Source organism: Bos indicus x Bos taurus, chromosome 11, assembly GCF_003369695.1.
Source record: "Bos indicus x Bos taurus breed Angus x Brahman F1 hybrid chromosome 11, Bos_hybrid_MaternalHap_v2.0, whole genome shotgun sequence".
NCBI classification, from domain to species: Eukaryota; Metazoa; Chordata; class Mammalia; order Artiodactyla; family Bovidae; genus Bos; species Bos indicus x Bos taurus.
The window spans coordinates 2,661,443-2,799,819 of NC_040086.1; the positions used below are offsets into that span (position 1 = coordinate 2,661,443).

General features: G+C 52.2%; 6 protein-coding genes across 16 annotated transcripts in view; 2 read left to right on the forward strand and 4 right to left on the reverse strand.

Moving 5' to 3' along the window:
• Nucleotides 1–16,156: 16,156 nt before the first annotated feature.
• On the forward strand, nt 16,157–54,389 carry CNNM4 (cyclin and CBS domain divalent metal cation transport mediator 4). 2 transcript variants are annotated; one of them, XM_027554607.1, is made up of 8 exons: nt 16,157–17,573; nt 44,238–44,381; nt 44,617–44,751; nt 45,731–45,900; nt 46,127–46,220; nt 47,737–47,799; nt 51,134–51,315; nt 51,835–54,389. In XM_027554607.1, the coding sequence occupies exons 1-8, from the start codon at nt 16,172–16,174 to the stop codon at nt 52,030–52,032; spliced, it is 2,388 nt and encodes a 795-aa protein (XP_027410408.1). In that variant the 5' UTR covers nt 16,157–16,171; the 3' UTR covers nt 52,033–54,389. The 2 variants fall into 2 exon arrangements, with proteins under 2 accessions (XP_027410408.1, XP_027410409.1); XM_027554608.1 differs by lacking the exon at nt 47,737–47,799.
• Nucleotides 54,390–57,483: 3,094 nt separating this feature from the next.
• Nucleotides 57,484–90,979, forward strand: CNNM3 (cyclin and CBS domain divalent metal cation transport mediator 3). Of its 2 annotated transcripts, XM_027554610.1 has the most exons (9): nt 57,484–58,879; nt 83,271–83,414; nt 84,387–84,536; nt 84,791–84,960; nt 85,154–85,250; nt 85,587–85,720; nt 86,079–86,217; nt 88,077–88,175; nt 88,689–90,979. In XM_027554610.1, the coding sequence occupies exons 1-8, from the start codon at nt 57,517–57,519 to the stop codon at nt 88,124–88,126; spliced, it is 2,247 nt and encodes a 748-aa protein (XP_027410411.1). In that variant the 5' UTR covers nt 57,484–57,516; the 3' UTR covers nt 88,127–88,175; nt 88,689–90,979. The 2 variants fall into 2 exon arrangements, with proteins under 2 accessions (XP_027410411.1, XP_027410410.1); XM_027554609.1 differs by lacking the exon at nt 88,077–88,175 and having other exon boundaries at nt 57,486–58,879.
• Nucleotides 90,980–93,869: 2,890 nt separating this feature from the next.
• On the reverse strand, nt 93,870–101,712 carry ANKRD23 (ankyrin repeat domain 23). 3 transcript variants are annotated; one of them, XR_003513262.1, is made up of 9 exons: nt 99,680–99,777; nt 98,158–98,304; nt 97,852–97,980; nt 96,490–96,708; nt 96,236–96,334; nt 96,051–96,149; nt 95,855–95,953; nt 95,605–95,703; nt 93,870–95,526 (listed from the first exon to the last, which is right to left on the reverse strand). XR_003513262.1 is itself a non-coding variant. In XM_027554612.1 (9 exons), exons 1-9 carry the CDS (start codon nt 101,185–101,187, stop codon nt 95,431–95,433), a joined length of 990 nt encoding a protein of 329 aa, XP_027410413.1. In that variant the 5' UTR covers nt 101,188–101,712; the 3' UTR covers nt 93,870–95,430. The 3 variants fall into 3 exon arrangements, 2 of the variants coding, with proteins under 2 accessions (XP_027410413.1, XP_027410412.1); XM_027554612.1 differs by lacking the exon at nt 99,680–99,777 and adding an exon at nt 101,092–101,712 and having other exon boundaries at nt 96,490–96,615; XM_027554611.1 differs by having other exon boundaries at nt 96,490–96,615.
• A 266-nt stretch (nt 101,713–101,978) lies between these two features.
• On the reverse strand, nt 101,979–109,248 carry ANKRD39 (ankyrin repeat domain 39). Of its 2 annotated transcripts, none has more exons than XR_003513263.1 (4): nt 109,084–109,234; nt 107,973–108,076; nt 104,577–107,205; nt 101,979–103,117 (listed from the first exon to the last, which is right to left on the reverse strand). XR_003513263.1 is itself a non-coding variant. In XM_027554614.1 (4 exons), the coding sequence occupies exons 1-4, from the start codon at nt 109,181–109,183 to the stop codon at nt 102,974–102,976; spliced, it is 552 nt and encodes a 183-aa protein (XP_027410415.1). In that variant the 5' UTR covers nt 109,184–109,248; the 3' UTR covers nt 101,979–102,973. The 2 variants fall into 2 exon arrangements, 1 of the variants encoding a protein (XP_027410415.1); XM_027554614.1 differs by having other exon boundaries at nt 107,002–107,205; nt 109,084–109,248.
• Nucleotides 109,249–110,599: 1,351 nt separating this feature from the next.
• On the reverse strand, nt 110,600–121,122 carry SEMA4C (semaphorin 4C). 6 transcript variants are annotated; one of them, XM_027554615.1, is made up of 16 exons: nt 119,933–120,056; nt 119,234–119,610; nt 117,830–117,975; nt 116,250–116,398; nt 115,863–115,925; nt 115,629–115,727; nt 115,458–115,554; nt 115,224–115,340; nt 114,990–115,141; nt 114,729–114,904; nt 114,298–114,442; nt 113,978–114,200; nt 113,736–113,848; nt 112,610–112,767; nt 112,450–112,520; nt 110,600–112,322 (listed from the first exon to the last, which is right to left on the reverse strand). In XM_027554615.1, the coding sequence occupies exons 3-16, from the start codon at nt 117,936–117,938 to the stop codon at nt 111,493–111,495; spliced, it is 2,502 nt and encodes an 833-aa protein (XP_027410416.1). In that variant the 5' UTR covers nt 117,939–117,975; nt 119,234–119,610; nt 119,933–120,056; the 3' UTR covers nt 110,600–111,492. The 6 variants fall into 6 exon arrangements, with proteins under 6 accessions (XP_027410416.1, XP_027410419.1, XP_027410420.1 ...); XM_027554618.1 differs by lacking the exons at nt 119,234–119,610; nt 119,933–120,056 and adding an exon at nt 120,799–121,122; XM_027554619.1 differs by lacking the exons at nt 119,234–119,610; nt 119,933–120,056 and adding an exon at nt 120,799–121,122 and having other exon boundaries at nt 117,830–117,978.
• Nucleotides 121,123–124,976: 3,854 nt separating this feature from the next.
• FAM178B (family with sequence similarity 178 member B) overlaps nt 124,977–138,377 on the reverse strand; it is a 22,608-nt gene continuing 9,207 nt past the window's right edge. Inside the window, exons 3-5 of the mRNA XM_027554621.1 lie at nt 127,668–127,745; nt 127,208–127,360; nt 124,977–125,353 (exon numbers count right to left, since the gene is read on the reverse strand). Coding sequence (XP_027410422.1) covers nt 125,321–125,353; nt 127,208–127,360; nt 127,668–127,745 — 264 coding nt within the window. The 3' untranslated portion in view covers nt 124,977–125,320. The remainder of the gene's footprint in view (nt 125,354–127,207; nt 127,361–127,667; nt 127,746–138,377) is intronic.

Sequence of the window (138,377 nt, forward strand, 5' to 3'; positions counted from 1 at the left end):
ACATGTGTCCATTACGAAGTGTGTCATCTTGAATTACGGAGCTCAATTAGCAGAGTATGTGTTTGTTGCCCCAGCAAGTCTGGGTGCTCTCGGACCACAGGGAACACATCTTACTCATTTCCTATTCCAGGCCCCACCCACTTCCTGACTCTTTAACCCATCACCCAGCACACAGTAGGGATCCTAATTGTTTTTAATAGAACAATGTCCATTGTATTTCTCTGTCAGCTGGAATTTTTTTATGGTGGTAAAATAGACATAAAATAAGATTTTCCATTTTAACCATCGTTAAGTATATGGTTCAGAGGCATTAAGTACATTCACATTGTTGAGCAGCCTGTCAGCTGGATTTTTTGTGGATTATGTCAGGAGATCTCTCATTATAAAATTCATTACAATGAATAAAAAGGGAATAAAAGAAGGGTGTGAAAGACAAAATGCATAAATCATACTGTTGCAAAAAGCAGAATGCTCACTAGTGAGGAATGTATCACAGGAAAAGAGGGAGACCTGGGGTTTTATAGGGGCAGGTAAACAAGGAGCCGGCACGATGAGGGCTGGAGAGAATCTTATCTGAGTCAGCGAGGAAGTGTGGAAGTGAGTCTTATCTTGGAATATTCTATAACAGAATATTCTGTAACTAACCTCCTTTAAGGTTAGTCATTTTCAGAACTCAAAATGGGGTGTGGAGGGGACACAAAAACAGGGAAGGCATTTCTTGACTGTAGCTGCTTTCCAGAATTACAGGGTTCAGACGGAGTTCAACATGTCCAGGTGTGGAGGGGAGGTGGAGGGAAAGAGAAAAAGCCATGTCCCCCTCCAGCATGGCCCTACACACACGCACGCAACTTCTGAAAGCTGGGTCAGGTCTTGACCTACCGCCACCTTTTGTGCTAAGTCACTTCAGTCACATCCAATTCTTTGTGACCCTATGGACTGCAGCCTGCCAGGCTCCTCTGTTCATGGGATTTCCCAGGCAAGAATACCCAGGCAAGAATACTGGAGAAGTTTGTCACTTCCTTCTCCAGGGGATCTTCCCAACTCAGGGATCAAACCCACGTCTCTTGTGTCTCCTGCATTGGCAGGCAGATTCTTTACCACCCTTTCAGCTGTCTAATATTCCTCTTTACTCCACGGAATCATGAGCTGGGGTTGCACATCTCCAGGGAGGGGGCATTGATGTACAAAGTGAACTGTGCATTCTGGAGTTCTGGATAATTCCTAGCTTCCTGTCTTCAAAATCAGACAGGTACCTCCACTCAGGAGCACCTGAAAGCCTGATGCTCCCCTACTCCATGAAAGAGGCTCCAGGTGGAAGCTTGGCCCCATCCTTTCTTCTCTCTCCCATCCTTCAGTTCTTTTTTTTCTTTAAATTAAAGCATAGTTGATTCACAATATTGTGTTAGTACGACCCTTCAGTTCTAAACCTTGATATTCCATTTAAATCTCACCCAAGTCTAGGACACAGAGCAAGGTTTAACATCAGGCCTTCTATTCTTCCAGGATCAAGACCATCCCTTGACCCTCAGAAATCCAGGTTGGGCTCATCTTTAGCCCTGTAGTTACATCTGACCTGGCTCCACCCCCCACATTCCCAGCAGACTCTGGAGGACAGAAAGGGACAGAAGCTTGAACATTAACCAGTGGCAACGCATAAATTCTGACTTCCCAACAAGTCACAATTTTAAATAGTCTGGAGTGCTTTTGCCACGTACAGTTGCCTGAGACTCACTCCCGGACACCTGATTCATAAGTCTGGGGTAGGGCCCAGGGATATGGTTTCAAAAATCACTCCCCAGAGAATCTGCCCCGAGCCAATTTCCAGACCCACATCCCTCTCCAGTCTCTCATTTTAACATCACAAGGACTTGATGTGGTGGGCAAGGCAGCCACTGCTCCACTTTCAGATGAGGACATTTATTCTCAGTTAACAGAGTAAATTTCAAGCAGCTTACTGCACCTGAATTTAGAGATAAGAATCAGTTATTGTTCAGTCGCTCAGTTCTGTCTGACTATTTGCAACCCCGGACTGCAGCACGCCAGGCTTCCCTGTCCTTCACCATCTCCCAGAGCTTGCTCAGACTCATGTCCATTGAGTTGGTGATACCATCCAACCATCTCATCCTCTGTTGTCCCCTTCTCCCTTCCTTCAATCTTTCCCACCATCAGGGTCTTTTCCAACGAGTTGGCTCTTCTCATCAGGTGGCCAAAGTATTGGAGCTTCAGCTTTAGCATCAGTCCTGCCAATGAATATTCAGGACTGATTTCCTTTAGGATTGACTGGTTTGATCTCCTTGCAATCCAAGGGACTCTCAAGAGTCTTCTCCAACCCAACAGTTCAAAAGCATCAATTCTTTCTTTATGGTCCAACTCTCACATCCATACAAAACTACTGGAAAAACCATAGCTTTGACTATACTGGCCTTTATTGGCAAAATAATGTCTCTGTTTTTTAATATGCTGTCTAGGTTGGTCATAGCTTTTCTTCCAAGGAGCAAGTGTCTTTTAATTTCATGGCTACAGTCACCATCTGCAGTAATTTTGGAGCCCCCCCAAATAAAGTCTCTCACTATTTCCATTGTTTCCCCATCTATTTGCCATAAAGTGATGGGACCAGATGCCATGATATTAGTTTTCTGAATGTTGAGTTTTAAGCCAGTTTTTTCACTCTCTTCTTTCACTTTCATCAAGAGACTCTTTCATTCTTCTTTGCTTCCTGCCAAGAAAGCAAAGGGTGGTGTCATCTGCATATCTGAGGTTATTGATATTTCTCCCAGCAATCTTGATTCCAGCTTGTGCTTCATCCAGCCTGGCATTTCGAATGATGTACTCTGCATATGAGTTCAATAAGCAGGGTGATAATATATAGCCTTAATGTACTCCTTTCCCAATTTAGAACCAGTCTGTTGTTCCATAGGGTCTTCCCTGTAGCTCAAATGGTAAAGAATCTGCCTGCAGTTCGGGAGACTCTGGTTGAATCCCTGGGTCAGGAAGATCCTCTGGAGAAAGGAATGGCAGTCCACTCCAGTATTCTTGCCTGGAGAACCCCATGGACAGAGGAGCCTGGCGGGCTATGGTCCGTGGAATCGCAAAGAGTCAGACACGACCGAGCAAGTAACACCATTACTACTATGACTACGTTGTTCCATGTCCAGTTCTAACTGTTGCTTCTTGACTTGCATACAGGTTTCTCAGGAGGCAGATAAGGTGGTTTGGTATTCCCATCTTTTTAAGAATTTTCCACAGTTTGTTGTGATCCACACAGTCAAAAGCTTTAGTGTAGTCAATGAAGCAGAAGTAGATGTTTTCTGGAATTCTGTTGCTTTTTCGATGATCCAGTGGATGCTGGCAATTTGATCTCCGGTTCCTTTTCTAAATCCAGTTTGACCATATGGAAGTTCTTGGTTCATGTACTGTTGAAGCTTAGCTTGGAGAATTACTTTAAAATACCCTGAGGGAATATGGTGTGTGTTCGGGCTAGGGTAGGATAGATTGGAAAAAAAAAAAAAAGGCAGCAGGATATTGATAAATATTGAAACTGAGTTATGAATATATGGGGATTCCCTCTATTGATATTTCTAGCTTTACAGATGTTTGACAGTTGCCATAATAAAAAGCTTTATAAAATCTCCTTTGGAGATGATCAGGAAACGTGCTGGGTACACATTTGTGTGTGTGTATGTGTGGTGTTTTCTAAATTTCTGCAGAAAATGAAGACTGTGATTAGCTATAATCTGTAAAGATCATTGTGACCCATCCAAAACAATGTTGTCATAACTAAAAAGAAAAGAGTCTATAATCTAGAAAAAAGAAGACTCAAGGGATGAAAATATGTCAGGGTGTATCAATTCTGTCCAAGGGAGAGGCTATTTCCAAATGTCCTGTGTTAGATATTCAAATCAAGTCTATTTTACTAATATATTCATGAGGATTTCCCACTGAACACTCTAACCCTTTTAGCAGTTTAAAAAAATTTTTTATTTGAAGCACAATTGTTTTACAGACTCTTAGCAGTTTAATTTCTCAGTATATTAAGAAATTGAGCTTCCCAGCTGATACAGTGAGAAAGAATCTACCTGCCAATGCAGGAGACACAAGAGAAGTGGGTTTGAGTCCTTGGGTCAGGAAGATCCCCTGGAGGAGGAAATGGCAACCTGCTCCGGTATTCTTACCTGGAAAATTCCACGGACAGAAGAAGCTGGTGGACTACAGTCTATGGGGTCACAAAGAGTTGGACATGATTGAACATAGACACACATATTAAGAAATTAGTATTAGTATATTATTACATTGTAAATATTAGTATATTAGTTAAGAAATTTATATTTGGGAGCTTCTCTGGTGGCTCAGTGGTAAAGAATCTGCCTGTTAATGCAGAATAAGAGTTTGATCCCTCATCCAGGAAGATCCCATATGCCTAGGAGCAGCTAAGCCCATGCCCCACAATGACTGAGCCTGTGCTCTAGAGCCCGGGAACTGCAACTAACTATGGAAGCCCACATGCCTAGAGCCTGTGCTTCCCAGTGAGAGTAGCCAGCACAATGAGAAGCCTGTGCACAAAATCAAAGAGAAGCCCCAACTTGGCACAACTAAAGACAGTCCACAAGCAGCAGTGAAGATCCAGCACAGCCAAGAATACAGTAATTTAAAAAAAGAAATTCGTATTTGGGTTGACCACTTAGTTATATGTGTAATTAGTGTGGCCTACCCTCCCCAATCTATTAACTCATCAGTGAATTAATAAAAGTCAGTGTCCTAAGGACCAGAACTCAGATCTGCAATGACTCAATGAAGTGGTAGAACACCTACAGATTAGGGATGGCCTCTCGGCATCCCGAGGCCTGTTTGTCACCGAGTTGGGACATAAGTGTCATCAAGAATTGCAGGCTGGGGGTGGGGGAGGGAGGAGAACCCTGGCATATTTGAGTTGGAATGAAAACCTCTGCCCTTTTGAAACCCAGCTGCACTGTATGACCTTGGGCAAATTATATAATCTCGCTGAGCCTCAAATTCATTATCTGTAAATTGGGTGTGATGGAAGTTACCACGCTGGATTGCTGACTGCATTAAACTAAAGAATGCATAAAAGATGCACAAGCACCTTGCTGACTCTAAAGAGTGCCTTAAGAACAGAAATTACTATTGTTTCGAAGGCTTTGTTATGGCTTGTCCGCAGTGTTCTGGACTGTGTTCTGGTCCCTTTGGAAGAAAGTACCTCTGTCAGAGTTGCTTTCTAAATGAAGTGGAAACCACTGGCTTATGTGAGGATATTGCTCAGGGATCTGGGGTGAAGAGTGGAAGTTGTGTAATGTGCAAATTTTATCACTGGGGTTTCTAATTACAATAATCTATAGTTTTATAGGACTTCTCTGGTACCGCAGATGGTGAAGAATCTGCCTATAATGCAGAAGACCAGCGTTCAATCCCTGGGTTGGGGAGATCCCCTGGAGAAGGGAATGGCAACCCACTCCTGTTTTCCTTTCTGAAGAATCCCATGGAGAGGAGCCTGGTGGGCTACATACAGTCCATGGGGCCACAAAGAGTTGGACACAACTGAGCAACTAAAACACGTAGCTTTGAAGGTCAAACAGCCAAGTAAAGTCTTTGTTGGGTATAATTTTCCTCATTCTCCTTCCTGTGGAAGATGGATGGATGGAGGAGCCCTGACCTCTCCAGGAGGTGGATGAGTGGGGAAGTGCTTAGGTACAGCTGAGCTACAGCTACGAGAGAAGCCATGGGAGGAGGTGGATGAGGTTGGACATTCTCATTCTGTACAGAGAATTCAGAGCCCATCACAACAATGGCAGGCTCTTCAGGGTGACTGGGAGCCATGGGGTCTAGGGAAGCTGTCCTTTGCCTTTGGAAATAAACCTGGTTCGAAGTTCTAAGTCAGTCTGATGATGGCCATTTCCAAAGTCATATAGAGGTTTGTTGGCTCTGGGAGGAAGCCAAGAAGTCAAGGTTAGACTAAACAGTAATGGACAAAACCTGAAGATTAATGTACAAGAAGCCCAGTTATAAAAATATGGCTCTATTTCTTTAAATTGTATTCCACGTAGACTTTCTTTACACAACCATACACATGCATGTCTGGGCTTCCCAGCTTGTACTAGTGGTAAAGAACTCACCTGCCAATGCAGGAGATATAAGAGATGCAGCTTCAGTCCCTGGGTGGGGAAGATCCCCTGGAGGAGGACACGGCAACCCACTCCAGTCTTCTTGCCTGGAGAATCCCATGGACAGAGGAGCCTGGCGGGCGACAGCCATAGGGTCGCAAAGAGTCAGACACGACTAAGCATCTTTGCACACATGTATGTCTGTTTTATAATGAAGATTTCTGTTTTCTGTCATGAAGACTTATGCCCTTTGGTTTCAACACTTCTCAGTGAAAATGACAGCTTGGAAAGCATCAGCAGTAGACATGTTTCAGTTTCGGGACATGGCTCTGTTGACCTTGCCTAGCTGTAGGACCTTGGGCAAGTTATTTTTCCTCTTTGGGACCTGATTTTTCTATCTGTAAAAGGAGAATAATAATAATAACCCTATTCATGAAACTGCTATAAATATTTAAATGAGGAAAGGAGTTCAAAGGGCAGTGCCTGGCACTTAGTACTCACTAGATGGGAGCTTTTTTTTGTTAATAGCCTGTCCCTTCACATTTGAATTGCAATAGCAGTTTCCTCCTAGGCTTCACTGGTGGCTTAGCAGTAAAGAATCCGCCTGCCAATTCAGGAGACCTGGGTTTCAATCCCTGGTTGGGGAAGATCCCCTGGAGGAGGGCATGGCAACCCACTCCAGTATTCTTGCCTGGAGAATTCCATGGATAGAGGAGCCTGGAGGCTACAATCCATGGGACCCCACAGAGTTGGACACGACTGAGTGGCTAACACTTTCATTTTTCTGCTATATATAAAAACCTAGGCCAGACTCCTAGTTGGCCCTTCCTGGTGTCCTGCCCACCCTAGGTCAACTGTTTGGCCTAGGGTACTTTCGTTCAGGCCTGGTCAGTTGCCCACCTCCACTAGAAACCATGAAAATGCTGGTGGGGCAGGTTCCCAGAGGAAAAGTATAAAAGTGTTAGTTGCTCAGTTGTGTCTGACTCTTTGTGACCCCATGGACTATAGCCTGCCAGGGTCCTCTGTCCATGGAATTCTCCAGGCAAGAACACTGGAGTGGGTAGTCATTCCCTTCTCCAGGGGATCTTCCTGACCCAGGGATCAGGAAGCCTGGCCTTCTACATTGCGGACATATTCTTTACCCTCTGAGCTACCAGGAAAGCCCTGGAGAAAAAGGGAGGTGCCATTTCCAGGAGAAGGGGAAGGAAGCTGAGCAGACCAGAACAGAGGCCACTACTACCTCTAATCTTGCTGGTCTGGCCTTTACCTTCCTCCCTTGGTTACCCAGGAAGAATCCAAGATCAAAGGCTTTAAATTAGAATAGAACCTAAGTATCTGATCTGGTTCCCTCAGGTTAAAGATAAAGACCCTGAGGCCTGCTAGATGAGCCGGTTGCCGAAGGCCCACGGGTGTTTGGTGACTTGGAAGTTGTTTGAGCTCTTGGGAATAAATATCTGAACGGCCCTCTCCTTTCTGGGTCAGGCTGGGAGCCAATAAGATTCGGGAATCAGGAACTTGGCTCACTGATCTGCTGGGCTGATTTATTGCCACGTGTGGATTATGGCACGCACTGTGGGTGTGAGGGCCATTTACAAAGAGAGTCTTCTAACTCTCACCCTCCTCATAGGCACTCCCGAAGGGAATTCCAGTGGCTGCTCAGGAGCAGTGCCTGAGACTAGTGTTTTTCAAGTTGTGAATCTGTCAAGACATCAATTTAGTTGGATCAAGATCAGATTTTTTTTTTTTTTTAAGAAATAGAGTAGAGGAGAAATGATATCAAGGGGGCAAATATGAAACAGTTTTCTCAGTTACAATTTTATACATAAAGCTACTGGCTAAATGCTTTCCTCTCATTTCCCATCCTTTTCCCCCAACGGTGTTTTTCCCATCCTCTTTTTAAGGAAAATCCAATTCATTCTACAAACACATATGGAATGCTGAATATTCTGGATACAGAGATGACTATGACATAGTTTTTGCCCTTGAAGTGTTCTCAGCCCAGTGGGAATTGATCTCCAGTCCAGAGTAGGCGAGAGATGAAAATGAAGAGGGCAGAGAGTGGCGGAATACTTTGCAGAAAGACAGCCCCTGGGCAGTGGAAAGGGGGTGAGGGGGACTTTCATGTTTTACTTTATACTCCCTGTGCTATTTGAATTTATTTCAATGAACATATATAACTCAGTCATTTTATAAGCCTAGTAAAAATATAAAAAATACACAAATGGAGAAATGAATGAAGGGTACAGTAATATGAAAGTCCTAGCCTGGGTAAAGGGAAAGAAACCAAGGTTTACAGAGCAGTCCTTAAAAAAAATTTTTTTTTCATTTATTTATTTGGCTGTATGGGATCTTCACGCAGGATCTTTAGTTACGGAGTGTGGGACCTAGTTCCTTGATCAGGGATCAAACTCAAGGCCCCCTGAATTTGGAGCTCAGTCTCAGCCACTGGACCACAAGGGAAGTTTCCAGAGCAAAACTTTCAAACTTGGACCTATTTGGTCCTTTTAATATATCAAGAAAAGTTTCTTGTTCATTTTTTTTTAAATTTTCCTCTTTTAGCTATATGAATTCTTATTCTGGATAGACATCATGGTCAACATTTTGATCATTATTATCATCAGTTTAAGCAGGTCTTCAGTCTACAAAAGAGTTATTGGAAATCAGTAAAATGTTATTATGATCTTCATCTTTAAAGTGGAGAAACCAATGCCGTAAGAGGCCAAGCACTTTGCACCAGTTTACCAGCTGGTGAGGTTCAAAGCCCATGACATTCCCTCCAAGAAAGAGTCAGAGACTAGGGACAATGACTCTGAAAACCGCTCTTAAGTCTGTAAATACTCAGGGTTTGTTATCTTGCTCTTCCTAGTTTTTCTCTAGTGATGAGCCATTGCTGCTGCTAAGTCACTTCAGTCGTGTCCGACTCTGTGCGACCCCATAGACAGCAGCCCACCAGGCTCCGCCGTTCCTGGGATCCTCCAGGCAAGAACGCTGGAGTGGGTTGCCATTTCCTTCTCCAATGCATGAAAGTGAAAAGTGAAAGTGAAGTCACTCAGTCATGTCCGACCCTCAGCGACCCCATGGACTGCAGCCCTCCAGGCTCCCCCGTCCATGGGATTCTCCAGGCAAGAGTACTGGAGTAGGGTGCCATTGCCTTCTCCATTACTTTGTTAAAATAGTAAAGGGTCTTGGGACTGGTAGTCCAGTGGTTAAGACTTCCCCTTCCAGTGCGGGGGTGGGTGGGGGGGTGGGTTCAACCCCTGGTCTGGGGGCTGAGATCCCACATGGCTCTCTGCCAAAAAAGCATAAAACAGAAGAAATAGTGTAATAAATCGAATAAAGACTTTAAAAAAATGATCCACATCAACAAAAGGGGGGCAGTCTTAGTGTTTTGGGAGGCAGAAGGGAAAGCTTGCTAGGGTTGCCAGTCCTGTGGACAGAAGGTGTCCCAGTACTTCTGAGGGGGAGGGAAGCAGGGGAGAGGGATGGGGGCAGAGGCCTGGGCCTGAGGGCCACCCACACACAGCGCTGCCTGAGGTTCTCAAGGGGACCCTGGGTTAGCAGGGGCTCCCCAAGCCTGAGCTTGCACGGTGTTAGGTCTATCTGATCAGGATCCCAATTGAAAGCCTTCTCTCCCTCCCATCAGCCTGAGCCCTTTGGGTGACGCTCCCTGCACTTACACTCCACCAGCCTCCCTGCTTCCTTTCCCACGGAGGCCCACAGGGGCCCCATGTGGTCTTGTTCAGGCCTCAGTGATCTTCCGCTCATCCTCAACTGATTTTCTCCCTCTGCAGGAAAGGGAAGGGAAAGGACAAGAAGACTGGCTGGAGTTGGATGGGGAGACATAGGGGAGCTAAGGACATCTGCACGTCCTCTGAAAATCCTGGCTACCTCTTTCCCATTGTCGTCATGGTTACTGATCAGGTATTGCGCTCTCACCATGGGCCAGACTTCCTCTCACTAGGCACTCAAGGATGTCCCAGAGTCCTAGGTCATGCAAGCAATCTGTGGACAAGCAAACCCTCGAATTGGGCCTCCAGAGCTCTGCCTGAATCCCCATAGTGGGGCATCCTACCTCCCGTGGGCCTGTCCCAAAGGAGAACAACCTGTCCTATGGCAATAGGAAGCTTACCCAACGCATACAAACGCTCCTCCCTCTTGCCACTCTGGCATTTGACTGCCTGTCAGGCACATCCTTTTATGGGCCTGGATCCGCTGACCTGATGTTTTCATCCACTTCTCTGGCTCCATGAAGAGTCTTTCTCACACATGGGGTCCCCATGTCCCCACTCCCTGGGATGACCTGAGTTGGGATGCGAGTCAAGGCAGCATCCAGGGACTTCCGGGGCAGTCCAGTGGTTAGGATTCTGTGCTTCCAGTGCCGGGGAGCATGGGTTCAATCCCTGGTCAGGGAACTAAGATTCCACATGCCCCTAGTCGTGCCTCCCCCCAGAAAAGAGCAGCATCCAGCTAACTCCATGCTTGCTTCATCCCTCAGAGGAGGGACAACTGCCCCTTCCCTTCTGAAACAATTAAATAGCACAGATCTATCTTGCAATGCTCAGAGTTACTGTAGACTTGGAGACAGTGGTGAACAGGCCATGGCATGTATTTTTTTAAATGTTAATTTATTTATTTTTGGCCATATTGGGTCTTAGCTGCAACATGCAGGATCTTTGTTGTAGTGTGCAGGCTTCTCTATAGTTGTGGTGTGAGAGCTTAGTTGCTCTGTGGCATGTTGGATCTTAGTTCCCCAACCAGGAATCAAACCTGCGTCCCTTGCATTAGAAGGCAGATCCTTAACCACTGGACCACTAGGGAAGTCCTCACAGCATGTATTGAGGATGGCCTGTGTCTCACTCTGCTTCTATCCAGGCTCTCATACCCCAGGCCCACAGCACCCCTGAGGACTCTGTCCAGGGTGGGGGCTGCGGCAGGCCTCAGGCTCTGAGTTCCACCAGCAGACGGGCAGCTGTTCTGCCCGCAGCTCCCCATTGTGTAGACCCAGAGGTTGAAAAGGGCTAAGAAACCAGCCTGGGAGGATCCCAGCCTAGGGAGTAGGGGCAGGAGACCCCAGGTCACGGATTCAAGACCTCATTCATCAAGGATCCTCAGTGTCAGCACAATGCTAGGTATAGAAAGGGCAATAAACCTTTAAGGTTGTCTCCCTGCACAGGACCAGAAAGGAGTGGACTCAACCGCGGGAGCTGTAGGCATGCTAGTGCTCCTGTTTCATTTAGTTTATGTTTTTCAATTTCTCCATCTCTTCTTTTTTTTGATGTTCTTTTTCAAACCTTTATCAAGTGTAGTAGAGAAACTTTCGTATGCTGCTGCTAAGTCGCTTCAGTCGTGTCCGACTCTGTGCGACCCTGTAGACGGCAGCCCACCAGGCTCCCTCGTCCCTGGGATTCTCCAGGCAAGAACACTGGAGTGGGTTGCCATTTCCTTCTCCAAAACTTATGTATACCTATAATATAAATAGTAAGGGCTTCCCAGGTGGCACTAGTGGTAAAGAACCTGCCTGCCAGTGCTGGAGACATAAGAGACTTTGGTTCAACCCCTAGGTCAGGAAGATCCGCTGGAGGAGGGCATGGCAACCCATTCTTGTATTCAAGTATTCTTGCCTGGAGAATTCCATGGACAGATAAGCCTTGCAGGCTACAGTCCATGGGGTTGCAAAGAGTCAGACACAACTGAAGCACCTGGCATGCAAGTACATATAAATACTATGTATAATATATATATATATTAGAAAACTTATGAACTTTTGCCTAAAATATTAATGGCGTTTTCATTCTACTTATTTGACTTAGTATGAATAGAATGCTAGATTTCTAATTTAAAAAACAGATATGCAACAAGAACAAAAGTTTACTATATAGCACAGGGAACTATAGGCAATATCTTGTGATAACCTAATGGAAAATAGTCTGAAAATAATATATGTGTATATATATATCCAAGTCACCTTGTTGTGTACCTGAAACATTGTAAGTTAACTGTACTTCAATAAAATATATATATATTAAGAAAAATATATATATTAAAAAAAAATCACACACACAGGAGCTGTAGACATGCTGCCATAGGGCCGGGAAAGAACTCTTCAGGCCCATGTCAAGAATAGAGTGCTTAGGGGGACTTCCCTGGCAGTCCAGCGGCTAAGACGCCCCGATCCCAATGCAGGAAGCCCAGGTTTGATTCCTGGTCTGGGAACTAGATTCTGCATGCCACTATTAAGATTAATTAATTAAGATCCCGAATGCCACAACTAAGACCCGGCTCAGTCAAATAAATAATAATAATAATAAATTAATAAAGAATGGAGTGCTTTGGGAGGCTTGCGGGGGTCAGGTATCAGGACCCCTCAGAGAAGGATCCTCTCTAAACTCCTTTCTTGCAAATGGAGGAAACTCAGGTGAGTAAAGTCTTCTGCCCCAGGTAGAGGAACAGGTCTGCCCCCCAAAGGAGGAGGATTCTCATTTGCAGGTCCCTCTGCCATTCTCACAGCCGGTTCACAGGAGCCAGACATGGCCCAGGCCTCCTGCTCTGTACATTAAAACACCTCCATCTCCACGTGGTCCTCACCATGCTGCGGGAACTCTGCAGATGAGGCAAAGTTAAATGCCTTAACCAGGGACCCAAGCCAGGCAGAGAATGAACATGGACTCCAGTCTGGGCCTCAAATACCTCTTCTGACATTTTCTGGGTTATATTGCATTTGACTTTTTCTTGGGAGTCCCTCAGACAGCAAGGAGATGAAACCAATCAATTCTAAAGGAAATCAACCTTGAATATTCATTAGAAGGACAGATGATAAAGCTGAAGATCCAATACTTTGGCCACCTGATTCGAAGAACTGAATTATTGCAAAAGATGCTGATGCTGGGAAAGACTGAAGGCAGGAGGAGAAGAGGGCGACAGAGGGTGAGATGGTTGGATGGCATCATCAACTTAATGGTCATGAGTTTGAGCAAACTCTGGGAGATGGTGAAGGACAGGGAAGCCTGGTGTGCTGCAGTCCACGGGGTCGCAGTTGGACACAACTTAGTGACTGTACAACAACGAGTCTTGTCTTCCCTGCAGGTTGAAGGCCTTGGGAGGGTGAAGAGGAATTTCTTTATTCTGTCTTTCTTCTTTCTCTCTCTCTCTTTTAAGACCGTATAAACTATTTAATAACAGATTCCTTCTCTTCCTTCATTTGCAGGACATCAAGGATTTTGGATATTGCAAAAGTTTCCCTTTAAGTTACACTGGGAACCCAGAGCAAGGCTGTATGGACCCCTGCTGGGGTAGCACAGAAAGGGGAATTTCATTTCTTGACTTCATTGGATCAGCTGTATTCACTTAATCACTGGTGTGAATAAGAGCATGGATGGGTATAATTAAATGAACTGTGGTGGTTTAGTCGCTAAGTCACGTCTGACTCTTTTGCGACCCCATGGACTGTAGCCTGCCAGGCTCCTCTGTCCATGAAAGGATTTCTCAGGCAAGAATACTGGAGTGAGTTGCCATTGCCTTCTCCAGGGGCTCTTCGTGACCCAGGGATCGAAGCAGCACCTCCCGTATTAACAGGTAGATTCTTTACCACTAAGCCACCAAGGAAGACCCACCCCTTGCATTTTTAACCTAAGTATCTCGAAAGCTTCTGTTTGTTCTTCCTTCTCTTTGCTGGTTTCTGTCATTGGGCTCAGTCCATGCATAGAACGCTTCTGAGTACAGACATCTGAAAAGGGCAAAATAAATACAGCCAATTGGTTGATAATAGGATGGGAGTCTCTGAGGACCCTGGGGGAAGGTGCTGGTCCTAAAACTGGCTGGAAAGATATGAGGGCAGAAGATCCCTTGAGACTGCACTTGTTCCCAGGCAATGGCACATGCTGGTTGGAGGAGGTAGGTGGAAACAGCTGGTCAAAGGTTCTGCTTGTGTTCTGTGTTGGCCAGTGCCCACCTGAGGGTCCTGTTTTCTGAATAACTGGCAAGCTGGGCGCTCCCTGTGAAATATGAAGTGAGGGACCTCCCTGCAAAGGATTGCTTTAGGCTGGCCTGGGATGCCACACTCACTACCCCTGCTAACAGGGCTTATTTGAGTCAGCCTTCTGCCACCTTCCTAAACACTATAAGATTGTTCCTCTCTGTTTAGTCTCTTTCCGGCTGCTATTGATTGTTGCTTTTACTGGCAAACAGTACACCATTATAAAAATAAACACCAGTGTTTGTGCAGAGAGACAGTGAAACGGATTTCTGTGTCTCCAGGGCCAGCAAAATCCTTGCTTCAAGACCCAGTGCTCAACCTGGTACCTGATCCTCTCATCAGCACGCCTCTGTGATTATTATAAGGATGTTTGTCTGTCTTTCTTCTTCCCCCCTAACAGGAGCGGCAGCTGCGGTTGGTCTTCCCCCCACACCCTGAGTGCTTGGCACTCAATTCATAGTTGCTGACTGACACTGAGGAGGGCTGGCCAGGAAGCAGTCATTTCAGGGTTAGGCCTGGCGCCGTGCCTCTCAGCTCGTTTCCACACGCAGCTGTCCCAGCTGGTCAGTCACCACAATCTAGGGTTAGGAGTTTGGTCCCGGAAGGGCAGACAATAACAACAACAATAACAATAACAGCTACATAGTCAAAGAGCATTCAGAGTTGTCCTGTCCTGTTCCATGCCTAGGGCAGCTGTTCCTACAAGCTTAGTGAAGCGGTGCTCTGTTAGCATCTTTTGCTTTTTATTTATCGATTTGGCTGCGTCAGGTCTCTGTTCCCTGCAGTGCACCCGGCTTCTCTGGTTGCTTTGCGGGCTTAGGTGCCCTGCGGCATGTGAGATCTTTGTCCCTGGACCAGGGATCGAACCCACATTCCCTGTATTGGAAGGTGGACTCTTAACCAACTGGACCACCAGAGAAGTCCCTGTGTTATCATTCTTACCCCCATTTTACAGGTGAGGAAGCTGGGGCTGAGAGACATTCCAACTTGTCTTACTGAAGTCACACAAGCCTGCTCTAAAGATAATAGTCTAGATGGGCCCTGATTTGTGCCCAGACACAATTTCTTCATCTGTAATATGGAAATATTTAGGGTTGCTTGCGAGGATTAAAAAATATTATGTATTAACATTTTTTTGGCTGAATTGGGTCTTCATTGCGGCACAGGGCCTTCTCAGGCAGGCAAATTCTCAACCACTGGGCCAACAGGGAAGTCCTTGTATGTGCTTGTTGATTGCCCATTTCCTATCCTAGACTGCCAACTCCAGGGGGCAGGATCTTTGGCTCATTCACTGCTATATTGTTTGAGCCCGGAACAAGCGCCCGGCATGGGAGCGCTCAGTATTTGTGTCCTAAAGGAAAATGACAGACCATGCTCCTTCCATCTGCATTCCCTGCATCTGGTCCCCCAGATTTCCCCTCCACTGGCCCGAGAGATCTCTGGCCTGGTCCTGGGGGATCACCTTCTAGCCTCTGGACAAGGTGGGCAAAAGCCCCAGCAGTGCAGAGGTCAGAACAATGTCTGTGGACTTGAAGACCTCCCTCAGGCCTCTGCTCTCGGATTCTCCTTTTCTTTTCTTAAAGCAGGAAAAGCAATTTTCTGGCCCGAGCACCACGTGGTGCTGCTTCGGAGGTTCTTACAGAGGAGTCACCGCCTCCGTTGCAGCTTTTTTGGGGAAGGGGAAGGAGCCCAGCAAGCGAGGCCCGGATAGGCTGCGGAAGGGGAACAGAGCGATAGGCAGAGCAGGTCGGCGCGGAGGACAGCAGGACCCGCCAAGAGGGCGGAAAAGCTTGCGAGGAGGAGGGCGGGGCGGAGAGCCTCCCGCTGCTCCCGCGCTCTCGCGCCACGCCACCTTAAATGCCGGACTTCCTTAAGGGAGGGCGCCCGAGCCGCGCGCCACGGGGCGGAGCCTCCCATGCAAATGAGAGGCGTGGGTCGCGGGGCGGGGCAGATGGGGCGCTGACCTGACGTCAGGGCCGCGGCCGGGACAGTTGGCTCGGCGGCGGCGGAGCGGCAGGAGCGGCGGCGCGAGCGGGGCTGCGCGGCGGGGCGCGCGGAGCGGCGGCGGCCAAGCCGGAGCAACATGGCGCCGGTGGGCGGGGGCGGGCGCCCGGGCAGTGGGCCGGCCCGAGGGCGCCTCCTCCTGGCGGCGCTGGTGCTGCTGGTGCTGCTGTGGGCGCCGGGGGTCCGCGGCCAGGGCGACCCCCAGCGGAGCGCGATCCTGGGCATGAGGCTGGCGAGCTGCAACAAATCGTGTGGGATGAACACAGATGGCATCATCTACGTGTCCGAGGGCAGCACGGTGAACCTGAGGCTGTACGGCCAGGGGCTGGACTCCTTCTCCAGCAACCTGATCTCCTTCACTGAGGTGGACAACGCCGAGACCTTCCACAACTCCACTGACTGCCCCGAGCTCACCAAGGACCTGGTCGTCCAGAAGCTGGTCAACGTGAGCCGCGGGGACACGTCGGGGATGCTGGTGGTGCTCACTAAGTTCCTCCGGAGGAGTGAGAACATGAAACTCTATGCGCTGTGCACCCGGGCGGGCGTGGACGGGCCCTGGCAGAGGTGGACGGACAAGGATTCGCTGCTCCTCATGAAGGAGGAGGCTGGGAGGCTCCTGCCCCTCTGGCTGCACGTCCTCATCATTATGGTGCTGCTGGTGCTGTCAGGCATATTTTCTGGCCTCAATCTGGGGCTGATGGCCCTGGACCCCATGGAGCTGCGCATCGTGCAGAACTGTGGCACTCAGAAGGAGCGGCGCTATGCCCGCAAGATCGAGCCCATCCGTCGCAAGGGCAACTACTTGCTCTGCTCCCTGCTGCTGGGGAATGTGCTGGTCAACACCTCCCTCACCATCCTTCTAGACAACCTCATCGGGTCCGGCCTGGTGGCCGTGGCCTCCTCCACCATTGGCATTGTCATCTTCGGGGAGATCGTGCCTCAGGCCCTGTGCTCCCGGCACGGGCTGGCCGTGGGTGCCAACACGATCATCCTCACCAAATTCTTTATGCTGATCACCTTCCCCCTCAGTTACCCCATCAGCAAGCTCCTGGACTTCTTCCTGGGTCAGGAGATCCGCACCGTTTACAATCGGGAGAAGCTGATGGAGATGTTGAAGGTGACCGAGCCGTACAATGACCTCGTGAAAGAGGAGCTGAACATGATCCAGGGGGCCCTGGAACTGCGGACCAAGACGGTGGAGGATATCATGACCCAGCTGCAGGACTGCTTCATGATCCGCAGCGATGCCATCCTGGACTTCAACACCATGTCGGAGATTATGGAGAGCGGCTACACCCGCATCCCAGTGTTTGAAGACGAGCAGTCCAACATCGTCGATATCCTCTATGTCAAGGACTTGGCCTTCGTGGATCCCGATGACTGCACCCCGCTCAAGACCATCACCCGCTTCTACAACCACCCAGTGCACTTCGTCTTCCACGACACCAAGCTGGATGCCATGCTGGAGGAGTTCAAGAAGGGTAAGGCCCCAGGATGTGGCTCCCGCATCCCTCTATGCGGCACCTCGCATATCCTGACCTGTTTTGTGTCTGCTGATCTTAGCATTCCATTCGTGTGACTCTGTCCATTTGCCCAGCACTCCCTATGCCTCTGCAGAGATGGGCACTCAGGCCAGCAGAAATAGCTCTTAAGCATCTGCCAGGAACCGTGCTTTGTGCCCCAGGTGGATCCAAGCAGGGCAAGACATACTTGCCCGCGTGGGAGCAGGATGGAGTGAGGCTAATGCCTTCAAGGAGGCCAGCACTGGGGCATGGAGAGTAGGGCATGGTACTGGAGCCAGCAGGTCCTATTGGGGTCGGGTGCAGAAGGGGCTGGGGAACCCGGAAAACCTTTACAGCAGAGGGAACATTTGGGGAGATCCTTGAAAGCTGGGGAGACTTGGTCCTTGAGGCAGAGGGTACCCCTTGAGCAGAGAAGCTGAGTTGGGCAGCAGAGAATGTGCTTCTGGTTCAGCAGGTGGTTCCATTCCTGTGGGTACAGGCTCTGCTGATCAGTGGTCAGTAGGGGAGAGACCGAGACACCCAGGGCCTTGGGAAGAGCCTGAAAGTCAGGGCAGTCCGTCTGCTGGGCTCTCGGAGCTCTGGAAGGTTCTGGAGCCAAGCGAGAACAGTGTCACCGGAGCGCCTGGCCCCCGGAAGCCAAGTTGGGAGGGCACTCGCTGGCTCCCTGCCGAGAGCAATGCCAGGTAATGCTTTTGACTGTTCAGCAGAAGCGAGCAGATTAAGCTTTGGTTATTCTATCTTTCCCAGGCGCCGCACATAAGCGTTCCTCCTGTGGTCTGCTGGGCATCTTCAGTCGGCCTGGTGTTTTTTTTCTCACACGTGCTCTTGGTAGTTAGACACTTGGAGGGTTTACTCGGCAGCTTCAGCGCTCAGAGCACACACCCCTTTCCCTACTTCTAGCAAAACTTTCCTCCTGCTTCTGCCACTCCGAGTGACAGTAAACAAGCCAATTATGGAGCAAAACCCTCCTCCGCCAAAGGCGGTGAGGAGACCAAAAGGGGAGCTCTTTATAAAGGAATGGGGGAGGTCACCTAAATGCCAGAACTCTGCTTCACTCCCCACACATGGGACTCCTGCTGGCTGAGGCAAGACCTCAGCCCGTTGTTCCTCATTTCTGGAGAGCCTCAACTGGCTGGATCAGTGGGTGACAGAGTAGGATAGGGAGGAGCTGGCCTGGCAGGGATGCTGGGGTTAGAGCCAGGGTGGGGACTGGGTACCTTCCCTTTTTCAGTTTGACAGACTGACTCTCAGCATCAGATCTGAGGAGAACTCCAGTTATATAAGCTTGAGTGGGAGACAGCCTGTAAGGTGGTCTGCAGAGGGGCTGGTAATGGCACAGCCCCGGGGGAGCTTCAGTGTGGGCAGACCCAGGAATGGGGGAACCCAGGTATCAAGTCCAAACAGAAGAGCAGGGGGGATTTGAGCTCCACCCCCACCCTGCAGCCTCTAGGCCCGGAGGGCTTTTCCTGTGTTGCTTGGTCAGGAGCAGGGCTAGGACTCACCAGGGCGGCTTCCTCCTTAACCACCTCTATGGTCTTTGGGACTTGCTGGTGACACACCCGACAAGCACGTTTGCGTCGTCCAGCCCGGATCTGGATCCAACCCGTATGGACTGGCATGGTCAGGCGTCTCGGCCCCTGATCAGCAGGGTGGGAGCTTCCTGAATCCTGGCAGGGCCATCTTTGGGCTCATCTTTTTTTTTAATTTAAAAAGTACCACCACTTCCTGAAGCTGGGAAAACAGAGCTAGCATCTCTGAGGGCAGAGCTGTGTTGAGTGGGGCTCTGCAGATACACACTTTAGTCCCCTGGACCCTCCTCCTTATCAAGCCTGTAGCCTGAGGCTGACGCCTGGTGGGGCTGCTGGTGGTTCTGTGGGCGCACAGGCACAGTTTGCGTCCTGCGTTGTGGGGCCCTGGGCATCACACCATCATTTCTTGGTTCCTAGTTTTAACTCATGGCTGTGCTGGGCTCCCCAGAGTGTGATCTCTCACACATCTTCTCCTCGGGCATCTAAGGCCCTCTTGGACATGGCAAATGCTCAGTGTACACCTGCAACTTACTGCCTTTTCTTTACAAATCTGGTATTTAGAAGGCTTCTTTTTTATTTCATTTTTAAAAATATTTATTTGGTTGTTCTGGGTCTCAGTTGTGGCACATGGGATCTTTCTAATTTCTACCTGTGAAATCTTTAATTGCAGCATGTGGGATCTAGTTCCCTGACCAGGGATCAAACCCAGGTCCCTGCATTGGGAACCTGAAGTCTTAGCCCCTGAACTGCCAGGGAGGTTCCAGGCTGCTTCTTTTTTGTTGTTGTTAAGAAAAACCAATGAGTCAGGTTAACACAGCACTGTCAGCAGCACAGATATTTGAGCCGGGGTCCCTGCCTAGTCGAGCCAAGGGGCTTTTCTGTGTTCTGGGGACCCTTCGTCACCTCCAGGCTGGATGAGGGCCCTGAATCCCTCCAGAGTCTTTCCGCTGTGGGTGTGACCCTCTTTTAAGGTCATTTCATCTCCACCTCACCCACCAGCATTGTGAGTTCATTGAGGGTTGGCATCGTGCGTACCAGCACTTTCTCCACTCATTTGCCTGGCGAAGAAACGAACAGTAAACGTTTGTTAAACAATGAGTGAGCAACAAGTGAGTGGCTCTGTCACTAGCCAGGCCGGCCTTGCTGGCCCTGAGGACACTCCCAGCCTGGAGCCTTTGTGCTGGCTGCTCCCGCAGGCGGAATGTTCTCCCCCAGACTCTGTGGCTCACTCTCCCCTCCCTTGTGTCTGCTTCATCTTCTCAGTGAGGCCTTCCTGCCACCCTTATTTAAAGCTGCAACCCCTGGTCCCTCCCTGACCTTCCTAATCTAACCTGACCCACCCTGTGCTCATTTTTCTTTTTCTCCTATCACTTTCTAACAACTGTGTGATTTACGGGTTTACATTTTTATTGTCTGACTCCTCCCACTGTACCAAAGGGCAGGTCTAAGTGTTGTTCACCCATATATCCCTGCCCATAAAATGGTTCTTGTTTAGTCCCTCAGTTGCGTCAGACTTTTGCGACTCCACAGACTGTAGCCCACCAGGCTCCTCTGTCCATGGGATTTCCCAGGCAAGAATACTGGAGTGGGTTGCTATTTCCTCCTCCAGGGGATCTTCCCAACTCAGGGATTGAACCCATGTCCCCTGCATTACAGGCAGATTCTTTATTGCTGAGCCACCAGGGAAGCCCTAAAATGGTTCTTGGTACATAGTAAGACTTTGATTAAAAAGTCACTGAAGGAATGAATGACCTGTCAGATTTGAGAATTACCCCCATTCCAGAAGTGTTAGAATTTTGAGGAGCTGATAAGGGATACAGACAAATGGGTATGCGGTGCTGTTATCCAGGGACTTGACCGTTTCCAGCTGCACCAGGAAAGCCAGGAAGAGCTCCTGCAGAGACACACGTGTTAGAGGTTTGGGTCACGGCCTGAGAAGCAGAGTTTGGGGTCCTGGTTCCCCTTCCCTGTGCCTCAGTTTCTCAGTGAATAAGCGGTCTTTGAGCATCAGGAGCTGAGATAACTTCACTCACGAGTGAGAATCATGGATATGCTCTGCACACTTAGAGACAGGTGCAGAGAGTCATTGCAAGCCTGCGGCTTTGAGCTTTGCCTTGAGACTAAAGCAAGGAGGTAACAGCTTCCTGGGCTTCCCAGGTGGCTCAGCAGTAAAGAATACACCTGCCAGTTCAAGAGACATAGGAGACACAGGTTCGATTCCTGGGTAGGGAAGATCCTCTGAAGGAGGAAAAAGCAGTATCCCTGCTCCAGTATTCTTATTCTTACTGGGACAATCCCATGGACAGAGGAGCTTGTAGTCCATGGGGTCGTGAAGAGTTGAACTCGGCTGAGCATGCCCACCTGACTGCTTCCCAGTTGCTTCTGCCTCCCAACGGAAGGCAGCTGTTGCCAGGTGTTTACTGAGCCCTGTACAGTGTGTGAGACCTGGCGCCCGGCGCTGCGGGCCCCCAGAGCAAGGCCCGCCAGCTGGTGCAGGCTGTCAGGCCACTGGGAGGCTCCTGCTGTTGGAACCTTGGTCCTTCTCCTTGAACCTCCCCTAGAATGTTGGCAGTACCGCGTGTTGTGGTTGAGTTTGGCCACAGCTGGAAATCTGAAAACAAAGCCTCCCTGGGCTACTCCTGGCTGGCCATGTCTTTCTTTCACCACAGATGCCTGTGAAGACCCTGGAAGCACAGTAATGAATGAACTCTCCACTAGAGGGTTTGGAAGCCCCGCCCCTGATTGAAACCCACCCTCCAGCTTCTGCTCTGCCCCTCCCTCAGCTCATTCCTCCCCGCCCCAGACATTCAGCTCTTCTTTAGTCATCTTATCTTTCCCCACCCACTTTATAACCACCTAGCCCCCAGTAAAGAGCTGGGTTTAAACTCTGGGTTGGTCACTGACCCCTGAGGTAACCTTAGGCCTATTACTGTTCCTTATAGATAGTGGGTTATACATTGGAGGGAAAAAGCTGGAAATGATTTCATTAAAAACTCCTCCTGTATTTCCTATGCCATTCTTCCCCAGCGGCTTAATTTTATTCCTGAAACAACTTTATAAAGGCTGGAAAGAACACTGCATAATTTTTGCTTTCGGTTCCTACCATCTGGCACACCTTAAAAGCATCTTGTTTCCCTCCGCCTGCTTGTTCTTTCATTTGCTCAACAAACATCTAATTTTTGGAATCCTGTGTGTCAGACGGTGTGCTGGCTGTTGGGAGTCAGAGGACTAACACAGCCCTGTTCACAGAAGTCGTGGTCTACGAGGGAGACAGACGTGTAAACAAAACTTAGGTAGGCACTGTGGGGCTCCCAGGAAGGCCTAGGCTTCCAGAAACTTCTGAAGTTAGAAGGACAGGACCCAGTGATTATTTCAGAGATGTCGAAGTCCGACTGGGAAGTATTTGTGAACATGTGAGGTTTTTGCCTGGGATTCAGGTTGAAGATGTTGTCATCTAAGGGAAGTGGAGGAGGGAGGAGAGCCAGTGTGGCGAGGGTGGGGGGAGGGGCAGTGGTAAAGAATAACGGGATGACCCTTTCTGGGGCTGCAGGGTGTCTGGTGGGTCAGTGAGCGTCCATACCCGCCTGGGCTTCCTGTTCACATGCAGATGGGGCACGAACAGAACTCTGGGGCTGGGGTGTGGCTCTCGGTCCTAGCATGTGCTTGCTGGTCCTAGACCACCCTGAGCAGCACGAGCGCAAAGTCCACCCGGGTAGGTGTGCAGGCCAGGTGCCACGTGGGCTTGGGAGTGAGGCCCGTGGGGCTGAAAGGTTTGGGAGTCAGCTGAGAGCGAGCAGCATGTGTGAGGCATGGAGGAACCTGGCTGAAGCGAGCCCAGGTGTGGGATGGGACAGTCGTCAGGAGGAGCTGGGAGAGGGCAGCCTGCAGAGTGGAGATCAGAGGCAGTCCTGCACCTGGACAGCGCCACCTAGAAACAGTCTCGATCTGAGCTGGTGATTTGATCTCCAGAGGCCTCTCTGGGGGCCGGTGTATCTGAGCGAGTGAGGGAGATGCCAGCGGGCAAGCTGAAAAGACGCTGGCCAGGCTGCCGCTTGCTTCTCTTCACTGTGAGGCTTGTGGGCACCTCTTCCCCTCGCTGGCATCGTGCAGCCCATGGACAGCTTCCACAGAGGTGCTGGGGCTGAGAGCACTTTGAGCCATCTTCTGTTTACAGACCTCTTCCTACAGCTCTTGTGTGTGTCTGGAAGGTGCTGCCTTACAGCCAGGCCCTAGTAAGAGCTGCTTAGAGCTTTACTTGTCAAAAGTCTTGTATTCCTAATTCAAAAGACCAGCTCCAGAGTTTTCCTTGACCGCTCTGGTCAGGACAGGGGGTATCGGACAGTGCACAGACATCAAACCCCAAGCCGCAGACCTGTGTCCACAGAAGTGGGTAAGAGGCAGGAGACTCCGAGGAAGTGAGGCTTGTCAGTAGAAGTCTGACGTTTCAGTTGGCTTTTCAAAGCAGAGTAGACATGGCTCTTTTCACGTGCTACAAGCACTTGGATAAGGTCATGGGGTGAGAGATGAGCTTCTCAGCTCTGGGTGCCCTCCTTGGAGAAAGCTGCTTCTGTGTGTTGTGACTGCCTCTCAGGCCTTCCCAGAGGGGCGGGGAGACTCCAGCATTGAGTGCCCATCCCCATGGTGGTGCTGTCATGCTGACCAGCCGGGTACCTGAACCGCTGGGACGTCCTTGAGGGAAAGGAATGGTGCCTTGTGACGTTTTTCTTGTCTCCTCGATGGCAGGGACTGCGAGCCTGTTTATCAGACACTCTCTAACAGGGGAGTGTGCCCGGAATGGAAGGATGGACCGGGCCCTTCTGTCACTGACTTGGTGACTGATTCTGGTAGAGCCCCTGGTTACTACAGCCCCTCCCTGTGGGGAGGGACGGCTTGTCTTGTCCTCTCATCACACCTGAGCATCCAGGACGGACATCCGGTTGTACAGAGCTTCCTGGCTACAGCACAGACTCCTGGCTCGTTTCATGGACTGGATTCTAGACTACGTAGTCTATTCCTGTTCCATTGATTATGTGATTTTCTTTTCACTGATGTTAATTGAAAAGACCTGTGTATTATTATCAGAATCTTTGAAAACACACAGAAATCAAAACAAAATATTATAAGCCTGTGGTCTTGTAGATAGAAAGAACCACTTTTGCTATTTTGATCTATTGTGATAAATTTTTAAGAAACTAAAATTTTTTTTTTAATTATTGTTGACTTTTTTTTTTTGGATGTGGGCCATTCTTAAAGTCTTTATTTGTAACAACATTGCTTCTGTTTTATATTTTCATTGCTTCTGTTTTATATTTTTGTTTTTTGGCCTCGATGCACATGGGATCTTAGCTCCCCCGCCAGGGATTGAACCTGCACCCCCTGCATTGGAAGGTGAAGTCTTAGCCACTGGACCACCAGGGAAGTCCCTTAAATGTTTTTTTCTTCTAAGTTTATAAAGTCTTATGACGAAACAACAGGGTCAAAATCATTTTCATTTTTATTGTCATGCCCTCTCCATTGAGCTTCCCATGTGGCACAGTGGTAAAGAGTCTGTCTGCAATGCAGGAGACCTGGGTTCAATCCCTGGGGAGGGAAGATCCCCTGGAGAAGGGAATGGCAACCCTCTCCATTATTCTTGCCTAGACAATTCCACGGATGGAGGAGCCTGGCGGGCTACAGTCCATGGGGTTGCAGAGACGGACACAGCTGAGTGACTAACTCTGCTCTCTCCCAGTAGCTGTCCTCATGTGTTTTTCACACTGAAATCACTGTTTGTGTATACAGTTTGCTGCTCTGCTCTTTGGACCAGAGTTTAGATCCCTTCTTCAGATTTCCCCTTTGATAAGAAAGGAAATCCCTTTCTATCCCAGGGTTTCTTAGGAGGAGCGTCTAGGAGGATTTCCAAAGGCTGAGGGCTGGGCTGTGCCCTGTGGCTGACAGGGGAGCCCAGAGGGCTGGGGTGTGCAGCCTCCAGCCTGTTGTGTTGGGGGTTAAAGCTGCGATTGCTGGAGCGGTCCCCAGAGCTTACAGCCAGAGGCGCTCCCCTGCTGCAGGGCCCATTTACCGTGAACTGGGCAGGGTGAACTGGGCAGGGTGCTCGAAAGACTGGTTTCCCCGGGCTCTCTGGAACGCCTGGTCTCTGGCCAGCAGGCAGCTAGGAGCCTTGGTTGGAAGGTCTCCCCCTCCTCCACATTGTCACCGCCCCGGGCAGGCTCACTCACACACCCAGACACATCCACACCCCCACACACATACACAGTCCCCCACACGTCCATACCCACACACTCAACAACCCCCCACAGCCACACCCGCACGCTCACACACACAGCCCCATACCCACACCCACACATTCACACTACAACTCCATACCCACACCCTCACACTCACACACACAGCCCCATACCCACACCCGCACACTCACACACACAGCCCCATACCCACACCCACACATTCACACGTACAACTCCATACCCACACCCGCACACTCACACACACAGCCCCATACCCACACCCACACATTCACACGTACAACTCCATACCCACACCCGCACGCTCACACACACAACCCCATACCCACACCCACACATTCACACTACAACTCCATACCCACACCTGCACACTCACACACACAGCCCCATACCCACACCCACACATTCACACTACAACTCCATACCCACACCTGCACACTCACACACACAACCCCATACCCACACCCGCACACTCACACACACAGCCCCATACCCACACCCACACATTCACACTACAACTCCATACCCACACCTGCACACTCACACACACAGCCCCATACCCACACCCACACATTCACACTACAACTCCATACCCACACCTGCACACTCACACACACAGCCCCATACCCACACCCACACATTCACACTACAACTCCATACCCACACCTGCACACTCACACACACAACCCCATACCCACACCCGCACACTCACACACACAGCCCCATACCCACACCCACACATTCACACTACAACTCCATACCCACACCTGCACACTCACACACACAGCCCCATACCCACACCCACACATTCACACTACAACTCCATACCCACACCTGCACACTCACACACACAACCCCATACCCACACCCGCACACTCACACACACAGCCCCATACCCACACCCACACATTCACACTACAACTCCATACCCACACCTGCACACTCACACACACAGCCCCATACCCACACCCACACATTCACACTACAACTCCATACCCACACCTGCACACTCACACACACAACCCCATACCCACACCCGCACACTCACACACACAGCCCCATACCCACACCCACACATTCACACTACAACTCCATACCCACACCTGCACACTCACACACACAACCCCATACCCACATCCCACACATTCACACGTACAACCCCATACCCACACCCACACATTCACACTACAACTCCATACCCACACCCACACATTCACACTACAACTCCATACCCACACCCACACATTCACACTACAACTCCATACCCACACCCGCACATTCACACTACAACTCCATACCCACACCCGCACACTCACACACACAACCCCATACCCACACCTGCACATTCACACGTACAACTCCATACCCACACCCACACATTCACACTACAACTCCATACCCACACCCGCACACTCACACACACAACCCCATACCCACACCTGCACATTCACACGTACAACTCCATACCCACACCCACACATTCACACACACAACCCCATACCCACACCCACACATTCACACTACAACTCCATACCCACACCCTCACACTCACACACACAGCCCCATACCCACATCCCCATACTGACATGCACAACCCCATACCCACACCCACACACTCACACACACAACCCCATACCCACACCCACACATTCACACTACAACTCCATACCCACACCCGCACACTCACACACACAGCCCCATACCCACACCCACACATTCACACGTACAACTCCATACCCACACCCGCACACTCACACACACAACTCCTGCCCACCCACTGCACACCCAGACACATCCATACCCACCCCCTCACACATACAGTCCCCCACACGTCCATACCCACACACTCAACAACCCCCCACAGCCACAGCCACACACTCACATAACCCCACAGCCACACCCGCATGCTCACACAGCCCCATACCCTCACCCACACACTCACACAGCCCCATACCCACACCCGCACACTCACACAGCCCCATACCCACACCTGTACACTCACACAGCCCCATACCCACACCCGCACACTCACACAACCCCATATCCACACCTGCAAACTCATACACACAACCCCATACCCACACCCACACACTCACACACACAACTCCATAGCCACACCCACACACTCACACACACAACTCTTGCCCACCTACTGCACACCCAGACACATCACACACCACCCCCCCCCGCCCCCCCACACATCCACATACATGCACACATCCCCCTACCCAGCCTCACACACCCCACACAGGCAGGCTCACTTACACACACACAGGGACATGCTTTTACACGGGCAGACAGGCATACGTGTTTATCCCCTCCAGGCAGGTGCTTCCCTCTCTCTCTCACACACACACGAAGGCCTGTGCACATACACTCAAAGTCACCTGGAGTCCTGCTTTTAATGTACATCCGTCTCTCATCAAACTTGCCCAAGAGTGAGTTTAAAGAGGAGCAAAAGCTTATGTAGTGGAGTTTATTTTGTTAAAGGCTCAAAACAGTGACTGGCTTTTGGGCTCTGTGGTGTCTGGTGACTTGGTCACCCACATTAATGACAGCATCTAGCCAGAGGCTGTGGGGAGGATGGAATGAGGTGAGGCACGCACGGGGCTTAGTTCAGGGCCTGGCACCGTGTCGTCATGCAGGGTCAGCTATCTTAAACATTACTGTTATTACCGTCCGAAAGATGCCCCCATTTGGGCCATGGTGGTTCACACGTACCAGCTTTGCTGGCAGCTGCCCCACCGTCTGGGCGTGGTGCCTTTCTTGGAATTATGAAGACATTGAGGTCAAAAAGAGCCTGCTATATAATTACAGGCTCTTTCTAATTCAGATGGCATCTTATCTGGACCCTAGTGGGTATGTTAAGGGTAACAGAAACCAGAGCTTAAGGAAAAGAGAAGTCCAGAACAGTAACTTAAAACTGAGGAAATGCTCCTCATTTACTTATAATTTTTTCCCTGAAAATTCCTGCCACCATCCCGATTGCCAGCACCATCATGGCAGGAGCACAGAGTGGAGGTCGCTGCCCTGGGGAGATGGCCAGGGAAGCAGCGTGGCTGCACCCCGTGTGGGTTCTCTCATCTCAGGGCCTGCCAGTCGCCTGTCCTCCTGGGTGCCCTGGTTAGGGACGGCACCTGATAGAAAAGCAGGAACAAGAGGGGGACCCACAGCCTGGAAGAGGGTGGAGCAGGGATCATGAAGAAGGAAGTGCCTTCATGAGTGGTTAGCTTTTGTTGAGTCCTGGGTTAACCCTCCAAGCGCTGTAGACGGGGAGCCAAGGCTCAGAGAGGACAAAAATCTTTCTTTCTCAGCCACGTGACAGCTAAGTGGCCGCCCCAGACTGCTCCCCTCCCCGGGGCCAAGCCCTCAACTGCTGTTCTGTGTCACTTAGTGAGATTGTAGATTCTGAAAATGAGACCAGAAGATTGGGATATCCCAATAACCCCAGGCTAAAAAATGTACTGTCTGTTCTACATTAAAAAAAAAAAAAAAAAACTTATTTAACCAGTCAGGTAGGTGGGTGGTAGTATATCACTGTAATTTTCTTTTCTTTGTGATTTTGATATAGAGTTCCCCAGTGACTAATGTTGATCGCATTTTCAGTTGCTTATCGTCCATTTTGGTGATTAATGCCTTTGATTCCCTGTTTAAGATTCTTGGGGCTTCCCAGGCTGTGCAGTGGTGAAGAATCCACCAGCCAAAGCAGGAGACTCAGAGGCTCAATTCCTGGGTCGGGGAGATCCCCTGGAGGTGGAAATGGCAACCCACTCCAGTATTCTTGCCTGGGAAATCCCATGGACAGAGGAGCCTGGTAGGCTACAATCCATGAGGTCACAGAGAGTCAGACACGATTGAGCATGCACACATGAATGCATTAAGATTCTTTGCCCGTATGAAAACCAGGAGGAATCCTGTGTTATATTCTGGAAGCTGTATTGTTTACCTTAGAGATCTATAATCCTTCTGGAATTTGCTTTTTATGTGTTACAGGTTAAGATTTTTTTTTTTAATTCCTATGGATGTCCAGCTACTCCAGTAGAACTCATTGAAAAGACTCGTTTCTCCACTGAACATGCTGTATGTGGGGGTCTGTCTCTGGATACTCTTCCATTGGTCTGTTTATTTTTTTTCTTTTTCCAGTACTGCATTGCCACAATTGCAGTAGTTTTATAGTGAACTATAGTTTTATAGTGAACTTTGGTTAATGTTAACACTTTGTTCTTTGTTGTTCTTCGAGATTTAACCTCTTGCCTGGGAATTATATGGAATTGCGTTGATTTCCTGCGTAGCTCAGTCTGTGCCCAAAATACGGGAGACCTGGGTTCAATCCCTGGGTGGGGAAGATTCTCCTGGAGGTGGAAATGGCAACCCACTCCAGTATTCTTACCTGGAGAATCCCATGGACAGAGGACCCTGGCAGACTGCAGTCTGTGGGATTGCAAGAGTCAGACTTAGCACTATCTTTTTTTTTTTTAAACATAACTTGAAGACTTAACATCTTTATAGTAAAGAATCTTCCAGTCTCCAAACATGGTTACCCCTGTGTTAGTACATGCTCTCTCTCTCTGTGTTTTCAAATCTATACTTAAAAATTTATTTATTTGGCTGCACCAGATCTTAGTTGTAGCATGTGGGATCAAGTTCCCTGACCAGAGATCGAACCCAGGCGCCTTGCGTGGGGAGCTCAGAGTCTTAGCCACTGTAATACCAGGGAAGTTCCTAATTTGTACTCTCTTAATTTCTTTCAACGATAATACTCATTTTCTGTGTAGAAGTCTCACACTTTTCATAGATTTATTGCTAGATATTTGGTGATTTAAAAAAATTCTTTTTCCAGATGTTTGTTGCAGATTGTTCCAACCAGGGTGTTCTGCAGTTCAGTTCAGGTGCTAGCCACCTGGAGTTAGTAGACTCAGTCCCCTCGCGTGTGAGGGCTCAGACCTCCGCAGACTGCCCTCACCTCAGATGCCAGCCTCAAGTGGGGTTCCCTACACCTGTGTACGTCTGGCCAACTGGCTCTAAATTCAGGGGTCTGAGAATTTGCTAGAATGGCTCACAGAACTCAGAAAAGTGCTCCACTCAGGATTGCAGCTTTGTTTTACGGGCTGTGCCTAGGATGGAGTCTGTCTGAGGGACGGAGCGCTCCAGGCCTTCTCCCCCTGAGCCCGGGTGTGTCACGCTCCTGGTTCATCAGTGGTTTTACCAGCCGGAGCGCTCCCCTGAATTTTGAGATCCAGAGTTTTCATCATCAGAACTTCCTCAGCATGACTGGTGCAGGCATCGGGCCTCCCTGGAGGCAGGGCCTTGTGTAGCTTCTCGTATTTAACTGGTGACCATCTCCAGTCTCCCTCTAGGGTCCCACCTAGAGTCACCTTATTAACATCACAGAGACACTGCTGTCACTCAGCAAGTCCAAGTGTTTTCCAAGCTCTTTGACGGGAAGCAGGATCAGAGACCAGGTATATTCTTTTTATTAAAAATTAAAAAAAAATATATATATATTTTTGGCTGCGCTGCGTGGCGTGTGGGATCTTAGTTCCCCGATCAGGGATTGAACCCGTGCCTTCTTTGGTGGAAGTGGAAGCTCTTAACCCCTGGACCACCAGGGAAATCTCAGATGTATTCTTTATTACATTATACAAATATAGTGAGATGTAGTTAATTTTTGTATAGTGACTCTGAATTTATTGACCTTACCAAGTTGACTATTCTGATAGTTTATTTTAGATTCTTTTGGCTTTTCTACATATATGATTATGTTGCCTATGAATAATGGCAACACTGCTGATAAACTTGAAGCATTTTATATCTTGTTCTTGCCTTATTTCACTGGTTAGGATCTTTGGGATCATGTTGACCTGGTGACAGTGGGCATCCTTGTTTAAGTATCTATTGAGATGATTGAATGATAAATCTCTTTTTTTTCTGAATTATACTGATTGATTTTTGAGTGTTAATCCTTAAACATTTGTTGCATAACTGGAATAAACCTAACAGTCACGATGTGTTCTTTTTACACATCACTGGATTTGCCAGTACCTTTTTTAGAATTTTGGCATCTACATTCATGAGAGAGATAGGTCTGTAATTATTTCTTCTGCCATTAAAAAAATAAACAAAAAACAATTGAGAAAGATATTATTACAAGGTGTCCCTGTTAGGTTTTTGTTTGTTGTGATAGGAAAAATAATTGCTTAATTATTACACCTTTTCCCTTCTTTCAAAATATCCCAATTTAGGCAAGCAGATTTGAACATAGTAAGTAATATTCTCACCCTCTCCTTCCCCCTCACCTGCTTCTCCTTCTGACAAGCCTCTTACATCACAGCAAATGTTGCTGCAGGTTTTTTTGTTTTTTTCCCATTTTTTAGTTTTTTTCTCCTTCTTTGGGTTTATGATATCAAGGTCTTGAGTTATTTTAATAGTTTACAAATTATTTGGGAACATGTGTGACTATCAGGAACCAACTGAGATTCACCAAAGAAACCCCCCCGCCTCTTTTTTGTGTGTGTGAAAGGGGTAGGATTACTAGGTTAGTTCAGGAGAAAGCCAGCCCTAGACATAAGGTATCTTGATGTCAGCATTTAAGAGAATTTCCTGTTATGTCTTCATGGCTAACACGAGACATGTGGGCCATGAATGTCCCATTTAATTTTTTAAAATTTACTTTTAATGGGAGGATAATTGCTTTACAATGTTGTGTTGGTTTCTGCCTCACAACAAGGTGAGTCGTCCATACGCATACGTATACCCTCTCCCTGTTTGGCCTCTCTCCCACCCACCCCGAAGCCCAGCCCTCTGGGTCATCACAGAGCGCTGAGCTGAGCGCCCGGTGCCGTCATCAGCTTCCCACTAGCTCTCTTACACGTGGTAATGTGTATATTTCAGTGCTTCTTTCTCATCTCACTCTCTCCTCCCCTCACTGTGTCCGCAAGACCATTCTCTGCGTCTGCATCTCTGTTCCTGGACGGTGGTCCAGTTTTTAGATTGATTTGCCCGTAGTTATTAGTTGGTTGCACAAACAGGTCCGAAGAGTGGATGCCTCTCAAGGCAGTAAGTGTGCTGTGAGTCTGAGCCATCGTGCGAGGAGTGATGGGAAAGGAGCGCCTCCTGGGGTGGGGGGCTCTGGGGTGGGAGGCCAGGCAGCCAGGAGCTGGGGTTCTAGGGGGAAAGGCCAGAGGGGCTGCTGAGACCAGAGGACTGGGCGGAGAGAGAATCAGTTTGCTGGAAGTGTCTGAAGTCGGGAGGCTGGCGGCTCCTTCCTCCCGTCACAGGGCGGATCAGCCGGGCGGCATCTTCTCTCCTATTGCCTCTGCTGTGTAACGCTCCTCCAGTTCTGTGTTCCTCCCCGCCTTCTGCACCATCCCCGCCTGTGTCCTCCAGGAGAGGTTTTTATATCCCTGAGGACCAAGACACCAGCTCGAGGTCTGAACTCAACGCCTCAGCTGACTGAAGAAACTTCAGACAAACAAGAAATAACCCCTGTCCTTTGATCCAGGTATTCTCCTTCCAGATACCTATCTTAAGGACATGAAGATAGACCCAAATATGTTTATTACAGGGATTTTCATAATGCAAGAAACGGGGAAGGGCACACTTTAGGAACCCAGTGGGGCTTGGGATTATGTGTATGTGTGTACAATGAAATATTATGAGGCCATTCAGTCTCTACAGATATTTCTATGACATGGGCAAATACAGAGAATGTGAAATATTTAAAAAGCAGGGTACAAAACTGTTTACCCAATGATCCGGTGCATGGAGAAAATATATTGGGTTGGCCAGAAAGTTCAAGTGTTTGAATACATGGAAAAACATGAATGAACTTTCTGGCCCCTGATGTACGGTTCCATTTTATTTATGTATATTTTAAAAGGCCAAAGAAAACATGCAGTTACCAGTACTTACCTCTGATGAAAGGTAAGATTAAAAGTTACATTAATTTCCTTTTTCTATTGTTGTTACTGCTATCAAAAAAATCATGTAAAAATTAGTTAAATGTGAGAAAAAATTACTAGAAAATTGGGAAAGTTAGAGCACTGACTGTTGAGGATCTTAAGGAATTACACGTTAGGGTGTGATGATACTGTTGTGGTTTTGCCTTTTTTTAAGGGTCCTTAACTTTTTGAGATGCTTAGTGAAGTGCTTTGGGCTTCCTTCCCTGGTGGCTCAGTTGGTAAAGAATCCGTCTGCAATATAGGAGCCCTGGCTTTGATTGCTGGGTCAGGAAGATCCCCTGGAGAAGGAAATGGCACCCACTCCAGTATTCTTGCCTGGAGAATCCCATGGACAGAGAAGCCTGGCGGGCTACAGCCCATGGGGTCATATGAGTTGAACATGGCCGAGCGACTAAACCATGGCCACTGAAGTGCTTGGGTAAAAGTAGCAGATGTTTACAGATAAGATCTGGGATTTCCTTCATAATAAACCAGTGGAGTGGGTGGGAGGAGAGAGGAAACAAGATTGGCCAGAGGAGTCGTTAATTGTTTCAGGTACGTGAAGGGTGTAATTATATTATTTCCTCTACTTTTGTATATGCTTTTATTTTCCATCATAAAAGGTTGGAAATTAGAGACTACTGGTTAACTGAAAAATCAAAGGCATGAAGACCTGTCCCCAGCGTGAGAGACCAGGCTTAGGGTCCCCCAGCATCTGCTTGTCAACAGCTTCACCCCTGGGGCCCTTGGGTTAAAGAAGGCTCTTTGGGGAAGTCCCATTTCTGAGTCCCACCTTGCTCACTCCCTCACACTGTGATCCCGGGCAGGGACCTCTCTGAGCAGGGGTTCCCTCCTGTGAAGAGTGGGGTCTATCATGGGTGCTCCTCAGGGCTGGAGAAGAGGAGAAGGGCACAGTTCCCTGCCCCCGCCCCACACTCACTTGCCCTGACTGCTCGGTGCTGGGGTAGGGGGGAGTGGACCCTGGGAGGGACACCAAGTGTCCACTAAAATGAAGGGACAATGAAAGTGTGGCTGCCTTTACAGGGAGGCTCTAAACAGCTCTTTAAACTTTTTGGATTATGGACCTTATTAGGAAAAAAAAAATGTGTGTTTTTTTTTAATTGTTTTGGCCATGCCGCACGGCATGTGGGATCTTAGTTCCCTGACCAGGGATCGAACTCTTGCCGCTTGAGTAAGAAGCTCAGAGTCTTAACCACTGGACTGCCAGAGAAGTCCTTCTTCTAAATTTTAAAAATTTCTATTTCCGTTCAAACACTGTATACATGTATGTTTTACTAGTACAAATATTATAAAACAAAGGAAAAAATTTTTGAAGTAAAAACAGAATAACTGTTCTTTTAAAATGTTTTGCTAATAGTTATCACTTCCTATCATCTCTACCACATACTTTATATATTTTCTCAAAGCACAAAATACCCTTGTGCTGGGGTCCTTCAATACTGACAGTGGCTGTATGTCTATGTTTCACATAGTTTTCTTTGTTTTGAATTATTTTGGCCAGTCACTCAGCCCTGACTCCATCCTTACTGATTTTCCCCCCAATGCTGGTTGGGGCGGCTGGTGGCAAGGGGGCCTTTGTAGGGGCCTCTGTCTTCACCCCAGGATTTCCTTGTTAAGCAGCTCTCTATCTTGTGAGCTTTGCTCCGGTTATGTTTTTCACATCATGTGTAAATCCCTGTCTGCACTTGCTCTCGATTTGCTAAAATATGAGTGAGTGAGTGTGTTTGTGTGTGCAGGATCCCCGGAGCCCCTTGGTCAACCGTGATGGCTGGTGACTTGCTGGCTTGCAGACCTAGTCTGGGTCCACCCATGGTCAGTCTGTGTATTAACAAAAGCTAAAGTTGCTTATATATCTTGGATTTTCTGTGTAGTAAGAAAAGCTAAAGTTGCTTATATATCTTGGATTAAAAATCCATGGAAACTGTCAGGGATAGGTGCCGCCTTGGGAGAGCCTGTCCTGACAAGCCATGTCTGCGTTGCTGTCTTTTTTAATCTTTCTTTATTTGGCTGCGTCGGGCGTTAGCTGTGGCACGTGGACTCTTCTCTGCGTAACGCGGGGTCTTCTGTTGTGGCTCACAGACTCTCTAGTTGTGCTCGGGCTTAGTGGCCCTGCAGGTTGTGGGGTCTTGGTTCCCGGATCAGGGATCGAACCCCAGTCCCCTGCACTGGAAGGTGGATTCTTAGCCACTGGGCCACCAGGGAGCCCCTGCGTTGTTGTCTTGCTCAGGGTGGCTGGGCTGGTTGGTTTCCTGGTCAGCCTATGAACCCCTTTTACCTGCGCTCTCCTGTCCTGTGTCTTCATTTCCATTTCTCTTTTCCATGAGGCTGTCCCCATATCACTTTTTTTTTTCTGCTTTACTCTGTTGAACCCTTTTTCTTGCCATCCATTTTCATGTCTTTCCTTTTACAAGCCCACCAAAAGGCAGTATTTTCACTGGTGATATTTACTGAGTAGCTTACTTATCGAGTACCTGCTGTATATCTAGACGTGGAGGAATGAGTCAGGAACCACCAAGTAAAATTTCTATAGGTGAGAGTGTAAATGCGGACACATCCTGGAGAAGGCAGTTTGGAGGTTTCTGTCAAATTTGCCCTTTGACTTAGTGACTCCACATCTGTAAATGTTATCTCACATGTGTCAAATGAGGGATTATCCTTGCCGGGCTGTCTGCAGTAGGAGGAAACCTGGAAACAGTCATGTGTCCAGCAGCAGAAGCTCCATCCTAGCCCCTACCAGGATTTCTCCACGGGCAGCTGAGGAGCCCTGTGCTGCAGCGACGTCGCCAAGTGCAACATGCCAGGTGCAGAAAGGTGTGCCTTATATTTTTAGTTATAATAAAATAGAAGTAGTGGACTTTATCATAGAAACTTTCAGAAAAGTGGAAAATGATTAAGAATTAAAAGTCAGAGTCACCCTCATCCTGCCACCGGAGATGTTTGTTGGGTTTTCTTCCAGTGAGTCAGCAGTGAACTAGATCGCTTTTCCCCTTCAAATCGAGATAGGCTTCTTTTCTTTTCTGATTATAAATGGAAACATTAAAAAGTAATACAGATTGACTTTAAAGTCCATTTAAAATTCGACCCCATGAGCTGTGGCCTCTCTCCGTGGAATTCACCAGGCAAGAATACTGACTCGAGTGGGTTGCCATTCCTTTCTCCAGGGAATCCTCCAGACCCAGGGATCAAACTAGGGTGTCCTACATTGCAGGCAGATTCTTTACCATCTTACCCTTAAAATGCATTAAGCCAAAGTGAAAGAAACCACCGTCACTCTTACTGCCCTGTTTTGGAGCTGTCTGCTTTACACGGATGGTGAGCCACTGTCTTTTAAAATAAACCTGTATCTACGTTAGCCTTTGTAGTGGCTGTCGCACTGTGTCATGAGCCACACCGGGTGGGCCCTCCTGGGCACACCTTGCTGGTGGCCTGGGCACTTCCTTTGCGTTAAGGCCCTTTTTAGGAGTGACAGAAAACTGGCCAGTCCAGGCCTTGCCTGTCTACATCCTGATGCACTGTCAGATCATGATGGAAAAGCTTCATTGTTCTTTCCAATGGCGCTCTCCTTTAGTCATATTTTAATTTATTAAAATGATTCTAATGAATTAAGGACCTCCCTGGTGTTTTTTTAAGTAAAAAACTAAAAAGTTTTTTTTTTGTTTTTTTTTTATTAATATTTAAAAACATTTATTTATTTAATTTTATTTTTGGTTGCCCTGGGTCTCTCTTGCTGTGTGTGGGCTTTCTCTAGTTGCAGCAAGTGGGGGAATACTCTAATTGCAGTGCTGCTGCTTTTCTTTGCTGTGGCTTCTCATGTTGCAGAGCACAGGCTCTAGGCACAAGAGCTTCAGTAGTTGCAGCCCTCAAACTCGGTAGTCGCAGCTTGGGGGGCCTAAAGCATGCAGGTTTCAGTACTTGTGACACAGGGGCTTAGTTGCGCTATGCCACGTGGATCTTCTGGGACTAGGGATCGAACCCGTGTCTCCTGCATTAGCAGGTGGATTCTTATCCACTGAGCCACCAGGAGAGTCCCTCTGTTCTTTTAAATTGCTCATTGATTAAACAGTTCCCTTCCAGCCCTCCCCAGTCAGGCCTTCCCTGCTGTAGATATTCTGGGATATTCTTTTCGTGTGTAACTCTCCCACCCCCTTGGAATTGATGGCACTGGGGGTTGGGAGGGCTGTGCTTTGCCGCTCTGGTTCCTCTCCTGTCCAGCCCTGCCTTCCTGCTGGGCTGGGCTGAGGCTCCTCCTGCTGGCTGAGGTCAGCACTATTAATAGTCAGCTTAATCCTGCCCTGGCCGGATGGAGGGAGGCAGAGGAGGGGGATTCCCAGGAAGTCGGGGTGCCCACTGTCTGCAAGTGCCGACCTGTGGCCCAGGGCTCTGTCTTCTGGCAGCTTGGCCAGCTCCTCTCCTGGTAGGGGTTGCTGAGAGTTCAGGGCCAGCCCTGGAACCTGGGTTGGCAGGAGATGGGACCTGCCAGGAGGCCAGAAAGAGATGCCGAGGACACCATTTTGGGTTGTGGGATGCCCGCGTCTGATCTGGGGCCCCTGGATCTTTCTGTGAGCAAAGGCAGCTAGAGAAGGTGAGCAGGGCCTCTTAGAGCCCTTGTGGACTTTGAAATCCAGCACCTAGTAACGTGTGTTTTTCTTACGGTCTTTTGAGAGACTATAAAGGTTTTTTATGGGCGAGAAGAGCACACAGGCGCTTGCTAAAAGGGAGTTGTGGCGGGTTGAGGAATGGGCTTTCCGGTGCCCCTGGAGACCTCCCTGTGTGTTTCTAGCAAAGACTTTGGAGTGTCTGCTGTGTGCCGGCATTGGGTGAGGGGTGGTGGGAGGATGCCTGGAGAGGAGTGAGTTACCGAGCTGAGCCGAGCCGCATCCTGACCTGGCTGGATGCCAGGCGGCTGATGAGACAAGCCCTGCAAGTACTGAAAGGAAGACCTGGGGCACGGCGGGGGCAGTGAGCGCTCACAGGGCACCCAGGGCTGAGCCTGGGCAGGGGGAAGGGTGGAGAGGTGGGGAGGGTTGTTGAGGAACTCAGGCAGGTTCTGGGTCCTCCCTCTGCTCGCCTCCTCTTCCCCGTGGGAGAGGGAAGTGAGAGGCCCAGGCTTGCTTGGGCCACTTGGCAGTCTGTACCTGCCAATCGCACCAGGGTTTCTCGAGGTCTCACGTGCAGGCTTCTGACCTGGGCCAAGGCTGACCAGGGCAGAGCGGGCAAGCTTGCAGCCAGATATGGCCCAGAGGTGACCTGGGGACAGCAGCTTCAAGGTGCCTCTGGCCCCACAGGACTTTCCCCATCCTCGTCCTCGCAGTGCTTGAGTGTAAAAGGCATGGGAAGCCCTAAGCCCCAAGAAGCAACATGAGAACGTTTGTAAGAGTTTCTTTCTTATGCGTTTCTTTCTGATTGTACTATTGACTATGGAAATGTTAGAATTTCTATTTAGGAAAGTATAAAAAAGAAAACAGAAGCCATACTGAGTCCTCCTAGACTGGTTAAACTGTTTGAATTGAAATTGTCTTTTTTCTTTTTTTCGGTTGGAAATACTCAAACATCAGTAATTTCATATGGCTCAGCCAAATATAATCTTTTTGCTACATTTTTTTTTTTTAATTAAGACTGCTTTGGAAAATGTGGGATGATCAGTTTTTGGAGTAGACACATTATGTCAGTTTACATGTCTCATTTCTCATTCCTACCATCCCCCAAAACCCAGTTATCCAGTTGAATGGACACTCATAATCAAATGAGGTGGCTCATTAAAATAAAATTCTACATTAGATTTAATAAATATCATACAATGAGAGTCACAAGTCTGAGTCCTGAGTTGATCCTCTTATTCTAAATGGTAAATCAGCTAACAGTAATTTCTAAATTATAGAAGCTTCTTTTTTTTTTTTAATATATTTTCTGTTTATTTCATCTGGTTGCCTGGGTCTCACTTATAGCATATGGGATCTGGTTCCTGGATCAGGGATCGAATCTGGGCCCCCTCCATTGGAAGCACAGAGTCCTAGCCTACTGGGCCCCCTGGGAGATCCCAAAAGCTTCTTGATGACTAAAACTCAGAAGGGTTCTTTGCCCAGTCTCTGTCCTTCTCCCCCTCCACCGTTGGTTCCTAAGGCACAACCACGTGAACTGTGTCATCCATTCCACGGGTGTTCGTTGCACACCTGTTACGTGCTGCTTGCTGATCTGAGTTTGGGGAACACAGACGAAAGCCTCGGGCTATGATGGAGCTCTCAATCTAGTGGGAGAAGATGGGCCATAAAACGATAATCACAATAAACAAGCACTTTCTATTGTTTATTGTAGGTGATAAAGACCCGGGTTGTGGGGCTGGAGGAAGGGTTGCAGTACTCAGTGAGGCCCTCTGGGTAGGCCTCACCGAAAGGTGATGTTTGAACACTAAATGCAGGCCTGAAGCAGGGCTGAGCCGGCAGGTGTTGGGGGTGGAGCAGGTCAGGCGGAGGGAGCGGCCTCAGGTGTTTGAGGAAGAGCCAGGGGGCTGAGAGTCACCTGTGCTGGAGAGGAGCACAGCGTGAAGGGCTTTGGGGCCCAGGCCTCTGTGAGGTGTGTGGCGTCTCTGTGGGGTGAGAGAGCCACTGGAGGGTTTGGGGTGCAGCAGGGCTCCCCCTTGCTGCTGTGTGGAGAGTAGACTCAGGTCCAAGATGAAGACTTAGGATCTCGCTCTTTGGGTGAGAGGAGATGCCCGGGGCTCAGCATACTCAAGACGGTAAAGAATTCGCCTGCCATGCGGGAGACCTGGGTTTCTTATCTGGTTGAGAAAACCCCCTGGAGGAGGGCATGGCTACCCGCTCCAGTGTTGTTGGGCTTCCCTGGTGGCTCAGACAGTGAAGAATCCGCCTGCCATGCAGGAGACCCAGGTTCCATCGCTGGGTCGGAAAGATCCCCTGGAGGAGGGCATGGCAACCCACTCCAGTATTCTTGCCTGGAGAATCTCATGGACGGAGGAGCCTGGTGGGCTGCAGTCCATGGGGTCACAGAGAGTCGGACATAACTCAGCGACTCAACAACAACAGCAGCATGTGGCAGTAGCAGTGGAGGCTCCCAGAAGCAGTTGGATTCTGGGTGTCCGTTGCAGGCAGAGCTGATGGGATCTGCTGAACTGGCTGGATGTAGAAGGGTAGTGAAGTAGTGGAAGCAGTTTATTCCCCCAGGCCCCCATCTGCTTCCACAGGTCTGGGGCAGGAGGTTGACTGAGTCAAGGTCAAGATATTGGGTTGGCCAAAAAGTTGATTCAGGTTTTTTTCCATAACATCTTACAGGAAAACCCCAATATTAGACATCCATGTGGAGCTAGCTGTCAGCCAGCAGCTGGATGTGAGTCTAGAGGGCGCAGGAGAGGGCTGCAAACAGTTGTTGGAGATGCCTTGATGTATAGTTTGTATTTAAAGTCGTGAGGCAAGGGCCAGGGGCAAGGACTGAGCCCCGGGACTCTTCTCAGGAAGGAGAAGCAGCCCTGGGGTCAGAGGAGCACCTGGAGAGCTGTGCCTGGAAGCCGAGGGGAGGGAGGGTTTCCAGGAGGAGGGAGAGAGTTGCTCAGAAACTGTAGCCTGGGCAGGTCTCCTGGGAATGAGACGCCACCATTGGAGGTCATTGGTGACCTGGGCAAGGGAGGTTTTCTGGCCAGGGGAGAAGGTTCTGCTAAGACCGAAGAATGGCCTCTCTGGAGACAGATAAGTTAGGAAAAAGGCAAAACACAGCCCAGGGTCCATACTCGGGTCAGCAGAGGGTGACCTCTGTGTCGGGGCCCCACCTGGCCAGCCACAGTTGGCGCCAGGGCTCCAGGCTCTTAGCCTACAGGGCAGGGCTGGCCGAGGGCGGTGCCCCAGGTCCGCTCACCTACAGGGTACCTCAGTCCAGTTCAGCCTCTCAGTCGTGTCCGACTCTTTGCGACCCCATGAATCGCAGCACGCCAGGCCTCCCTGTCCATCAACAACTCCCGGAGTTCACTCAAACTCATGTCCACCGAATCAGTGATGCCATCCAGCCATCTCATCTTCTGTCATCCCCTTCTCCTCTGCCTCCAATCCCTCCCAGCATCAGAGTCTTTTCGAATGAGTCAGCTCTTCCCATCAGGTGGCCAAAAGATTGGAGCTTCAGCATCAGCTTCAGGACTGGTTTCCTTTAGGATAGACTGGTGAGATGATCTTGCTGTCTGAGGGTCTGTCAAAAGTCTTCTCCAACACCACAGTTCAAAAGCATCAATTCTTCAGTGCTCAGTCTTCTTTATGGTCCAATTCTCACATCCGTACATAACTACTGGAAAAAGCATAGCTTTGACCGTATGGACCTTTGTCGGCAAAGTGATGTCTCTGGTTTTTAATATGCTGTCTAGGTTTGTTATAGCTTTTCTTCCAGGGAGCAAGAGTCTTTTAATTTCATGGCTGCAGTCATCAGTCGGAGGGGAAGACTTTTCCTCAGATTACTGGAACTGTCCTTTCCAGGGGCTCCGACTTCTAGGCTGTGAGCAGGGACCCCTCTAACTGAGCCATATCCGACACCCACCTGCTCCCGGGGCTTAGTCTGCGGTAGGGGTTAGGCATGGAGGGTCCTTGTCTACCCTCTCTCACCACTTTCCCTTTTTCCCTTTAATTTGTTTCTCCCCTTTATTTTTTTCTCAGTTAAAAAAAAAAAACGCTGTAGAAGTGAAACATGCCCAGCAAGTAGAACAATATAGAAGGGTACTGAGGCCCTCCCTCAAACTCCAAATACCCGCAGAGGTGACCATCGTTAGCGCCCCCGACAGTGACAGGGCAGCTTAGCACCCCCATCCCCCCGGGTCTGCAGATGGCGCCATGCATCCTGTCCCCTTGCAGTCTCACCAGGGCTTGGTCCATCCCTCTCTGCCACATTCTCCCCAGAGCAGCAGTAGCCCCTGCTCCGTTGCCTTTTTTTAAAAAATTAATTAATTTTTAAATTTTAATTGGCGGCTAATGACTTCACAGTATTGTGGTGGTTTTTGCCATACATTCGCATGAATCAGCCATTGGTGTACATGTGTTCCCCATCCTGACCCTCCCTCCCACCTCCCTCCCCATCCATTGCCCTTGAGGTTTGAGATTGTTGACTGTTCTGATGAACCCTTTTGCTTTTTCTGCATTTTGAAATTTACACCCATAGAAAAAGTTCCTACCCCTGAAATTTCCAGATCCAAGGTTAGGGACCCTGAATTTTGAGACATACTGCCAGTTTGGCCTGCTGAAATGAGTGACCGACCTGCCCAACAGACAGAGTGCCTGTGAGGACCTGTGTGTCTCCCCAACACTGGGTACTGCCAGGCTTAATTAGGGCGTGTCGGTCAGAAAGTGCTAAGAGCTGCCTTGCTTTAATCCTGGCTCCCCTCCCCACCCCATGACATAGTTTAACTGGCTGCCCCAGGCCCCTGGGGACATTGCTTCTGTCTCCAGAGGGCATCCGGCAGGTCAAGAGGCTGGGGGCTTGACCCTAGGCTCAGGTCCCTGACTGGCCGCCGCCTACAGAGGACCTTGGCCAAGCTCTTGCTGGCTCATCTCTCAAGATCCTCGGGAAATTTTGATCGAGTCTAGCCATGGTTCTGCCTGGCAAGGTGCTGAGAATTATTTGACCATGTGCATGCGTGCTAAGCTGCTTCAGTTGTGTCCCACCCTTTGTGACTATAAACTGTAGCCTGCCAGGCTCCTCTGTCCATGGGATATCCTAGGCAAGAATACTGGAGTGGGTTGCCATTCCAGGGGATTCCAGGGGATCTTCCTGACCCAGGGATTGAAACTGCATCTCTATGTCTGTTGCATTGGCAGGTGGGTTCTGTACTACTAGTGCCTCCTGGGAAGCCCTTGTTTGACCACAAGTGGAAATCAGTGTACCACAGTGACTGGCACATTGTGGAAAAGTTTCATAGAAGGGGCAATACTTCCCCCATCACATGTGGTATACTCTGTGATTTTTGGCTTTATTTTATAAAATGCCAGTCACAGGAAGTGGCATTTCTCTGTTCCCCCTCCAAGGCCCGTGGGAGTTGTGAAGATGCGTCCTGGGGCTGGGCTTCCCAGGGACCCTGGAGACCTGGAGAACCTCCTCCAGGGACATGGTGCAGAGTCACGGCTACGATAGGGTCATGAAGGGGAAGCTGAGCGGCAGGCCTGACTTGACCTTCACTGCCCTCCGGCTCTTTTCCCCTTAGGCCCTTCCAGACCCGTGTCCCTGTGTGGGGGGCACACAGTCCCTTTCAACCCAGAGTGCGGGCTAGACCCTGTCATTGTCACTTGCTGGGGCTCAGGACCTGCGAGACGCGGGGGGCCCCAGAAGAAGGCCTGGGGAGCCTTACCACTCCACCCGGCTTTGTGGGGGGTCCTTCCACCCCACCCTCTGCCTCCTAACTTTCTCTTGTTTTGGGTTCAAGGGTGGCCCTCCTCTAATTATAGTACCCGCCTGGCCTAATTATAGCCTGGGCTAATTTGTTAATGGCTTTGGGAACTGAGAGCCTTGCCTTGGGCAGGATCATGGCTCCTGGGTACACGAAGAGGCGTTTTGCCAAGGGGCACTGAAGGAATGTGGGTGGCCCTGGAGGCCCCCCGGGGAGCCCCGTGTCCACCTGGCGCACACAGGGCTCTGACAGATGCTGTCTGTGTCTGCAGGTTGTCAGGGTGAGGCTCTCCCCTTCCAGGAGCCCCTGATACACCACACCAAGCAGGGACTTGCCATCTTCATTCTATTTAAACACACGGTCCTAAATTAAAAGATATTTTTGGTTTCCCTTTCTTTAAAAGCAATATCCGTTTCCAGCAACAGCTTCAGGACTCGTGACCCCAAATGTGTTAATATTTTGCTCGAGGAGTCTCAGGAATAGTCTCTCTGCTCCTCCAACTCATTACATTTTCTCCTCAGGGAAGTCCCACCTGGCCATCGTGCAGAAGGTGAACAACGAGGGGGAAGGTGACCCCTTCTACGAGGTGCTGGGCCTGGTCACCCTGGAGGACGTCATCGAGGAGATCATCAAGTCCGAGATCCTGGACGAGTCTGACATGTACAGTGAGTTCCCTGCCCCACCTGGCTCGCTCAGACAGACCCCTGCTGTCCTGGGGTGGGAAGGCCAAGTGTGAGGCAGGGCCATGCTTCCTCCTGGCCTTCGTGTCTCGGTCCAGATGCTGCTGCTGCTGCTTCTGGTGGAAAGAGGCCCCGCTCAGCTGGGAGCCGGCGGGTGGGCTCTAGTCTGTTCCCGAGTCCTTGCTGGACGCTGGCCTCAGTTTCAGATTCTCTCTTGCAGCTGACAACCGAAGCCGGAAACGGGTCTCTGAGAAGAACAAGCGCGACTTCTCAGCCTTCAAAGATGCTGACAATGAACTCAAGGTGAAAATTTCACCTCAGCTACTTCTGGCTGCTCATCGCTTCCTGTCCACAGGTAAGAGCAAGAGGGGGGCCCTTCGGGTAGGGGCAGAACATAGCCATGGAGGGAGAATCCTGGCTTCTCCTCCCCAGAGGGCTGCGGCAGATGAAGGGCCCGGGCAAGCTTGCCTGCCTCTGGAAGGGGGCGGGGTGTTGTCCCTGCATCCGCCCCCACCCCTGACAATCCCTGCAGTTTATTTTCCCTGTTAATGAGTTGCTGCTGCAAACTTCCAGGAAGCGTCCGGGTTTGTTTTGGAAGTTTTGTGCTGGGAGGATGGGAGGTGGGCACCAGGTTCCCCATTGAGGAGGGAGAAGGCCCTTCCACATGCCGCCTCCCGGTGGGGGTACCTGCAGCCCTGCCCGCTCATCCTCTCCAAGCCCCTGGATCCTGCTCTGTTCTCATCTCTCCACCTCCCCTCCGCCTGCATCTGCCGGTCCCACGGGACCTGACCTCCCAGTCAGTCATTTTTCTCTCTTCTCACCCCTGATTCATAGCTCCCTTGGAGACCTCGGTGATTAAACGGGAGCATGCCTGCCTGCCCTGTCCTCTCCCCTCACTCTTGACTTCCTTCCCGCCCTCACTTGCTGAAGCTGTGATCCTGTGATTTCTCTGCCAGGATACGGATGCTGTGGACTCTGACAACAGCACTAGTCACGTGTCCCAGGCACTTCCCACACGGCAGGCGCGTGGCTCAGCGTCTTACGTCTGTTATCCCATTTCAGCAAGCAGTGACCCCATGACGTTTTAGATCCCCATTTTACAGATGAAGAACCTCAGACTCAGGTGAAGGAACGCGTCCGAGGTCGTGTTCTATTAGTGCGGGAGCCATGGTTACAGCAGGCAGACAGCTTCATGTCTACTGAGGCCGGAGCCGAGGCTGCACCCCTGCCCGCCCCAGGGAGGCCGGGCCAGGCAACGAGGAGCTGTCCAGTGCAGGTGTGACCGAGCCCCAGGTGCCGCCTGGCCTGTGAAACTCTCCTCTCTCCTCCCTCAGAGGTCCCCCAGTTCAGCCCCTCTCTGGTATCAGAGAAGATCCTGCTGCGGCTGCTCAAGTACCCAGACGTCATCCAGGAGCTCAAGTTTGACGAGCACAACAAGTACTACATCCGTCATTACCTGTACACTCGAAACAAGCCGGCCGACTACTTCATCCTCATCTTGCAGGTGGGCCTGCCCCCCCGTGCCCGTGCTGCCCCCTCGCCTGCCCTCTGCCCACCCCCCACTGCCCATCCTCCTCCCGAGGCCCCCCTTGGCCTCCTCGCGGTCTCCCGGTCTCAGCGCCTCCGCAGGGTCTGCGCCCACCCACGCCTCGCTCCTCCCTTGCGCCTCAGGCTTTTCTCCCTGGTGGTGTTCTCCTCTCAGTCTGTGACCCTGACCCTTGCTCTTTCAGGGGAAGGTGGAGGTAGAGGCCGGGAAGGAGAACATGAAGTTTGAGACGGGTGCCTTCTCCTACTATGGGACCATGGCCCTGTCCTCGGCCCCTGGTGAGTTGTTGGGCCACCCCCAGCACGCCTGGAGGAGTCGGGATATGGGCGGGCTGCTCCCCCGGAACCTGGGGCCGTCTACAGGCTCATAGCCCAGGTGCCTTCAGGGAGGGGAGGCCAGTGAGGGCCCGGGCTTTGAGGAGGTAGGCTGGAGAAATGATTTGTCCATGGGGACAGGGGTCTGAGGGTGGAGGGAGGAGATGGGAAGGGGATTCTGAGCAGAGCCTGGAGGGGAGTTGAGAGTGCGTTCTGAGATGGTGAGACCAGCCTGGAGGAGACAAGGGAGCTGGTGGGTGTGTGTCAGGGAGGCCCAGGAAGTCGATGGTGTTCGCTCATGATACGAAGCAGGAGGTCGTTAGTGGCCTGTGAGCAGGGGGACCTACACCAGCAGAATGGGCGAGCTGGGCAGGCAGGCCACCGTGGCCATGACGGTGGAGAGCAGTTGAGAGAGAGGCAGGTGGAAGGAGGCTGTGTGGCCTCACTAGTGAAGACTGGGCCAGGGGAGTCGGATGGGGTGAGGAATCCGAGGCGCCTGTGGTCGGGGGCCAGGCCAGGGCCTGTTGGCCATGCAGTAAAGGGGCTGAGCCACCGCCTCTTGGTTAAGAGTCAGTTCTAATGGAGTAAAGGAGCTCGGGGACAGAGAAAGGACTGGGCAGCCTCTGAGAAGGCCTCTCTTGCCACCCCAGTGCCCTTTGCTTCCCCAGTGTTAGGTGGCTCAGGCTCCTGTTACCAGAGGGGCCTTGTGGCTGGAGTGGGCGCCCTGCAGACAAGGCCCACGTGTCACCCAACTTGGCATCTCGCTAGTGGTGTGATGCCTCCAAGCCTTGAGAGCAGCCGCGGGTTCTGCAGGCTGGAGAGGGGAAGTCTGCTTTGGTGCTGAGCGGTGCGTGGTAGTGGGAGGGGCGCTTCCACGCTATGCCTGCTGCTCTCCTTTGACAAAGACAACCCCCGTGTGGGCGGCCGGGCACACATGCGTTCTGACACAGTTCGGCTCATCTACCGGCATGAGCAGGCACCTGTAGGGAGGGGGATGGGAAACAAGGCTCCAGAGCCGGGTTTGGGAACAGGTGCCCCTGCCCAGGTGCCCCAGGCCTGGGGAGAACGTCTCTGCCCCTCCCAGGAGGACCTCTTACCATCTAGCTTGGGGAAGACTTCTAAAGCAGGGCACACCATCACAGGACGTTCCTCTAAGCGCTCTTTCTCTGCAGCGATGCCTCAGAGCCGGGTTGGGGGCCTGGGCCCTGTCTTGACCTGGAGGCCCCTGCTTTCCACTTGCAGTGGCCGGAAGGGAGGGGAGATGACTTCTGGGGGCTCTGTGTTCACTGTGAGAACTCTGGGCTCACTCCGCCAGCCTCCACCTTTCTCTGATCAGGGCTCATTAGTGGGCTCTGAGCACCCTCCCCATCAGAGCCAGTGCCCCCTCTCTGCTCAAGGCAGCCTGGCTCCAGCAGGTCTGCTTCTCCTGTGGCTCTGTGTCCACCCCACCCATCACTGACCTTCTCCTCTTTTGCTCCAGTACCTTCCACCCTGGTTGGGTGTCCGCCTGGCAAGCGGAACTCCCTGCTCTCCTGGCTCTCAGGTAACAAGGCATGGCTAGAAAATTTGCACTGCCTCCTGTCGCCTGAGCCTGCATCCTGCTGCTGCATTAACCTCTCCCAGCAGGCAGTGGGGCCACCTCTGCCCCTCCTCCCAGCACCCCACCTGTTCACATGTGTGGGCCAGCCTGACAAGCGTTGGTTCTGCTTGACCTGGGGTTCTGTGTTACTGTGTCCCTTGGCCCAGGTCCTGGAAGCATTTCCCCGAAGGCCCTTCAGTCTTTGAGAAGACTCGTGCACACCTACATACACCCGCAGGTGACAGGCTGGGAGTGAAAGGCTGTTCCTGGCCAGGCCAGGTGAGCCCTGCTGCTCAGGGCCACACAGACTTCAGCAGGATGACTTGTCACCTCTCAGTATTCTTGCCTGGAGAGTCCCAAGGACCGAGGAGCCTGGTGGGCTACAGTCCATAGGGTTGCAAAGAGTCAGACAAGACTGAAGCGACTGAGCACACACACATGCAACTTTCTCTAAAAAAAACTTCCCACCTTTCCTCACAAGCTTTGCTTTTTTATTCTGTGACTGAAATGGTGTCCACCAGCCATGGGGAGACAGCCTCTGGGAGTTAGAAGTGCGGCCACTCAAACTGCCCTAGTTGAGTGGCGTCTCCGCCAAGACTGGCTGAATGGTTCTGGTAGCTGACTGACCGTCTCTGAGTATTGATTTCCTCCTGTGAAACGGGAACAAGACATATGCCCACTTCTTAAGAATTGTTGGCCACAGTAGGCAAGAGAATTGATATAAAATGTTTAGCTAAAGCTCAATTACTACTTGTACTTTCTCTATTATAGTCAAACCAGGAAGTATTCGGGAAAAGGCCAAAGGCCTGTGCTGTTTCTGGCCTTCCACAGGTCACACTCCTGAGCGCTGAACCAGGGTCGGCGGGAACCGTGTTGGCCCCAGCATCATTCAGTTCATGGGATCCCCGTATCCCACGTACACTGGGGCAGCAGAGGTCCTGATGGCAGACCCGTGGCCTGGGCTGCTGAGCCCGGGGGTGAGGAGCATGGCGAGTGTCTCTGAGCTCCAGTTTCAGTGCATAGCTTAAAGCAGCTCCCGGGACCCTGGCCGTCCTAGAAACCTATCGCTTCAGGCTCCTGTTTCCCATTGATGTTCATACAGTTGGGCTACTTTCCTTCCTAAATATACGAAAGCACACTTAAAAAAAACAAACGAATTATCTTAAAAAAGTAGAAGGATGACTTAGCAGTCACTGGTCCCATTCAGACGCAGCCAACTTTTGGCTGTGACGAGTGGCCTTTGAGCAGGAGGCTGCCTGATGAGAACAGAGTGGACTGTGTTGGCCTTCACTGGCCAGCCCCTCAGCCTCCCTCTCCTCTCCTGCACTTGCTCCTGTCTCATAGATGGCGGGGTTGACACACACATGGCTTGAATCCTAATGTCTTTACCTAATATGGGAACCGAGACACTTTTCCATAAGCTTTCTAGTTAGAGCTATGCAGGGTCTCACTAAGCAGAGATGCCTTCGTTTGTTACTTCCCCTTATGCATGTTCATGGGGGTCTGTATTCTAAATAATGGCATGATATGACCTCTTTATGGAAAAACTTCTTCTGTATTTAAGATATGTCCTTAGAATATTTTTTAAAGAAATGGAATTACCAAGTCAAAATTACTGTGGTTTTCTTTTTTGTTACATTTTTGGGTTTGTTTTAATAGTAACATAGCTTATTTAGAAAATTAGAAAAGTAGGAAAAATCCTAAGAAAATTAAGTATCATAATTTCATTATTCAGAAACAAACCTTCATATTTTTTAAATTTCTAGGACCTCTGTTTTAACATACCATGTGACTAATGTATGTTGGTTTAAATTCACTTCCTGTCTCTGGAGTGCTAATAAGCATTAATTAAAAGCATTCTGTCATCCCAATAATTAATGTTAAACAGTAAGAAATATTGAACTTCCAGGTGTTACTTAGGTTTGAATGAGTGATAGATGCACGTGGTTCTCTAGTGTTTATATACCAGGGGTCCCCAACCCCCGGGATCTAATGCCTGATAATCTGAGGTGGAGCCGATGTAGTAATAATAGAAATAAAGTGCACAAGAAATGTCATGTGCTCGAATTGCCCCAAAACCATCCCCCCTCACCCCGGTCCACGGAAAAATTGTTTTGCATGGAACTGGCCCCTGGTGCCAAAAAGGCTGGGGACTGCTGCTGTATGCTACCCGTCATAGAATAACCAGACTGTGTGTTCCTAGTTTTATGAATGCATTCAGATGTGGAGTATTACTGAATTCAGTCTCATTTGGTTCAGTCAGTCACCCAGACTCAGTGGTTGCTTTTTTCACTGGGCTGTTTGTTAGAATAGTTAACTGAGTCATTAGTAAGGTAGTAGTTAACTCAGCAGATCAGCTTAGTGCACTACCTGTTTGTTTAAAACAAGCCAGCATGCCTTCACAATTAACTTCTGGATTTCATTGTTCTCTGAATGTTCCCCCAAAATATGAGCTAATGAGGTACAATAATGTGTGTGCCCTTCCTTTTGCAAAATAAGGAGCTGGTTCCTTCCTCATTGGAAGTTGAGTCATTGCCCTTTCCTGGTTACTATCAGCTGAGTGAAGCCTGTTCTGCCCCTAGTGATGGGAAGAGGCACTGCTATAGCTACCCCAGGGCTCTGCCTCCTGGGACGGAGACTGGGACCAGTGTCCAGACACCCCAGCGTGGGAAGCTGGAGCTCTGGGGCCTCCAGGTTCCTGTGAGAAGAGTCTGCTGCCTCCATCCCCCTGCCAGACTGGCTGGGCTCAGCAGACACAGGCAGGACTGTTCCACACACAAGTCTCATGGAACACACTTTTGAGCTCTTACAAGCATTTTGAGATATGAACAGGATGTCACGTTGGGGGTGTCTGTATGTATGGTGAAAGAGTGCAAACTGTAGGTTCTTCATCTTCATATAGTTTAAAAGTGTGCAGTTTACATCCCTTGACAGAAGTGGTCATTGAGATGTTATCTGCCACACTCGGGCCATCTTTGTGCTGCCCCTGCCTCGTTAGCTGTCCGGGAAATGAGAGCTTCTGTAGACATAGACTTTCTGCGTCTCAGGTTTTTGTTTTCTGTTTTGTTCTCTGTTCGGGTAGACTTCTGGATACTTACTGCACAACACTTCTAAACAAACTAACTCGTTTGCTCTGATGAAGTCAGACCTTGCAGTAAGGGCTTTGTTTGCACCCAAGAACTCCTTCCCGTTTCCAATGAGGGCTCCACTGCCCTGGCGTCTGAGGGACGCAGTTGGACAGGAGGCTGTGCGGGGCGCCAGGCTGGCCGCTGGCCTCACAGTCTCTGTCCCGCCACAGACCGCTCCCCATCGCACCCCACGGCCCTCAGCCGCTCGGCCTCCCTCAGCTACCCAGACCGCTCAGAGACGGCGAGCACCGTGCCCTTGGCAGGCAGCAGCAACCAGTTTGGCAGCTCGATCCTGGGCCAGTACATCTCTGACTTCAGCGTGCGGGCACTCATGGACCTCCAGTACATTAAGGTGAGCACTCCCCATAGCCCTCTGCCTGGGGCAGCCCCTCTTCTGCCTCCAGGCCACCGACAGCTTCTTTGATCCACCACACCCAGCATGGATAGCTTCCCAGGTGTGGCTAGTGGTAAAGAACCCCCTGCCAGTGCCCGAAACACAAGAGACCTGGGTTCCATCCCTGGGTTGGGAAGATCCCCTGGAGGAGGGCGTGGCAACCCACTCCAGTATTCTTGCCTGGAGAATCCCATGGACAGAGGAGCCTGGCCGGCTACAGTCCATGGGGTCGCAAACAGTCGGACACGACTGAAGCGACTTAGCACACAGCACACACACCCAGCATGGCGGGCCCGGACCTGGGATGTGTGTCCTTCCTACTCTAGTTTCTCACTCTGTGGTCGGGAGGGGGCTTCTGATACCCTCTGCCCTGGGTCATGCCCTCTTTCCTGGACTCAGCTTCCATCCCGGCCACGTTTCCCTGGCCCCCCAACCCTGCTCTCAGTGACCACCCCACCCCTGCCCACCCCCCTGCAGATCACCCGGCAACAGTACCAGAACGGGCTACTGGCCTCACGCATGGAGAACTGCCCCCAGTTCCCCCTGGACGGGTGTGCCATCTGCACCGAGAACTCAGCTGACAAGGCCGAGGCGCCGCCGGTGGACGAGACCACGAACCTGCTGAATGAGCGCAACTCCTTGCTGCACAGAACGTCTCACGAGAGCGCCATCTGACAGGAGGGCCCGGGGTCCCCCGCCAGCCCCGCGGGGGCCTCCCCAGTGGGCCCACAAGAAGACAGGGAGCCTGTTAGGCAGGAAGGGGTACAGTTACCCTGTCTGACTGAGCAGCCAGAGGGTCCCCTGCCTGAGGGGGATCTGGTCTCTGACAGGGACCTCTGAACAGCTTGGAGGTGGCAACTGCACAGCCCTGGACTGCAGGGCAGTATACCGACGACCAGGAGCGCTTCTAAATTCAGCTCATTGCACCTCTTTTTAAATATCATAGGGGGAAGGGAAGACAGGGTTAAGGAACTTTATTTAAAAGCAATTTTTTTTCCCACAAAAACTTTAAAAGGGGTAGGGTTTCTCACCCCGGGAAGCAATAGCCATAATGTGCTCCCAGTTGTGACCTCCTGGCTGCATCCCTGACTCAGGGAGCCACTTCTCCCTGCTCCTCTTCCACGCCCTCCAGAGATGGCACCGCCGTGGCCTCCTGGAGGAAGATTTCTTCTTGGGAGAGAAGACAGTTCTTCCCAGGAAGCAAAGAACCAAATAGCGCTGAGAACAACTGCCTGGACGCATGCTGAGGCTCACCTGTCGTCACCGAGGCCAAGGGATTTTTCTGGGAACCGTGGTCAGGGAGGTGATACTCCAACTGTGGAGAGGAGCACGCCTCCTCCTCTTAATCGCTGGACCCAGGAACCTCCTAGAACTCTGCTGATGGGGTCTCCTGGTGAGTTGGGCTGGGCCGAGGACTCTCAGCCCTGTCCCTGCGATCTGCCTCACATCCACCCCTTTGGACAGCTCACCCCTTGTCGTGGGGCTGACTCCAAGTGTTAGGGCAGGGTCTCACACCTTTAAGACTGCTAATCAGACTGCTCCCCAGGCCCTGCCCTCAGTTTCACCAAAGGTTTTCCCCAGGTGGGGAGAGTGTCTGTGTTAGAGGGGCTTACCTGTGATGCTCTTTTCGGGGCCAGGAGGGAACTTGGTCATGAGCATCTACATTGTTAGCAATCAGTTTATCCCCCTCCCACCCCATAGCCAAAGTCAAGTCTCGTTACTGACCTACAAAGCCCTTCTTTTCAGACTCCCTGCTTCTAATTCCAAACCCCAGTGTCTCTTGGGGATTGAGGTCAGGAGGATGTGTAGGAAGCCAACCCAAGTGGGTTCTTCATGGCCTTTCCTCTGTGGCTGAGGCTCACCTGACCTTGTTCACGCACTTACAGAACCCGGGAAAGGAGGTTTCCACCTAGAAGGCACCCAGCCAGCAGCCCCGTCCTACACACGTGTGAGATCCTAGTGTGAGCTGTCATCCCAGTCTTTGCTGAAGCCTGTGGTACTGCACCCTGAGTGCCCCAGCCCCATCTGCAGTCCTGCACCATCTCCCTGAGCAGTAGGCTTCCCACTGACGGGGAGGCTGTGGGACCAAAGTCCACTTTGACCCTTTGGTTGGGTGGAACACTTGCTGGGGGGCCTGGAACAGACAAGGGAGCCTCGACAGGTCTTCCCACATATTATTTATTCACTTCTTTCCTCAACCCGTGAGACCTGGAACCCCAAGTGCGCTGTTGGCAATGACCAGAAAATGCCTCGCACCAAGTATACTGGTCAGCTTAACAGACCTTCCCAGTGACAGAAGTGATTCCTACAAGTCTGGAGAGAAGGTGGTGACACCTATGGGTTCTCAGCCATAAGGAAGACACCAGACCTTCGTGCCCTGTTCAGGGAAACCCCTTAGTTTTCTCCAGGAGCAGCTTGCTCTTCGCGTCCACATGGGGGCTTGCAGTGCGGTTTTCCTGGGGCCTGAGTGCTGCCTGAGCCCACCCACTGCCCGAACCTAGTGTTTGTGTGTGAAGTCCATGGAGCAGGTACACACACTTCCACGGCTACCTCTGTGCACACACAGATGCTCTCAAGAGACGGTCCTTCCTCCCCACCTCTCCCTGTCCCCATTTATAATCACTTTCAGCAGAGGGTCATGGTTATTTCCAAATATTACTGGTCCGATGACTTCCTCTTCCCAGTGCAATTTCTCATTTCCTATTCCAGCCTCTGGTTCCTGGGCTGAGCTGTACCCTGGACCTGGCCCAGCCTTGCGTGTCTTCCCATGGAAGGGGGACCTCCGCAAACAGCAGGCCTCCATGTGGGTAGGCGAGTCACAGCCACCGTAGCAAATAACTCGTATTTATTTTGCATAAGATTTTAATTTGTATATTTTTGTGATTTATTTTGGCATTGTTATGAGTTTTGACTCTCGGGGAGTTTTGTTGTTATGACTCTTGTGTCTTTTGTCACAAAACAATGATAATATTTGCTAAACGATATATGGAATTTATTTTTGATTGGTAATAAAAAAATGAAATATGGATAAATCTTGGTGAGCCTGCAGTTGGCCTGTCTGAGCTCCGGACTTGTCGCAGAGCTCGAAGTGGCTGTGCTTGGCTATGACAGGGCAAGAGTTAAGCATCCTGGGATTGTTTAGCACTAAAATTAATGAAACGGACATGTAACATACAAAACATAATCAAGGCTGTTGTCACAGGAGCTAGAGAGTGCCAGCTGCTGCTAGACCGGTACGGCAAGTGTGCTCAACTGCCACCGTTACGAATCCAGTAAAGTGGAAACCAGAGGACCAAGGACAGCTGGAATGGACAAACTGCCCCTCCTCTCTCCTCTAGGGGCTAAAGGAGAAAGGTGCTTCACTAAACTATGACCGCATCGTCTAAGAACAGCAGTTGCCTCTCGGTCCAGACTTGGAGGCTGGTTGTGGTCTCCAAGTTGGAGTGCCCACCCCCGGAGAGCCCACCTAGAAGGGACCTCCCTGCATCCACTCCGGAGGCTTCAATCGGGAAGACGCCCACAGTGCCCCCCAGGTGCCTAGCCGGTGGGTAACCGAGTGCACCCAGGCCAGGGGCTCAAGGAACCCTGCTTTAGAGGGGAACTGGGGGGAACGTTAGGCATTGGGTAGGCAGAAAGGAAAGAGAACATTTCAGATAAAAGGAATAACAAAGGCAGAGTCCTGTGTATAGGTGGGCAAGAATAAATTTCTTTCATCCATCTGCCCCACACACATTTCAGCCTCTGCTACATGCCACATGCCACCAACCCTTCAGGCTATCTTCTCCACCTGGAACATTCTCCCAGATCTGTGTGAGGCTCACCCCTTGCTTCATCTAAGCCTCTGTTCAAATGCTACCTCCTTGAAGAAGCCTTCCCCCATCAGACCACTCAAAAGAGTTTGGCCCCCATCCCTCTGTCCGTCTCCTCATCTTGCCTTGTTTTTTTCTCTGTAGAACTTAACTGTCAGGTATTAAAATAAGGATTTGTGTATTTTTTGTTGTCCTCACACTAGAGCTTAAGCTCCAACAGGTCAGGGTATTTGTTATTTCAACTGGCAGTCCCAGTGCACTGCAGGCACCGGATGCAGGAAATACTTGTTGAATGAATGAATGAATGGGCCTTACCAGAAGGTAAGCACCGGATTTTATTGGAGGGGAGCATGCTACTCCTATAACCTTGACTGAACCTAGTAGAGATGGTCGAGGAAAACTGGCTGGAGGAAGTGACGAATATAGACTTGAGAGAGGAGGAGGAGTCAGGGGTCACACACGATAGTTTTGGGTTTAAAACTCAAGAATGAATATTTCGATAAAACATGGAAATGTCTTGAGCTGAATGGCCAGAAAGGAAAATCACCCATGGGGGATCTGAAAGTCTGGTGACAAGTGTCTCCACCGATGCTGTGATAATGGACCAAAGAATGGTGCAGAGCCAAGGAAGACAGAAGCTGGTAAAGTGGTGTGGGACCTGTGCTGTTCATAGAAAGTCATTCATGGGCAACTTTGTTTGCCCTGTGCTGGATCCTTTGGGTCTCATGGTTTAAATCATCATTTGTGTTTTCCAAGTGTGATCTGATTGTTCTATCCAAAGGTTTCCCTGCCAAAATAAGTTACAAGGTTGTTTTCCAAGGGAGTCTGAGACCAGAGGAAAAGTAACTTGTCAGAGGTCAGAGCCCTGTGTAGATGTACTGGGCGTTTTTCCCACCTTGCCTCTGGAACTGTTCTTTGCTGGTTAACTTTTCAGGCATGTGGCTCATTTCAAGCTGTTGTCCATTCTATCTGTGTCAGCATTTTTATCTGGACTTAGAGACAGAAGTGTGAACCAAAGGGACTGAATCTATTATTATTTTTTCAAAAGAGGCATGCCAATCCGGTGGAAAGGGTCAAAGGTCATAATTGCTTCTGCTGGCAGCTTATTCTGGAATTTTTCAGACAATACTTATGTTGGTCACTCACCACAGGTTTACTCATTTTTGTACATTACCTTCCACACAAGTATATTTCACTTAATTGTGACCACAGTGCCTAAGCTTTTTAATAGTATTTTCATGACAACATGTGTTTCTATACAGTCCTTGCAAAGACCATTTTAAATGACACGCATATGGATGGTCTTATCAGTCTACTTATGTTAGGAAAGTTGAAAATACATAAAAATGTAGAAAATACAAAAAAAATCATTTTGTCGGGACATTTATAGAGAAGTCTTGTTAGCTTGTCTATTTCCTTCCAACCAGGTAAAGTTCACATATAACAGGTTGAGGAACATTCCATAATGTCAAGCACCATACAGTCTTCTAAAACAACAATCCGGGGAGGATCCTCTTGAATAGTTCCTGTTGGTCGTTAGGAATTATTTTCCCAAGGATGCTCTGCTAGAAGTGAAGTGACCAGATACAGTAATTCCTGACAGAGATGCCAACTCCTAGTGTGGCTGGGATGGCGACAGGGTATTAGGCTGATCGCTTTGGAACCCATCATCCGTGCCCGAGTAGTGTTCACTTTTCTCTGGTAAAGTGTATTAATAACGAAGTAGCTGCGAGGATCCAATGAGGCAGTGATTTCGTGTGTTTAGGTACTTCGTTCTCTCTGGCAGGGGTGCAAGTTCATCTAAGGAGGGACTGAGTGTGTGTCACGTCCCAGACCCATAGCAGAGTCGCGCGCGATCAAGGAATACTTTCAATAAGCTTTAGCTTCCGACGCCCGGTCGTCGGTTCTTTTAGCCCTCTTCGAGATTTGGGTCGTTGGTGTCTGGGAAAACGGACCATCTCCCTTCGTTAAATTCTCTATCTGCAATTTCAGGAGCGCCACTCCTCTCGGCGGCCCAATTCCCGAGCCAGGGACTTCCCAGAGTACGGGCCTGGCCTCCCGGCGCTGGGGACGGCCGAAGGGAACTAGATCCCCGCGGAGAGCGGGCCAGCTCGCCGCCCAGCGTCCTCCGGGTTCTGCGGCCCAGGCCCACAGGGCCGAGAGCCCCACGCCCCCGGCCCGCCCCGGGATCGCGCCGCCGCTTGTTTACTCCCCGGCGCAGCCTAGTCCGACCCTGGGGCCCGCCTCCGCCCGCCGCCTATTGGCTGAAAAGACTCCAGGGCTGGCGACGATTGGCCCGGCGGAGGCGGAGAGGTAGGCTGCGCGGGAGGCCGAGAGGGGGCAGCAGGCGATGGCGGCGGCGGCGGCGGCGGCGGCGGGTCGGCTAGGCTGGTTGCTCGCCGCACTCTGCCTGGGCAATGCCGCCGGGGAGGCGGCGCCGGACCCGCGAGTGCTGGGCGTCTGTCTAGAGGAGGACGGAGCGGCGGGCGCGGGGTGGGCGCACGAAGGGGAGGTGCGGGCCGCGCCGGAGGCCACCTTCCGCTTGCGCCTCTTCGGCTCGGGCTTCTCCAACAGCTCCTGGTCCTGGGTGGCTCCTGAGGGGGCGGGTTGCCCCGAGGGGGGGCCGGCCGCAGCGCCCGACGAAGCGGCGGCCCCCACGGGCGAGTGGCGTGCGTTGCTGCGCCTGCGCGCCGAGGCCGCGCGCCCGCACTCTGTGCGGCTGGCGGTGCGCGGGGAGCCGGGGGGTTCGGCGGCCGAAGAGGCGGCAGCCCTCACGGGCGAGTGGCGCGCACTGCTGCGCCTGCGCGCCGAGGCCGCGCGCCCGCACTCGGCGCTGCTGGCCGTGCGTGTGGAGCCGGGCGGCTCGGCAGCCGAGGAGGAGGCGCCGCCCTGGGCTCTGGGCCTGGGGGCGGCGGGGCTGTTGGCGCTGGCGGCTCTGGCGCGGGGCCTGCAGCTGAGCGCACTGGCGCTGGCGCCCGCCGAGGTGCAGGTGCTGCGCGAGAGCGGCTCGGAGGCGGAGCGTGCGGCGGCGCGGCGCCTGGAGCCCGCACGGCGCTGGGCGGGCTGCGCCCTGGGCGCGCTGCTGCTGCTGGCCAGCCTGGCGCAGGCGGCGCTGGCGGTTCTGCTGTACCGCGCGGCCGGCCAGCGCGCCGTGCCGGCCGTGCTAGGCAGCGCGGGGCTCGTGTTCCTGGTGGGCGAGGTGGTGCCGGCCGCCGTGAGCGGGCGCTGGACGTTGGCACTGGCCCCGCGCGCGCTGATCCTCAGCCGCTTGGCGGTGCTGCTCACCCTGCCCGTGGCGCTGCCGGTGGGCCAGCTGCTGGAGCTGGCGGCGCGGCCAGGGAGGCTGCGCGAGCGCGTGCTGGAGCTGGCGCGCGGCGGCGGCGACCCCTACAGCGATCTCAGCAAGGGTGTGCTGCCCTGCCGTACGGTGGAGGACGTGCTCACGCCCCTCGAGGACTGCTTCATGCTGGATGCCAGCACCGTGCTGGACTTCGGCGTTCTGGCCAGCATCATGCAGAGCGGCCACACGCGCATCCCTGTTTACGAGGACGAGCGCTCCAACATCGTGGACATGCTCTACCTCAAGGACTTGGCTTTCGTGGACCCCGAAGACTGCACGCCGCTCAGCACCATCACCCGCTTCTACAATCACCCACTCCACTTCGTCTTCAACGACACCAAGCTGGACGCCGTCCTGGAGGAGTTCAAGCGAGGTAACTGTTGGGGAATCGCGGAGGGGACTCGAATGTCAGCTCTCTCCCCCCAGAGAAAGAGTGGGGTTTAGGGAAGCCTTGGGGAAAGGTCCCAACCCGGTGGACGACAGGGAGGCCTCTGCGCGGCCTTTTAATGAAGATGATGGTTTTTTAGCTCCGAATGATCTTGCCTTTGGTTCCGAAAATGACAGTACTATAGACAACAAAAATCTTTTCCGGGCAGGCCCCCAGTTTGGGGAGATATGTGTACTTGACTAACTCTCCAGCTTTTTACCGGGTCATTTTTGTGGGCTTGGGCTTTGTGGCAGGTCCAGACTCGGATACAAACTGAAAGAACATAGAGTATACAGTCTAGATACCTGGACGCTGCTGTTTGCACATGTGTAATACCAAATTAGCTGAACCTGTGATGTTTCCAGCGTGTCGTTGTTAAGGTCAGTGATGGGCTATTGCCTTCCTGGTTACAGAAAAGGGTATGATTGATCATTACTTCCTGTAGTGTGAAAGAAACTTCCACTTTAACCAGAAGCAACTTGATGGAGGCCAGTCAGTCTCCCCTTCCTTTAAAAAAAACAATAAAAACCCAAGTAAGGGCTCAAGTTCTCTTAACTCCACATTTTTGTCCTCTCCTTTCACCCGCGTTCAGGTGAAAACTGAGACCCTCCCATTGTGAAGGTTCGGGTTCCCCTGCAGTATCCCTCTCTGTGATTGGGCTTGAGGTCCTCCCCAGAGCTTGGTCATGCTTCTCACACCTGAACTTCTGTGGGGACACTTGTGGACTCTGAATGAGCTTGACCATAAAGACTGCATAATTGAGGCCGAGAAGTGAGCAAGGCCCCCTCATAATGACTTCCTGACATCTGTGAAGTCTCCAGGTCCCAGGATCCCATAGGAGGTTCCCTGTGAGCCCCTGGACTGTCAGGGCAGGGAGGCAAAGCTCTGCCATAGTGACCATTAGTACTGCTGTGTGCCAGCCGCTTGGAGAAGGCAATGGCAAGGCACTCCAGTACTCTTGCCTAGGAAATCCCACGGATGGAGGAGCCTGGTGGGCTACAGTCCATGAGTTGGACGTGACTGAGCGGCTTCACTTTCACTTTTCACTTTCACGCAATGGAGAAGGAAATGGCAACCTACTCCAGTGTTCTTGCCTGGAGAATCCCAGGGACCGCAAAGCCTGGTGGGCTGCTGTCTATGGGGCCGCACAGAGTCAGACATGACTGAAGCAACTTAGCGGCAGCAGCAGCATGCCAGCCACTAGTGGGCACACTTTAATCCTTTCAAAAGGCTGGGGTTTTAAAGAATTAGGCAGTTACTGTTACTACTGTTTCTCGGGATTGGGTGGGAGACTTTGATGGGCAGCTCTGGCTGCTGCACTGGAGAATCTCTGGATACTTCTACTTGTTTCCTCAGAATGTAGCCTTGCAGCCCTGCTCTGGGGAGAGGAGCCCGGGATCCCGGCAGGCAGAGCCTCCCAGGAGCAAATGCTCCATCTCTGAGTAATACGGTATTTTCTGAGGCAGTGGTGGTTCTCGTGGCTGTGTGGCCAGCTGGCCTGGCCCTGGAGTCAGCAGGGGAGGGTACCATCTTGCCCCTGCCATCTTTCAGCTTGAGGCCAGGCTTGACCACCAGGGTGGTGGCTGCAGGCAGAGCATAGCACCCTGTTTAAGTGGTTTCCACAGATCACTGACTGGTGTGGAGACCAGAGTAGGGGGGTCCCCGTGGTTGGGGGGCCCAGTGAGGTGATGGTAGCCTGAACAAGGGTGCTCAGTGAGCATAGAAAGGAACACCCAAGAAGGCCTTGGAAGGTGGGCTTAGGATTTTGTGGTTTGCTGAGGGGTTGTGGGAGAAGGCAATGGCAACCCACTCCAGTACTCGTGCCTGGAAAATCCCATGGACCAAGGAGCCTGGTAGGCTGCAGTCCATGGGTCCTAGGAGTCAGACACGACTGAGCGACTTCACTTTCACTTTTCACTTTCATGCATTGGAGAAGGAAATGGCAACCCACTCCAGTGTTCTTGCCTGGAGAATCCCAGGGACAGGGGAGCCTGGTGGGCGGCCGTCTCTGGGGTTGCACAGAGTTGGACACGACTGAAGCAACTTAGCAGCAGCAGCAGAGGAGGGGCTGTGAGGCGGGAGGAGGAGCTGAGGATGAATGTAGCTTTGGCTTGGTGGTGGCCTTGCCTTTCCCTGAGACGGAGCACACGCAGGGAAGAGAGGGCTTGGGGGTTGGGGCCGGGGCGGGCAGATGAGTTTGTTGTGAACACTGGAATTTGTGTGCAGTGGCCTGAGACGTGGGTTGCTAGGAGCAGCCCATGTGCAGTGAAGCACAAGTGAAAGTCTCAAGCAGGAGGGAAGGATCTGGATGTCGGTAGGGAGGTGGTCCTGGGGAGTGATCCTAGAAAGCCGAAAGAGAGGCACTAGCAGGGCAGGGGTGGATGGGCAGTGAGGACGGGTGCTGAGGACAGCCAGGGCCCTGGAATGTCCTGGAAGCTGAGGGAAGGAGAGTGATCAGGAGAGGAGGCTTACATCATGTCCTTTGGATCCAACAACCAGGATACCCTTGACCTTGCAAGAGCAGTTGTGGCATGGCGTGGGGAAGCCGGGGTGGGGGCCAGCAGTGAAGGAGGACGGCCCAAGGAGACTAGAGAGCGGTGGCTCGGAGAGGCCCGGCAGGGCGGGAGGCCTTCTGCTCTGGTGGTGGTTTCGCGCCTTTTCTTCATTAGCTTTTAAAACATTCTTAATTAGAGGAAAATTGTTTTACAATGTTGTGTTGGTTTCTGCTGTACAGTAACTCCAGCTATAATTTTACATATGTCCCCTTCCTCTGCTGTTTTTATTTATTTATTTAATTCGGCTGTGTGGCATGTGGGATCTTAGTTCCCTGACCAGGGATCGAACTGCAGCCCCTGCGGCCAGAAGCGTGGATCTTAGCTAACCACTGGACCACCAGGAACGCCCTGCTCTTTGGTTCTAGTATGCGGGAGTCCAGTAGGCTTAGGTCTAAATGTTGGTAGGAAGTTGCTGGTAGGGAGGGACAGCCACAGTGCAGGCTGGGGTGGTGGCCTTGGGGCAGCTCTGGAGAGCCCCCTTCTAGAAGGTAGTGGGTGGGGGTACAGTGTGGAGGTTGAATGGAGGACTCTTTGGTCCCCTTGACCTTCTGATTCCTGTGGACAGTGAGGGCCATTCTCAGGGCAGGATAGCCTTATCTTTCCTGTGTCACCTGAACTCTCTGCTTCTCCTATGCAATGCAGTCCTTTGGCAGCTAGCTTTATGTTTCCTCACTGAAGTCCTCATTAACCCAGCCCTCTTCTTCATTCCTCTGCTCATGAACGTAGAGCATACTGTAGCCTCCGTGGTGCACGAGGTTTTAGAAATCAGTCCCCTTCTTGTCTCTCTGCCAAGGGTATGAGGCAGGGGTCCCTCTGAATTCCCTGAGGCCGAAGGCCCTGGCATCTTGGCAGTTACCATTTCAGGCCCCATTCCTTTCTCTCTTCAGATTGTGGTTTGTTCTGGAACTTTAGAGTCTGGAGGAGGCCCCTTCCCCGGTGAGGTGCCCCTCAGTCAATGTGCAGACCTGAGGTGACAGCTGATTGTTTTGTGCACACGTTTCCAGGAGGAGTGTAGACTTATGGAGGTGTAGTTCAGTTCAGTTCAGTTCCTCAGTCGTGTCTGACTCTTTGCGACCCCATGGACTGCAGCACACCAGGCTTCCCTGTCCATCACCAAATCCCAGAGCTTAGTCAAACTCATGTCCATTGAATCGGTGATGCCATCCAACCGTCTCATCCTCTGTCGTCCCCTTATCTTCCTGCCTTCAGTCTTTCCCAGCATCAGCGTCTTTTCCAATGAGTCAGATCTTCACATCAGGTGGCCAAAATATTGGAGCTCCAGCATCAGTCCTTCCAATGAATATTCAGGACTGTTCTCCTTTAGAATTGATTGGTTTGATCTCTTTGCAATCCAAGGGACTCTCAGGAGTCTTCTCCAACACCACAGTTAAAAGTATCAATTCTTCAGCTCTCAACTTTTTAAAAAATTTATTTATTTTAATTGGAGGCTAGTTACTTTACATTATTGTAGTGGTTTTTGCCATACATTGACATGAATCTGCCACGGGTGTACATGTGTTCCCCATCCTGAACCCCCTTTCCACCTCCCTCCTCATCCCATCCCTCAGGGTCATCCCAGTGCACCAGCCCTGAGCACCCTGTCTCATGCATCGAACCTGGACTGGTGATCTGTTTCACATATGATAATCTACATGTTTCAATGCTATTTTCTCAAATCATCCTACCCTTGCCTTCTCCCGCCGAGTCCAAAAAACTGTTCTACACATCTGTGTCTCTTTTGCTGTCTCACATACAGGGTTATTGTTACCATCTTTCTAAATTCCATATATATGTGTTAGTATACTGTATTGGTGTTTTCCTTTCTGGCTTACTTCACTCTGTATAATAGGCTCCAGTTTCATCCACCTCATTAGAACTGATTGAAATGTATTCTTTTTAATGGCTGAGTAATACTGCATAGTGTATATGTACCACAGCTTTCTTATCCATTTGTCTGCTGATGGATATCTAGGTTGCTTCCATGTCCTAGCTGTTGTAAACAGTGCTGCGATGAACATTGGGGTACACGTGTCTCTCTCAATTCTGGTTTCCTCAATGTGTATGCCCAGTAGTGGGATTGCTGGGTTATATGCCAGTTCTATTTCCAGTTTTTTAAGGAATCTCCACACTGTTCTCCATAGTGGCTGTACTAGTTTGCATTCCCACCAACAGTGTAAGAGGGTTCCCTTTTCTCCACACCCTCTTCAGCATTTATTGCTTGTAGACTGTTTGATAGCAGCCATTCTGACCAGCGTGAAATGGTACCTCATTGTGGTTTTGATTTGCATTTCTCTGATAATGAGTGATGTTGAGCCTCTTTTCATGTGTTTGCTAGCCATCTGTATGTCTTCTTTGGAAAAATGTCTGTTTAGTTCTTTGGCCCAGTTTTTCATTGGGTCGTTTATTTTTGTGGAATTGAGCTGCAGGAGCTGCTTGTATATTTTTGAGATTAATTCTTTGTCAGTTTCTTTGTTTGCTGTTATTTTCTCCAGTTCTGAAGGCTGTCTTTTCACCTTGCTTATGGTTTCCTTCATTGTGCAAAAGCTTTTAAGTTTAATTAGGTCCCCTTTGTTTATTGTTGCTTTTATTTCCATTACTCTGGTAGGTGGGTCATAGAGGATCCTGCTGTGATTTATGTCAGAGAGTGTTTTGCCTATGTTTTCCTCTAGGAGTTTTATAATTTCTGGTCTTACATTCAGATCTTTAATCCATTTTGAGTTTATTTTTGTGTATGGTGTTAGAAAGTGTTCTAGTTTCATTCTTTTACAAGTGGTTGACCAGTTTTCCCAGCACCACTTATTAAAGAGATTGTCTTTTCTCCATTGTATATTCTTGCCTCCTTTGTCGAAGATAAGGTGCCATTAGGTGCGTGGATTTGTCTCTGGGCTTTCTATTTTGTTCCATTGATCTATATTTCTGTCTTTGTGCCAGTACCATACTGTCTTGATGACTATAGCTTTATAGTATAGTCTGAAGTCAGGCAGGTTGATTCCTCCAGTTCCATTCTTCTTTCTCAAGATGGCTTTGGCTATTCAAGTTTTATTGTATTTTCATACAAATTGTGAAATTATTTGTTCTAGTTCTCTGAAAAATACCATTGGTAGCTTGATAGGGATTGCATTGAATCTATATATTGCTTTGGGTAGAATACTTATTTTCACTATAGTGATTCTTCCCATCCATGAACATGATACATTTCTCCATCTATTTGTGTCATCTTTGATTTCTTTCATCAGTGGTTTTTTTTAATTTTTTTTTATTTCTACCTGCACTATAAGCACTTTATCATCAGTGTTTCATAGTTTTCTATATATAGGTCTTTTGTTTCTTTAGGTAGATTTATTCCTAAGTGTTTTATTCTTTTCGTTGCAATGGTGAATGGAATTGTTTCCTTAATTTCTCTTTCTGTTTTCTCATTGTTAGTGTATAGGAATGCAGGGGATTTTTGTGTGTTAATTTTATATCCTGCAACTTTACTATATTCATTGATTAGCTCTAGTAATTTTCTGGGGGAGTCTTTAGGGTTTTCTATGTAAAGGATCATGTCATCTGCAAACAGTGAGAGTTTTACTTCTTCTTTTCCAATCTGGATTCCTTTTATTTCTTTTTCTTCTCTGATTGCTGTGGCCAAAACTTCCAAAACTATGTTGAATAGTAGTGGTGAGAGTGGGCACCCTTGTCTTGTTCCTGACTTTAGGGGAAATGCTTTCAATTTTTCACCATTGAGGATAATATTTGCTGTGGGTTTGTCATATATAGCTTTTATTATGTTGAGGTATGTTCCTTCTATTCCTGCTTTCTGGAGGGTTTTTATTATAAATGGATGTTAAATTTTGTCAAAGGCTTTCTCTGCATCTGTTCAGATAATCATGGTTTTTATCTTTCAGTTTGTTAACATAGTGTATTACATTGATTTGTGGATATTAAAGAATCCTTGCATTCCTGGGATAAAGCCCACTTGGTCATGGTGTATGATCTTTTTAATATGTTGTTGGATTCTGTTTGCTAGGATTTTGTTAAGGATTATGTTCATCAGTGATATTGGCCTGTAGTTTTCTTTTTTGTGGCATCTTTGTCAGGTTTTGGTATTAGGGTGATAGTGGCCTCATAGAATGAGTTTGGAAGTTTACCTCCCTCTGCAGTTTTCTGGAAGAGTTTGAGTAGGATAGGTGTTAGCTCTTCTCTAAATTTTTGGTAGAATTCGGCTGTGAAGCCTTCTGGTCCTGGGCTTTTGTTTGCTGGAAGATTTCTGATTACAATTTTGATTTCCGTGCTTGTGATGGGTCTGTTAAGATTTTCTATTTCTTCCTGGTTCAGTTTTGGAAAGTTACACTTTTCTAAGAATTTGTCCATTTCTTCCAAGTTGTCCATTTTATTGGCATACAGTTGCTGATAGTAGTCTCTTATGATCCTTTGTATTTCTTTGTTGTCTGTTGCGATTTCTCCATTTTCATATCTAATTTTGTTGATTTGATTCTTCTCCCTTTGTTTCTTGATGAGTCTGGCTAATGGTTTGTCTATTTTATTTATCTTCTCAAAGAACCAGCTTTTAGCTTTGTTGATTTTTGCTATGGTCTCTTTTATTTCTTTTGCATTTATTTCTGCCCTAATGTTTATGATTTCTTTCCTTCTACTAACCCTGGGGTTCTTCTTCCTTTTCTAGTTGCTTTAGGTGTAGAGTTAGGTTATATATTTGATTTCTCTTCTGTTTCTTGAGGTAAGCTTGTATTGCTGTGAACCTTCCCCTTAGCACTGCTTTTACTGAGTCCCTTAGGTTTTGGGTTGTTTTGTTTTCATTTGTTTCTATGCATATTTTGATTTCCTTTTTGATTTCTTCTGTGATTTGTTGGTTATTCAGAAGCGTGTTGTTTAGCCTCCATATGTTTGTATTTTTAATAGCTTTTTTCCTGCAGTTGACATCTAATCTTATTGCATTGTGATCAGAAATGATGCTTGGAATGATTTCAATTTTTTGAATTTACCAGGGCTAGATTTATGGTCCAGGATGTGATCTATCCTGGAGAAAGTTCTGTGTGCACTTGAGAAAAATGTGAAATTCATTGCTTTGGGGTAAAATGTCCTATAGATATCAATTAGGTCTAACTGGTTCATTGTATCATTTAAAGTTTGTGTTTCCTTGCTAATTTTATGTTTAGTTGATATATCCATTGGTGTGAGTTGGGTATTAAAGTCTCCCACTATGACTGTGTTACTGTTAATTTCCCCTTTCATACTTGTTAGCATTTGCCTTACATATTTTGGTGCTCTGATGTGGGGTTCATGTATATTTATAATTGTTTTATCTTCTTGGATTGATCCTTTGATCATTATGTAGTGTCCTTCGTTGTCTCTTTTCACAGCCTTTATTTCAAAGTCTGTTTTATCTGATATGAGTATTGCTACTCCTGCTTTCTTTTGGTCTCCATTTACATGAAATATCTTCACTTTGAGTCTGTGTGTCCCTTGTTTTGAGGTGGGTCTCTTGTAGACAGCATATATAGGGGTCTTGTTTTTGTATCCATTTAGCCAGTCTTTGTCTTTTGGTTGGGGCGTTCGACCCATTTACATTTAAGGTAATTATTGATAAATATGATCCCGTTGCCGTTTACTTTGTTTTGGGTTCAAGCTTATACCCCTTTTCTGTGTTTCCTGTCTAGAGAAGATCCTTTAGCATTTGTTGGAGAGCTGGTTTGGTGGTGCTGAATTCTCTCAGCTTTTGGTTTTCTGTAAAGCTTTTGATTTTTCCTTCATATTTGAATGAGATCCTTGCTGGGTACAGTAATCTGGTTTGTAGGTTTTTCTCTTTCATCACTTTAAGTATGTCCTGCCATTCCCTTCTGGCCTGAAGAGTTTCTATTGAAAGATCAGCTGTTATCCTTATGGGAATCCCCTTGTGTGTTATTTGTTGTTTTTCCCTTGCTGCTTTTAATATTTGTTCTTTGTGTTTGATCTTTGTTAATTTGATTAATATGTGTCTTGAGGCGTTTCACCTTGGGTGTATCCTATTTGGGACTCTGAGTTTCTTGGACTTGGGTGGCTATTTCCTTCTCCATTTTAGAGACGTTTTCAGCTATTATCACCTCAAGTATTTTCTCATGGCCTTTCTTTTTGTGTTCTTCTTCTGGGACTCCTATGATTCGAATGTTGGGGCTTTTGACATTGTCCCAGAGGTCTCTGAGGTTGTCTTCATTTAATTCTTTTTTTTTCCCCTCTCTACTCTATTTATTTCCACCATTCTATCTTCCACCTCACTTATCCTATCTTCTGCCTCAGTTATTCTACTGCTGCTTCCCTCCAGAGGTTTTTTTTAAATCTCATTTATTGCATTATGCATTATTGATTGACTCTTTTTTATTTCTTCTAGGTCCTTGTTAAACATTTCTTGCATCTTCTCAGTCCTTGTCTCCAGGCTGTTTATCTGTAACTCCATTCTGTTTTCAAGATTTTGGATCATTTTTACTATTATTATTATGAATTCTTTTCCAGGTAGACTCCCTATCTGCTCCTCTTCTGTTTGGTTTGGTGGGCATTTATCATGTTCCTTTACCTGCTGAGTATTTCTCTGCCCTTTCATTTTGTTTAGGTTGCTGTGTTTGGGGTGGCCTTTCTGTATTCTGGCAGTTTGTGGTTCCTCTTTATTGTGGAGGTTCCTCCCTGTGGGTGGGGTTGGACGAATGGCTTGTCAAGGTTTCCTGGTTAGGGAAGCTTGTGTCCATGTTCTGGTGGGTGGAGCTGGATTTCTTCTCTCTGGAGTGCAATGAGGTGTACAGTAGTGAGTTTTGAGATGTCTGTAGGTTTGGTGTGACTTTGGGAAGCCTGTATATTAAAGCTCAGGGCTGTGTTCCTACATTGCTGGAGAATTTGCATGGTGTGTCTTGCTCTGGAACTTGTTGGCCCTTGGGTGGAGCTTGGTTTCAGTGTAGGTATGGAGGCTTTTGGACTTCCCTGGTGGCTCAGACGGTAAAGCGTCTGCCTACAATGCGGGAGACCCGGGTTTGCTCCTTGGGTCAGGAAGATCCCCTGGAGAAGGAAATGGGAACCCACTCCAGTATTCTTGTCTGGAAAATCCCATGGACGGAGAAGCCTGGTTGGCTACTGTCCATGGGGTCGCAAAGAGTTGAACACGACTGAGCGACTTCACTATCTATCTATCTATGGCGGCTTTTGGATGCACTCTTATCGATTAATGTTCCCTGGAGTCAGGAGTTCTCTGGTGTTCTCAGGTTTTAGATTTAAGCCTCCTGCCTCTGGTTTTCAGTCTTATTCTTACAGTAGCCTCAAGACTTCTGCATCTGTATAGCACAGATGATAAAACATCTAGGTTAATGGAGAAAAGATTCTCCATGGTGAGGGACACCCAGAAAGGTTTGCTGAGTTACATGGAGAAGAGAAGAGGGAGGAGGGAGATAAGGGAGATGGAGGTGACCAGGAGGAGAAGAGGGGGAATCAAAAGGGGAGAGAGCAGGCTAGCCAGTAATCACTTCCCTGTGTGCTCTCCACAGTCTGGATCCCTCAGAGACGTTCACTGAGTTAAACAGAGAAGAGAAGAGGGAGGAAGGAGACAGAGGTGGCCAGGAGGAGAAGAGGGGAAATCAAAAGGAGAGAGACAGATCCAGTCAGTAATCAGTTCCCTAAGTGTTCTCCACAGCCCGGAACACACAAAGAGATTCACAGTGTTGGGTAGAGAAGAGAAGGGGGAGGGAGGAGATAGAGGTGACTAGGGGAGAAAAAGGAGAGTCAAAAGGGGAAGAGGGCAATCAAGCCAGTAATTATATTCCTAAGTAAAAATAGGTACTAAATAAAGATTGGATTCTTAAAGGTACAAAATTGATAGCAAATACTAAAAAGCAAAGATTAAAAATCTAGAGTAGAGGTTAGACTCTCAAAAGTACAATATTAAAAAAACAAAACTAAATCACAAAAATTATAAAAAATATATATATATAATTTTCTTTAAAAGTAGGGTATTTTTTTTGCAAGGTAATAGGTTACAAAAATGAAAATTAAAGGAGTAATAAAGGACTAAAATTTTTTTTTTAGTTTAAAAAATGATAATAGTAAAAATATATCTAGGAATTTCTCTGGAGCTGTTGTGGGCAGTGTGGGGTCAGTTCAGTTTCAGATAGTTCCTTGTTCTAGCTTATACTTCTCAAGGTCTGTAGGCCCCTTCCAGTGTAGTTGGTGCTAACTACAGGGTTTTAATCTGTTGCACCTGTCACTTCCAAAGCGGTTCCCTGTTCTTTGTTTATTTTGGCTTCCTCTGTTTGCAAGTCTCTTCAGTATCTAACTTCCGCCCTGACACAGGGGGGCGAAGGGGGTCACTTGCTTAGGCTAACTTGTTCAGTTGTGCTGTGGGGAGGGAGGAGCACTGCAAACAAATATCACTGGCGTGTGTGGGGAGTGCTTGCAGTGTCTGGGCCACACTGGGTTTGCCTCCACTCACGGCGCGTGTGCTTTCCCGGTCTACACTGCTCAGGCTCCAGGTTGTTCTGCAGGGGGACTGTCTAAAGGGGGCCCTGGGCTGCGTGCACTTCCCAGGTCTAAGCCCCTCAGGTTCAGGTTCTCGGGTACTCCACAAAGGCGCAGACTCAGTTGGGCCTGCGTTTGTGCCCTTCCCAGGTCTGAGCAGCTCAGGCGCCCAGGTGCTTGGCAAGCGCACTCTCCCCAGGTGGGGCAGGGCATCTTATCGCCTCCCCCGTCCCAGCCTCTCAGTTTCGCAGTCTCAGGTGTGCTGTGTGTCTCCTCTGGGGAGCTGATCTCTGGCTGCGACCCTCCTGGTGGATGTCAACCATCCAGAATCCCAGGAAGACTTGGTTAGCAACTGGGAGCCTGCTCGCAGTTTGGTAGAGGATGCCATCCCTGGGGCCGAGATTGCCCCTCTCCAGCTCTGGCTGCAGCCCGCCTGCCTCCCTGCCTCTGGTGGGGCATGGGCCGGTCCGCAGCTGGCTAGCTCTCCTCTGGTATTTGCTCAGTCCTTTGTTCTGTGAGCGGGCCTGGCAGTGCCCTAGGTTAGAGCTTTTTGCGGAAAAGTTCTTTCTCTCTCTCTCTTTTTTCTCTGGCTATGCACAGTCTGGGTTGCTATCTCACGTTATCTCCCTCAGATTGCCCTCAGGGCATTCAGTGCCAGTCCTTACCCTAAGCAGTGCAGCACGCGCCTCCCTGTTCAGCCCCCGCTTGCTGGTGGTGGATCCCAGCATCTGGGCTGATCCCAGCCCAGCTGGGCTGGATCCCAGCAACTCCGCTGGGAGTTGCCGTTAGGCACGTCGTCTGTGGGTTTTATTTATTTATTTATTTATTTATTTTTCCTCCTGGTTATGTTGCCTTCGGAGATTCCAAAACTCCCCACAGACCCGCGGGTGAGAGGGTTTCCTGGTGTTTGGAAACTTCTCCTCTTTAACAACTCCCTCCCTGGGATGGGTCTCCATCCCTAACTCTTTTATCTCTCTTTTTATCTTTTATATTTTGTCCTACCTCCTTTTGAAGACAATGGGCTGCCTTTCTGGGTGCCTGGTTTCCTCTGCCAGTGTTCAAAAGTTGCTTTGTGGAATTTGCTCAGCGTTCAGATGATCTTTTGATGAATTTGTGGGGGAGAAAGTGGTCTCCCCATCCTATTCCTCCATCATGTTAGGACTGCCCCCTCAGCTTTCTTTTTAGTCCAGCTTTCACATCCATACATGACTACTGGCAAAACCACAGCTTTGAGTAGACGAACCTTTGTTGGCAAGGTAATGTCTCTGCTTTTTAATATGCTGTCTAGGTTGATCATAGCTCTTCTTCCAAGGAGCAAGTGTCTTTTAATTTCATGGCTGCAGTCACCATCTGCAGTGATTTTGGAGCTCAAAAAAATAGTCTCTCACTGTTTCCATTGTTTCCTCATCTATTTGCCATGTGATGGGGCCAAATGCCATGATCTTAGTTTTCTGAATGTTGAGTTTCAAGCCAACTTTTTCACTCTCCTCTTTCACTTTCATCAAGAGGCTCTTTAGTTCCTCTTCGCTTTCTGCCATAAGGGTGGTGTCAGCTGCGTATCTGAGATTATTGATATTTCTCCTGGCAGTCTTGATTCCAGCTTGTGCTTCCTCCAGCCTGGCATTTTGCATGATGTACTCTGCACAGGAATTAAATAAGCAGGGTGACATTATATAGCCTTGTTGTACTCCTTTCCTGATTTGGAACCAGTCCATCGTTCCATGTCCAGTTCTAACGTGCTTCTTAACCTTCATACAGATTCTCAGGAGGCACATAAGGTGGTCTGATAGCCCCATCTCTTTTAAGAATTTTCCACAGTTTGTGGTGATCCACACAGTCAGGGAGACCTGGGTTCAATCCCTGGGTTGGGAAGATTCCCTGGAGAAGGAAATGGTAACCCAGTCCAGTACTCTTGCCTGGAAAATCCCATAGACGGAGGAGCCTGGTAGGCTATAGTCTATGGGGTCAGAAAGTGTCAAACACGACTGAGTGACTTCACTTTTCACACAGTCAGAGGCTTTGGCGTAGTCAATAAAGCAGAAGTAGATGTTTTTCTGAGATTCTCTTGCTTTTTCAATGATCCAACGGATGTTGGCAATTTGATCTCTGGTTCTTCTGCCTTTTCTGAATCTAGCTTGAAGCGTGTGAGATGTGTGCAATTGTGTGGTAGGTTGAACATTCTTTGGCATTGCCTTTCTTTGGGATTGGAATGAAAACTGAACTTTTCCAGTCCTGTGGCCACTGCTGAGTTTCCAAATTTGCTGGCACATTGAGTGCAGTGCTTTCACAGCATTGTCTTTTAGGATTTGAAATACCTCAACTGGAATTCCATCACCTCCACTAGCTTTGTTCATAGTGATGCTTCCTAAGGCCCATTTGACTTTGCACCCCAGGATGTCTGGCTCTAGGTGAGTGATCACAGCATCGTGGTTATCTGGGTCATGAAGACCTTTTTTGTATAGTTCTTCTGTGTATTCTTGCCATCTCTTCTTAATATCGTCAACTTCTGTTAGTAAGTAACAGATGGTGTAGTAAGTAGCACATACTTTCTGTAAAGCCATTAACCCCTGCCTTCTTTGTCAACCCTCAGTTACCTCAAGGACATTCAGCCAAAGGAGGAATTAGAAGAGGGGAGCTTTTCAGAGTCCATTTCAGATTCGCTGAGTTCTAGTTCATTGTTTGGCAGAAACCAAAGGATTGTCTCAGCTCTGAAAATAGTTAGACCTGCTCAGGCATTTGTGAGGGACGATCACACGGTACTTTTCTCATAGGATACATTCAAACAGTTTAAAAAAAAACTGAAGTGAGAAGACAGGAATTTTAACTCCAATTGCATTTTTAGGAATGTTCTAGAAATTAGGTCCTCTAGCATCCGTGTCATTGGTGAGGGTTCTCAAGCCTGCTAACTAAAATGAGAACGCTGGAGCTTTCCCCGGCTTCCTGGTTGGTATTGGCAGGTATGTGGTCCACCTTGGCCTTTTGCAGGGAGCGTCTGTCTTGGGGCGTGTATCAGTGTTTGTAGTCAGCCAGCCAGGGCCCCGTATCTTGTGAGCATTTTACCCGGTCAGATGAGGAACTTGAGTCTCTCCAGCTGCCCTTTCTCTGTGTGCCTCTTAGCCCTTTCTCCTGGTTGCCTCCTGGACCCCTCAAATGTTCTGTCTTAAGGTTAAGTCACGCAGCCAGTGTTTGAGGGATCTTCCAAGGCTCTGCTTTCTTCTGTTCATTATTGAATCATCTCCTCACTGAGAACTGAGCTTCTTCTGTAGAAGTTTAAAGCATGGGAGGACTTTGTCATTTCTGTAGTTTCCTGGAAGGAAGGGGATCCTCTCTGCTCCCAGGTGGCCATCTCGAACCTGAGCTTTGGTTCTCAAAATCCAAAAAGACTGTTGACCAATATTCTGTGTTGAGGCTCAGGCTTCCTCATGTGGCCTGATGGATTTATATTCAGTGGTTGTCTCTCCGGGACCTTCGTAGCAATGCTGCCTGCCCACTGGTGTCAGCCATTCCCAGCTCAAATATCATGGGCTGGGAAATGTGTAGAAGTTCCTCATTTGGTGTCTGTGTCTCAGCAGGAATGGGCAGGCAATGCCCCAGGCATCCCTCACCCATTCCTCATGGGAAGAGGGGAGGCAACTTAATGTGGGCTTTTCCACCTTTAATTTTTGCCCCGGGATGGTGGAACCCCCTGAAGAAGGCTGCTTGCATCTCTCCAGCTGGGCCCTGTGCTGAGGATGGTGCCTTGGCACCATGCGTGTCACCCAAAGAGAATGAGGCTCCTGAGATCCAGTCTGTTGTTCTCTTCAGTGAAAGTCACTTGTGCAGGGCATGAGGAGGGTGGACCCAGAGCCAGCTGTCTGGGTGCCAGATTGGGGGGGCGGTCACTGACTCTCTTGGCCTCAGTTTTCTCTGTAAACCGTAAAATGCAAATAAAAAATACTATGTGCCTCATAGAGTTAGTTGCCAGAGATTTGGTAGGTTAATCAATGACTAAAGCACCTGGTGGCTGACACTCGCAGGCAAGCACACAGGACAGGCACGCCTTGGCTCCAGACCACCATGATAAAGTGAGGCGTGCAAATGGTTTGGTTTCTCAGTGCATATAAAAGTTATGTTTATGTTGCAGTCTGTTAAGTGTGCAATTGGCATTAGGTGTGAAAAAAACTATGTATCTTAGTTTAAAAACATTTTATGGCTAAAAGATGTTAACACCATCTGAGCCTTCAGTGAGTTATAAACTTTGATGGAGGAGGGTCTTGCTTCCATGTCAGTGGCTGCTGGCTGATAATTATGGGTGGTGGTTGCTAAAAGTTGGCATGGCCACAGCAGTTGGTTTGTTTTTTTTTTTAATTGGAAGGTAATTGCTTTACAGTATTGTGTTGGTTTCTGCTACACATCAGTGCGAATCAGCCACAGGTTCACATGTGTCCCCTCCCGCCCACCTCCCGCCCCATCTCATCCTCTACGGTAAGCGCCCGACTGGGCTCCCTGTGTCACACAGCGTGTTTCCACTGGGCACCTGTTTGACACATGGTAATTCGTGTGTCTCCTTGTTCCCCTCTCCTGCCCCCACTGTGTCCACACGTCCCTTCTCTGTCTGTGTCTCCATTGCGGCCCTGCAGAAGGTTCATCCGTACCGTCTTTCTAAATCCCATGTATATGTATTAATACATATTTGTTTTTCTTATTTTGACTGCACTGTGTATAACAGGTTCTAGGTTCATCCACCTCATTAGGACCGACTCAAATGTGTTCTTTTTTATGGCTGAAGAAGAGATAAGAAAGCCTTCCTCAGCGATCAATGCAAAGGAATAGAGGAAAACAACAGAATGGGGAAGACTAGAGATCTCTTCAAGAAAATTAGAGATACCAAGGGAACATTTCATGCAAAGATGGGCTCGATAAAGGACAGAAATTGTATGGACCTACCAGAAGCAGAAGATATTAAGAAGAGATGGCAAGAATACACAGAAGAAGTGTACAAAAAAGATCTTCATGACCAAGATAATCATGATGGTGTGATCACTGACCTAGAGCCAGACATCCTGGAATGTGAAGTCAAGTCAGCCTTAGAAAGCATCACTATGAATAAAGCTAGTGGAGGTGATGGAATTCCAGTTGAGGTATTTCAAATCCTGAAAGATGATGCTGTGAAAGTGCTACACTCAATATGCCAGCATATTTGGACAACTCAGCAGTGGCCACAGGACTGGAAAAGGTCAGTTTTCATTCCAATCCCAAAGAAAGGCAATGCCAAAGAATGCTCAAACTACCGCACAATTGCACTCATCTCACACACTAGTAATGCTCAAAATTCTCCAAGCCAGGCTTCAGCAATACGTGAACCATGAACTTCGAGATGTTCAAGCTGGTTTTAGAAAAGGCAGAGGAACCAGAGATCAAATTGCCAATATCTGCTGGATCACTGAAAAAGCAAGAGAGTTCGAGAAAAACATCTATTTCTGCTTTCTTGACTATGCCAAAGCCTTTGACTGTGTGGATCACAAGAAACTGTGGAAAATTCTGAAAGAGATGGGAATACCAGACCACCTGACCTGCCTCTTGAGAAACCTGTATGCAGGTGAGGAAGCAACAGTTGGAACTTGTCATGGAACAACAGACTGCTTCCAAATAGGGAAAGGAGTACGTCAAGACTGTATATTGTCACCCTGCTTATTTAACTTATACGCAGAGTACATCATGAGAAACGCTGGGCTGGATAAAGCACAAGCTGGAATCAAGATTGCCGGGAGAAATATCAATAACCTCAGATACGCAGATGACACCACCCTTATGGCAGAAAGTGAAGAGGAACTAAAAAGCCTCTTGATGAAAGTGAAAGAGGAGAGTGAAAAAGTTGGCTTAAAGCTCAACATTCAGAAAACGAAGATCCTGGCATCTGGTCCCATCACTTCATGGCAAATAGATGGGGAAACAGTGGAAACAGTGTCAGACTTTATTTTGGGGGGCTCCAAAATCACTGCAGATGGTGACTGCAGCCATGAAATTAAAAGATGCTTACTCCTTGGAAGAAAAGTTATGACCAACCTAGGTAGCATATTCAAAAGCAGAGACATTAATTTGCTAACAAAGGTCCGTCTAGTCAAGGCTATGGTTTTTCCTGTGGTCATGTATGGATGTGAGAGTTGGACTGTGAAGAAAGCTGAGCGCCAAAGAATTGATGCTTTTGAACTGTGGTGTTGGAGAAGACTATTGAGAGTCCTTTGGACTGCAAGGAGATCCAACCAGTCCATTCTAAAGGAGATCAGCCCTGGGTGTTGTTTGGAAGGAATGATGCGAAAGCTGAAACTCCAATACTTTGGCCACCTCATGAGAAGAGTTGACTCATTGAAAAAGACTGATGCTGGGAGGGATTGGGGACAGGAGGAAAAGGGGACGACAGAGGATGAGATGGCTGGATGGCATCACTGACTTGATGGACGTGAATTTGAGTGAACTCTGGGAGTTGGTGATGGACAGGGAGGCCTGGTGTGCTGCGATTCATGGGGTCGCAAAGAGTCGGACACAACTGAGCGACTGAACTGAACTGAATACTCCATTGTGGCCGTTTCTTAAAATAAGACTACAGTGATGTTTACCACATCAATGAACCCTTCCTTTCACCAGCAGTCTCTCTCAGGCAGCAGAAACGTTTGGTAGTGTTTTACCCACGGTAGACATTCTTCCAGATTGGGAGTGTGTCCTCTCAACTCTGCCAGCCCTTATCAGGTAACTTTGTAGAATGTTCTAAATCTCTTCTTGCCATTTCAACAGTCTTTGCAACACCTTTAACATGAATAGCGTCCATCTCAGGAAACTGCTTTCTTTCCTCATCTATGAGAAGCAGCTCCTCATCTGTTGAAGTTTTACCACAAGATGGCAGCAATTCAGTCACTCTTCAGGCTCCACTTCTAATTCCCATTCTCTTGCTGGTCCCACATGTGCAGTTACTTCCTCTAGTGAAGTCTTGAACCCCTCAAAGTCATCCTTGAAGGTTGGAATCATCTTCTTCCAAACTCCTGTTAGTATTGATATTTTGACTTCTTTTCATGAATCATGAATGTTCTTAATAGCTTCTTGAATGATGAATGTTTTCCAGAATATTTTCAGTTGACTTTGCCCCGATTCATTAGAGAAATCTTATCTATGACAGCTATGGCCTTATGAAATGTAGTTGTTAAATAATAAGACTTGAAAGTTGAACTTCCTCCTTCATCTGTGGGCCGCAGTATGATGATGTGTTAGTAGGCTTGAAAATAACATTCACCTTGTTGGACATCTCCATCAGAGCTCTTTGGTGACCAGATTGTCAGTGAGCAGAACTACTTTGAAAAGAATCTTTTTTCTAAGCAGTAGGTCTCAACTGGGCTTAAAATATTCAGTAAACCACATTGTAAAATGACGTGTTGTCATTCAGGCTTTATTATTCCATTTGTAGAGCACAGGCAGAGTAGATTTAGTGTAGTTTGCATAGGCCCTAGGATTTTAGGAATGGTCAGTGAGCACTGGTTTCAACCTGAAGTCGCCTGCTAACTGCATTCAATTCAGTTCAGTTCAGTTGCTCAGTTGTGTCCGACTCTTTGCGACCCCATGAATCGCAGCACACCAGGCCTCCCTATCCATCACCAACTCCCGGAGTTCACTCAAACTCACGTCCATCGAGTCAGTGATGCCATCCAGCCATCTCATCCTCTGTCGTCCCCTTTTCCTCCTGCCCCCAATCCCTCCCAGCATCAGAGTCTTTTTCAGTGAGTCAACTCTTCACATGAGGTGGCCAAAGTACTGGAGTTTCAGCTTTAGCATCACTCCTTCCAAAGAACACCCAGGGCTGATCTCCTTTAGAATGGACTGGTTGGATCTCCTTGCAGTCCAAGGGACTCTCAAGAGTCTTCTCCAACCCAACAGTTCAAAAGCATCAATTCTTTGGTGCTCAGCTTTCTTCACAGTCCAACTCTCACATCTGTACGTGACCACTGGAAAAACCATAGCCTTGCCTAGACGAACCTTTGTTGGCAAAGTAATGTCTCTGCTTTTCAATATGCTATCTAGGTTGGTCATAACTTTCCCCCTGACAAGAGGGTCAGCCTGTCCTTTGACACTTTGAAACCAGGTCTTGACCTCTCCTCTCTGACTGTGAAGTTCTTCATGGTATCTTCTTCCAATAGAAGGCTGTTTTGTCTACACTGAACATCTGTTTTTTTAGTGTAGCCACCTTCATTAATGATCTGAGCTAGCTCTTTTGGGTAACTTGGTACAGCTTCTACATCAGCACTTGCTGCTTCACCTTACACTTTCTATGTTATGGAGTCAGTGCTCCTTAAACCTCATGAACTGATCTCTGCTAACTTCAAAATTTTTGTCTATAGCTTCCTCACCTGTCCCAGCCTTGATAGAATTGACAACAGGTTGTGGCTGGTTTGATCTTCTCTCCAGACCACTCAGACTTTCTCCATATTAGCAATAAGACTGTTTGGTTTTCTTGTCATTCACGTGTTCATTGAGTTGTTCAGTCGCTCAGTCGTGTCTCAGTCTTTGTGACCCCATGAACTGCAACATGCTGGGCTTTGCTGTTCTTCATCATCTCCCGGAGTTTGCTCAAACTCATGTCCATTGAGCCAGTAATGACATCCAGCCATTTCATCCTTGTCGTCCCCTGCTCCTCTTGCCCTCTGAGTACTGCATTTATTTATATGCTTGTTTGTGTTTATTTTGAGGGAGTAGCTCTTTTAATTTCCTTCAAGAACTGATTCTTTGCTCTCATGACTTGGCTGTTTGATGCATGAGGCCTAACTTCTGGCCTGTCTCAAATGAGTCAGCTCTTCGCATCAGGTGGCTAAAGTATTGGAGTTTCAGCTTCAACATCAGTCCCTCCAGTGAACACCCAGGACTGATCTCCTTTAGGATGGACTGGTTGGATCTCCTTATAGTCCAAGGGACTCTCAAGAGTCTTCTCCAACACCACAGTTCAAAAGCATCAATTGTTCGGCGATCAGCTTTCTTTAGAGTCCAACTCTCACATCCATACATGACTGCTGGAAAAACCATAGCCTTGACTAGATGGACCTTTGTTGTCAATGTCTCTGCTTTTGAATATGCCATCTAGGTTGGTCATTACTTTCCTTCCAAGGAGCAAGCGTCTTTTAATTTCATGGCTGCAGTCACCATCTGCAGCCTAGAAAAATAGTCAGCCACTGTTTCCTCTGTTTCCCCATCTATTTGCCATGAAGTGTTGGGACCAGATGCCATAATCTTAGTTTTCTGAATGTTGAGCTTTAAGCCAACTTTTTCACTCTCTTCTTTCACTTTCACCAAGAGGCTGTTTAGTTCTTCAATTTCTGCCATAAGGGTGGTGTCATCTGCGTATCTGAGGTTATTGATATTTCTTCCGGCAATCTTGATTCCAGCTTGTGCTTTATCCAGCCCAGCATTTCTTACGGTGTACTCTGCATAGAAGTTAAATAAGCAGGGTGACAATATACAGCCTTGACGTACTCCTTTTCCTATTTGGAACCAGTCTGTTGTTCCATGTCCAGTTCTAACTGTTGCTTCCTGACCTGCATATAGGTTTTTCAAAAGGCAGGTCAGGTGGTCTGGTATTCCCATCTCTTGAAGAATTTTCCACAGTTTCTTGTGATCCACACAGTCAAAGGCTTTGGCATAGTCAATAAAACAGAAATAGATGTTTTTTTGGAACTGTGTTGCTTTTTTGATGAAACTAAGCTGTGTAGGGCTACCTACATGTGAAACTAGTTTTGATGAAACTAAGCATGTGTAGGGTTGTGGTGGAGAGATCTGCCAGAATGTGGTCCACTGGAGAAGAGAATGGCAAACCACTTCAGTATTCTTGCCTCGAGAACCCTATGAACAGTATGAAAAGGCAAAAAGATAGGACCCTGAAAGATGAACTCCCCAGGTCAGAATGTGCTCTATATGCTACTGGAGATCAGTGGAGAAATAACTCCAGAAAGAATGAAGGGATGGAGCCAAAGCAAAAAGAACACCCAGCTGTGGATGGGACTGGTGATAGAAGCAAGGTCCGATGCTGTAAAGACCAATAGTGCACAGGAACCTGGAATGTTAGGTCCATGAATCAAGGCAAATTGGAAGTGGTCAGACAGGAGATGGCAAGAGTGAACATCGACATTCTAGGAATCAGCGAACTGAAATGGACTGGAATGGGTGAATTTAACTCATGACCATTATATCTACTATTGGGGGCAGGAATCCCTTAGAAGAAATGGAGTAGCCATCATGGTCAACAAAAGATTCCGAAATGCAGTACTTGGATGCAATCTCAAAAACGACAGAATTATTTCTGTTTGTCCAAGGCAAACCATTCAGTATCACGGTAATCTAAGTCTATGCCCTGACCAGTAATGCTGAAGAAGCTGAAGTTGAATGGTTCTATGAAGACCTACAAGACCTTCTAGAACTAACACCCAAAAAAGATGTCCTTTTCATTATAGGGGACTGGAATGCAAAAGTAGAAAGTCAAGAAACACCTGGAGTAACTGGCAAATTTGGCCTTGGTGTACAGAATGAAGCAGGGCAAAGGCTAACAGAGTTCTGCCAAGAGAACACACTGGTCATAGCAAACACCCTCTTCCAATAACACAAGAGAAGACTCTACACATGGACATCAGCAGATGGTCAACACTGAAATCAGATAGATTCTATCCTTTGCAGCCGAAGATGGAGAAGCAGTTGGTGGTGCCCCCCAACAACAACAACAAAATAGTTACAGTGGAACATCACAGATCGCCACAACAGACACTGTTATATCTTGCTATATCTTGTTATTACAGTGAAAAGGCTTGAAAATCAGCAAAAATGACCGAAATGGGACACAGGCACTGAACAGATGCTCTTGGACAAATGGTGCCAGCAGGCTTGCTCAATGAAGGGATGCCATAAACCTTGCATTTGTAAAAAAAAAACGCAGTGTCTTTGAAGCACATTGAACCATGTAGGCCTGTACTGCATCTCATCATTTCTCAGATGCATGATTTTTTTGCATTTTAACATCTCTCTAGTCTCATAATTGATGATGTCTTGGATTTGATGAAATACAGTAAATGTGATCTTTTTATTCTTTTACAGCCTCATTCCTTTTTTAAAAAAAATTGAGTTCATTGTGTTGTTTTTATATATGTATAGTGGTTTGAAGTTTTTTTTTTTTTCTTTTTTACTTCATATGTTTTTTAAAATTATTTATTCAGTTTTGGTTGCGCTTGGTCTTCGCTGTGGTACTTGGGCTCCTCGCTGTGGTGGCTTCTCTAATTGTGGAGCATGGGCTCAAGGCCTGCAGGCTCATTAGACAGGCTTATTTGCCCTGCAGCATGTGGGATATTCCTGGACCAGGGATTGAACCCTTGCATTGGCAGGTGGATTTCTTTACCACTGCACCATTAGGGAAGTCCCTTATTCCTTTCTTGACCATCTGGTTAGTGGTCTAGTAGTAATAGCTTTTGGTTGACTCTGGACAGTTTCATTCCATCCAGCTTTGGAGCAGCAGCTGCTGTTGCTGCTAAGTCGCTTCAGTCGTGTCCGACTCTGCGCGACCCCATAGACGGCAGCCCACCAGGCTCTCCCGTCCCTGGGATTCTCCAGGCAAGAACACTGGAGTGGGTTGCCATTTCCTTCTCCAATGCATGAAAATGAAAAGTGAAAGCGAAGTCGCTCAGTCGTGTCCGACTCTTTGAGACCCCATGGACTGCAGCCTACCAGGCTCTCCCGTCCATGGGATTTTCCAGGCAAGAGTCCTGGAGTGGAGTGCCATTGCCTTCTCTGGCTTGGGAGCAGAGGTCTTCCTATATCTGATTACTGGGGGCAGGGGAATGGGCTGGGGAGGAGCGTGGAGCATAGATGCTGAAAGAATGAGGCAGGGCATGATGCTTCCAAAGAATGTGCTTCTGAACCCGGTCCCCTGCATTGGCACTGAACCCAGGGCATGTAAAGTAGGATTCACACACAGACGTGAACTTGCCTTTCTGCTTTGCCAGAAGATTCTTGAAGCAAGCACACCTTTGTGTGCAAGTCCAGGCCAGCCTCTACCCTGCGCTTTTTTCACTAGTGACAAAAGGCATGGCTGAGATGAGTTTGCTCCAGTTCTTGTACCCAGATCTGCACAGCCTGGGCCAGTAGTCAGTACCCACCTGTGGCTGCTAAGTTCTTGAAAGGTCACCAGTCTGAATTGAGGTTGAGGTGTGCAGTGAGTACCGAACACAGAGCAGATTTCCAAGACCTAGTACCCCCCAAAGGCAAAGTATCTATTCATGTGTTTATGCTGATTGCATTTTGTGATATTTTGACTGTACTGAGTTCATCATAATATATTATTAATTTCATTTCTTTTTATATTTTTTAATACAGCTACTCAAAAATTTTGCCTTGCATTCTATTTGTTTTGGGTAGGCATAAAGGTTTATAGCTTCCCTGGTGTCTCAGTGGTAAAAAAAAAAAAATCCACCTGCCAGTGTAGGAGTTGTGGGTTCAGTCCCTGGGTTGGGAAGATCCCCTGAAGAACAAAATGGCACCCCACTCCAGTATTCTTGCCATGGACAGAGGACCCTGGCGGGCTACCGTCCATGGGGTCACACAACTTAGTGACTGAAGAACAACAATAACAGGCTTATAGAGGGAAAGCACTTAGCTGAAGCAGAGTAAATTCTTGAGGTTTCCGCAACAGTCCCCAGCATTCTGAGGCTGGGCTTCTCTCGAGCTTACGTTTTCTCTTTAAATGAGCAGCTGCCTGACCTGAGGAGGAAGGATGAGAGTCACAGCCTCATGCTCTTCCTCCACACAGTTTGGGCTCTAACTGCCCAGGTTACCACTGTCTTCATACCCCTGCGTGACTTTCGTGAGAACAGAGGGCAGCGTTCAGAATTGGGGACGCTTCCCTTGGAGACTTCCGACGTGGCCCCCTTGGCTCCTGCGTCCAGATGGTCCCTGGGGAGCCGGCGTCTCTGGCGTCAGGGCCCTGTGTCCTCAGTCCAGCTGCTCATTACCATGTCTGTTCTGGTCCAGACGCCTCCTTGGCTAAACCATGTTTGCAGCGTGGAGTCACGCAGACCTGGGGTGACTCCAGCTGTGCCGCTGCCTGGGGGTCCTTGGGCAGGTGGATGTGGGGTCTGAGATTTAATCCTCACAGGCACTTGGAAAGTTAGGTAGTGAGAATCTAGGAATAATCTCTCCTGATGCATGGTGCGTCGTGGGAACACAAATCGGCTTCCGTCCTTCTGGTGGGCTTGTCAGTCGGGACGAGGGAAAACAAGAGGCCTCCAGCAAGCTGTAATGTTAGCGTCCTCTCCCTGCAGGGAAGTCCCACCTGGCCATCGTGCAGAAGGTGAACAACGAGGGCGAAGGTGACCCCTTCTACGAGGTGCTGGGCCTGGTCACCCTGGAGGACGTCATCGAAGAGATCATCAAGTCCGAGATCCTGGACGAGTCTGAAGACTACCGTGAGTCCGGGCGTCTGTGTGTTTCCAGCTCATCTGGTCTCAAGTTTACGGAGACGTGTATATCAGAGGCTGGAGGTGCCCATGTTGATGGAAGCGGGGCTGGATCTCGGGGCAGAGCTGTCACGTCCCCAGGCCCGTGGCCTTACCCCTGCAGGGGCTGGGATTGCCTCTCGCTGGAGGCGGGGCTCACCTGTGGCTGACTGTCCCACTGGTGGCTTTGCAGTCCCGGCACTGGACCAGGCTCTGGCCCGAATGGGCGCTGCCCAGTCTTCCTCTTCCTTGCAAGGCCTCTTGTGCTGTTGTACGTTATAGAAGTTCTCAAAGAACCCCCAGCTTTACTGCCGAGAGGTTCTTCCCCAACCAGATGATCTTGGGGCCCGTGGTTGTGTCTTAGGAGGGCCTGCCTCTCAAGTGGCTGCAGTCTGCAGGGCAAACACAGCCCGTGCTTGGTGGGGACTCACAGGGGCCCCAGAAAACTAGCTGCCCGCCCCTGTGAGTTTGCACGTGAATCTCTTTACCCGTGTGCCTGTTCCCCAAATGCGACGTCTCGGTTCGGCTCCTCAGACAGCCATAGGCACGGGGTCTGCAGATCAGCGGCTGTTTGGCACGAGTGATGCTCATACTCACGCTTCCTGGAGGGGGGCTGCTGTTTTATGTAAGCTTTTTGCTGTTACGTCTGCATTATCTGCTCCCAACTTCAAGGAGGGAAGCAGGCCTTTCTGCTACTTCTCAGGCCATCCCTGGAACGCAGGCCGCTGCCCCTCTGACACGGGTACTGGATCATTGGCCTGGTGGGGGTGGCAAGGCAGGTTCCGGCAAAGCAGCGGTGCCCGGGACAGGGCCTGGGGTCCTGACGCCATTCCCGCAGGAGCCCCAAGGCCTTGGAGGCGGGAGCGGCAGCAAACCCCTCTGTCCGGTGGTGTTGGTGGAGAGCTCCTGGCGCCTCAGCAGGCCCTCTTCACCCCACCCCAGGAGACACCATAGTGAAGAAGAAGCCTGCATCTCTGAACGCCCCTCTCAGGCAGAAAGAGGAGTTCTCCTTGTTTAAGGTGTCTGATGACGACTGTAAAGTGAAAATCTCACCTCAGCTGCTCTTGGCCACCCAGCGCTTCCTGTCCCGAGGTGAGAGCCGGGGTGGGCCTCGTCCCTGCTCTCTGGCTCACCCCGCTGCCCCCTGCCGTTTCTGGCGTTCCTCTCTTCTGCCCTGTCAGCATCTCGGTTCACTGGAGGGTGGCTGTCCTCTGCTGACGACAGAGAGCCGCATCCGGTGGGTGTCGGGGAGGCTGGGGGAGCTGAGACGGGCAGTGGTGTGCTGACACAGGCTGTGCTGGGCCCAGAGGACAGTGTCCCCATCCCTCTTTCCCGCTGTGGGGCAGAGGTGGACGTCTTCAGCCCGCTGCGGGTCTCTGAGAAGGTCCTCCTGCACTTGCTGAAGCATCCCAGCGTCAACCAGGAAGTACGGTTTGACGAGAGCAACCGCCTGGCCTCCCACCACTACCTGTACCAGCGTAGCCGGCCGGTGGACTACTTCATCCTCATCCTGCAGGTACGTGCCAGCCGGCCTGCAGCCCACCGCTTGCCCAGGATGTGGGGAGGGTGTAGGAAGAGGAACATCCAGGTGCATGCCCCTGGATAGGCGGGGTCCATGCTCTCTCCTCCTGCTCTTTGCTGGCAGGAAGGGTGACCTGTCCACCCCTCTCCCTGTCCACTTTTCCTCCCTCTCTCCTTGCACCTCCCAGGGCAGGGTGGAGGTGGAGATCGGTAAGGAGGGCTTGAAGTTCGAGAATGGGGCCTTCACCTACTATGGGGTTTCCGCCCTGACAGCGCCATCCTCGGGTAAGCTGGGCACTCCTCTTGTTGCTGGAGGTGGGGGTGGGTGGGCACTCTGGGGGCTCCCCAGGCCCCTCTTGCAGGGTGGTCTGCCTGGGGACCTGCTGGCCCTTACTGTCTCCTGGCTGTGTGGAGGGGAGGGCAGGGTTTCTTCAGGCCTCGTCTTTGCTGTTCTTCCCACCCCTGCCAAATCTGTCCCCGGAGGAGCGCATTTGCCCTCCTGTCCGGAGTCCCGGGCTGCATTCCCTCGCTGGGGTGATCAGTAGGGTGGCTCTCAGAGGCTGGGCAGGGCCTGGCCGCTCCCCCGTTGACAGCTGACGTCACTAACTGTCCTTTCTGCAGTTCACCAGTCCCCTGTGTCCTCGCTCCAGTCCCTCCGCTACGACCCACCGCCCGAGCCCACTGACGGCACCTGCCTGTCTGCGTATTGTCCCGACTACACCGTGAGGGCTCTCTCAGACCTACAGTTCATCAAGGTGACCATCTGGGTTGCTCCTTAGTGCTGGCTTTTAACCAGCTTTGTGTCCCCAAGGGCTAGAGTGGCTGGTCACACGTTAAAATGGATTAAATCGTGATTGAGTCTCAGAGCAAAGCCTTGTAGCTGCTCTGAAGGACAGGTTGCCTGGCTGCTCTTTCTGCTGGCGGCCTAGGCGCCCAGAGTCCTTGGGGACCTTAACGCCGTAGCCAGTGGCCCCGGGCGCTTCCTCTCCCCTTGTCCTGCAGGCTGTGGCTCCACCCCTAGTTTGAGTGCTGGAGGGCAGGAGGGGCTGCTGTGGGCCTGCGTCTCACTTTGCCTGCCTGCCCGCACGAGTTGCAATGCTTCCTGCACCCCAGGTCACTCGGTTGCAGTACCTCAATGCACTCCTGGCCACCCGCGCCCAGGCGCTGCCACAGACCCCGGAGAACACAGAGCTTCTGGCCATCCCTGGCAGCCAGACAAGGCTCCTCGGTGACAAGGCGGCCACAGCCCCAGGTAAGCCCGGGTCCTGCAGTGTCGACCCAGGGTGAGTGTGCCCTCTGCCCTCCCGGCTGCACACACACGGTCCTGCTCTCTGCCTCGCCCTGCCCTCCGTCCGTTCTTTCTCCTTTCATCTCCCCATCCTTTCTGTCTCCCTTCTTGTGTTTTTAATAATTTGGACAATACTGAGCTACAGGCCAGCTGTCATTTTGAGTAGAGTGCATAGGTCAGCATTTCCTCTCAGGGGCCTGCAGTGGGGGTTGGCTTATTTAGGGAACACAGTTAACCCTTGAATAACATGGTAAGGGGCGCCAGTTCCCTGTGCAGTAGAAAATCTCTGCTTGTCACATGGTCAGTCTTCTGTATCCGCAATTCCACATCCACAGATTCAGTCAGCTACGGCCTGTGCAGTGCTCTAGTATTTACTATCGGAAAGAAACCCACATGTAAGTGGACCCACGCAGTTCAAACCTGAGTTGTTTAAGGGTCAGCCTAGTTGCTAAATGGGAGTAAGGGTGGATTCAGACACACTATCGGTCATTTAGGGAAGGTCCCCTGGAGGAGGGCCTGACCACCCTCTCTAGTATCCTTGCCTGGGAACCCCCACGGGCAGAGGGGTGTGGTGGGCTACAGTCCTTGGGGTTGCAAAGAGTCAGACACAACTGAATGACTAAGCACAGCACAGTGCCTGGAAAATGAAGATTTAGGTCCAGTGGGCCTGACTCAGAGATTGGGTGGCAAGTAGACCCCATCCCAGAACCAAGAGGGGCACCTGCTGAGGCGTTTGTTCAGTGTACCCCTCCAGTGGGACTCCCCTGGGAGCAGGAGAAAGAGGACTCTGCAGGGGGAGAGGGGAAACCCCACCCTAACTGTGTAAGAAGGGAAAGCAAAAAGGAGTCTGTAAGCTAGGGGCTTTGGGTGGGCGTGGCAGGACAGGTGAGAGAGCTCTCCTGGCCTGGTTGTTCAGGAAGCTCCCGGGTGCGGCCCTGAGGGCCAGGGTTTGTGGGGCTTTGGAGAGGCAGGGGGCCTGCAGGGGTCTGACTTCCCTTGCTTCACCCCCCAGCGCATCCCACCCTCCAGTGGGGACACCGAGATCTTCCTGAAGGCTGCCTGTGCCTTGCACTGTTTTGAGAGCCCGCCCTGTCCTGACTTGGCTAAGATAACTTCCCTAAAGCTCTCAGAAGTGGTAGTTGTTACACCCATTTTCCGGATGAGATTTGGAGCCCAGGAGAGACAGGCACTCTGGCTTAGAACCTGGGCACACCCTTGGCCAGTGGGTTGTGGTGCCTCACAGGAAATGGGTCTGGTTACTGGAGCCACAGTTGGGAAGAAAACATGTTTCAGTAATGGCCAGGTGCTTCCTGAGATGTCGGGGGCAGAGCCCACCCCGGGCCTCGCTGTGGCTCCACTCCATGAGTCTGGTGCTGGTGAAGGACTCCTGGGTTATACTGGGTCCTGGAGCCGGGCACAGTTGCAGCCCTTTCTGAATGAACAGATCGTTCGTTCCCTTCAGCCCGCTCCCGTGTTTACCCACCGTGACCTTCTTTTATTTTGTGAGACACCCCCTGCACAGAAATTCACACCATCTCTTTAGACTCAGGTCTCGAAATCCAGGGTGATTTTGTTTTTCAGAATGTGAGCCCTTTGGTTTTAGTTTTCTCACGTGTGAGCCTTTTCTGGCGAAGCTCTCCAAGCCCATTGCTGCCTGAGCGGGGTTGCCAGGGAGAGCCGCGCTCAGCGCTGAGCCGCCCAGGCCCCTCTGGCTTCGTGGCTTCGCCTCAGCCGCGCTGCTGATCGCCCTGCGGGTTCAGCTCCGTAGCTCGCATCCTCTCTCTCTCCCCTCCTCCCCACCTCTTCCTCTGCTCTCTCTCTAGCCTTCCCGGTAGACCTTTCCCTCTTTGGCACATTTGGAAACTGCAGTTGATAATTGACTGTGGACTAGTGAGCATTTTTTGTTTAAGACAACACCCCAGGTAAATATCTCTCCTTTTACTTTACCTCCTCTTTGCTTCCCTTCCCCAGCCTGTTAGCTGCTGGCGGGGCCCTGCAGACCTCTCCCCCCAGAAGGGAGGCTCTCCTCCGTGAGGGATGAGTGGCACTTCCTGTCCCTTGTTGCTGCTTCTCGGGTCATTTTCCTAGAAGGCAGGAGGCCTGGCAGTGACCATTCCTGCTGGCGCCAGGTGTGCTGTCAAGGGCAGGTGTCTCCCGCCTGGCCGCGTGGCCTTGGCCTCCTGTGGGCAGCAGCCCTGCCTCCCCTGCCTCTCGGTGATGGCCTCTGTCCTCACAGTGGTTTTCTCTCATGAGGCTGACCAGGCTGACCATTTTCCTAACTAAATCCTCCCGGCTCTGCCTCAGTGCCTCCCGAAGAGGCCTGAGGCTCCCCTGCCTCACCCGTCCACTCCCTTCCTAAAGAGGATTTACACCTGATTTCATAGGACCCACTCCCTTGATTGATGCTCTAACGCTGACTCTCCTCTCCTCTCTAGGATCCAACCACAGCAGACCCGGCCTCCCAGCCGAGGAGAGCCCCGGGCGGAACCCGGGAGTTTAGCTGCTTGTCAGGCAGCCCCAGGTCTGGGGAACAGACAAGCACGTGGGGAACTGGAGCAAGCCGGAAAGCAGCTTCCTGCCAGCCCATCCCGTCCCCTGCAGGCCACGTTTTAGATGGCCTTGTACATGCAGGTCCTGGCTGTCCTCCGAACCAGACATCAGTGCCAGGAGCCTTCAGCAGGTTCTGCGCCCCCACCCCTAGAACATGGGGTCAGTGGGGGCCAGCCCTCCAAGTCTGCTTCCGAATGGAATGAAAGGAACAGCGTCATCTCCAGTCCCCAGGGCCAGCCTCCCTGTGACAGTGTATTTATACCTCTTCCGGCCAAGCCATGATGTGAGCGCGGTAACTGCCTTCCTGTGGCCGTGACCTGTACTCTCTCTGCTTTATTTGCCAACCTTCTGCTGCTGGCAGCATTTCTTGAGCAAACCAAGAGCACCATTGTGGGCTGGGGGTTCACATCCATGGCCTTGGCCACAACCACCTTGTTGGCTTCCCTTATGACACTATGCTTCGGAGCACGCACCTGGCCTGTCCCACGTGCCAAACCTGGAAGCAGCTGTGTCCCTCCAGGCCCGCTGCCTCCCATGGAGGTGGCTTTTCCTGCCCTGTCCCAAGCCCAGAGCGAGCACACTGGCCCCTGGGGGGTTCAGGAGCCCCTCCTTCCTGCCGCGCCTCCACCTGCCTGGCTCAGTGACCACTAACAGTATTGTCGTTTTCCACGTGTTAAGAAGAGGGAGGTCACAGGTGAGGGGAAGGGCTGCTGTGATGCGCCTGGTCCGCTGTCGTCGGATCCGAGTGGGTCGCCGGTGGCCCCCGAGGTGCTGTGTGGCTAGAAGGCGCCTAGAGAGCAGCAAGGGAGGCAGGGCTGGGTGTGGCCCAGGTAGACCCCCATCACCTTTCTCGGGAAAAAAGGTGACATCACAAGTTTTTCTTAGAGCTCTGAAACATTTTAAGCTCTTGGCTTCATTCCCGTTCCAGCTCTCTGGGGCTTTAGAGAAGTGGGAACAAGAAGGCGTTTTTGTCGTCTTCCGGTTACCTACATCCACCTTCCATGGTGCTTTAGCTGCGCAGAAACTGGGGCATCATGGGGACCCCGGGGAGGGAGGCAGGAGGATTTCTGGAACCTTTCTCAGTGGCATTTGGGTCCTTATCCAGGATCAGTGGGCGTGAAGGCCAAAAACAGTGGCATGCTCACTTAGAAACTCTTCTCAAGGAATTCTCTCCCAAGAGCAAACCCAGGTGGGAAATAGATACTTGAAAATTTTTTCTCTCTGCAGAAGAGTGTTTGTTAACCTTGGCTGCACGTTGGAATCACATGGCAAGTCAAATATACTGCTCCCTGGGCCGCTCCCCCCAGCCCACCCACCCAGGGGTTCTGATTTACTCAGTCCAGGCATCAGGATTTTATTCTGTAAAATTATTTTATATTCACAGATCATGCCTGCTTACCTGAATGTTAACATCTTCTATAACCTTGGTGCACTTATCAAAATTAAAAAATTAACATTGGTACAAAACTATTAACTAAATTACAGACTTCACTTAGGCTTTTATCTAATTTTCCATAATGTCCTTTTCTGTTGCAGGACCCAGCCCAGGACACCAAGTTGCATTTAGAGCTCTTGCCTTTTCCCCTATTTTCTCCTGTAACTTTCTACTTTGAAATAATGACAGATTCATAGGAACTTGCAAAGATAGAGATCCCATGTAGCCTTCCTCCAGTTTTCCTCCATGACGACACTGTCTTGCATAGTTAGACTACAGTATGAAAACCAGGAATCTGCCTCTGGTGCAGTGTGGGTATGTAGTTCTGTAGCATCTTATCACATGTAGGTCTGTGTAACCACCACTTCAGTCTAGATGCAGAACTGTTCTCACTAGGATCTCCCCACAACGGACAACGGACGCTCTTAACGCCACACCCACCCCCTCTGGCCACTATCCCCAATCCCTGGCAACCACTAATCTGTACATCATCTCTGTAATTTTGTCATTTCAAGAATGTTGTATAAATGGGATCCTACGGTATGTAAGTGTTGGGACTGGCTTTTCTCACTTGGCACATTGTCCTGGAGTCTCCTCCAGGCTCCTGCACGTGTCAGTCAATCGTTGCTTTGTGATTGCTGTGTGGTATTCTACCACAGGCTCACTGTCCTGTCTAAGGACATCTGGGTGGTTTCCAGTTTTTGGCTATTCCAAATAAAGCTGCTATGAACATTCATCACAGGTTCTTGACGCAAACATTGGTTTTCTTTTCCCTGAGGTAAATGATTAGGCATGCAGTTGCTAGGTCTGTATGGTTATTGCATATTTAGGTTTTAAAAGAAACTGCCAAACCTTTTCAGAGCACCTGTACAACTTTACATTCCCACCAGCAATGTGTTGAGTTTTTCCATGTCCTCCCCAGGACTTGGTGCTGTCAAGTATTTTAGCCCTCCTGGTAAGTGTGTAGTGCTGTCTCGTTGTGGACTTTATTTGCATTTCCATAACGTGTATTTTTTCATGTGCTTACTTCACTTTGTGAAAAGTCTGTTTGTCTTTCGTCCATTTTCCAGTTAGATTGTTTGGTTCTTTTACTGCTGAGTTTTGAGAATTACTAGGCTTGATTGGGTTTTTGGTTTGCAAATATTTTCTCCCAGTCTGTAGCTTATTTTTTTTATCTTAACGGGATTTTTTATATAGCAGAAATAGATTTTGATGAACTCCATTTTACTCATTTTTTATGGATCATGCTTTTGGTATCATGAAATGGCAGCCCACTCCAGTGTTCTTGCCTGGAGAATCCCATTGACAGAGGAGCCTGGCGGGCTACAGTCCATGGGGTCGCAAGAGTCAGACATGATTCAGCGCCTAAACCACCTAAGAAATCTTTACCTAGTTTTTTTTTCTTTTTTTTTTTTTAATTTAGACTTGATTGTGAAGATTGTTTTTATAAAGTGTTTATAGTTTTTCATTGCATTTAAGTTTGTGATTTTTTTTTTTCTTAATCATTTGTTTTTGGCTGTGCTTGGTCTTTGCTGCTCGGGCTTTTCTCCGGTTGCCAAGAACGGGGCTGCTCTTCGTGGCAGTGTGCAGGCTTGTTGCCAAGAACGGGGCTGCTCTTCGTGGCAGTGTGCAGGCTTGTTGCCGAGAACGGGGCTGCTCTTCGTGGCAGTGTGCAGGCTTGTTGCCGAGAACGGGGCTGCTCTTCATGCAGTGTGTGGGCTTGTTGCCGAGAACGGGGCTGCTCTTCATGGCGGTGTGCAGGCTTGTTGCCGAGAACGGGGCTGCTCTTCGTGGCAGTGTGCAGGCTTGTTGCCGAGAACGGGGCTGCTCTTCATGCAGTGTGCGGGCTTGTTGCCGAGAACGGGGCTGCTCTTCATGCAGTGTGCAGGCTTGTTGGGGTGGCTGCTCTTGTTGTGGAGCTCAGGCACAGTAGTTGTGGCTCATGGGCTTAACTGTTCATGGTATGTGGGATCCTCCCAGACCAGGGATCGAGCCCGTGTCTTGTACATTGGCAGGTGGGTTCTTCACCACTGAGCCGCCAGGGAAGCCCTTTGTGATCCATTTTGAATAAAGGGTGTTTTTTCTTTTTTTGCCTATAGATGTCCATTACCTTAAGTACCATTTGTTGTAAAGCATATCTTTCCTCCAGTGAATAACTTTTGGATCTTTTGGCATATTAATCTATTTCTGGGTCATCTCTTCTGCTCCACTGACTGATGTGTCTCTCTCCATTGGTACCACCCTGTCTTGATTACTGAGTGCTGCTGAGTGACTTCAGTCGTGTCCCCACTCTGCGACCTCATGGACTGTAGCCCACCAGGCTCCTCTGTCCATGGGATTCTCCAGGCAAGAACACTGGAGTGGGTTGCTATGCCTTCCACCAAGGGATCTTCCTGACACAGGGATCAAGCCCACATTTCTTAACTGTCTCCTGCATTGGCAGGCAGGTTCTCTACCACTAGCACCACCTAGGAGCTATTTAGTAGTTCCCTGAAATCAGTAGACTGATTTCTCCCATTTTGTTCTTCTCCAGAGTTGTATGTTTTAAATTTTCAAATAACTTGTCTAATCTACAAAAAAAAAAAAACTTTGCTGGGATTTTATCAGGAACTGGTTAAACCTGTGTATCAATTCAGGTGGCACTGACATCTTTATTATAACTTTCAATCCGTGCGTATTTCTCCATCTATTTAAATTTGATTTCATTCATCAGCACTGTGTAGTTTTCAGCCTGCAGGCCCTTACACGTTTTGTAAGACTCACACCTAAGTGGGTTTCCTTTTTAGCAAATCGTAAGTACTACTGTGTGCTTTAGTGTTCAGAATCATCACTAGTATATAGAAAAGGGTTTTGTATCCTGAGAGCATTCTAGGTGCTGTTTTCATTTTTTTTGAAAAGAAGATTCCTTAGGATCACCTTCATAGACAGGCATGTCAACTGTATAAAAATGCTTATTCCTGGGCCCACCTTGGGGTTCTGATTTACTCAGGCTGGACATCAAGGCTTTGTGATGTTTTAACCTTTTGGCCATACGGCATGCCGGATCTTAGTTCCCTGACTAGCGACTGAACCCCTGCCCCCCTGCAGTGGAAGCACGGGACCACCAGGGGATTTTCAGAATTCCCTGAACGTCAGGATTTTTTCAAATTAATTTTTTTGACTGTGCTGAACCTGCGTTGCTGCGCTGGTTTTCCTCTAGCTGTGAGTGGCGCCATCCTAGCTGTGGCTTCTCGTGGTGCTGAGCGCAGACGGTAGGCCTGTGGGCTTCAGTAGTGGTGGCTCCCAGGCTCTAGAGCGCAGGCCCAATGGTTGTGGCTCACAGGCTTAGTTGCTCTGCATGTGGGATCCTCCTGGACCAGGGATTGAACCCTTGTTGCCTGTGTTGGCAGGTGGATTCTTAACTCCTGAGCCACCAGGGAAACCCAACATGAGGATTTTTGAAATCTTTCCTCCTCATTCTAACAGGCAGCCTAGCTGAGAAACACTGCCCTGCCTGCCCGCTCTGCTTTCAGGGGCTGGTCTTGCTCTCAGGCCAGCACGGTGATCAGGCCTGGGGTTTGCTGCTGAGGAAGACGAAGCCCAGAGCCAGTGGAACTGGCCCTTCTGGCCCAGAACAGACAACCAGGCCATGGTGGATAATCAACCAGTTTTAATGAACAAAAAATAGTGATGCGTATAAAAAGGTATTTCTGTCACTTAAGTGTCCCCATTTTCTAGATGGGAAGTTGTCTTCTCCGTGGACTTGACCACCTGTTCACCTGTGGCCCCCATGTCTGGGTGAACGGGGGGCTTTGTCACAATAGGGCAGGAGCTGCCCGTGTGAGGGGAAGGCGTGCGGCCGTCCTTCGGAGCTCTTGCCAGCTTTTGCACCGAGTAGAAATTGCCTTGTCCTCGGCCTGAGAAGGCGGCCATTGAGACGAAAAATAACTGCTGCAGAGTGGCTATCAGCCCAGGTTCCTTACGTGAGGGAGGCTGACCTCCGTCCCGGAGCCCATCGCTCTGCCTGTGGTTCTCCATTTGGGGCAAAGTTGTTCTCAAAGGTTTGCTTTCTGGTTTCTGGCATTAAAGGACCCAGCCCCGCCAGCCGGAGAGGTACAAGTCTGCATGTGCGTGGCGTGACCCGGGAAGGATGGTGAGAGGAAGCTTTGGGGAGTGTGCAGGGAAGGATGGTGAGAGGAAGCTTTGGGGAGTGTGCAAAGGCTGTGCCTTCAGCGACCTCATCAGGGGAGAAGGGGAAGGAGCAGGCGAGCTCAGAGCCCTCCACGTCCTGCCCTGAAGGAGGGCGAAGTGGCGTGGCCACAGGGGCCAGGCCACAGTGCCGCGCTCGGGCCAGGCCACGGTGCCGCGCTCGGGCCAGGGGGCGTCCGCGCCCAGGGCAGAGCAGGGTTACGGGCCACCGCCCCAGAAGCTGAGTGGGCCACAAGCAATCCCCAGCACCTGGGCACTTCTCTGCAAGGAGCTGCCAGCTGGCAGACGAGTGCGGCAGGCGGGCCTGACCGAGAGCACAAGGCTTCCCTGGGGTAAACGTTAGCTCCAGCTCGTCAGCCCTGGGGCTGCTGAGGCAACCGGGCTGGGGCTGGCCTTCTGTACTGGGGGGCTCAGACCCGCTGAGCAGCCCCCTCCAGACAGCAGACCCAGCTCAGAGCCTCAAGGCTGAAGCATCTGGAGCCACTCCGGACGCTATCAGGGTTGCTGCTGATAGGAACTGAGGCCCCTGGAGAAACCTGTGCCCAAGGGCACCTGTGTGGCCTGGATGGCGGTGGCCATGCGACATGTCACCCCCTGACGGCAGGTGGGCCCTCGTGGAGGGCTGAGCTGGGTCATCTCCTGGCCGCAGGCCTGGTGGACACTGAGGAGCTGTATCCTGCACTGGCCCTGGAAGCCTGGGGCTCGCTCCCTTCCCGTTCCATCCTGGCGCCAGCCCCCTGCTGCCCCTCGACTGGACCCAGTTTCCTGCCCTGCATACCCGGGTCCTCTGCTTCGGCCCCCAGCTCGCGCCCTGCTGGGCACGGCTCAGCCCCAGACTGCAGGTAGGAAGGCTTTCCTACCTGTCCCCCTCTCGGAGTGGCCCTGTCTGACAGGGCTGCCTGGAGACGAGGGGTCAGGCTGGGGTGGGGGTGTACCAAGGAAGGACCATGGGGAGGGCGGGGGGTGATGGGGCTGGAATGAGGCTGTGAGTGGCCCGCAGGTCGTCAGCACCGGGTCCGGGTATGCCTGACATGGGCCTGCAGTGCTTCCTGAATGCCCCTCTGCCAGTCCCGGGCCAGCTGCACTGGGGTCACTGAAGCCTGGAAGGAGGGCGCTGGCTCAGTGCCCAGTCTCGTCCCTGAGCCGCCCACCCCGCCCAGCCGCCCGCCCGCACTCACCGCATTGCGCACGCCCAGCCCAGCTCCGTAGAGCAGCAGCAGCTTCATGGCTCTGTAGCGCCCGTGCCGCACCGCCTCGTGCAGAGCCGTGTCACCTTCCTGTCGAGAGGGATGGGGTGTCATCCTCCGCAGCCCCGCTCCCCGGGAGGGGCAGGCAGGTCAGCAGGCGCCACGCATGGCTGAGCTAGGGCTCCCTCAGTCCCCGGCCGCGGGGGTGAGCATCCCCAGCCTCTGGTGACCAGACGCTGACCTTGTCCTGCGCGTCGATGCAGGCCCCACAGGCGATGAGGTGCTCCAGGCAGTCACAGTGTCCCGTGCGCACGGCCACGTGCAGGGGTGTGCTCCAGATCTGAGGGAGCAGCGAGGGGCGGCAATGTCATCACAGGCTGGCACGGCTGTGTCCCGACCCCAAAGAGCATCGGGCTTCCCCCGGCCTGTGCCCTCACCTTGTCTCGGGCGTTGACCTGGGCGCCCCAGTTTAGCAGCTGTTTGAGGATGTCCAGGTGCCCTCTGCGGCAGGCCCAGAACACTGGGGTCCTGTCCAGCTGCAAACAGAAGCACCCAACTCACCCTGATGTTGGGGGAAGCCAGTGGGAGGCTTGCCATGGGGGTGGCCCTTCCTGAGTCTCACCAAGTCCCGAGTGTCCACGGCCGCACCTGCCTCCAGCAGCTTGTTCACAAGCTCACAGTGACCCTTCAGACAGGCCCAGTGCAAGGCCGTGCGGTGCAGCTGGGGAGAGTGTGGGAGGTCAGGTGCAGGAAGCTTGGCCACCCTTGGCGGTCCCACTCCCTCCCCACTCAGGAGGCACCATGGGACTTGAGCCCCATGGAGCAAAAGCCCTGTGGTTTCCGAGGCATTCACCATGCCTGCACCACCCTCGATACCTTGTCATGGGCATTGGGGTCCCCTCCGTCTGCCAGGTACTTGTCAATCAAGGCCTCCTGGTTCTCAGCAGCTGCCTTCAGGAACACCTCCAGGCCCACGGGTTCCAGCTGGGCCTGTGGCTGCGGCTGAGTAAATTCCAAGTGTTAGTCGCTCAGTTATGTCTGACTCATTGTGACCCCGTGGACTACAGCCGTCAGGCTCCTCTGTCCTTGGGTTTTCTGCAGGCAAGAATACTGGAGTGGGTTGTCATTTCCTACTCCAAGGGATCTTCCTGACCAAGGGATTGAACCCTGGTCTCCTGCATTGCAGGCAGATTCTTTACCATCTGAGCCACCAGGAAAGCCAGTTAAGTTCAAGGACAAGGCCCACTCACTCGAGAGGCTGTTGGGATGCACGGCCTCACCAGCCTAACCAGAGAGCCGGCTGAGGACCAGCGCACTATCAGCTTATACAAACAACAGATTAAAAAAACCTGCCCCCAGGGACTTCTCTGGTGGTCCAATGGTTGAGAATCTCCCTTGCAATGCAGGGGACAAGGGTTCCATCCCTGATGAGGGAACTTAGATCCCATATGCCACGGAGCAGCTAAACCCACACATCAAAACTACAGAGCGTGTGCACTTTGGAGTCCGAAAGCCACAACTAGGGAGTCCATGCGCTGCAACCAAAGATCCAGAATGAGGCAATTGAGACCCCACACAGCCAATTACGTAAATAAGTATAAACTTTAAAAACACAAGCCTGCCCTCAGAAGACTGACTGAACAGGTATGGGGTGGGGTTATGGATTGAGCTGTGTCTCCTCCAAGCTCATAGGTTAAGGTCCTAACCCCAGCACTCTGAGCATGACCTTACTTGGAAATGGGGTCACTGTAGCTGTAATTGTTTAAGATGAGGTCATCCTGGAGTAGGTGGGCCCTGTTCCAATATGACAAGTCCTTACTGAAAGGGGACATTTGGATACAGGCATGCACACATGGAATGCCTTGTGGACTGTGTGAGCTCAGAGCAGAGACTGGAGCAATGCATCCACAAGCCAAGGAAATGACAGCAGATTACCACCAACCCCTACGCCGGGGAGAGGCATGGGCAGATCCACCCCCCAGAGCCTCGGGATGAACCAGCCCTGATCAGAGATGAACCCTTGATCTCGGACTGCCAGCCTCTGAGCAGACCGTACATACACAGCTGCTGTCTAAGCCCCCAGCTTGTGGTACTTTGTTCTGCCAGCAGCCGAGGCAGACTGACACCGGTGGCAAAGGGGTCTCCAGGTGGGGGCTGGGCAGCTCCTCCCCAGGTCTTTCATGGGGACAGGAGGCTCCAGCTCATGAACTCCAGCCCGGGTGTGGCACCCTTGCTCACCTTGACCTCAGGCTGGGGTGCCTTGGGGGGGACCCTGCGTTTCAGTCGCTTTTCTTTCCGTCTTTGAACCAACTTTTCCAAATCAGCCAGGTTCTCCAAGTTAGTTCTGGAACTGTTAAATCTTTCAAGCTGTGGCAGAAACAGGACCATGCCAGCCGTCAGCCGCTGGAGCCCTGGGGCATCTCTTGGTTGGTCTCACCCTCGTCTTTAGGCAGCAGGAGTGCCCACCCAGGCCATCAGCCCCTGAGCCCCGCCGCTCAGCCTGCCCGCACCCAGCCCCCCGGGCCGCCACCTCTGGCCACTCACTCTCCTCCTCTTCTCCTCGTCCAGTTTCTGCCTCTCCCGGGCCTCGGCCTCCTGGGGCCCCAGCCTCCAGCTGCGAAGGCCCCCTCCAGGATCAGGAACTCCATGTCCACATTCCAATTTCGTCCTTTCAACTCTCTCTCCACTTACCTGTAGGAACAGATGAGGACAAAGACTCAGGAAAATTAGGAGGAGCCCTAAGGCAATGGCTACCCACTCCAGTCTTCTTGCCTAAAGAATTCCATGCACAGGGGAGCCTGGTGGGCTGCAGCCCATGGGGTCGCAAAGTCAGACACGACTAAGTGACAAAACTTAGCAAACACAATTGTGCTAGACGGGGTCCTGCCAGGAGCTGACACGCAAGATCAATGAGCCTACCTGGACCTGTGCAGAGTGCCGTGGCGGTCCACCCGCTCCTTGTTGGCTCTCACCACCTACAGCATCGTCTGAGACTCAGGAGGGCAGCTGGCTGCTGCCCACTCTGTCCTGTCAGCAGAACCCAGCAGCAGGCGCCTGACACCGCATCTATTTATACTGCTGGGCCGCATCCAGGTGAGCTCAGGGCCTCCCTCGTGGGTGGCTGTCCTTAACATTCCTACCAGATCACGCCACACTGCCACCTGACCCCAGGTGGGGGCAGGGGGTAGGGGGACCGCGGAGATGCTCCTGGGTAAAATGCGAAATCCCCGCATTCACTGGCTCTTTGGGAAGCTAGCTCTTTCCTCCCGGTGCCGAAGATGAAATGAGTTACTGGGGCTGCGCTTAGGGTGGAGCCCATTGTACAGCGAACCATTTTCTCCCTCCCCTGGCCCCTGCCCCCAGGATTCAGAAGCCGGCGGCACCCAGGAGGAAGCAAATTGAGGAGAGAGAAGAGGCTGGGACGATAGGATGGCAGAGGTCATGGCTTCCAGCCACATGGAACTATTCAATTGCCTTCTAAAGTGAACTCAGGCAATCAGACAGTTCCTGGGCCCTGCAACCCGCCTCCCAGCACAGGCTGAACTGGCTGGCAGTGGGGCTGGGGGCACAAAGTGACCCCTGCGGCCTCCATGCCCGGCCTCCTGCAACAGACAGCCTGAAGCGTCACCGGCGTCCCTGCTGCTCTCTCTGCCCAGGGAACGCAAGCACCTTCTCCCCTTCCCCAGGCAAGGCGGTCAGACCCTCCAGACCATTTCCCCAGCAACGACCAGCAACACAACCGAGCTCAGCCAGCACCTGGGCCATACTCGTGTCTCCCGGGGTAACATGCCACTTCCCAATCCTCTTCTGCCATCATAGTCAAGGGCAGAACCCACTGAACTCAAGGAATTTCTTGTTGACCATTGCCTGGCCCCTTCCTGTCTCCTCCCTCTCTCGCTCCCTAGCCCCTCCAGTGAGACCTGGGCAGACCGACCAGAACGGAACCACATGTTTCTACTCCTCAAACCTCCAGAGGCTGCACGAAGCAGCTGCCCAACACCCTCGTTCTGCTGAGACAGTCCCGGGGTGCCCAAACCACTGCCCAGCCCCTGCCCCAAGTCCTCACCAACTGCTGGATGCTGAAGTTCATGGTCCCCCCACTCTTCAGGCCCTCAGTGAGAGGAGCCGAGCAGCTCAACCCTTTTATAGTAGAGCCAGCCGGGGGGCAGGGGGAGGGCAAGGCAGAGGCCTGGGCCCAGGCCAGATAACTCTGTGGCTCTGTAACTCTCACCAAAATACTGCCTCGGGCACTTAGCCTGTGCAGGCAGGAGAAAGAGCTGTTCTCAGCTGAGTCAGCTGCATCCTCAGACACCCCCATCCTGCACCTACTCAGAGGTGCTTCAACCAATCAACACACATCCTGGACGCGGGGCCACCAGCCCAGGTTCAAGGGGAAATATCTCCCATTCTCCCGAGTGTGGGCTTCTCAGGCAGCGCTAGTGGTAAAGAATCTGCCTGCCAATGCAGAAGATGCTGGTTTGAACCCTGGGTCAGGAAGATCCCTTGGAGGAGGGCATGGCAACCTACTCCAGTTTTCTTGGCCTGGAGAATCCCAAGGACAGAGGAGCCTGGCAGGCTACGGCCCATGGGGTTGCAGAGTCGGACACAACTGAAGCGACTTAGCACACATACATGCTCCCAAGTGTAGACACCATGGAGAAAAAGAAGTGTGAGCCTCCGTGTTGCTGTGGAGGGAGACCCTGGGAGACGGCGCAACTACCCTGGCAATAGGAGGCCAGAATCCTGAAGTGGACCTCCAAGGGAGAGACCGAAGAGGCTGATTTCTGCCTCAGGAAGCTCCCTGGCTCCTACAGGAAGAAACCAAGTGACTTCCCACCTCTCGGCCAGTTTCCAGCCTGAAACCTGGCTGCTCCCACTGGTTTCCTTCCCCAGGCAACCCCCTGCCCCCTCACCACTCCAATGGTCAAGGTCAATGTCCTAAGCTAGGCCACCTCAGGAGCCAAGCCCAGTCTGTCACTGGCACCTCACGCCTCTGGAAGAGACTTCCATGGCTCACATGCAGGTCCCCAGCCAGATGCCCTGCCGGGTCAGGGGCACATCCTTCCCCAGCAAGGTGAGGTTCAGATGCGCTCCAGGTCTAAGAACAAACGTTAACCATTAACCCAGTTGCAAAGCGATTCATCTGCAGCTACTGGTCAACCTTCCTGATTCTCCCCAAGACACCAAGCATGCCTTCCACCCAGCTGTGCCTTGAATTTCTGCCTTGACCTTTGAAAGGAAACCTGATAGCTGGTAAGATTCGGCCTGGAAGCCATATGAGCAGAGATGAGCAGGACGGGTGGCGGGGGAGGGAGAGCCGTGGGTCCAGGGCCGCCGAGGGCCCAACTGCAGTTGGCTCTGAGCTCCCAGACCTGGGGAGCCCAGGGCTTTTTAGAGCAACTCTTCTGTGCTTACGGCCCAGGGTGTTTTTCTCAAAGGTGACTTTTGGCCTGTGGTCCTGAGGAAGGGAAGAGTTACCTGGAGGAGAGTGAGGTGAAACCGACAAAAATAAGCAGGATTTGAACTCGGACTCCACTGCCCGCCACCGACACCACGACTCCTCTCCTCCAACATCCCAGGGCAAGGATATCGACGCTGTATCTGAAATGCTCAGCGGAAGACCGTTGGTACTCACATGGAGCTAACTAGTATTAATTTATCGTTGGTATTACTTTATCGAAGAAAAAAATTACCTCTTATAAATAAGTCCACACATAGCAAATCTTGCTCAGGACCCCCACCTGGGGAAACAGTGGGTGCAATTTCACACACCTCCTCCTGAGTGTGTGTGAGCGTGTTTGAGTTCCTATGTGGCTCTACCTACTCTACTGTGGTCACGACTCAGCACTCTCTCCAGGTCAGCACAGGCTGCACTCATGGCTGGGAACCTCAACTCTGCTCATGTGGCTCCAAGACTGGAGTCTTACTTGTCCCCCTGTTGGGAGCACTGGGTTTAGCTCTACTTTTTTTCTTCTTTTTTAAAACATTTCACCCCATGCTCCGGTGCACATCTTTGTAAATGCATCTGTAAATAAACATCTTTGGGGACTTGCGGTTAAGACTCTGCTTCCAATGCAGAGTACACAGGTTCCATCCCGGGCGAGGGAACTAAGATCTCACACACACACACACACGATAACTTTGTATACATGGATATTTCTCTAGGGAGCTACAGAGAAACTAGAAGTATTGGTCTTGCTCACTTAAATTTTAGTAGATATTGCCAAACTGCCATCCACTGTACCAATTTTCATAAACAGGTAACAACGAACACAGTTAAGACAAGAGACAGCATGAAAAAGATATATATGGATATACATATACAAAACAAAGGATCAATGTCCAAAATACATAAGTGACTCCTATGAATCCAGGAAAAAATTTTTTTAATTTTAAAATTTAAGTTTGAACAAGGTCACAGAAGACAGGCATTCAACCTCACTGGCAATTAGCAATGAATGCAACATAAAACAACAGCACCTTGTAGTCTCAGACGGAGAAGGCGATGGCACCCCACTCCAGCGCTCTTGCCTGGAAAACCCCATGGATGGAGGAGCCTGGTGCGCTGCAGTCCATGGGGTTGCTGAGGGTCGGACAGGACTGAGCGACTTCACTTTCACTTTTCACTTTCATGCGTTGGAGAAGGAAATGGCAACCCACTCCAGTGTTCTTGCCTGGAGAATCCCAGGGACGGGGGAGCCCGGTGGGCTGCCGTCTCTGGGGTCGCACAGAGTCGGACACGACTGAAGCAACTTAGCAGCAGCAGTCTCTCAGACAGTTAACATGAATGGAATTATGGTATAGATGCAGGTGCGGGTCAGGTTTTCGGGAGGTGGGAGCTCAAATGCTGTCTGCAAGGCTCTGGGCGCCCCCTCAGTGCTCCTCAGATCTTCACTTGTCTCATCCCCACAGGGACCCCACCACAGTCACTCCTATCTGAGCGATGGAGACACGGGACACAGCAGGTACCGTGACTTGTACCGAGGTCGCCTGGCTAGAAAGCAGCTGTTCATGTGTCCCGTATTCCATAGCTTCTTCTCATGCTTACATAGATTTATATTTTCAGATTTGGGTCTTAACTCCAAATTTATTTTTGTGCAGGGGATGAGGTAAGGCTGTAACTTTATTTTTTCTAAATGGATAGATGTTTCCACACGAGCTAATTTAGAATACGATCATCTGTCCAGGCGACAACCCTGGCAGCCCCCGCAAGCTGAATTCCCTCGCTTCGAGGGGTCAGAACGTGGCTCTGCCGGTCCTTCGGCCTCAGGCTCTCACCCTGCGGCTCGGGTGCTGTCCAGGCGGGGGCTGGGAGAGCTGTCCGAGTCCTCAGTGCGCTGCTGAGACAGGAGGCGGCGACTCAGCTGGCCAGCAGGTCCCGCAGGTCGCTGTTGCCAGGCAGCAGGTCGCAGGCGAGCCGGGACTTCCGGTCCCGCACGGCCTTCAGGGCTGGGCTGTGCTGCAGCAGGAGGGAGCAGATGTCCACGTGACCCTTCTCGGCAGCCTGCGGGGAGAGGAGCCCGATCAAAAGCTGAACCCCACTGCGCCCCGCTCTTTCTTGCTCTACGTCTGGGGCTCTTTAGGTCCTAAAACAGGTCTTGCTGGCTGGCTGAGCAGATTTCCCTTGACTCCGGCCAATGATGCGTGTGCAGGGCGGTGGGGCGCCCTGGTGCTGCTCGGGCAGTCGGCTTGAGCTTTCCCTCCTGCACCCTTTGCTCAGGGGCCATGCTTCTTTGCTGAAGCCTGCACATTAACGACAAGTACAGAGGACGTCCCTGGCATCCAGTGGTTAAGACTCTGCACTTACACTGCAGAGGGTGCAGGTTCAATCCCTGGTCCAGAAAAATTCCACGTGCCACAGGGATCTGGCAAGGAACCAAGATCCTACATGCCACCAGGTGCAGCCAAAGAGGGGAAAAAAGAAAGAACAAGTACAGTGGACCACAACCTCAGTGGTCCAGTGGCTGAGAATCTGCCCGCCAATGCAGGGGACACAGGCTTAATCCCTGGTCCAGGATATCCCACATGCCACAGGACAACTGAGCCCACATACCTAGAGCCACGCTCTGCAACGAGAAGCCTGTGCACCGCACTAGAGTAGCCTCCACTCGCTACAACTAGAGAAAGCCCATACACAGCAACAAAGACCCAGCACACGCCAAAAATGATAAGATTAAAAAAAATAAAGAACAGCATCTATACAAACATGCGTATTGTCTAGAGGGGGCACCATGGGCACAAGAACATCAGACATGGCCCTTGTCCTGGGGAACTTTCAGATGAGCAGAGAGAAATAGGTCTACTACCCAGGTTTCTCCTCCTCCCTCTGAGATAAACAGTTCAGATGTTAATTCTAACCCACATCCTCCAAAAAAGAACAGAGTTAGGTGACTTACACAGATTATCTTACTCAATGTCTCCAATAACCATCAGAGGTAAGAAATACTATTGTTTCTATTTTATAGATGAAGAAACTGAGGCTTATAAAAATTGAGTAACTTGTCCAAGGTCACAGAGCTAGCGTAGCAGCCTGGGGAATTCTAAGTCAGGTCTGTCTGACCCCAAAGTTCGAGCTCTCAATAGCTATATCACTCTATTCCCCGCTTCTTCCAACAGACAAGGGCTCCTGAAGGATATCAAATATTAGTACCCAACAGCATCTCAAATTTGAATCTAAATCTTTACTAGGCATAAATATCTTGATGAGGACAGACCCAGGGTTCTGAATATTATTGCTTCAATTCAGGCAGGTGAGTTATGAGCAGTTGTGAGACGAATTCCAAGTAATTTTTAGCAAAAAAAAAAAACCAAGGTGCCAACATTTGCAGAAGGGAGGGAGGGAGGGAGGCTGGAAGGAAGGGCCGGGTGATTCAGATTCCTCACACGTACTCGCTCTCTGAATTTCTCGAGAATGCTGCAAGCCGTGGGTGAAAGCAGCTGGTCTGTCCCCGGGAGTGTCCTACCTGTCAACACTCATCGCAGGCGCTGTGGTGGTGAAACACTCGAGCAACACCGGTTCAGACCACTGGGAAATGAGCAATCTGCCTCTCCAACCGGCAAGGGTCTCCACACAAAAGGGCCCCCAGCTGGTCTCTCAGCATCTGAGCCTGGTGCTCCGGCTGCAAGAAGAAACAAGGCCAACTCCAGCCGCCCCAGTGAGAGAGGCAGAGATCATGGAGAGGGGGCTCCAAGAGGGAGGAGGCAGGAGGCAGGTGCAGGGTGCTCTGGGCATCTGGGTGGGGGAGCTGCCCTCCGCAAGGAAGAGGAAGGTCTCTGAGCGTGTGATGGTCCAGAAAGAACAGACACAAGCCAGAGGGCAAAGGGAGAGGAGAGGCCTCCGGACAGCAGGAGCCGCTGCCTGTGGCTTGCAAGGGATACAGAAGTGGGTTCTAGAGACGGGAGACGGGGGCTTCCCTGGTGACTCAGTGGTAAACAATCTGCTGCCAACACAGGAGACACGGGTTCATCTGGGAAGATCCCAGATGCCGAGGAGCAACTAAGCCCGTGGCCCATGACTGGAGCTGTGGTCTGAAGCTGGGAGCGGCAACCACCGAAGCCTACATCTCTACAGCCTGTCTTCCAGAACTAGAGAAGCCACTGCAATGAGAAGCCGCTCACTACAATGAAGAGGAGCTCCTGCTTGCTGCAACTAGAGAAAAGCCCACACAGCACAGCCAAAAATAACCAAATAAATACAATTACTTAAAAGAAAAAGAAAGAAAGAAACTGAAGACAACAAGCGGGGCCTGAGCATAACAGGCAAGGGGCCGGGAAGGAGCTCAGGACAAGCCGACAGGCAGGCAGGGGCCAACCCCAAAGGCCTGTTAACCAGCTTAAGGACTTGGTAGAAGCAAGCCTTCAGAAGACTCGAAGGCATGGTGTGGTCCGAACTGCGCTTTAAACCATGGCTCTGGGAGAAGATCAAGTGGGCTAAGAGAGGATCAGATTATACACACAGGCCTTACAGACGCATCAACTGCCTTTCAAAGATAAACAAGAAATTGGCAAAAGGGGACGCCCTAACACATGACTGACCAGAGACATATCAATACGTTTTCAGACAGTGATACAGTTAACTCATTGTGCACTGCTGGAGTTAAAACTGATCAGGGTTCATTATATAACATAACCGTCGGCATCATTTACATTTTGCTCCATTAGGTTCCTGTCCCAACGCTGTATATGCTATAAATGTAAAATTTTCAAAAATGATGCATCGAGAAATTTTGAGTGAAGAATTTTTTGGTGAATTTTATGAAGATACTTTCTCCAATCCTCCAAGTGACACATATGCTAGTGTCTAAGAAGATGCTAGTTCTCCAGAATAAAGTTCTGATTCAGACGATACGAATGTTAGACCAACAAAAAGACAGAATGCTCCTTTGCTTCTACAGCAAAGTGGACTGAAGACAACGTGTCACAAAAATCAGAAGCCTTTACAGGTGTGTCCGGTGGTAACTGCTGAATGTAATAACCCACAACGCGTGTGCTCAGTCACATCCGACTCTGTGCAACGCCATGGACTGTGGGCCGCCAGGCTCCTCTGTCCACGGGATTTCCCAGACAAGAATACTGGCGTGGGTTGTCATTTTCTCCTCCAGGGGAATCTTCCCGATCCAGGACCAAACCCACATCTCTTGCCTTGGCAGACGAATTCTTGACCACTGCCCCACCTGGGAAGCCCAATAACTTGCAAAGTGTTGGTGAAATAACAGAATTAATTTTTGGCCAAAAGAAAAATCGCCAGCCACAGGTGTTAATTTCTGCAGAAAATCCCCCCAGTCAATAAAGTGACCCAGAAGACTGAGCTGCTGGGAAGGGGGCCGGGGAGCGAAATTTGTGTCCAGAGCAGGTATTCTGTGCTCCTCAAGCTGTTCACTGCGGGTACGTGTTTCTAGGCAGAAAACTTTTAATTAAATGATCACTCTGGTCACAGTGTGGAAAGTGGACTAGAAGGACAGGCAAGGGTAGGTACAAGTTTCAAAACCTACGTGAAAAAAGCATTGAGGATGCATCACTAAAAGAAAGAAAATGACACCTTATGTTTTGTACTAATTTACGTGCACAGGAAACTGGCTGGAAAATTATATGTTAATCCTCAAGTGATGATAGGCGAGCACTGAGATTACAAATGATTCCAATTTTCTACTTTACGCTTTGCTGTTCTCCCCATGTTTCCTGCCATGAACATGTTATACCTTTTTTATTTTTGGCTGTGCCGTGTGGCCTGTGAGGTCTTAGTTCTCTGACCAGGGATGGAACCTGGGCCCAAGCAGTGAGAGTGCCACGTCCTGAACACTGGACAGCCGGAGAGTTCCCATGTTCTAGGTTTTACCATGACAAGAGACAGGTTCTCGCGGCCTGTGAGACTTCTGAGCGGCCACGCACCTTGTGCAGACTGGTCATGCCGTCGGCGTCCACCAGCCTGGGGTTGGAGCCGTGCGAGAGCAGGAGCCGGGCAATGTCCGTGTGCCCGCAGTAGCTGGCACGGTGCAGGGCGGTGGCTCCCCCGTGGGTCTGGGCGTCACACTTGGCCCCACTCTCCAGCAGGAACTGGCACACGGCGTAGTGCCCATTGCGGCTGGCGTAGTGCTGCGGTGAACAGAGCCGGGGTCAGGAGGCAGAACCCTGGGCGAGGGCCACAGCGGCGGCCGGAGCCCCCTCTGGCAGCTGGGTGACCAGGGCGAGCCTGCATGCCTAGCTTCAGATTCAGCCACTGGAAAGTGGGAATAATAACCATTCCTTTTAAAAATATGTTTGTTTATTTTGGGGTGTGTCAGGTCTTAGTCGCGGCATGCGGAATCTTTCCTTGAGGCACTCGGGCTCAGCAGTTCCCAGGAATGTGGGATCTTGGTTCCCCAATCAGGGGTAGAACCCGTGCTCCTGCATGGGAAGGTGAAATCTTAACCACTGGGTTGCTGGGGAGTCTCAGTAATTACCACTCCTATCTCACAGCATCATTATGAAAGTGAAGAGTGAAAGTGTTAGGCGCTCAGTTGTGTCTGACTCTTTGCGACCCTATGGACTGTAACCCAAGAGGCTCCTCTATCCATGGGATTTTCCAGGCAAGAATACTGGAGTGGGTTGCCATTCCCTTCTCCAAGGGATCTTCCCGACCCAGGGATGGAACACAGGTCTCTCACGTCTCCTGCATTGGCAGGTGGATTCTTTACCGTTATGAAAATGATGTTAAACAATCAGTGAAAAGCACCTCGGCTAATTAAAAAAAAAACCAGGTTCATAAGATGCTTAAACAGAAACCCTGCTGGGAGAGAAGAAAGAGTGGGAGAAGACAGAAGGCAAACACCATCCCCGCCCAGAGAGCAGGAACCCAGAGCTGAGGCTCCTCCCCAACTCACTAGAGCCGTGTAGCCTGCGGAGTCAGGCTGGCTGGGGTCCACTGCCTTTTGGATTAAATACTTCACTCGGCCCAGGTCTCCGTTCAGGGCTGCTGACCAGATTCCTGCAGAGGCAGAACCCAAGCACTGAATAATGTTCACGGACTGGGGGCTTCTAGCACTTCCTTTACCTCTCGACCTCAGTCTTCTCATCTACCAAATGGGAATTCGTCTGCTCAACAAATGTGAACTGAGCACCTCCTCTGAGCTGTGCACTGAGGGGCGCTGGAGCAAGACAGACCAGGGGCGTGTCTAACCAGGACAGGAGACTGGCCAGACACAACTTCCCTTCTTCCCCACTTCAAACACACCAGTGTTGGATAAAGTACTATTTAAGATGCTTGAATATACAGTCACAACCGAACACTGTCAGGTGTCAGCCCCAAGTGAAAACCACAGGCAAAGTGGTGAGCAGGCATCTAATCTGTGGAATCCTCAGAGTCCTCGGAACCCTACACACATCTCAGGGACTCTGGCTGGAAGGCCTGAGCAGAGTCGGGGTCAAAGGTGGCAGGCCGTGCGGGTGCTGGGGAACCAGACAGAGCAAGGCTCTGCGCACACAGCTGCGGGCACCATGGACAGTCTGGGGCAAAGGAGTTACCCCGCTTGACGCACACGTAAGGATGACACCTGCAGTGCCGACAAACAGCCCGGAACAGCGCAGCCCCCTGGTCTGAAGCTCCATACCCTCGGGGTGGGTGCAATACCCTGGAAGCAGACTCTGCCGCCCGGTCCCTCTCAGACCCCGGAGCGGGCCTGGGTGTCCCGGGGTCGCACCAGGTGGACAGTCGGATCCCGCCGCACCACTGCGGAAAGTTACCGAAGCCAATGCCTGTTTCTCGACCTGCAGACGAGCCGGCGTTTCTATTGCCAAGCTCGCGCCAGGTCCCCGGCGGGCTCTCATTACGCGGGAGCTGCGAGCCCACAGCCGGCCCGCGCTCCGACCAGACCCACTCCCACCCCCACCCCGGCCGCTTCGCTCCAGGGATCCCGGTTCACGGCCACCTCCTTGGCCCCGGGGGCCTGCGGACGCCGGGAGGCGCCGGGCCGGCAGAGCCGCGCGCCCCCTCACCCCTCTCGAAGTCCATCTCGTCCAGCGTCTGCTGCACGCCGGGCGCCGCGCTGGGGTGGGAGCAGCAGGGGCCATCCGCGCAGGGCCGCAGCGCCGCCATGTCGCTCTCAGCGCCCGCCCACCGGCTGCCGGGCGCGGGCACCGCCACGGGCCAGCCTGGGCGCGGTCTCGGCGTACCGCCCGGTCTGACCATTCGGCGTCCGCACGAACCACGGGGCCGACCAATCAAGCGTCTGAGTCTGGGCCCGGGAGCCAATCGCGACGGCAGGGCGGGACCTGCGGCGCTGTGCCGCGCCGGCCCGAAGCGGCCACGAGAGGGCATCCCAGGCTAAGCGGAGGCCCGGGCGCGCCCGCTGAGACGCAGGACCGACGCTTGGGGAGGGCAGCCGGCCTTGTATGTGCCTCCCCTCCAGGTTCTCCTGGTCCCACCGGGATCCCCAGGGTCAGGGGTCACCAGGCGGGCCCCAAGGCCCTTCCCCACCTATTTCCCCCACCATCTCGGGCTCAGATTGGTGGGTCCTTACGGCCGCGCAGTGACCAGTTGAAAGGCCAAGACCCCCTCCTTCCTCTTCTGCCCACTTCCTTCTGCTGCCCACTTCTTGGAACGCCATGGGAGGCAGATGGTCAGAACTTGTATTGGCTCCTGAAACCACCTTCAAGTAGGCCCGGGGTAGCGGCTCGGGGGGCAGGGAAAAGAAACTGGAACCGTCACTCCGCAGTGGACACCTAATTTACTGAATCAACTTCCTTCGGCTGTGGGTTACTGACCGTGCAGGAAGCTAGCTGCTCAAATCAGCACATGTCAGGCCTCTGTTACAGCAGGACACCGCAGCAGCTTGTTCCAGCCGCAGCAGGCCCCTCAGACCGGTCAAGGGTACAGAGGACTCTTCATTTCCACTGCCTGTGTGTGGGCGTGAATTATAGAAGCCAGGCTAGGTCCTGGTTTTCTTAAAAATATCTTGGCCCTGGACAGGCTCCTTCCTATAGCAAAGGGGCTTGGTGCCTACCTGTGGCAGTGGAGGAAGTCCCACACTGCATGGTTATCTGAAACATTCAAGACTAACATTCCTGGAGGGAAAGGCTGCAAGTAATCATTCTCCTCTTAAAGTGGCGGGGAGCCCCATCCTCACATGAGCCAGTCCACACAAGTTTAAGCTGCTTCTAGGATGTTCCTCTCCACAGCCCCCACTCCCGTTTTCCCTTCCCAGAGTGCTGGGAAGCCAGCCCCCTCCCCCTCTACTGCTTCTATCCCCCAAGCCCCGACTTCTCCCTTTGGCCAGAAGCCACGGTTGGCTCCCCAGAGGCTGTGGCCCTGGTCTGGTTCCCAGCCGACCCACCACTGTGGGAAAACACTGGAGCCTGGCCTCTGGACCCCGCTCTAGAGGGGCACAAGCAGGAGGGGGGCCGCTGAAGGGCGGACTGAATGAGGCTGGTCCAGCCCCACTCAGCCCATAGGGAGCCTCCCTCTTGGCATCCAGGTTTCAGCCCAAGTGTCTTATCTCCATGACAAGAACGGTTTCATTTTCTCCATTTTATTTGTCAATATAAAAATACTCAAATATTTACAACAAATAAATACGCGGGGACACAATAAGTTACACTGCTGGGAGCCCTCCTCCTAGGGCTGGGAGAGGATATGCCAGATCCACAGCATGTCCACCCCTCTCGCCTCCCACCCCCTCCCCCCCACACACAACCTTTCCCAGCCCTGCCAGGGAGGACAAGTATAAAATACCACTGAACCCCAGGGCCAAGTGGGAGGCCCCTCCCAACCCTTCCCCCCAAACACACAGGAGGCTGCATCTCCCTCCCCCCAACCCTGAAAACATTCGTAGCCCTGGGAGCAGGACCAGGCCCCACCCCAGAGCCCTGACTCCCCCAAAGGGGCACAGCACCCTGCCCAACCCACCCCCATATGTACACGGCTGCCCCCTACTGGGGACAGGTGGGGGCAGGAGAGGCAAAGTGATGCGTCCCCTTCCCCTTCATAGCTCCAATGACCCACCAGGAGGACCCCAGGCCAAGGGAAGACTTGACAGAAACAGGAAGACTGCATCTCACACACGCGCACACACACGCACACGTATGTACGTACATATGTGCACACATCTGCATTCACACACATATGTACACAAACACACCCACATCTGCAACTTCTGCCTTGAAAAGTTTTGGCTGTTGGGGTCCCACGCGTCTGTGATCCACAGCCTCACAGAGGAGGAAGGTGCCCTCTGCAAGGCTGGTGCCCTGGTAAGCCACACCAAGTGGCAGTGCCCGTGCTGGCAGAGCAGGTCCTCATGGCCGGGCGGTGCCGGGCAGAGCAGGTTGCCCACGCCATGTCCCTGAGGTAGCTGGTGCCTGTGCAAAACGTAGGGAGCCATGCCTCCCAGGCTGCCGCCCGAGGGCCCCTCATACTGAGGACTCCTCGGGGTTGGAGTCCGGCAGCGGCTGGCGCTGCTGCAGTTTACGCCTCAGTTCGTCGGCAAGCTCGGGCAGAGGATGCCCGAGGCCGCCGCGGTCCTCCCCTCCCAGCTGGAGACGCACGTAGCCATTGGCATTGGAGTTCCGGCCACCTCCCAGGTGGAGCCGTGTCGGAGAAGGCAGGGGCTGGCCGGGGATGCCGGGGGGCGGCGAGGGGGGCCCACCGCCGGGCTGGCACCGGGCGTGGCCAGGCACGATCTTGAGAGAGCCATCTGAGTAGTAGTAGCCCACAGGGTCCCAGAGCTTCTCGTCTGTCTCAGGGCCAGGCCGGAAGGGGGTGCTGGTGGGCTCCTTGGGCAGCTCCAGCGGGTACACCAGGGTCCTCTCGGCCGCCTTGGCACCTTTCTCCAGCTCCTCGCGCAGCCGCCGGCGCAGGGACAGAACCAGCAGCAGCAGCACCAGGCACACGGCGCCCAGGGCCACCACAGCCAGCCACACCAGCCCCAGGTTCTCCAGCGGGGCCCGGGCCTCCAGCGTCACCGATGGGCCCGCCACCACCGCCACGAGGTAGCCCTCGGCAGCCAGCCGGGCCCCCTGCTCCTCCGAGAAGCAGTGGTAGGCGCCGGCGTGGCGGGGTTGGGCAGCCATCACCACCAGGGCCTGCAGCCGGGCATCGTAGAGGAAGGAGCCAGGCTGCTCCGCGGGCAGGTCACGGCCCCCGAAGGTCCAGCGGGCGTGGGCGAGGTTGGAGGAGAGACGGCAGGGCAGCACCAGGTCTGTGCCTGCCACCACCGTGATGTTTTTGGGTGTGAGCCTGACTGTAGCGGCAGAGAAAATGAGAGTCAGTGGGTGCAAGACGCCCAGGCCAAGGGGGGACAATGACACCCCGGTTCTGGTCCCCCGAGGCCCGTACACCCTACAAGGAGGACTAAGACAACAGCTCACCTTTCTTACTGCCCCGGAAATTACAGATGCTTGAGGTATCCGAGACCGTCACGTGCTGGATCAGCAGGGACCTGGTGGGGGGAGAGGGATCCATCAGCGTCCCAGGTCCTGCCACCCTCCTCTCCCCGCTGGTCCCCGCACACGCAGAAGCCCCCCTCACCCGGAGTGACCGCCCACAGCCACGCAGCGGCTGCTGTTGGCGTTCCAGGCACAGTAGGGGTCCCGGGCGAGCACACAGTCGGCACAGGAGCGGTACTTCATGCAGTCGGCTGGGGGCAGCTGCACCAGCTGGGAGCGGGAGCCCGCGAAGAGCAGCTTCTGCCAGAGAAGCACAGGAGGGAGACTGAGCCAGGTCCGGACACGGCCTGGGCGGGGGCTCGGATGACTGCCAGGGCGCCGGGGCCCAAAGCAGGAAGTGGGCTGTGCTCGCGTCCCAAAGCGGGAAATCTGAGGGCTGGGAAGGCACGGAGGGCTTACTATAAGCCAGGAGCAATCCTAAGCCCCTTACAGCCGTGACCTTGTTAGAAACAAACAGCAGACCTGGGAGGCTGAGAAGTATCCTTGTGCCTGCTCACTCACACCCATGTACACACATTCTCACACTCACACAAACCCACTCACACACACTCACAGTCCCCCCACACACAAGCGCACACACATACTCTTACACTCACACACACTCACTCTCACATACACTCTCTCTCTCTCTCACACACGCACGGCTCCAGAATAGTATAAATAGCGCAGGAAGTTCAGTTTCCGCAGATCCCGTCAGCCTCACAATAGCACCAGCAAAGCAGAAGGCATTTTCCTCTGTTTCAATGGAGATCGCCAATCTGTGTGTTTCTGCAACTACAGGCTTTCTTTCTGCCATGGTTCCACGTTCTGGGGAACAACCCGAGCCTCCAGAGTTGGGAAAAGCCAAGCATGTGAAAGTGCCACAGACACGCGGGAAGAGAGTGGATGGGGGAGGGAAGCTTCGAGTGGCACTTCAGGGAACTGCTGACTACGCTGGGGGCCGGGGCTGGCAGGCAAGGAGGCATCACACGGGCGTCAGGAGCCACAGTGGCACAAGGCCGGGCGGGCGGCGGCACAGTCCCCTCAAGGGGCCCAAAAACAGCTGACAAGCGCCGTCAGGACCAGGCTGTATAGAAGATAGGGCGCCCGCAGAGTGCAGATTCCACGAGCGTTCTCGCTTCCCTCTCGGGCATCTCCCCGCCCCTGGACTGGCCAGGCACACGACTGGGGGCCATGCGGGGACACGGTGGGTGGGGCCTGATGGCTACCTTGCTCCGGGACAGGACCAGGCTCTCCACAGGCTCCTGGTCAAACAGCTGCAGCTCCTCAATCAGGTGAACCCAGGGCCCCAGGCTCACGGCCTTGAGAAGCCAGCCGTCTCCTGCAGGGGTTGGGGGGAACAGGTGTCAAGAAAAGGGCAGGAGGGTCCCGGGGTGGGGCTGTCTCTGGATCTCTCTGCTTCGGGCACACAGGCCTTCGCCTAGCCCCCAGCTGCCACGCCCGTACCCACCTGTGCCGATGAACAGCACGGTGTAGGTGGCCCCATCGAGCCCCGTGACGCGGTCCGCCACCAGGTGGGTGAGGTTGGCGTTCTTCTTCACCAGCAGGGGGCGGCCCCAGCGAGGCCGCACCTGCTCCTCCATCAGCGGGTGCTTCTTGATGAAGTTGAGGATGTTGTCCGGCAGCTCCAGGGAGCTGGTGTAGCCGTGGCGCCGGTGCCAGTTGTTGATGCACTGGGGGGGTGGGCAGGGTTTGGGGGGCAGCTGTCAGCCCAGAGGGCAAGGCACCAGAGCGGAGAACGTGCGCGCATCCCCGCCTGGGACAACTCACCGATCCGGGCCGCGGGCTAGGGACAGGGTCAGTGTAGCGGCCCCACTTCTGGGCCTGCTCGTGGTACTCCTTGTAGGGCCCCTCGAACACCTTCTGGATCTCCTCCAACTGGTACTCGCACACTGCTGACAGGTCCATGTCGCCCCTGTCACAGCAAGGGAGGGACCCCAAGGGTCAGAGCTGGGGTGCCCACAGCTCAGGGCGTGCAGCAGAAAGGGAGGGCCCACAGGCACAAGAAGGCCATGGCCACGTGTGATGTGGTGGCAGCTCAAACCACCACTGGGGGCACCTCTCACGGAGGGGTGGTGAAAAGGGCGGGAGCCCAACATCATCCTGGACCCCCAGGACCTCCCCCAGAGGCCTGCCCCATCAACCATCCCTAACCCACAGACCCGCTCCTCCCCACCCCCAAGGGCTCCTAGCCAACTCACCACCGCGCCCGAAAAACCCCGAAGAAGGTGGTGTTGTGCCAGGAGGCATCCTGGAGCGTGTGTAGCGCCTGCAGCCGGTTGAAGTAGAGCTGCCAGTCGGGCGCGGAGCACACCAGCCGTGCCTTCAGAAACGTGGTCCACTTCCTCTGCAGCGTCCGCGCGCCCCCCACGTCGCCCTGGCAAACAGCAAGGGGACACCACGGCCAGTCAGCCCTGCTGGGCTGCCGGGCACACAGGGCCGCCCGCCCCGGCGGTCTGTACCTTGCAGACGCGGGCCACGCGGGCCACCACCTGCTCGGCGTAGCAGTCGTACTCCACAGCGCGCTCGCTGAAGAAGAAGTACACTTTGTCGTCGTCCCCCGTGTAGCTGCCCACGCTCTCCGGGACGTAGGCGGAGCCCACGAAGTGAGGCTCTGGGGGGAAGGGGGGGTGTGTCAGCCCAGACATCGGGCCCTCCAGGTGCCTCCCACACCCAGCTGGCTTCTCAGGTCTCACCGTTGAGCCAGAAGGCCAGGTACTCGGTCTTCATGGCGTGATGGGGCCCCATGTTCCGCAGGATGACTGGCTCCGTGCCCAGGAAATTGTTGAGCGTGGCCGAGTACAGCTCACCGTCTACAGGAGACACGGGGTCAGCCCATGCAGAGGCGAGGTGCAGACACTCAGGCCACGTGGTCCCAGAGTGGGAACAAGTCCTGGGCACCCCCAACCTGCAATGCGACAGCCACTCACCCACAAGGAGGCCGGTGTGGCCCTTGGCCGGGTCATAGGGGCACTTGCCCTTGCCATCCTCAAACTCACTCCGCTCCAGGGTGAAGGTGAGCATGTCCTAGGGGTGGGGACAAGGCCGTGAGAATGCAACAGGGACAGGCGTGGGGGCTGGGGGAGAGGAGCAGCACTCACAATGTAGGTGCACTTGGGCTGGAAGGCATAGGTACCGCACACGTACAGGTGGGATGTGTTATATGGCTGCAGGAAGCGGATGAAATTGAAACACTCCGTCTGGGGACAGAGAGGCATCTGTTAGTCTGAGTGCCTGGAACACAGGGACCCCAGGACCCAGACCAGCACTGGGACGGAGCAGAAAGAGCGTGCATCATGCACCCCCTGCCCGCCAGCAGGTCCCAGAGAGCCGACCTGGTTACTCTTCCCTTTCTGGATACACTCAGCCTTCTTCTCCACTGGCGCCTCCCATGAGATCTGAGGACAGGGAGGGAACGCGTCAGCATCGCTGCAGGTACACACCAAGCATGTGTCATCAGCGCGGCTCGTGGCAGCAACATGGGGACTCCAAGTGAGAAGACACTGTCCCCACTCTCTGGGAGCTTATTCCAGAGAGGACCAGGGCCCCCGCTCCCCCAGCGCAGCGGTCCCAGCGAGTGCTGCAGACTCGTGAGCGAAGCGACATGCTCACCGGGGAGGATGGGGTGGGGGCGGCCAAGCCCAGGGGACAGCCTGTCCAAGCGAAGCCCCCAGGTCCTTCCTCTCTCACCCCCATGTGCCTCCCGCTCCCCCACCTCTCACCACTCCCTGCAGCTCCAGAGCCTCCACGCTGAAGGCAAACAGGGCCTCCCGGGCCCCGACGTACAGGAGCCCCGTCTGCTCAGTCAGGGTCAGCGTCAGGAAGTCCTGGATGCCCGTCTGGGAGAAGCGCCGCACCACCGTGGCCAGCTCTGCAGGAACAAGGCCGGAGTGACCAGGGCTGGGGTGAGTGGACCTTCCCGGGACTCCAGGCATCCCCTCTCCCCCAGAATTAGCCCTCCTCTGACCAGTGTGGTCACCGCACATTAGAGCCAGCACCCCACAAACAGATGCCAGCCAAGCTCCTCTGACCAGCAATAAAGGGCATTTTCTGAATAGGCTTTTGACTCTGACAGCTCCACCCAGGGCTCCCTGGCTTTCCCCACCCAGGGAGGCAAATCTGGGCTGGAGAGGAGGAAGGAAGGATATCTCAGCCACAGCTTCCGGCCAGAGGAAGCCATCAGACTGATGGCTCTCACTCTCAGGGTCAGTAGCCACCTCCCCATCCCGCCCCCACTTCCTTCTCTGCTCTGTTGCCCACTGCCCCCACCAGGGTCCAGCCTTGCCCTGGCTCCTGATCCAGCTGGGCAGGATGGACGGAAGTTGAGAGCGTTCCTTGTCTTAGAGAACCTTCCCTCCTGTGGGTCCCAAATGCAGGCTGCTAGGGGTACGAGCAGAGCCGGCCATGGGATGTGGAGACGGAATCGGGCTGGGAGACCAGGGCAGGGAGGGCGGGGGAAACCAGAGGCTGGGGACCAGGATAGTGCTGCAGCCTGGGGCTGGGGAGACCTGTTGCCATCCGTCGAGCAGGGTGCCACGACATTCATGTAGCCACAGGATTCCCACGTCAACCCCCAAAACAGCTGCTGGACTGTCCTCAGGGTCCCCCTAAACCACCCTTAGTGTTTGGACCCAACGATGGGCCCAGACACAGACCGGCAAGGGAGGGCGTCGTTAGCACCGAGGAGCCTGTGGGAGGTGAGCTCATCCCAGGTCCCCAGAGCGCACGGATGATACAAACACCTGACATCACCTCTGCATCCAGGTGTGTGTGCACAGAAGGGCTGTCAGGCCCACTGACCCCCTCCCCCACAGGAGCATGTGCACACACACACCCCACCCAGGGCCATCAGATGGCACGCGTATCAGGTCAGCAGAAGGGGGAGTCTATCATATCAGGGTTGCTAAGGGGGCTCCTGGGGGCACAGAGCTTGAAGACTTGGGAGTGGGCAGTAACACCCTTTGCTTCGTGCTTATCTCGGCTCAGGTTTCTCTCTTTAGGCTCTCAGTGCTAGGGATAATTCCAGAAGTGAGATGTGGGGAGAGAGGTGAAGAATGATCACTCTTGGATAACAAGGCAGCCAGCTCCTAAGCGTAAGGAGGGCCACCCCGGATCCTGGCCTAGACGACCAGTTCTGGGTTCCTAGAGCCACTCATATTTCTTAGAAAGCTGTGTCACGTACATGAGGGCCTTGAGCCCAACTGCAGAATGAAGCCAGACGTTCCAGAAGGCAATTACTTAGCACCCATCTTCCCCCAGCAGTCCCTCCTGGCCTTCTGCTCCCCAGCCTTCAGACACTCACCCCCAGAAGATACCGTCTTCCGGGGTACCAGGTTCCACCACACCTCAGCCCCAAGGCCCAGGCCCCACAGCTCCAGTACCAGCAGCCAGACGGCCCAGTGTGGGGCCATGGCACACGCCCGGGCGCCGAGCTCCAGGCCAGCTGCCCTGCTGGGGGAAAGAAAGGGTCAGAATCATAGCCAGAGAAAACAGACCGGAAGGGGGCCCACACAAGCCGTGCCAGGAGGCACTGACAGAACAGAGGATCTGATCGGGCCTCCCAGGGCTCCCCCCACTGCCCCAGCCCTGGGAGCCACGACCTAGTGTCCTCCCGCACCTGGCCTCCCTCCGCACAGCTTCCAAAGGACCGTGGGGTCTCCCCGAGGGAGCGGGGAGAGCTGAGTCAGCTGGAAGAGTGGACACTCAAAGGTCCTCCGGCCCTCCCCCACTTCTCGACAGGAAGTTGTTTAAGAAAATAAAGAGAGGACCCTCCTCCTCCCCCACTCGGGCCTGACAGATTGGAAGGACTTCTTAAAATAACCTCTGCGATCAGGACCTGGCCCTACTGGGGCTCCAGTCAGCCCAAAGGGGATGAACCTGTAAGTGGGGCAGGCGGTAGGAAAGGCCCCCGAGAGGACTCGGTGCATCAGGCCTGCGGGGGTCGCGGTCCAGCCTCTCCCCTCCCCCAGCGCAGACAATAGCCGGGCAGAGCCCAAAACCCCGTTCCACATCACAGGGCTGAAGTGGGGCCGGGAGCTGGGCCCCCTGCTTCCCGAGGCCCCTTTGTTGCCCAAGAAGGCAGGCAGGAAGTGGAATGGGATGGGCGTGGAAAGGACCGGGGCTTCATCCTGTTCCACGCACAGCCTCCTAGGAGACACCAGCCCTCGGGCTGAGGGGCCGCGGGACAGATCTCTGGTCTCATCAGGGATCTTTCCTGCGGCGCTTTCAGGCGGGGGCAGGGGCAAGTAAGGACCTGGTGGGGAGCGTCGGGGGGTTCCTCCTGAACCGCGGGGGCGCCCGGAGCAGGGCCAGCGCCTGCTGCGCTCTCCCGGGGTCTGATGAGCCTTCCCAACTCAGGGATCGCGCCGGGACCCCGGCCGGGGCAGGCCATCTGGATTAATTTCCACTGCTTCGGCCCTCCAGGACACAGAGACACAGAAGCTGAGGATCTGTTCACCCCAAAGCAAAGGGTCCAGTTGGGACCCCGTCCTGGGTTCCCCCTCGATTCTCCCCTCCCCCAGCTCCGGGGATTTGAATGCAAACAAAGCGGAGGCTCTGGGAGCGTGGCGGAGCCCGACTGACGGACGCCCCCTGTCGGCCCAGTTCCCCAGCGCGGGAAGGGCGGCGGGGGGCGGAAGGGGGGCGGGGATGCGTTCACCCCCCAACCCGTCCCCAACACACTCCCAGCCTTCCCTCGGTTCCTTACCCCAGGCCCAGGCCGGACCCCGCAGCGCGCTCCGAGGCTCTGCCGGCACTACTCCTCCCTGGGCGGCGGAAACGGGCAGCCCCGGGGGGTGGAGGTGTGTAGAGGGGTGCGGGGTCCCGGCGGCGCGACCCCCACCCTTGCCCACCCCGAGCGGCGGGCTGCGGACGGCGCCCCAGCAGCTGCAGGGCGAGCGCTCCAGCGGGGACTGGGCGGCGCGGCTCCGGAGCCTGGCTTTCCAGGACAGCCCGCCTCCCCAGCGGAGCGGGCGCGCGGCCGGGGGCCGCGGCAGGGAAATCCGATCTCACAACATCGGCCTCCGTCCAAGCCCGCCCCAAACTTTCCGTCGGGGGTGGGGGAGCCGGGGGCAGTTCGGGGGCCTGGAAAAGATCGCGGGCGTGGACCGGATAGTACGAGGGACCCCCCCCCCCGGCACCCTGAGCCCCATTCCCCATGGCCAGTTCGTGCCTCCGGACCCTGGGGCTGCGGGCGACGCTAGCCCCGCTCGCGAACCCCCGCGAAGCAGCCCGCGGGGGGCGCAGGGAGGCGCTCGGGCGGACAGCTGTCCTCACCGCCGCCCTTCCCTGCGCCCCCAGACCCTGTCCCTCGCGCGTGCGGCGTCCCCTGCTCGAGTCTGGGGACAAAGCGGCGGCCCCGGAGAGCCCCTTGGCTCTGGCTCCGCGCAACCCCGGCCTCACTCACCTCTTCTTCGCTGCTTGAATCTCTGGGCGCCGCCCTCGCGTTCGGCTCCGACCACGGTCCGCCTCTTCCCGCGCGCCGCCGACCTCCCGCCCGCGCGCGCCTGCCCGCCCTGCTCCGCTGCCCCTCTGCCACCGCCCCTCGGCCCGGCTCGGCTCGGCGCCCCTGGGCTCGGGCTCCCCGCGCCACAGCGGCGGGCGCCGGCTCTTTCTCCGCCGCTGCCGAGGCTCTCCGCCACCTCCCCCCTGACGTCAGGCGGGGTGGGGGCTGTCGTCGGAGGCCGGGGGCGGGACGCGAAGGCCCGCCCCGGAGGGGGCTGCGACCCGCACGCCTCCCTGTTCCCTGCCTGGGGGCTCGGACCCCCGCCCTTCCCGGTGCCAGGCCGCCCCGCGCCCAGCAGCAGAGATCTGCGCCACCGCGCCGGGAGGTGGGGCGGGGGAGGAACATCGGGCCCTAGCAAGGCGGGTGTCGGACTCACCCGGTTTTTCCGAAGTGTCCCCCAAAGCCAACCGTGCTGGCTGGGCAGCCCGGTTCGGGAAGGGGTCTAAAAGGCTCCCCACGCTATGGTTACTGGAAAGAAGGCGGGCGGGCCACCTCCTGGAGAGTATCCCAGGCTTCTCTTTGGGGCGCACCAGAGTGGTCTTTTGGTCCCCGATTCTGTTTCCTTTAACTCCCACTGACCCCTGCGATCAGACCGGAACGGGCCTCACCAGCCAGGAAGACGGACACCCCCACCCCCCCCCGCCCCCGCCTCAAATCTCCCGAGACCTTGTGTCTCTTGTTTCTCAAGCTCCAGAAGGGACCCGCTCAGCGACCCCCTAGTCCTGATCCGGTGAAACCACCCTCGACTCCAGTTGCGCTGAGCTTACCCTCAGGAAATGACTCCTCCTGGTGCCGCTAGAAGGCTGAATAACAAGTGACATGAGCCCTGATGTTCAGATGAAAGGGACTGAAGGGAGCCACGCTGGAGAAGGACTCGAGCCTCCGCCCACAGCCGCTCCTAGAAGTACCTTGTAGCTCTGGCCTCCTGGGTGGTGCTGGGCTGTCCTCCTTGCCAGCTAGTTAGTCCTCTGAACTGGGCAGGTGAACAGAGGAACCCCAGGGAGGCCACCCCACTGGGACCTGGAGACAGGTGCCACCTCCTGGTCAGGGACAAAGGGCAGAGGTGAAGAGACTGGCAGCCCAGTGGCTTGGGTGGTAACTTTAAGCATGGTGCAGCCCTGGAGGGGAGGGACCCTTTAGGGCCTTGTCAGCAGATCTGGATTATAAATCAGTCCCGACAGGAGCTTTTGTTCTGGGTTAAAACTTGGCATCAGAAAAAGTGGAGACCAGAAGAGTAGTGGAGATAATTGGGAAAAGCAGCCCAGTTTGGATTCAGTAACAATTGGGTCTTTGCTGGTATACATAAAGGCCCCTTCTCCTGCACTGGCCACAGCCACATCTCCCAGCTCCTTTGCACCAGAAAAAGAAAAAAAAAAAATGCTGAGGCCTTGGAGATACTGGAGATAGGGGGTGAGCCAGTGAATCAGCAGGGGTGGGCAGGGAAGGCTCTGTTCTAGTTGACAGGGCGGGAGATGTGCGACCCCCTTGTCCCAGTTAGACCCTGCTTCCTTAATTTAAGGGCAGGTAAATCCATAGGCAGGTACGCTCACATTTGGGTCTGTGCTTTAGACTTTGGAACCTGCCTTCACTCTGTCCTCATGACCACCCTTTACCAAGTAGGTACTGCTTCTCTCATTTTATAGATCAGAGGAGTGGCAGAAAGGCATAGCCTGCCCAAAGTCACACTGATAACTAGCAAGGTCAGAATGTTAAATCAGGCTTTATGACTCCTGATCCCATCTCTCCACTAAGTTATGGGATATCCTGATGTTTAGGCCACGGACACTTCGTTTTCTGCTGTCTTTCCTCACCTCTAGGTGTGAGGATTACCAGGCCAAGACCTGAGCTCTTGGCCCCACTTGCAAGACTGGCCCCAGTGGAAACTCTCTGAAGGGGTTTGGTTTCACTGGCAGGGACGTCTTCTGTAGCTCAAGGCGGGCTTCTTGGTTCCTTATCACAGAGCTCTTCCCTTTCAAACGCTCCTTGTGTGCTCCCCTTTTCTACCTTGCTCATTTCCTGCTAGATTCTCTTCCTTTCCAGTGCTCGCCTTTTCCGTGGGTGGGTGGGCAGGGGATAAAGTTTCCTGCATGACTGTTTGCTCGTGATTCATACTTTAAAATGAGGGTTTCCCTGGTGGCTCAGATGGTACAGAATCCGCCTGCCAATGCAGGAGATACGGGTTGGATCTCTGGGTCAGGGAGATCCCCTGGAGGAGGGCATGGCAACCCACTCCAGTATTCTTGCCTGAGAAATCCCATGGACAGAGGAGGCTGGCAGGCTACAGTCCATGGGGTCGTGCAGAGTCAGACTGAAGTGCAAAGTTGTACTTCAGTGCAACTAAGTGGCTGATCACACTCTTATGGAAGGGGCCCAGCATTCATACCTTAGGCCTTGACAGTCCCTCTTACTTACCCCATTTGTTTAACTGCTTGTGGCCAAGAAAAGGCAGATGTGCTAAATGCCGCGCCCCGCTCCCCGTCGGCCGCCAGGTTCCCTAAGGACCTACTGGCAGCTCATGCTGGTCCCTAGAGACAGATCTGGGAGTCTTATCTAGATAGCTAGGCCCCCCTTGTCCCCATGTCTTGGTCACCCGCCATGGTGCCCCTTCCTTTTAACTCCAGCTCGCCAGAGGCTGCCTTTTGCCAGGAGCGGGGCCCAGGGTTCACAGTAGAGTTCTCTAGTCCACACTGCTTGGCCAACTTCCAAGGCAGTCAGGAGCTGCAGTCAACCCACAGCGGGGAAATGAAACAGCCTGGGTCAGCCACCCTTCAGGGATCTGGGGGCCTGGGGACCGAGGTGAGTGGGGACAGAGGAAAAGGACTTCCTCCCTCCACTTCCTCCTGAAGGAGGGTTATCAAAGCTGTCCACCTGGGAAGCCCTTCCCTTCCAGCCCCTCCCTGCCACCATCACCGAAGGAAGCAGGAAAGCATCCGTCATCACAGCCCCGGATGCTGCGTTTCCAGTGGCCTCCATCAGGATATCCCCCAGCCTTTTCCCAGGCGCTCAGGGATCTGGAAGGGGTGAGTGGTGAAGCTGCCAGCATCACTGTGAATTTCTGGCCTCAAGGAGGCTGACTTTCACTGGTCCTGGACTGATTTTAGAAGATCTGGTCGGCTCCAAGCCGGTTCCAGAGAGGGCCCATTACACGTCCCGAGGGATACCACACGCCCTTGGGTGACCTGAGTGCACACCTCTGCTCAGGTTACAGTGGGGCCTCTGGAGGGCCTGAGCTGACACCCACACCTCCTCCCTCCTTGGTGTCTGTTTCTCTCTCGGGGGTGAGTGTGCTTGAGGGGAGGGGGCGGTGCACAAGAGCCCGGCCTGGAGAGGACGGGGTCCTGAGCTGGACACTCGAGCCCTCTCTCTGAGCCTAGCAGGGGCGGCTTCGAGAATTTGGAAAAATCCCCACTTCAGTTTCTTAGGCCTCCCTTGGCAGCGAGAACAAAGAAGGGAAATTTCAAAGGTGATTTCCAGGTTTCCAGAGCAAACTGAATAGCCGAGCACTAACCGTCAGGATGTGCAGTGTCAGGAGCCGGGGCCGCCCTGAAGGGGGCTGAGGAGGTGGCTTCCCGCAGCCGCCACTCTGTTATCAGAGGATCTCAGGCCTACCTGATGCTCCTGGGGCCTCAGCAGCGCCCTGGCTCAGGGGGCCTGTGACATGGCCAGGAAAAGAAACCAGAACTCCCAGGCAAGCTGCCTGCGCCTCCAAGCCTCCCTGGCAGAGAGCTTCTCCAACCTCTCACCTGGCAAAGGCAGGGAGACAACCTGCATGGTGCCTGGCGCCCTGCTGTGAGCTCATGCCCTTTGAATTATAGATGCCCCTGACTCCCAGCAGCTCCCCAGGTGATGCAGTGGTAAAGAACACACCTGCCAATGCAGGAGATGCAAGAGACATGGGCTCGATCCCTGGGTCGGGAAGATCCCCTGGAATAGGGAATGGCAACCCACTCCAGTATTCTTGCCTGGAGACTCCCATGGACAGAGGAGCCTGGTGAGCTAGTCCATAGGGTCGGAGTCCGACACACCTGAGTGACTGAGCCCACACACCGGCTCACAGCATTCTGGGGACCCAGTGAGGACCTCCAACAAGCCCAGGGAGTGATGGGCTGCCCTTCCGGTCTGCAAACTGAGGCACTTGGCCTGGAAGGGCCTTTATTTTGGGGGAGTCTCTCTCCTCCTTAACCAGTCTTAACTTGGCATGACAGAACAGAGGAGAGGGACAAATAAACAGAGACAGTCACAAGCACAGCCATGGTGAACGCGGGCAGACGCTAGGGGCTGAGCTGGATCATGGGCACGGGCCCAGTGCGCAGGGCTACTTCCTCTTCAACTCCTGTGGCCCCTGCAAAACCCCTTCCAACCTAGAAAGGCTGAGGAAGGGCCAGAGACTAGCAATGGATTCTCAGGGCAGAGAGAGAAAGTGATACCCATGGATATCCTGGGGGTGCCGAAGGATACCTGCTCTCAAAGGGAGCAGGTCGAAGACACCTAGCGCCCCTTTAGGGATCAGGGCCCACAAAACCTGATCTTGGGTAAGGCCAAGAGAAAACAAAAAGTATTGGGAACTAACCAACCCCGCTCCCAACACCTAAGTCTGGGAGTTGATTTCAGAGCTCAACAATAAACCGAATTAAGGGTAATTACAGCCCTCATCTACCATTTCACCCCATGGCTCTTCCCCAGTGGCAGCAGGGGGGTGGTTTCAGACTGGTCCAAACGGATGTTCCCCACCCCTGCTCCCAGGGTTTCTGACAGCTTTCAGGCCATAGCCAAGACTGTTCATAAACCCTGAAGGTTTAATAAACAGTCCTCTGCTGCAGGGGGCAGGGCAGGGCCTGAGACCCAGTCACACAACTGGCCCCGGGTGAGAATTCTGCAAAGCACAAGCAGAGAAATCAGGAAACTGGACGCTGGGCACAGGCCCTCAGTAAAGGATCGGAGGAACTCTTCTAAACCACTGATGCTGAGACTTTAGTGTGCAGAAAGAACCCTCACATAAACAACACAGGGAGAAGTGGAGGAGGGTGGGGAGGATGGTGGCTGGGGGCTCGGGAGGCCCAGGGAAACCAGAGTTTTGGAGACGATGGTCTTGGGGAGCAGAGACAATGGGGAAGGGATGGAGACGTGCAAGGCAGAACCCTTGCCCAGCGGGCCTCAGGGCAGCGGGGGAGGCAGGCGCTCGCTTCGGCTGGTTGGTCTTCCCCTGGCCTCCATCCTCCATGACTCGTTACCTAGGCCGTGTTCAGTTCTTGCGAGCCAGAAGCACCAGGCCACCCTTGCCCTGCTCCATTAGACACCTTCCCAGAGGCTGAAGTACTGGGCCTGCGGCAAAGAGAAAAACATGGTGTGATGGTCTGGGCCCATGGGGCCCACGGACCTGATGTTTCCTGACTCTCCATTGCCCCTTGAACATCCACCAAGGCCTCCTCCTGCCACTCGCTAAGCCCCAGGGCTCCGGGGGCTCCTGTGCAGGTGAGGATGTGGCAGGTCAACAGGCCGCCCGGCCACAGCTCTGCCTTGCTTCCCTCTACTGCCAGCTTGCAGGCCCAGGCGGTATGAGGGGAAGCTGGGGCCTGGCCCTGGCTCGGCCAGGCCGCCAATCATGTTTCCTTCTTCTCCTGACAAGCACACCGCTTCCCACCAGAGACCAGTGTGATCTAGTCCCTCAGGGGTGGAGGGTGAGGCTTGCTCTCCAGCTTTCTCAGAGACTTGTGCAATCTGAGACCCAAGCCACAGCTTGTGGCTGATGTGTCAGCCCCAAGTCAGAGGTTACGGGCCGCTGGGGGGTGGGGCACGGAGGGGAAGGAGAGCTGGGGGTTCAGGGGCAGTGGGAGGGGAGTTGGAGACAGAGTTCTTAGGAGACCCAGCTCATCTCTATCAGGGGCTGGGGGTGGGACGGCTGCTTATTGGCAGAACCGACAAGAGGCCAGAAGCCAGGCTGCCAGAGGGGCTGGACGGTGCTTAATTCTGCAGGCGTGCAAGTCAGGCTGGCTTGGTGCCTTGGTCTTGATATTTGCAAGCCACAGCCTGCGTGATGGAGCAAGCTGTTTAACCTCTCAGTGACTCTTCGCTAGCTTGACCATCTGTAAAATGGGATCGCAACAATACCTGCCTCATGGAGGGGGGCGGTTATGTGGATTCATGTAGAAGAGGATCTTTGTTCAATAAATACTAGCTATGAATATTATCACAAATCAATCCTAAAGGAAATCAACCCTGAATATTAATTGGAAGGACTGATGCTGAAGCTGAAGCTCCAATACTTTGGCCACCTGATGTGAAGAGCTGACTCATTGGAAAAGACCCTGATGCTGGGAAAGATTGAGGGCAGGAGGAGAAGGGGACGACAGGATGAGATGGTTGGATGGCATCACTGACTCAATGGACACGAGTTTGAGCAAACTCTCGGAGATAGTGAAGGGTGGGAGCGCCTGGGTTGCTGCAGCCCATGGGGTCACATGCAAAGAGTTTGACACGACTGAGTGACTGAACAATTATCACTCCGAGAGTCTGAAAAATCAGGAGCGCAGGATCATTGCTACAAAAATTAGGAGGGACCAGAGCTGCTAAGAGTCGGGCCCGACTGAGCAACTTCACTTTCATTTTTCCCTTTCATGCATTGGAGAAGGAAATGGCAGCCCACTCCAGTGTTCTTGCCTGGAGAATCACAGGGACGGGGGAGCCTGGTGGGCCACCGTCTCTGGGGTCGCACAGAGTCGGACACGACTGAAGTGACTTAGCAGCAGCAGCAGCAGAGCCGCCTGGGTGTGTTCCTCCCAGCGGAGTGGGAGGCCAACCTCAAGCCTGCAGGACAGCTGGGCAGAGGGTGGACAGCTGGTGCCTCTGGTGTCCCTTCCTGGCACCACTCTCGACAAACCGGCCCTCTGGTCTAGGCGCCTCCCTCTCTCTGGGGTGAAGTTTCTCTTTGCCTTTCCCCAGGAGTCAGCTTGTCTGTGTCCCCCTCACTGCACCCTACCTGCCCTGGGCACTTGCCCCTTGGTAAGAAGGACGACGGTCCACCAGGGGTGCATCTCCCCCACCCCCACTGCCCTCTCCCATCTCCCAGCCAGGAGCCTGGCAGCTGCAGAGGGGGCAGACACTCTGCGGGCTCTGGTCAGTCAACTGACCACTTCCCTCCCCTTCCAAGCCTGGGGGCGAGTGGGGTGGGGGCACCACCTGGGGCTGGCAGTGTGCCAGCAGCTCCTGCCAGCGGATGTAGGTCTGGGCAGCGAGGTCCTTGAGTGTGGTCTGATGCATGGCCTGGGGGCTCTCCCGGATATGGGTGTTGATGTGGCGGTCCAACTGCATGCAGAGCAGCTGCAGCTCTCCCTGCAGAGGCCACAGGAGGGCAGGGAGGGCAGGGAGGGCGGGCCACAGGGTAGGGGAGGGGAGCACGGAGTTAGAGAAAGAGGAGGATGGATTTGAGTGACTGCTCAGCAGTGGGGCAGGAAAGGGAGGGGAGGCATGGGTGACTGGGGGCACGGGTCAGTATCCCTTCAGAGGGCCTGCTGGGAGGAGGATGAGGCCGGCTCCCCCAGGCCTGCTTTTTTCTCAGCCTCCCACTCTTCCCAGTTCCTGGCAGTGGGCTGGGCTCCTCCACCGCCAGCCCCAGCCCAGCCTCTCTCAGGAGACTCACCCACTGGTCTGGAGTAATGTCCTGGCAGCTGACCACCACCCCGGCCAGGGTCAGGAGGCTGTGGCACAGGTAGCAGGCCTGGGGAGAGACGGGCTTCCTTGACTCCACTGCTGCAAGCCCAGCCTGGGTTTCCCGTGCCAACAGTGTCTGGGAGGCATCTTCCAAGAGGGGTCTGGGCCCCACTCACTCAGCACTCTCTAGGGCCCTGATGAATGACCATCCTCTCCTGCTTCAGTAAAGGAAGAACTCTCTGCCACCTGGAAATTCACACTGTCCCCCAGCCCTGGGGCTCCCGTGGACACCCCTTCACAGACAGATGTGCGGGTCAGTCTGACACCCTCGCTGTGCTGACCCGAGGCGGCACAGAGGGAAGGAAGTCTGGTTGAGCATTTGCCCCTCACCCACCTACTCATGCCCTTGCTCTCGCCCCCTGGACAACCAGGGCTGAACTTAGGACCAAGGCCAGTTCTATCTGATAAGAGGATGCTTTGATCCCCTGGTCCCCTTGGAGGCTGTTGGGGCCCATTCGTTTATGGGACATTCACCTGCTACACAGAGGGAATGAAGGGCAGGGCTCACCTGCCCCGAAGACGGGCGAGGCTCCTGCCGTGAAGACAGCCGGCTCCTGGCACCCAGCGGGCACACCCCTCCCCCACTCAGAGGCTCCCACTGCCTCGTCCCCTTCAGGCTCCTTCTAAGATAGGAAGGGTGGCAGCAAACACCCCACCGTGGTGCCCCGGGCAGATAAGCCACCCCGAGGCTGTGCTGGGAGGGGACAGGCAGGCTCCAGAGGTGGCCAGCCGGGCTCCGGCTTGGTGATAATGGGGTGGGAGCTCAGAGTCAGCCGAGGTTCCCCTGTTCCCCCACTTCCCCTGCCCTTATCACCCTCCCCCTTTACAGCATCTGGAGGTACCCCAGAAATAGTGACAGCCTCTTTGCACAGAGTCGGCGGCCTCCTAGGGGCAGAAGCTGGAGCCATGTTTGAGGACAGCAGACACTGTGGAGTGTAGACATTCTTCTCCCACTCAAACACCATGTGCAAAATCCGAGGACACAGGCCACCTGCCCCGCTCCTCCAGCAGCACCTGTGCTGCCCAGGCCCCAGCCTGCTCTTTAGCACAACGTCTGAGGCCTGCAGGTGGCCGATGCCATGGGCTGGCCGGGTTGGGACTTGACACCTGGCAGCAAGGGAAAAGTAGGAGCCCACTGGGTGTGCCTCCAGGCCGTGATGCCCCCGGGGGTGCTGGGGAACGATCCAGCACCCCTAGCCAGCTCCATCTGCAGGATTCCCCTTCCCCAGCCTGACCTTGCCCTCGGAGGCCCAGGGCATTTGGAACTCCTGAGCTCTGCAGTCCTGGCAAAGGGCTCTTTCCCGCCACCTCAGCCCCAGAGAGCAGGCTCAGGCCTGTGTACCAGACGCTGTACCCTGACTAAGACACCGCCGCAAACACCCAGACGCTAGAGGGGAAAAGGTACTTCAGGAAGGCAATTGTCTGGTCCATGAATACTGAATGAAATCTCAGCTTCGCCTTGGCCGGGAAGGAGAAAGGGTCCTTCCACCTTTCGGGGAAGGAGGTCGCGGTGATGTGTAGTAGCTCTGAAGGCTTCAGGGAGGAAGTGACTAAACCCAACCAGGCCCCAAAGGAGCAGTAGGATTTGAGGTGAAGATGGCCCTGTGGGGGCGGGAATCACACCAGCAGACAGACCCCAGGGGTTGATGCAAGAAGCTGAGGCAGGGCTCACTTCTGGGAGACCGATCGCTGCTGGGGAACCAGCTGAGCTGGAGCAGAGGGAGGGAGGGGCACCCTGGAAACAGCTGGCTGGCGGCAGAGGGGTCAGACAGCGGGCAATGGAGGCCACTCAGAGCTGCTCTGGAGTAGGGAGACCACGCAGTGGGGGACAGAGGGGGTTAGGGGGCACGTGGGGAAAGCAGACACTAGAATCTGTTGGGATAGAATCCACCCAAGTGGAACCACCACTCTGAGAAGAATTACAGCTCCTCCTTCATCTTTTTTTTTAAGATTATTTCTTTACACTGTGTGTGCTTTCCTCATATAATCAGAATATAATGAAAAAAATTTTACATTAATTTTAAAGGAGACAATGCCAATTATAACTGACCATGTCCAGTTCGGTCTGGGGTGGGTGTGGGGCGGGGCAGAGGGCGGAGACCTTGGAAAGCACCGAGCCCGAGGCTGGTCTTGGAGAGGGGCTTTGAGCAAGTGGAGGGAGAAGCTGAGAAGGGGGGACGCCAAGGAAAACATCCAGGGGCAATGACTGCAGGGAGGGTGGCTGGGAGGGGCAAGCTTGGGAGTGTGGCAGAGGGCAGAGAGAACCTGAGGCTTGTAAACATTTACTTGTTTACAGGTGACATGCCAGCTGGACCACTGGCTCAGGTGGAGGCTCTGGCCCGCCTTCCCCTGGCCCCTGACCCCCAACTCCTCTCAGAACTATCTTCCTGGCTGGGAGGCGTGGTGAGGGTGGGCCTGGGATCTGAAAACAGCCCTGGAGGGAAGTCTGTGCAGTGGGGAATTACTGAGAAAAAAAAAAACAAAACAGGTTTCACAATTTCATTCTTATGCCGATTCCCATCATTGAATCTGGAGGGAAAATCCCAGGAATACGATCCTGAATATGGGGCTTTTTTTTGGCAGGGGGAGGTGAGGGATTGGAAGGAAAGCTGACCTTTTCCAGTCCTGTGGCCACTGCTGAGTTGTCCAAATTTGCTGGCATATTGAGTGCAGCACTTTCACAGCATCATCTTTTAGGATTTGAAATAGCTCAACTGGAATTCCATCACCTCCACTAGCTTTATTCGTAGTGATGTTTCCTAAGGCTCACTTGACTTCCCATTCCAGGATGTCTGGCTCTAGTGATGTGAGTGATCACATCATCGTGATTATCTGGGTCATGAAGATCTTTTTTGTATATTTCTTCTGTGTATTCTTGCCATCCCTTCTTAATATCTTCTGCTTCTGTTAGGTCCATACCATTTCTGTCCTTTATTGTGTCCATCTTTGCATGAAATGTTCCCTCGGTATCTCTAATTTTCTTGAAGAGATCTCTAGACTTTCCCATTCAATTGTTTTCCTCTATTTCTTTGCGTTGATCGCTGAGGAAGGCTTTCTTATCTCTCCTCGCTATTCTTTGGAACTCTGCATTCAGATACTCACATCTTTCCTTTTCTCCTTTGCCTTTATTGTCACCCTGCTTATTTAACTTATATGCAGAGTACATCATGAGAAATGCTGAATGAAGCACAAGCTGGAATATAACCTCAAATATGCAGATGACACCACCCTTATGGCAGAAAGCAAAGAACTAAAGAGTCTCTTGATGAAAGTGAAAGAGAAGAGTGAAAAAGTTGGCTTAAAACTCAACATTCAGAAAACTAACATCATGGCATCTGGTCCAATCACTTCATGGCAAATACACGGGGCAACAATGCAAACAGTGAGAGTCCTTATTTTTTCGGTTCCAAAATCACTGCAGATGGTGACTGCAGCCATGAAATTAAAAGACGCTTGCTCCTTGGAAGGAAAGCTATGAACACTCTAGACAGCATATTAAAAAACAGAGACATTACTTTGCCAACAAAGGTCCGTCTAGTCAAGGCTATGGTTTTTCCAGTAGTCATGTATGGATGTGAGAGTTGGACTGTGAAGAAAGCTGAGCGCTGAAGAATTGATGCTTTTGAACTGTGGTGTTGGAGAAGACTCTTGAGAGTTCCTTGGACTGCAAGGAGATCCAACCAGTCCATCCTAAAGGAGATCAGTCCTGGGTGTTCACTGGAAGGACTGATGCTGAAGCTGAAACTCCAATACTTTGGCCACCTGATGCAAAGAACTGACTTACTAGAAAAGACCCCGATGCTGGGAAAGATCGAAGGTGGGAGGAGAAGGGGACAACAGAGGATGAGATGGTTGGATGGACATGAGTTTGAGTAAGCTCTGGGAGTTGGTGATGGACAGGGAAGCCTGGCATGCTGCAGTCCATGGGGTCGCAAAGAGTTGGACAAGACTGAGCGACTGAACTGAACTAAGGTGTGGGAACAGCAAGAAGGAATAAGTAATTCTGAAGAAAAGCCCTTTAAATCACCTTTTATAAGTCGATTTTCCAAAGGACAACACCTACCTGGAAGGATGACTGGGAGCATGTGAGGGTGACCCCTGCAGGTGGGCCTAAGTGAGCGGAGGCCCTTTAGGAAAGACTGCTCTGATTGAAGGGAATAAGGTACCACCTGTGGTCAGAAATCAGGACCCAGACAGCAGTCTTGACAGTGGTGCTTTAGGAAAAAGGGGGCTTCCCTGATAGCTCAGACAGTAAAGAATCTGTCTGCAATGTTGGAGACCAGGATTCGATCCCTGGGTTCAATCCCTGGGCAGGGCATGGCAACCCACTCCAGAAATCTTGCCTAGAGAATCCCATGGACAGAAGAGCCTGGTGGGCTACAGTCCATAGGGTTACAAAGAGTCAGACGTGACTGAGAGGCTAGAAAAAAGGACTTTGTTAGCAGCAGAGTCGCGTAGACCATTCCTCCACTCATACCCCCTAGACCCGCGGTCTCTGCTTTGAGGGGACGAGGAGAGGTAAGGCAGTGTGTGTCCTCTGGTTCAGACACAGGGACAGAACAGGGCACTGGGGGCCTGCCAGGATTCTCCTGAACCCCCAGCCTCCCCCAGGCTCCTCTCCCCGGCCCTGTTTCTGTGAAGGTCAGAATGTGAGCGCAGAGGGGGCTCCGGGAGGCCCTCCGGGGAGATGGGGTGGTTCGGGTTGGGCAGGAGACAGTGAACAGCCAGGTGTGAGGGCTGCGTTTCCTGCTCCGTTTGAGCTGTGACCAATTCCTGAACTCAGCAAGCCCCATCCTGTCCTGCTGGCACCACAGAGACGTAGGGAAGGGAAGCTGGGCAGAGGCCAAGCCTTGGCAGGCCAGGGCCGCAAGCGCTTGGTGGCCCTTCCTCCAGCCCGCGCTCCCTTTGTTTGTTGTTGTTTCATCGCTCAGTTGTGCCTGACTGTTTGCGACCCTGCGGACTGTAGCCTGCCAGCTCCTCTCTCCTTGGGATTCTCCAATCAAGAACACTGGAGTGGGTTGCCACTTCCTTCTGCAGGGGGTCTTCCCAGATCCAGGGATCAAACCTGAGTTTCCTGGGTTAGCAGGCGTGTTCTTTAGCCCTGAGCCACCTGGGAAGCCCAGGTCCTCAAGGGCAGGTGTGTTTGTGTATGCGGGGATAGGGGTCGGCGTGGCTTCAGGGTCACCCAGCAGTGCGGGGGGCATGCCCCTGGTAGGGGTTCGTGTCCCTCCAAGCCTGGACATCTTGTCTGTAGAATGGGCCCCTCCCCAGCTCCACAGCTCAAGCCACCCAGTCCCTCCAGACTGGCCGTGAGTGGAGGCTGAGAAGCCCCCATGGGAAACAGGGCCTGGAAACCTCAGTCAACAACTTGGGGAGAGGCAGAGTCTGAGACACGGGACGTGCCTGAACCCAATGCTGACAAGAAAGGATGGTCCCTTTCCACCGCGGCCAGCGGAGCCTGCGGCTTCCATCTTTTGGGTCTGGTGGGCGGGCTTTTCTGAGAAGAGCTGTGCTGGATGCCTCCTTCCCGGCTCCAGAGCCTGGAGGCCGCCCTGTCCTCCCCCTGGGGAAGGATGACAAGGCAGAGAGATAGGAGACAGGCCCGCAGGGCTTGTCACCGTGAGGGGCTGGGGGAGGGGAAGGCCACTGCCTCCTTTTCTGGCCCAGCTAGTTCCAACCCGGGAACTGCTGGCCAAGTCTCCGTTTGTAGAGCTTTCGTCATAAGACGAAGGGAGAAAGGGTGGACGTTTCCCAGGAAATTCATGCTTTAGAAAATTCCCCTCTAGCTAATGCCAAGGGAGCTGGCTGTGCGTTATTTACCCTAAGAAAGGGCAGAGAGGGGGAGGGAGAGGATGTCCCAGGAAGCCTCGAGAACTGTGCAGTTTCTCCCACCTCGGATCTGACCAAGAGCCTAGGATCACCTGAGGTAACCCTTTGAACCCAGCCCCCTCCCCAGACGCTGCCAGCCTGGGGCCCGGGTGAGGGTGGGGTATGGGAGACCTTGCCCTTGGTTGGGGGATCCTTCAGGAGCAATCCAGCCAGGCTCTGGGGTGGCTGCTGTGGGGGGTGGGAGGTGGGAAAACTCAGGCTGACCAAGGAACACCCGCTGGGAAGGACAGACTGACTCAAAGGACCTTCTAGCCAGTCTGCCGGGGCCCAGGAGCACACGATGCACAGGCATGGTTCAGCAAGCTGGCCTTCAAAGCCGACTGCTGCCCGGGCCCCTGCCTGGGGTGCCAGGACCCCAGAGCAGCTCCCCTGGGCTCGCCGCTCCATGCTCACAGGCTCTGGGAGAGAGGCTGTCCTGGGGCCACAGTCCACTCTGCTCTCAGCCCCATTTGGAACACCTGTGCCATAGGTCCCATCGCTACCACCTGTGGGTCCCCTCGGGGGGTTTGATCCCTTGGAGATGTTAGGTAGGTAGAATAGGGAAAAGGAGTCCAAAATGGCCGTGGCTAAAAAAGACAAGGAAGGTCCGAGGACCAGAGTGAAGACTTCAGGCAGAACAAACAGAACAAACAGCACTCCTGGCTAAGCCCAATTTGCATAGGGCAGGCCCAGGTGGAGGAAAAAACTTATAAAAGGAGGAGCCAAAGCGCTTTCTCACGGACTCTCTCTCCCGCGTGCATGCGCGCGCGCTCTCTCTCTCTCTCTTTCTCCCTCCCCACGCACTCCTCCACTCTCTTCTCTTCGAGTCTTGGATTCTCCTGCTATCTTCTAAATAAAATGGAGCTGTAACACTAATTTGCCTAAGAGCTGTAACACGGTTTGTCCAAGACCCGAGAGCTGTGATGCGCCGAGGGCTTTAATGTCCGTTGCTCCAAATCTTTGTTGTGACAAGACAAAGAACCGAGGAACATACACTCGCGTGACAGAGACACACACATGCTGAAGGTTGGTTCTAGTACCAGTGAAGTCTGGGAAAGACTGAACCATTTCAAGCCCAAGGCTAGAGCTGGGTCCTAATGCATTCTCTTCCTTGCTTTCTCCATTTGTCAAACTGAGCCCTATAGCCCCACTGCACAGTACCCTGACCCAGCACACTCCCACAGAGGCCACAGTAGATGTGGAAGCTGAGCTTAGAGAGGTCCCCTGACTGCATGACTACCTCCAGTAAGGCTTAGGAGTGAAACCGATGTGCGTACATGCTCCCTTAAGCTGGACGAGCTATGAATGTTTCCTAACAGATTTAACCCTGGGGGCTGCAGGCCAGAGCCCCAGGAGAGGCAAATAACAACAAAAATAACTAGTCATGAATAATCCTGAAGTGGGCCTCCCTGGTGGCTCAGTGGTAAAGAATCTACCTGGAGTGCAGGAGATGTGAGTTTGATCCTTGGGTCAGGAAGATCCCCTGGAGGAGGAAATGGCAACCCACTCCAGTATTCTTGCCTAGGAAATCCCATGGACAGAGGGGCCTGGCAGGCTACAGTCCATGGGCTTGCAAAGACTGGACACAACTGAGCGACCCCAGGGGCTCATCAGGTAAAGAATCTGCCTGCCAATGCAGGAGACACAGGAGAAGGGGGTTTGATCCCTGGGTTGGGAAGATCCCCTGCTAAACAACAACTAGAGGAGAAAATGGCACCCCACTCCAGTACTCTTGCTTGGAAAATCCCATGGACAGAGGAGCCTGAAGGGCTATAGTCCACCAGATCGCAAAGAGTCGGACATGACTTAGCAACTAAACAACAGTCCTGAGGTAGGGTACGTGCGGGGTCCCAGGCCAAGAGCCTCAGCGTGGTGACAGACAGATAAGAGGGGATGCACTTCCCTGGGCAAGCTGCTTCTGGACCTGTCCTGGAGGGTGGTACCTTCCAACACCTCTAGGATGCTATTTCTTCCTATCTTCTTCCATCCCACAAGTTAACTGCATGATTTATTCTTCTTGCTCAGGCTGCTCCTGCTCCAACATCACACTCTCTGACCTTGGCTTCAGTAAGCCCCAGAAGCAGCAAGTGGAGGGCGGTGCCCAAACGAAAGCCGAGTTTGAAAGTGACTGACCAGGGCAGGTCACCGGTCACAAGTCCCAGAGAGAAGGAAATGACAGGGACGCACGCACCATCACCAGGAAATGACATGATGACACAGCACCTCTTCCCAGCCCAGGGTCCCTGAGAGCCCAGGCCACAGAGGCCAGAGAATAGACGTCACAGCCGCAGGCCTGCCAGACTCAGCCCGGGGGCCTGCGAGGCCAGACACTCAATGCTGTAAATGAAAGCGCCTCTTTAGGCAAGGGCGTGGGCGGAGCCCTAAACAAGGAGCAGGATGAGGCCGACAGGGTGATGGGAGATGGGCTGGCAGCCTCCAGTGGGACCAGGACTTCTGGCTCAGCCGCCAGGAACAGCCACCTCCTAGACAGCTGCTCTCAAAGCCCCAGCTGGGCGGAGAGATGTGATATGACGTCTCTGTTGAGGCTGTGAGAGGACCCTGGGGCCCAGCCTGGGTCCCCCTCTACAGATTCCTCAGAAGATGAGCCCCTCACCTGCTCTTTTAGCTGTCCACAGGAAGTGCGTTCACAGACCTGAGACCCTGAGCTCACTGGAAAGGGACGGAGGGATTCTTTTTCAGCTGTATCCTGAACTTGGAATTGGACCTGGAGTGGCCCTGGCCCCTGGGCTCAGCAGTGAGATACGGAAGGAACTGGGTGCCTTGGTGGGGCCAGGTGGGAAGGAGATGAGTGTGTTAGACGCTCAGTCGTGTCCGACTCTTTGAGACCCTATGGACTGTAGCCCGCCAGGCTCCTCTGTCCATGGGATTCTCCAGGCAAGAATACTGGAGTGGGTAGTTGTTCCCTTCTCCAGGGGATCTTCCCGACCTGGGGACTGAAGCTGGGTCTTCCGCGTTGCAGGTGGATTCCTTACTGTCTGAGCCACCAGGGAAGCCCTGTGAAAGAGATAAGCTGAGGCAAAAGCAGGAAGGCTGAGGGATTTTTGTTCCTGTGGATCTGCTGCAGGGGGTTATCTGGGAACATCTGCCCCGTCCAATGTCCACGGGTGGGAGGAACCAAGGGGCTGTAGGCAAACCCTTGTGACCGCGCTCCCACCCAGCCTACTCTTCCTTTCTGGCTTCCTGCTGGCCATGGGGTCAGGGGAGATGACAGGCAGGGACTGACAGCCCTTTCTGCTTCTTGGCTGGGACAGAGACCCTGACCCCAGGGGGATCTGGAACCGAGGCCCTGCTCTGCCGGCTGCCCTGAGAGGGATGGGATTCTCAGTGCCTCTGTCTGGGAATCTATGTCTGGGTGTGCGCGAGCACATCAGTGCATGGGTGCACTGCAGGGAGCCCCTGAAACTAGCCGGGGTGCGGGTAAAGGCCTCCTCCAGGAGAGGAGAGGCCCCTTGGAGCAGTGGCTTCCTGCTTTCTCTTTCTTATCTTTCTTACTCACTGAGTTGTTGGGAAGCACTTCCCTCCTTACATTTCCCAAATGGGGCTCTGAAGACCAGAGGGATGCTGTGGACACTCAGGTTTCCCAGTGCCCAGGATCCCATCCCCTCCTTCTGTCAAGTCCCAGCCTCCTGTCCCCAACACCCAGGCCAAGGTGCCCCATAGTGGGGACTTCAGCCCTGACTCCAGGTGAAGCCCAGTAGTCTAGGCCTGCCAATCACTGTATGCCTGGCTATGTGACTGGCTGAGAGGTGAGCACACGACTCAAGCCAAGCCAACCACACTCAACTGTGGGACTCTGTTAGGATCTAGCACAGAAGCTCTTTCTTCTCCCTGGCTAGGGAGTCGGCTTAAAACTCTATATTAAAACAACTAAGATCATGGCATTCGACCCCATTACTTCATGGCAAACAGAAGGGAAAAAGGTGGAAGCAGTGACAGGTTTCTTCTGCTTCGGCTCTAAAATCACTGTGGAAGGTGACTGCAGCCATCAAATTAGAAGACGACTGCTTCTTGGCAGGAAAGTTATGACAAACCCAGACAGTGTGTTAAAAAGCAGAGACATCACTTTGCCGACAAAGGTCTGTATAGTCAAGGCTATGATCTTTGCAGTAGTCATGTATGGATATGAGAGCTGGACAATAAAGAAGGCTGAGCACTGAAGAATTGATGCTTTTGAACTGTGGTGTTGGAGAAGACTCTTGAGAGTCCCTTGGACTGCAAGGAGATCAAACCAGTCCATCTTGAAGGAAATCAATCCTGAATACTCTTTGGAAGGACTGATGCTGAAGCTAAAGCTCTAATACTTTGGCCACCTGATGAGAACAGCTGATTTATTGGAAAAAACCCCGATGCTGGGAAAGACTGAGGCAGAAGAAGAAGAGGGCAACAGAAGATGAGATGGTTGGATGTTGTCACTGATTTAATAGACATGAATTTGGGCAAACTCCAGGAAATGGTGAGGAACAGGGAAGCCTGGCGTGCTACAGTCCGTGGGGTCGCGAAGAGTGTGCTCTCACTGCTGGGCCCTGGGTTTGCTCCTTGGTTAGGGAACTAAGATCCTGCAAGCCGGCCCTGCTCCCCTCCACTGGCCTTCTCGAGACTGGTGGGTGGGGCTGGGTATACAGAGATGGGGAAGGGTTCCTCACCAGACTGTACCTGCTCAGGGCAGGCATTTTAGTGAGCGCATTAGACCCTAGCCCCTGCCCTCAAAGGCGACTCTGTTCAGGCGTGTGAAGAAATGGGCGGACAAACC

Bases quoted from the DNA above. Each gene is read 5' to 3' on its own strand.
- CNNM4 (XM_027554607.1), top strand. From the start codon at position 16,172: ATGGCGCCGGTGGGCGGGGGCGGGCGCCCGGGCAGTGGGCCGGCCCGA. The intron at 44,752-45,730 runs GTAAGAGCAAGA...CTCCTCCCTCAG, and splicing joins TCATCGCTTCCTGTCCACAG to AGGTCCCCCAGTTCAGCCCC. The intron at 46,221-47,736 runs GTGAGTTGTTGG...CTTTTGCTCCAG, and splicing joins GGCCCTGTCCTCGGCCCCTG to TACCTTCCACCCTGGTTGGG.
- ANKRD23 (XM_027554612.1), bottom strand. From the start codon at position 101,187: ATGTTGGAGGAGAGGAGTCGTGGTGTCGGTGGCGGGCAGTGGAGTCCG. The intron at 97,981-98,157 runs GTGAGTGGCCAG...TTTCTGCCACAG, and splicing joins ACGAGGAGAAGAGGAGGAGA to CTTGAAAGATTTAACAGTTC. The intron at 96,616-97,851 runs GTGAGCAAGGGT...GAATTTACTCAG, and splicing joins CACCCCAGCCTGAGGTCAAG to CCGCAGCCACAGGCCCAGCT.
- CNNM3 (XM_027554609.1), top strand. From the start codon at position 57,517: ATGGCGGCGGCGGCGGCGGCGGCGGCGGGTCGGCTAGGCTGGTTGCTC. The intron at 58,880-83,270 runs GTAACTGTTGGG...CTCTCCCTGCAG, and splicing joins CCTGGAGGAGTTCAAGCGAG to GGAAGTCCCACCTGGCCATC. The intron at 86,218-88,688 runs GTAAGCCCGGGT...TCTCCTCTCTAG, and splicing joins CAAGGCGGCCACAGCCCCAG to GATCCAACCACAGCAGACCC.
- ANKRD39 (XM_027554614.1), bottom strand. From the start codon at position 109,183: ATGGCGGCGCTGCGGCCCTGCGCGGATGGCCCCTGCTGCTCCCACCCC. The intron at 108,077-109,083 runs GTGAGGGGGCGC...CTGCCTCTGCAG, and splicing joins CGAGATGGACTTCGAGAGGG to GAATCTGGTCAGCAGCCCTG. The intron at 107,206-107,972 runs GTGAGTTGGGGA...TGTTCACCGCAG, and splicing joins CCGCAGGCTACACGGCTCTA to CACTACGCCAGCCGCAATGG.
- SEMA4C (XM_027554618.1), bottom strand. From the start codon at position 117,938: ATGGCCCCACACTGGGCCGTCTGGCTGCTGGTACTGGAGCTGTGGGGC. The intron at 115,926-116,249 runs GTGAGAGGTGGG...CCCTGTCCTCAG, and splicing joins CTCTGGAGCTGCAGGGAGTG to ATCTCATGGGAGGCGCCAGT. The intron at 112,768-113,735 runs GTAGCCATCAGG...CTTCTCTGGCAG, and splicing joins TGGTCCTGTCCCGGAGCAAG to AAGCTGCTCTTCGCGGGCTC.